Source organism: Prionailurus bengalensis, chromosome B4 (assembly GCF_016509475.1).
Source record: "Prionailurus bengalensis isolate Pbe53 chromosome B4, Fcat_Pben_1.1_paternal_pri, whole genome shotgun sequence".
Classification (NCBI taxonomy): domain Eukaryota; kingdom Metazoa; phylum Chordata; class Mammalia; order Carnivora; family Felidae; genus Prionailurus; species Prionailurus bengalensis.
The window spans coordinates 134,314,154-134,436,049 of NC_057358.1; the positions used below are offsets into that span (position 1 = coordinate 134,314,154).

General features: G+C 41.7%; 1 protein-coding gene, 1 long non-coding RNA gene and 2 pseudogenes across 3 annotated transcripts; 3 read left to right on the forward strand and 1 right to left on the reverse strand.

Annotated features, from left to right (window-relative positions):
• The first annotated feature begins 31,197 nt into the window (after positions 1-31,197).
• On the forward strand, positions 31,198-114,028 carry EP300 (E1A binding protein p300). 2 transcript variants are annotated; one of them, XM_043562705.1, is made up of 31 exons: positions 31,198-32,505; positions 50,252-50,889; positions 61,043-61,219; positions 62,868-63,129; positions 63,752-63,865; positions 64,843-65,088; positions 70,943-71,036; positions 71,643-71,780; positions 73,469-73,586; positions 74,459-74,633; positions 82,301-82,378; positions 83,861-83,970; positions 86,260-86,397; positions 87,044-87,481; positions 88,719-88,898; positions 89,116-89,260; positions 91,338-91,456; positions 92,875-93,114; positions 93,965-94,053; positions 96,049-96,129; positions 98,461-98,517; positions 99,330-99,407; positions 101,388-101,455; positions 103,650-103,800; positions 103,920-104,066; positions 104,654-104,767; positions 105,700-105,865; positions 106,628-106,792; positions 107,854-108,015; positions 110,140-110,421; positions 110,681-114,028. In XM_043562705.1, exons 1-31 carry the CDS (start codon positions 32,412-32,414, stop codon positions 112,889-112,891), a joined length of 7,275 nt encoding a protein of 2,424 aa, XP_043418640.1. In that variant the 5' UTR covers positions 31,198-32,411; the 3' UTR covers positions 112,892-114,028. The 2 variants fall into 2 exon arrangements, with proteins under 2 accessions (XP_043418640.1, XP_043418641.1); XM_043562706.1 differs by lacking the exon at positions 86,260-86,397.
• Positions 96,548-114,927, reverse strand: LOC122472805. Its single transcript, XR_006294524.1, has 3 exons — positions 114,806-114,927; positions 96,996-97,303; positions 96,548-96,738 (listed from the first exon to the last, which is right to left on the reverse strand). It is a non-coding gene; the product is annotated as an uncharacterized LOC122472805 (long non-coding RNA).
• On the forward strand, positions 103,200-103,294 carry LOC122474145 (annotated as a pseudogene).
• A 985-nt stretch (positions 114,928-115,912) lies between the features above and the next one.
• LOC122473908 lies at positions 115,913-117,368 on the forward strand (annotated as a pseudogene).
• Positions 117,369-121,896: the final 4,528 nt, after the last annotated feature.

A 121,896-nucleotide genomic window follows, 5' to 3' on the forward strand; every position in this document is an offset into this window, starting at 1 on the left:
ACAGGCTCCAGGCTCCGAGCCATCAGCCCAGAGCCTGATGCGGGGCTCGAACTCACGGACCGCGAGATCGTGACCTGGCTCAAGTCGGACGCTTAACCGACTGCGCCACCCAGCCGCCCCTATTTATCTATTTTTTAAAGTCAGCTCTTCGTCCAGTGTGGGGTTTGAACTTGTGACCCTGAGATCAAGGGTCGCACGCTCTACAAACTGAGCCAGCCAGGCGCCCCAGGAGCGAGAGCTTCTGACAACGCAAGCACCCACCACTGTCAGGCATTTTGTTCAGGCCGATATTCAATCTCCTCACCGACCCAGAAAAGCCGGCTGGCAGTGCTTTCCTCATATAGGAGTTGAAGAAGCAGGTGTCTTTCCTAAGGTCACTTAGGCAATGAGTGGCAGAGCTGAGATTGTTCCCCCTGTGCTGGACACCAAACTCTGTGGTTTTTTTCCTACTCCTTCAACCTCACTGGACCCCCGTCTGCTTCAGGGAGGTTTCACTGGAGCCCACTGTTGACTTTTTTTTTTTTTTTTTTTTTTTTTTTTTTTGCCACAAGTGCACGACAGTCCGCCTGCACCTTTCTGCCCGTTCCACTGCCTTTGACAAACTTGATTCCCCTTTCCCACAACACTCTCCTCTCTCGGCCTCAGCTCGTCCACACCACATGGGTTTCTTCTTCCCCGTTGGCTGTGCCTATTTACCTATGTAGCCTCCTTTCTGAATCCCCCTCCTCTCCCTCCCTCCCTCCAATGAGGAAGGGGCTCAGGACTCCATCCTGAATTTTCTTACCCCTCTATGTATCTTTCTAGTGAAAGCTCATCCACCCCCTTCTGCTGCCCCATATCTTACAATTTATCTCTCCTGCTCCAGCCTCTCCTCTGAGAGAATGCACCCAACTGTCCCCTTGACTACTTTTTTGGACATTATTGAGATATAATTTCACAGGCCATACGATTCACCCACTTAGAGTACGCATACAATTTAGTGGCGTTTAGTAGACCAATAGAGTTGTGCACCATCACCACAATCAATGTTTCAGAACATTTTAGAACATGTTTTAGAAAATGTTTTAGAACATTTTCATCACCCCCAAACCCCATGCCCATCAGCAGTCACCTTCCACTCCTCCCCAGCTTCCGGGCCCTGACAACCGCTAATCTGATTCTTGTGTCTGTGGATTTGCCTATTTGGGACATTTCATATAAATGGGACCATACAATTTGTCTCTGGCTTCTTCACTTAGCATTATGTTTTCAAGGTTCATCCATGTAGTAGCATGTATTGGTCATTCATTCCGCTTCATAGCCAAATAATATTCCACTGTGTGTGTATACCACATTGTGTTTATCCATTCATCTATTGATGGACATTCATGTTGTTTCCACTCTTTAGATATTATGAATAATGCTGCTATGGATATTCGTGTATAAGTGTGTGGACTGATATTTTCATTTCTTTAAAAAAATTTTTTTTTCAACGTTTATTTATTTTTGGGACAGAGAGAGACAGAGCATGAACGGGGGAGGGGCAGAGAGCGAGGGAGACACAGAATCGGAAACAGGCTCCAGGCTCTGAGCCATCAGCCCAGAGCCCGTCATTTCTTTTAAATATATACCTAAGAGTGGAATGACTAGGTCTTTTTTAAAAATTTTTTTTTCAACGCTTATTTATTTTTGGGACAGAGAGAGACAGAGCATGAACGGGGCAGGGGCAGAGAGAGAGGGAGACACAGAATCGGAAACAGGCTCCAGGCTCTGAGCCATCAGCCCAGAGCCTGACGCGGGGCTTGAACTCACGAACCGCGAGATCGTGACCTGGCTGAAGTCGGACGCTTAACCGACTGCGCCACCCAGGCGCCCCAAGGAATGACTAGGTCTTATGGCAACTCTATGGATTTTTTTTTTTTAATTTGAGGGTTATATTTTATTTTTGTTTATTTTCTTAAGCAATCTCTACACCCATCGCGGTGCTCGAACTCACACCCTAGAGATCAAGAGTCACACGCTCTACCAACTGAGCCAGCCAGGGGCCCCGGCAACTCCATGTTTAACTTCTCAAGGATCCACCCAGGTATTTTCCCCAGTGCTGCACCGTTTTACATTTCTACCATCAGTGTGTGAAGGTTCCGGTGTCTCCACATCCTCACCAATACATGTTTTATCTATGTTGATTGTGGCCATCCTAGTGGGTATGAAGTGGTATCTCATTGTGGTTTTCATTTGCATTTCCCTAATGGTTAATAATGTTGAGAATGTTTTCATGTGCTTACTGTTGACTTGTACATTTTTTTTAAAGATTTTGTATTTGTTATTTTTTGGGGGGCACCTGGGTGGCTCAGTCGGTTGAGCGTCCAACTTCGACTTAGGTCGTGGTCTCACACTCATGGGTTCAAGCCCCGTGTCAGGCTCTGTTGCTGACAGCTCAGAGCCTGGAGCCTCCTTCAGATTCTGTGTCTCCCTTTCTCTGCCCCTTCCCTGTTCATGCTCTGTCTCTCTCTCTCTCTCTCTCTCTCTCTCTCTCTCTGTCTCTCTCTCTCTCTCTCTTTCTCTCTCTCTGTCAAAAATAAACATTAAAAAAATTTTAAGGTTTTTTATTATTTTTTTATGCTTATTTTATTTTTGAGAGAGATAGAGACAGAGCATAAGTGGGGGAGGGGAAGGGAGAGAGGGAGACACAGAAACCAAAGCAGGCTCCAAGCTCTGACCTGTCAGCACAGAGTCCGACATGGGGCTGGAACTCACCAACTGTGAGAGTATGACTTGAGCCGAAGTTGGACACTTAACTGACTGAGCCATCCAGGTGCCCCTAAAATTTTTTTTATTTCTAAGTAATCTCCACATCCAACATGGTGCTTGAACTCATGACCCCAAGATCAAGAGTCGCACGCTCTGCAGACTCAGCTAGCCAGGTACCCCTGTGTATCTTCTTTGGAGAAGACAGACTTTGCTTGTGCTTTTAGTATCATATCTAGGAAACTGTTTTCTAACCTGAGGTCATGAAGATTTACTCTTGTGTTTCCTTCTGGGAGTTTTTATAATTTTAGTTCTTACATTTAGGTTTATGACCCGTTTTGAGTTAATTTTTCTGTACAAGATGAGGTTAGGGTCCAACTTCAATATATTGCACGTGCATATCCCGTGGTCCCAGAACCATTTCTTAAAAAAAAAAAAAACAAAAAAAACCAAAACATTTCTTTCTTTCATTGAATTGTTTTGGCATCCCTGTGGGAAATCAGTTAACCATCAACAGTTCCATTTATTTCTGAATTGTCAGTTCTTTTCCAATGATCTATATGCCTAGCCTTATGCCAGCGCCTCACACGTTTTAAAGTCAGGAAGTTTGAGTCCCCCAACTGTTCTCTTCTTTTTCAAAATTGTTTTAGTTATTCTGGATCCCTTGCACTTTCGTTTAAATATTAAGATCAGCTTACCAATTTCTTTTTAAAAGTCAGCTGCAGGGGAACCTGGGTGGCTCAGTTGGTTAAGCTTCCCACTTCAGCTCAGGGCACGATCTTGCGGTTCATGTTTTCGAGCCCCGCATCGGGCTCTGTGCTAACATCTCAGAGTCTGGAGCCTGCTTCGGATTCTGTGTCTCCCTCTCTCTGCCCATCCCCTGCTTGTGCTCTGTCTTTGTCTCTCTCAAAAATAAGTAAACATTAAAAAGCAAAATTTAAAAAAGTCAGCTGGGATTTTGGTAGAGATTGTAGATCTAACTCTGTAGATCAATTGCAGGGGTATTAAAATCTTAAAATGTTAAGTCTTCTAATCCATAAATATATTCCCTTTATTAGCATCTTCTTTAATTCCTTTAAACAATGTTTTGTAGTTTCCATAACATATCTTTTGTTAAAATTATTGCTAAGTGTTTCATACTTTTTGTTGGTATCGTAACTTAGATTGTTTTCTTAATATCACTTTTGGAATGTTCCTTATTGGCATATGGAAATAGAATTCATTCTCATATATTGATCTTGTATCCTGCAACCTTTATTAGTTAAACTCATTTATTCTAATAGTTTTTTGATGTATCCCTTAGGATTTTCTATGTATAAGATCATCTCATCTGTAAATAGAGATAATTTTACTTATTTCATTCTAAGCTGGATACCTTGTATCTCTGTTTCTTGCCTGTTTACCCTAGCTAGAGCCTTCAAAACAATGTTAAAGAGAAATGGTGACATTGGACATCTTTGTCTTTTTGATCTTAGGGGGACGTCATTCAGTCTTTCACCACTAAGTTTGATGTTAGCTAGGGGTTTTTCGTAGATTCCCTTTATCAGATTGTGGAAGTTCCCTTCTATTCTTAGTTTGTTGAGTATCTTTGTTGTGAAAGGGTGTTGGGTTTTATCAAATGCTTTTTTCTGCATCAATTGAGATAATTATGTGGGTTTTTTGTCTTTTATTCTGTTAATGTGATATGTTACATTGACTGATGTTGAATGTGTTAGGAGTCCCCAAGACCACCTTCTGGATCGATGATTCACAAGGAGTTTTCATAGGACTCAGCATATAGTCATACTCATGGCTAAGTTTTATTATAGTGGAAGGATACAGCGCAAAATCAGCAAAGGGAAACAGCCCATGGGGCAAAGTCCAGAGGAAATCAGGTACAAGCTTCCAGAATGCTCTCCCTGTAGAGTCAACACAGGAGACACCTAGTTCCTCCAACAAGTCATGGCAGTAGGAATGAAATGTTGTCTACCAGAGAAGTTCATTTGATAACTTCAGTGCCCAAGATTTTTAATAGGGGCTGGTCCTGTAGGCACTCTCTGTTTAGCATGTACCAAAATTCTGACTCCAGAAGGAAAGCAGATGTTTAGCATAGACCACACTCTTCGTACAAACAGTGGAGGCACGGTGAAGCCACTCTTACTGGTCCTAAAATCCATGTTGGCCAGCTAAGGGCCAACCTCATAAGCACTTCTAAGGAGAGCAGTCTGTGGCTCCATACATGAACCCTCTTCTGCAGATGTTAAACCAACCTTATACTCCCAGGAAAGATCCCACTTGATCGTGGCGTATAATCCTTTTTATATATTGTTGGATTCAGTTTCCCAGTATTTTATTCAGGATTTTTGTACCTAAATTGTGTCTAATAGTATTTTGTTCAGGATTTTGGGGTCTAAAAGGGATACTGGTCTGTAGTTTTCTTGTGACGTCCTTGTTTGGTTTTGATATCTGAGTAATACTGGCCTCATATGATGATTGGGAAGTGTTCTTTCCTCTTCTGTTTCTTGGAAGGGTTTGTGGAAGTCTGGTGTATTAGTTTCCTATTGCTACTATAAAAAGTTACCACAAACTTAGTGGCTTAAAATAACAAATTTATTCTTTTATAATTCTGGAGATCAAAAATCCAAAATGAGTCTAAAGGACTAAAATCAAGGTATGGCAGGACTGGTTCCTTCTGGATGGTCCGGGAGAGAATCTATTCCTTGCCTCTTCCAGTTGCTAGAAGCTGCTTATGGCTCCTTCCTCCATCCCCAACGCCAGCTAGGTAGTAGCTTCTCTTTTGGACTCTGCTCCCCTCTGCTTCCTTCCTCACATTGCGATCTAACTCTGACTCTTCCATCATCCCTCCTATAAGGACCTTTGTGATTACATCGGGCCCACTCCAATAATCCAAAATGATCTCCCCATCTCAAGATTCTTAACTTAATCACATCTGCAAAATCCCTTTTGCCATGTAAATTAACATTCATAGGATCTTCAGGTTAAGACATAGATCTCTTTGGGGAGCCATTCTTCAATCTACCACAACTGGTAATAATTCTTTGAATATCTGGTAGAATTTACCAGTGAAGCTATCTGGGACTGAACTTTTCTTTGTGGGAAGTTTTAAATTATTAATCAGATGCCTTTATTTGTTATAGGCCTATCTATATTTTCAGTTTCCTCTTGAGCCAGTTTGAGTATTTGTGTTTTTTAACAACTTGTTCATTTCAGGGGCTCCTGGCTGGCTCAGTTGGTGGAGTATTAGACTCTTGATCTCGGGGTTGTGAGTTCAAGCTCAACACTGGGTGCAGAGATTACTTTAGAATTGGTCCATCTCACTTAAATTATCTAATTTCTGGGGCACCTGGATGGCTCAGTTGATTAAGCTTCCGACTTCGGCTCAGGTCATGATCTCGTGATTTGTCGGTTTGAGCCCCACATCAGGCTCTGAGCTGTCAGCACAGAGCCTGGAGCCTGCTTCGGATTCTGTGTCTCCCTCTCTTTCTGCCCCTCCCCTGCTCATGCTCTGTGTCTCTCTCAGAATAATAAACATTAAAAAAAATTTTTTTAATTATCTAATTTGTTGGAGTACAGTTGTTAATGTCCTCCTCCCCCCCTTCTTAATCAGCTTCATTTAGGTATAATTAACAAATACATAAAGTTGTATACATTTAAGGTGTATAACATGACGATTTGACATATGTATACTTTGTGAAATGATTGCCACAATCGGGTTAATTAACACATCCATCACCTCAGATAGTTGCCCTTTTTGTATGTGTGGTGAGGACATTTAAGGTTTATCTGTTAGCAAATTTCAAATACACAACATGGTATCATTAATTGTAGTCACCATGCTGTCACCATTAGATCCACAGAGTTTATTCGTCTTATCACAGAAGGCTTGTGCCCTTTGACCAGCATTTCCCTATGGTATCCTCTTATAATCTTTTTTATTTCTGTAAGTTTGTAGCTATGCCCCCTCGTTTATTTCTGATTTTTGTTATTTTATTTTGATTTTGATTTTTGTAATTTTCATCTCTCCTCTTTTCTTGGTCAGTCTAACTAAAAGGTTATCACTTCTGTTGATCTTTTCAAAGAACTGGCTTTGAGTTTCGTTGATTTTCTCTGTTTTTCTATCCTTTGGTTCCTTTATTTCTGCTCTAGTCTTTATTGTTTCCTTCCTTCTTGCTTCGGGTTTAGTGTACTCTTTTTTTTCTTTTTTTCTAGTTTCTTAAGGTGGAAGTTCAGGTTATTGATTGAGATCTTTTTTTAAAAAAAATAAGCATTTATACTTAAATTTCACCCTGAGCACTATTTTACCTACATTCTATATGTTTTGGTCCTTGGAATTTAAGAGACAATGTTGTGTAGGGGTTAAGGTCACAGGCTCTGGAACTCACACTCCCTGGGCTGAAATTCAGCTCTGCTGTTTAGTAGCTGCCTGGCCTTAAGCAAATGGCCCATCTGTACAATGATATAATAATAATGGTAAATACTTCACAGAATTGTTGTGAGCGTTCTACATATATACATATAAATATAGGGTATAGAACAATGCTCAGAAAATAGAAAGTACTCAATACGTGTAGCCGATATTATTTATTCAGTGAATACTTACTGAACCCCACTATGGAGCAGGCTCAGTTTTCATCAGTGGGGACAATGATATAAATAAAAGTAGGGCACTACTCTCCTGGCATTTGTGTTTCATAAATGGGAGAGACAGGCAGACAGACAGAAAATAAATAAATAAGTAAAAAAAATATGAGAATGTGTTATATTGAGAAGTAAAACAGAGTAATGTGCTAGAGGGGCTCCTTCATATTGGGAGGGGGGTTAGGGAAAGCCATAGCTAAGTGAAATCGGCCAGGACAGGACATGCCAAACTGAGGATAGGACTCACACAGGGGTCCCACGATAGGAACAAGAGTGACACGCTCGGGACCCCTCGGGAAGGCTGGAGATGGGGACAAAGAGACAATGGTAGAAGAAGAAGTCAGTTTAGGTCTTTCAAGTGCCTTCATGAGGTTCCAGAGTCTGACTGTTCCATAATCTTAAAATATTCTCTTCTTGATAGTTGTTTTCCAATTTGTTACTATTACAAACAATGCCAACACACCAGGTGCATCTTTGTGCGCTCATGGGAGTCTCTAAAATAGATTCCTAGAGGTGGAATTATTGGGTTGTATTACTTTTTAATTGGAAACAATGTTATTACAAAATAAATGAGGGACATGGGATGGGAAATGGGGCTCTCTACTATTGGCACCACAGACACATTCTAGAAGACTCTCGTGTGCAGGGAATTTTAGCTTTGGGGTAGCAAGAGGATACTGAATAATAAACTAGAGCTAACCGTGTGGGGAGCCTGGGTGGCTCAGTAGGTTAAGTGTCTGGCTCTTGATCTCAGCTCAAGTCTTGATTTCACGGTCACAAGTTTAAGCCTACACTGAGCTCTGTGCTGGGTATGAAGCCTACTTAAAAAAAAAAAAAAAAGAGCTAACCATGTGCCTGCTGCCTGCTATCGGACTATTGGTACTATCGTATTATTGGTATCCATCATTTCACAGCCAAGGAAACAGAAACTGAGTTAAAATAATTTGCCGACAGAAGTCACATGGCTCATAGGTGGTGTAGTCTGGATTTGAACCTGGGGATCTTGACTCCACTTTTCAGTTTAAGCAATATATCTGGTGGTTGAAGAGGTGGGAATCTGGAGACACTATTGGTGGGAATGGGTCAAGAACGCAGGGTCTACTTCCTCCTAGGTGAGAGTAGCTCTGAGAGTTTTGAAAGAAATCACTGATTAGCGCCCATGATGCCTTGAAATTAATATTAAAACAAAAAATCTACACTCAGGGGCGCCTGGGTAGCTCAATCAGTTAAGCGTCCAACTTCGGCTCAGGTCATGATCTCACAGTTCATGGGTTCGAGCCTTGTGCTAGGCTCTGCGCTGACAGAGCCTGGAGCCTGCTTCAGATTCTGTGTCTCCCTCTCTCTCTATCCCTCCCCCGCTTGCTCTCTCTCTGTCTCTCTCTCTCTCTCAAAAATAAGTAAATAAACATTTTTTTAAAATCTACACATACACACGCATCCTGTCAGCTGCTTTCTAATTAACATCCTCTTTCACTTTTCCCACTCAATGTAACTTTCAGAAGGCACCTGTTACCAGGATAAAAATCCCATCTCTCACCCTCCTTGCATTTGCTGTGGCCGTGTATCTTGCAAGTGGGGTATAAGTAGATGTGCTGCCTGGCGCTTCTAGGGACAGTGAGACACCACGGGTGTCCCCTTTGCCTCCTTCTTCATCTCTCCCCAAACTTCTGCCTGGACTGCGATACTGCAGACACTCTCCTGGTGCTTGAGGACAGAGGCCACCCATTAGCAACAGAGGGCCGGCCAGAGAGCTAGGAGCAGCCTGAGCAGAGACGTTAGTGCAGCAGAGCTTCTGTTCCTCAGGAGCAGGACCTCCTTAAAACAAAACAAAAAGTTGGCTGCGACCCACTTGACATCACAACACACTAATAGGTCATGAGCGCGCCAGCAGCCCTTGGAAGACAAGTCCCAAACAAGGCAGGAATACTGGAGAAGTGGTAGGGAAAATTCAGTCCTCCTGTGTGTTGGGTGCTGTTTGCTGCCTTTTCTTTCTTCTTTTTTTTTTTTTTTTTTAAAGTAGGCTTCATACCCAGCGTAGAGCCCAACACGGGGCTGAGATCAAGACCTGAGTCCGATGCTTAACCGACGGAGCCACCCAGGCGCCCCTGGCTTTGAGAGTCCTATTAGATACAGCAGGGTGCAGGCGGAGGCATTTCAGTCTTTGGTAGAGATAGAAAGGAAGATATGCCACTGGTGGTTCCACAATCCAAGTTGTCCAAGAGTTCCACAGCGTGGAGGTTTTCACAGCTGAAAGAAGCCATCTGTTTCAGTATTTCAACCCCGAGCAATTGTGAGGAAGGGCATGGGAGCAGTGGCAAGAGATTAACTTCCCCCCAGGGGCTATGAGCCTGAAGGCAAAGAAGGGATTTAAGGGCATTGCTTTCCCACCCTATTACAGATGTCCATTTGTAAAAGACCAAAGTATCCAGGCTTAAAAGTTTTGTCTAGGTGAGATCCTTGGTGGTGGTCATTTGCACCGGAAGCAGTTTGAAAGCCAGCTAAGGATTTGAAAGAATTATATCCCCAAAGAAACCACTAGGTTGGCCTGCAGGCCTGCAAAAATCTGTGACTACTCAACCCTTGAAGCCATTCTCAGGCTCCAAACCCTGCACCAGCAGGCAACACCCTCTGAGAATTGTGCAGCCCCAGGAGGCCATCTCCCCAGTGCCCACCTGTCCAGTGTCCATGGAGGATAGTGGACATCTCCCAGATGGCAGAGCTAGGGGCTGTCGGACAGGTGCACACAGGAAGTCAATTCTACTGCCAGAGAAAGGAATCCTCCCCGTTTACTCAGATGTTATTGATTGATTCCAATGGACCATCACGAAACGTGAGATCACGACATGAGCCAACGTCGGACGCTTAACTGACTGAGCCACCCACACACCCCTCCTTTTTTTTTTTTTTTTTTCCACTTTTGCGTGAAAAAGAATGCTGTTAGTAATGATGTGGGATAGCAGTGTAAACCAAGACTACCCCGTGCAAATTGGAACGTATGGCCATCTTTCATATACATAGGGTGGAACGTGGCAGAGAAAAGTGTTTCCCAGTTTACGTTTCCCACTTGGTCTGTCAAATGTAGGTGTGCACATGGCCACTGAGAATGAAGTCCATATTTCCAACGCTGCCTTGCCATGTGTAGCCATGTGGCCACATTCTGGCCGATGGGATATGTAATGGGAGGTGCAGGTCTTGGGGAGAGCCCTTCTAGGGAGGGGCCTGCTTCCTTCCCCCATTTCCTCCCTTTCCAGGCTGGAATGGAAATGTGATGGCTGCTGGATCTTGGAGGAGAGACAACTTGGGAAAGAAACATGCACAGGGCAGAGCAAGGGGTGGAAGGAACTGATACCAGCTGGAGTCCCTAACACCAGTTCTGGACCACATACCTCTGGACTTTTACTAGAGAAAGAAATACATTCTTGCTTTGTGTGTTTTGAGGTTTTTTACTCCTAAGTTTTACAAATACTCCTAGTAGCTAGTCACTGATTGTTTTCATGCTCTAAACATTACTGATCTTAGAGTAAGTTTATGGAAATCCAACCCAGTCTCTGGCTTTCTTTGCTTTGTTCAACTCCGCCTATTTTGAGTTCCCCTACCCTTCACACCCCCTCCTTGCCTTTCCTCCCTGGCCTTTTGCTCCCCCTTTCACGGCAAACAAAGCCTCTCCGCATCATCGAAGCTCAGAGCCCACTCTCTGCAGCAGCTTGTTTTCACTGGCACCTGGTGAGCCTGGCCTTGTCCCTACAGCCTCGGAGCAGAGGCTCATGCTTCCTCCTGTGCCTCGGGCACTAGCATTGCAGCCTCTTCCTGCTAGTTCTTTTTTTCAACGTTTTTATTTATTTTTGGGACAGAGAGAGACAGAGCATGAACGGGGGAGGGGCAGAGAGAGAGGGAGACAGGAAACAGGCTCCAGGCTCCGAGCCATCAGCCCAGAGCCTGACGCGGGGCTCGAACTCACGGACCGCGAGATCGTGACCTGGCTGAAGTCGGACGCTTAACCGACTGCGCCACCCAGGCGCCCCTCTTCCTGCTAGTTCTTTACCGCGAGCCTTCTTGAGACCTCTCCTGGCACTCTGCCACACTCCCGGAGAACTTGGGCATCTGGGACCCAAGCAGATCCAGCAACAGAACCAGAGGGCTGATGGTGCTACTGATTGACCTGGGGTCGAAACTCTGCCCACCATCATGAGAGTCTCAGCACCTAGGAAATCTCAGTCTCTGACCTGCCCTCTGGCCGCCGCTCTCCACCCCCGTACCTGCCTTTCAAAAGCCTGGAGCCTCCCCATTCCTTCTCTGGTCTCTTCCTCCTTCCTCTCAGCTTCACCTTTTAATCATGCCCCTTTTCCTACAGGCGGTGGGTCCCCCTGGCCTGCACCCAATCCCCCCACCTCCTGTCTCCTCTAGGGCCGGAGTCGGCAAACTTTTCTATAAAGGGCAAGATAGCAAATACCTCAGGCTCTGCTGTCCTTTCTTCCTGGTAGCTAGAAAGCAGCCGCAGACAATCAGTAAATGAATGGGTGGGGCTATGTTCCAATAAAATTTGATTTACAAAAACCGGCAGCTGGCCTCTGTGGTTCGCTGCCCCCCTGCGCTAGGCCATTGTTCCACCCGTTATTCCTGACCCCGCCTGGATTTTTAATTTCTTCCTCTATGCCAGTTTCTTCTTCACATTCTGCAAATATGTTCAAGTCTCTGTGTCTTCATGGGGAATTAGCTGAAAGGGGAGAAAGGAGGGGTCAAGGGCAAGGGAACTCGCAACAGTTTGTGGCTGACTTTCAAAAGAAGGCAAGAGGAGACTGAAAGTGATTTCAGTGGACATATATCAGGAGCAAGTCCTGGTTTCTGGAATCTAAAACACAAAACAAATGAACCAACAAACGAAAAGCAGAAATAGACCCATAAATACAGAGAACCAACTGGTGGTTGGCCGGGGGACCAAGGGGGTGGGCAAAGGGGGATAAGGGGGTGGGCAAAATGGGGGAGAGGGAGTGGGAGGTACAGGCTTCCAGCTATTGAATGAATAAGTCACAGGGATGGAAGTGCAGCGTGAGGAATATAGTCAATGGTATTGTAATAGTGTTGCATGGTGACAGATGGTAGCCACACTTGTGAGCAAAGCATATTAGGCTCGTGGAATCGCTTTATTGTACACCTGAAACGAATGTAACATGTACGTCAGCTATTTTTAAAAAAAAAAAAAGAGGAAGAGGGGAGACTGGGTGGCTCAGACAGCTAAGTGTCCGACTTTGGCTCAGGTCATGATCTTGTGGTTTCCAAGTTCGAGCCCCGCATCGGGCTCTGTGCTAACAGCTCAGAACCCAGAGCCTGTTTCAGATTCTGTGTCTCCCTCTCTTTCTCTGCCCCTCCCCTGCGTGTGCTCTCTCTCGCTCTCAAGAATAAATAAACTTTTTTTAAAATATTTTAAAAAGAGAAAAGGAACAAATTCTTGTAATTATCATCTCTAAGCCATAAAAATGATAAGAAACCGGCCCTTTTACCAACCGGAGTAATTTCCCGGGCCACACCAAAGACCTGGATCACTTAGAATTAGGTTTGGCTGGCAGAAATGGAAAATAAAAATAACAACAGCTCACACAAGATTTAAAAAAAAAAAAAAAAAAAAAGCTGAGGGACACACAGTCTACGGAGGGAATGACTCTCCAGAATTCAAGCCACTCTTCTAGTCAGCAGGCAGAAGAAAAAGGGAAAGAGGGGAGCACATTCCCACCCTGGCGGGGGGCAGGCAGTCTCTATAATGGTGCCCAGTTATCCCTGCCTCCCAGGACTCACATCTTTGTGTAACCCTCTCTTCCCGAGCGTGGTCTGGACTTTCAGGAACGGAATACAGGAGAAGTGGTAGGATGTTACTTCCAAGATCATAAAAAGATGGTGGTTCTGTCTTGGGTGCTTTCTTTCACTTTCGCTTGGGTGGCCCGCTTTGGGGAAATCCGGCTGTGTCATGAGGCAGTCCTGCACAGAGCGCCATGTTAGTGAATTTGGAAATGGATCCTTTGAGGCCTGCCCATACCCATGGAAGTGGGCTCAGAAGCAAGTCCTCCTCTCGTGGAGTCACGGAGTCTTTAGGAGTCTTTAGGGGACTGCAGCCCCAGCTGGCATCTTGATTGCAGCCTCGCTAGAAACAACCACCCAGCTAAGTTGCTAACCTACAGAAACTTCAAGAAACAAATGTTTGTTGTTTCCAGCCACTTAGCTTTGGGGCAATTTTTTATGCAGCAATAGACATTACAACATCCCTCTTTATTTATTTTTTTAATATTTTTATTTTTATTTTTGAGAGAGAGACAGAGCACAAGTCGGGGGGTGGGGGGACAGAGAGAATCCAAAGCAGGCTCCATGCTCCGAGCTGTCAGCACAGAGCCCGACGCGGGGCTTGAACCCACGAACCGTCAGATCGTGACCTGAGCCGAAGTCGGACGCTCAACCGACTGAGCCACCCAGCTGCCCCACAACATCCCGCTTTAAAAGTACTTCTCAAAATTTGCCTTCACCGATCACATCTACATCTGATTGGTCAAAACTTACTCTATGACCACACCTAGTTGCAAGTGGTGCTGGAAATATAGTCTTTCTGGGGAGGGTGGCCAATGCCTAGCTAAAAATGGAGAGTTCTACCGAAAGAAGGGATATTGGAGGCTATCTGCAGTCTCTGCCAACCTAGAACATGACAGTGACCAGAGGAATGGTTTGAGATGATTAGCTTAGCCTAAATTCTGGAACTAATCACTCACAAGAAAAATGAGTTTTCCATGCTATCTCAAACTAAACAGGATCAAATGCTGGAGCTGGGAATGGGGTCAGATTCCTAAGATTCTCATGGGTGGCCTGGGGAGGTATGAACACCCGAACAAAACCAAGGTTCCGGTTGGAAGGAGGAAGGGAGCTGTGAACACTAGGAAGTCAACCAACAGCATCCTCCCAGGCTGAATATAAAGGGTGATAACTGATTTTCTTTCTTCTCACTGTCCAGGATCTCCATAGGAGATAGAGACAACAGACTGATATCATACTTTACTTGACATTTTTATCCAGCCCAGACCCCACTCTAAGGTTGAGATGCCACATACCCAACTTGCTTGCTGTCATCAGCGCGTGGTCCTTCTACAGGTGGCCCTGTCCCAAGGGCTTCCTCATCAGCTGTGTTAATTTGCTTATCATAGGCCGAGTGGGTTAAACAACAGAAGTTTGTTTTCATACAGTTCTGGAGTCTGGAGGTCCAAGAGCAAGGTGTTGGCAGGGTTGGTATCTGTTGAGATCTCTCTCTGTTTTTAGAGGGCTGTTCTGAACAATTTTCATAACATCACATGTTTGGGCTTTTTCTTCTATACCAACAACCAACTCTCTGGACACCAAATGGGTGTCCAGTTCAGTTCAAATTTTTTTTTAATGTTTTATTTATTTTTGAGAGAGAGAAAAAGTGCAACCAAGGGAGAGGCAAAGAGAGGGGGGGCAGAGGATCCCCTCTGTGCTGACAGCAGGGAGCCTGATGTGGGGCTTGAACTCATGAACTTGAGCCAAAGTTGGACACTCAACTGACTGAGCCACCCAGGTGCCCCAAACCTCGTTTACTTCTGGCCGAGGCTATAAATTGGGGGGTTTCCACGACCCCCCCCACCTCAGGTTCAATAAATTGCTAGAATGGCTCACTTAGGAGGCCAGTTTATTTCCTGTTATCTGTTCATTATAAAGAATATGACTCAAGGACAGGCAAATGAAAGAGGTGCATAGGGCAGGATAAGGAAGGAGGGGCTTGAAACTTTCATGCCCTTTCTGGGTGTGCCACCCACCCAACACCTTAATGTGTTCACCAACCCAGAAGCTTTACAAACCCCAGTGTAGCATTTTTGTGGAAGTTCTATTACAGAGACACATTCGATTAAATCACTGACTGTTGGCGATCAACTCAATCTCCAACCCCTCCTTCCTCCCCAAAAGTGGGGAATGGGGTGGATCTGAAAATTCCAACCCTCCAATCACATGGTTGGTGATCCTGAAGCTATTTAGGGGCTAGGGGGCACCAAGAGTCACCTCATTCATAGAAATTCAGGTGTGGTTGAAAGGGGCTAATTATGAATAACAAAAGATGCTCCTCTAACCCCAGTAACTCAGGAAATTCCAACGGTTTTAGGAGCTCTGTGCCAGGAGCTGGGGACAAAGAACAAACATGGATTTCTTATATCATAATATCACAGCTGCCTTCTCCCTGTGTCCTCACACGGCCTTTTTTCTGTGTGCTCAAATCCCTGGTATCTGTTTCTCTTCTTATTAGGACTCCAGTTACATTGGGTTAGGGCCCCATCCTAACAGTCTCATTTCAACTTAATCACCTCTTTGAAGATCTTATCTCCAAATATAGTTACATTCTGAGATACTGGGGTGAGGACTTTATGAATTAGGAGGGACACAATTAAGCCCATAATATCATCTTGCTCCAGAAATCTTCATCATTCATTTATTCGCAGACTCCCTCAACAAACATTTGCTGAACCAATGTAGAGACGGCACTTACAGCCTGCCAGGGGGTAGAGTGTGGTATTAGAGGGCCAGGGACTGAGATGTGGGGAGCTCAGTATTTTAAAAGCAGAGGAAGAAGACCCAGAAAATGAGATTGAGGAGGAGCAAAAATCCTCCCCTTCCTGGCATGTGGATCCTCCCTCATTCTCCTCTTTCACTTCTCTGGTCCTTCTGTGAGCCTCCTCCATAAGCCCTTCCTCACTTTGAGCCCCCCTCTGCTCCTTGAGACTCCCTGTCCCCCCTGGCAGGAGAGCAGTGCCACACCATCTGCCTTCTGGTGGCACAGTCCCACCGGATGTCATTGGAACCTTTCTCTGCTTCAGCACCTACTGCTTCCCAAGAAGATTGGGGCAAGAGGGAGCACTAGACTCTTACAGGGGTGTAAAATGTTAGGCATTTCCTCTTCAGTTTGATTGCCCCGTATCAGTAGTTGCTGTAGCTGTTTTGTTTCTCAGTTACCAAAGGACAAACTCACCACAGGCTTTATTTTCTTCCAACTCCATACTGTCTAGTTATATGAAAAAACACAATTTCCTCCTATTGATAGGATTTTGCCCTGTTCCTTGAGAAATGATAACGATTTCCTGGTCTTTTTGGTCCCAGAAATGCATTTGCTTTCCCCCTGGGGACTTGTTAATAAAAATGATTGTGTGAAAATGCCCCCAACTAAGCCACCAGGGAAGGAAGACCCCATTCTGAACTAGGTCTTCTCTGATCCTCAAGATTTCTCCTCTAATCTGGGGAGGGTTTGGTTCGTTCTGCCATACTATTGAAACTGGAAGAAGGGATAGGCACCAGAGGCATAGGGGCGTGGAGATTTGGTAGCAGGGACGTGGAAGTTGTCTTCTGAAGCTTTATCTTTGCTTTGTGAGGTAGGAAGTGAGGCCATCTACTGAGAGTGAAAGAGGAAGGCAAGGGGAGCACACAGTTCAGCAGAGAAGGTTAACAATCGTTCTGTGCAGAGCAGGAAGGAGAGCTGACCAGAGATGGTCAGTTATGTTCTCAGTATTGTTGAAAGTCCAGGGAGATGGGTCGCCTTGAATTTCAAGTCATACCAGTTTGCCTCCACCATGTACAGCAGTTCGATGCATCACTGCCCCCTCTCTCTATCTCCTTTTACTGGTTAATGACACTAGTGCCCCTAATTGGAAAACCTCAACCGCACATGTAACTGGCAGTCAATCATCAACCTTATAGATTCAATCACCTGACTATTCCTCAAGCCCACCCCCTCTCATTGTCTGTCACCTTGCAATAGCTTCCTCACTGCACTCTGTGCCACTCTTCTCTCTATGCTAGACCCAGGTGATGAGAGTGAGTTTTCAAAATGCTTTCCAAATCCTCAAATTTGATTGTGTCACTCCCCTACGTAAAGTCCTTTAATCGTTCCTTATCACCTATGGGCTTCATTCTACGAGCAGTAGGAGGCCATTGGAGGGCTCTGAGCTATAGAGTGATATGAGCCAATACACATTTCTAAAAGATCACTCTAGTCTTTGCGTGGAGAACAGATTTGAAACGGGGCAAGGGTAGAAGCAGGGAAACCAGTGGAGAAGTCTTGTGATGCAGAGGGAATAGTAGCTTAGACAACATGCTGGTAATAGGGATGGAGATGAGTGGATGGACCTGAGACACGATTTTAAAATAGGACTCATCACATTCGCCGATGGTTTGGATGTAGAGTGCATGGGAGAGGGAAGTGTTACCAAAAACCCCTACTGCTAGAGACTCCCTAATTCCTTTGTTTCCACAGGCTTTCACCCTTCCCCTCTCTGTGACCAGTCTTTTCATCACTGTACATTCACTGCCAGCTCCTTAAGTGGGTGTGCTTCTCCAAGGTCCATGGCCCTCTTCCATTCTGTCTTCATCAGTGCTTTCTGGGCAAGAAAGCAGGGCTCATTTACCCCTTAACTGCAACTCTTCACTATATGTTAACATTTTCCATGCTTACATCTCCATTCTTGACCTACTTATCATGCTCCTTATCAGTATTTCTGTCTGCAATAGGCATCCGAAGTTTAACATGTCCAAAATGAAATCTGTTCTTTGATCCTCAAGTATGCCCCCCCCCGCCCCGTCCCCGCTTTCTGTACCCTGGATCTCAATGCTTTCACCATCTCCCCAAATATTCCTTACTATATACTAGCACATCGTCATCTTCACTTTTCTCTCCAGTAACCCTCAAATACTGTGAGCCGACAAGTTCCATGGTCTTCAGATATGCTTCTCTGAAGCCTCTGATTTATTCAATCCCTCATTATTTCTTGCTTGGACTATTCTGACCTCCATGAACTACTCTTTCTCTAGCATTTTCCTCTGGGTTTCTGATGCTTAGAATTAATATTTCCCTGGGATTGTTCCACAGATGGGTTGGTCAAAGTTCAGGTGATGTCACCTGAAACCAGTCTCATATCTCCTCCCTGCTCCACTTCCTCTGTGCTGACTCCATTGCTGGATTCCTAGGTTCTGTTCTCCTCATGCTGCCACAACTTGGGCCCTTCTCACTCAAGTGCACAAACTAGACACCTAAAATTGAGCCTCACTGGCTGTGAGTGGCCATGTTTGTGTCATGAACCCCTACTTGCACCTATCAGTGCGTTCAAGAGTACAGTAGGTTCTTGTTGGCTTTTGATGAGATCACAGGCGCCCTTGGTAAAGAGGTAGAAGTTTCTCCCAAAGCATAATGGTTGAGAGTGGGGAGAGAATTGTTACCAGGGTACCATTATCAGAAGAAGGCAGAGTTGATGCTGGGCATCATCTACGACAAGGTTCCTCTTCCTCTGTCCTTTTCTTATTGAGTAGATCCACCTTCAGTTTAACCACCTGAGGTAATCCTTGGCACATCCAATCAAATCCCAAGACTCACTCCATTTTTCCTTTCTGTCCTCAACAACCAGTTGCTATAAACTATCCTATATGTTCACAAGCATTCATTTCCTCTAACCCTTAACATATTTCCCTGGCTTATTGATTTTGGATTTTGCCACATGATATGCTCTGGCCAATGGGATGTTGAGTATATGTGACCTTTGTCACGCTCAATCAGAGCTTTAAATGCAATTGTGGGGCTTGGCCAGGGGACTTTTGCTCCAGCTCTTTGCCATGAAAAATGTCCCAGAAAGTGGTTGGTTATTCCTTCAACCTGGATTCCAGAATGAAAAGATATGTGTAGCTGAGTCTAGCAGAGAGATAGCCAACCTGCAACCTTCTTATTATATGAACAACAAAAAAAATAAGTATGCATTGCCATATGCCATGAGATTTCAAAGCTGTTTGTTATACAGCCTAACTTAGAGAAAGCTGAGTAGTACATATACCTCAGTTCAGATCCTTAATATTTCCACCTGGGTCACTGCAACCATTCTTTCCTTACTCTCACTGCAACATCCTCCTAGCTTGTCTTCTGGCCTCCTCCTGCCCATTCTCCACACTGCAGTCACAGGGATCTGTCTAAAGGGCAAGTCTGATCACATGATTTCCCTGGTTACCTCCAAAGTGTCACCACTCTTTTCAGGATAAAATTCAAACTCCTTGGTTAAGAAGCCAGCTTTTCAGGAGCTTATCCAGATCCCCAGCTGTATCTATTTCCCTTCCCCACACATCCACCCATTGCCCCAGTCTCACTGAACCCTTTTGCAGTTACTGAAGATGTGATTTTAAGTTAGCAGTACCTTCACCCACACTGCTGACTCAGACTGCAATGCTTTGCCTGTTACTCATTTAGGGGACATTTAGTTGTTCATCAAGACTTAACCTCTAGGGGCGACGTCTGGGTGGCTCAGTCTACTGAGCATCCAACTCTTGATTTCAGCTCAGGTCATGATCTCACAGTCATGAGATCGAGCCCTGCATTGGGCTCAATGAGGAGCATGGAGCCTGCTTGGGATTCTCTTTCTCTGCTCCTCCCTCCCTCCCTCCATCTCTCTCTCTCTCTCTCTCTCAATGAAGAAACTTAAAAAAAAAAAAAAAAAAAAAAAAAGACTTACCTCCAGCCACATTTTCTACTGAGGAACTTCCTGCCCGAGGTGGATTTAAGTCTCCTCTCCGTCTCTGTTTTCCCACAGTTCCCTGTGCCCACCTATCCTTCTGATAAGTCTGACTAATATTACTCCTCCCTGGCCCCAAATTTCCACAAGGTCAAGGACAAGGTCTGGTTTGTCTCTGAGTTCCCTGGGCTTAGTGGTACCTCACACAAACACACAAGTGTTTGGTGATGCTCCAAATCAGCCAATCTTCCACACTGGTGCCAGGCTTCTCCTGCTGGGAACAAGATTTGATCATGTGACTTCCCTGCTACAAAAACCTCTACGGACTCCTCTTAGTTTGTCACAGTCTAGTTTCATCCACTCTTTTGACCTCAGGCATTATTTGTATGCTGATGATACCCAAATGCCAGCCCAGAATTTTCTCTAGTTTCCGATACAAAAGTTCCTATTTTGCTTACTTACTCCCGTGCCTTGCAGGGACCTGAAACTAGAAGAGTCAGATGTGTGCTTTCCTCCTTGAACCATCTTCCTCTCTTGTGTTTTCTCTCAATAAATAGCATCATCCACCACTCCGTTGTCCAAACCTGGAAACTGGGAGTCACCTTTAAGAGACCGGTTAAGGGTGCCTGGGCGACTTAGTCAATTAAGCCTCCAACTCTTGATTTCAGCTCAGGTAATGATCTCACAGTTCATGGGATCAAGCCCCATATTGGGCTCTGTGCTGACAGCGTGAAGCCTGATTGGGATTCTCTCTCTCCCTCTCTCTCTCTCTCTACCATTCCCTGCCTCTCTCTCTCTAAATAAATAAATAAATAAATAAATAAATAAACATTTAAAAAGTGAGAGAGACAGGTTAAGAGAATGAATGTGGTAGCCAAATAAATGGCTTCAAATACTAGCTCTGCCACATACCTATGTGACCAGCGAGTTCCTGAACCTTCTTAGACTTTAAATCTGTACTCTCATCACGGCAGTACCTACCTCCCCATTGAGTGCTAGATAAAATCACACCAAGTGTTGGGCAGGTACTACCACCTAGAAAATACTTACCAAAGTCTTTATTATTATAACAATCCTGTCCCTCCTTCACCCCATCATCCAACCAGTAAGCCTGTATATTCTATATTCTCAATGTCTCTTGAATCTGTCCCACCCTTTCTGTCCCCACTGCTACCCTCTTAATCCAGCCTCTGGTGCTCTATTATCCAATGAGTACAGAAGCCCCCTGACCAGTCTTCTTGACTCCACTCTTGCCCTCTTTCAATCCTTTCTCCAGATTTCTAATGTGGCTTTTTCTAAAAACCAACTCAGCTCATGTCAACTTCCGGCTTTCAGTTCCTCAAATGGACCGAACTCTACTCTCCCTCCACAAATGCTGTTTCCTCTGCTGGGGCCTCTGCTCTCTGTTAGCCACCTCCGTGGGCTGGCTCCTTCTTCTTTCTACTCCCCATGCAAACGTCACACTGGCTGCCTACCTCCAAGACTCAGATGGATGTCCCTGCTCTGTGTCACCTTCCTCCGAAGTGCCTCAATGTCCCCTGCTCTAGCACCTATCACATGTCACCACAATGATGGTTCTAATGACTGTCTCTCATCACTAGACTGGGAGCTCCATAAGGCAGAGTCTATTTTGTTCACCACCATGTCTCTAGGAATTAGCATAGGTCTGCCCCATTACAGGAACTCAAAACATTTTAAAACTATTTAATTTACTTTTAATAGATAATACATGCAACTAGTAGAAAATCCAAAAGTTGCAAAGGAATGTACAGTAAAAAAATGTCTCCTTCCACCTTGATTCCCCAAACATCCACTGTAACTATTTTCTTGAGGATCCTTCCAAGACATTCTATGCAAATACAAGTATATATGCATATTCACTGTAGGTGTGGTAGCAATTATACACAGTAGGCGACACCTGCCAATTCTCTCACTTAACAATATATCTTGGAATATATTCCTTTTCAACCTGTATAGAACTGAAAAAAAAAAAAGTCTGCATTAGTGTTCCCTTGTAAATTTGTATCATAAATTACTTAAGCAGTCCTCAGCCACTGGGTATGTAGTTGTTTTCAATCTTTTGCTATTATAAACAATGTTGCCCTGATTATCCTTGAACACATCATTTTACATATAAGGGAATATATCTCTACAATAAATACACAGAAATGAAATGGCTGAATCAAACCGTAGGTGCATTTCATAGTGAGTTAGACATGCCAAACGGATCTCCATGGAAGCTCACCCATTTACACACCCATGTATAATGTACTAGTGTAGTACATATACGAATGTATATTATTATACATTCTTCACGTGTTCACCGACAAAGTATCATCAAGCTCTTGGATTTTTGGCCAACCTGACAGTGATTTAAAAATGCCATCAGAGTTTTGTCACCTCTTTTTGAAATTGGGGGTGAGCACCTTATCATATAAAGGACAGGTGACAAAGTAGGAAATTATAGACCGTATCAATCAGACAAAGACAAACAAACCATGGGAAAATTGAACCAAAACTCGAACTGACACTTCATAAGAACTCCAAATGGACATTAAGGTAAATACAAATTAAAATCACACTAAGACAGCACTGCATACCCACTGGAGTGGTTAAAATGAAGAAATCTGGGTGCTGAGATGAGCACTGGGTGTTATATGTAAGTGAGGAGTCACTAAATTCTACTCCTGAAGCCAATATTACACTATATGTTAACTAACTTGAATTTAAATAAATTAAAACAATTTTTAATTTTAAAAAAAATCTAGTGGTGCCTGGGTGGCTCAGTCCATTAAGTGTCTGACTCTTGGTTTCGGCTCAGGTCATGATCCTGTGGTTCATGGGATCAAGCCCTGCATTGGGCTCTGCGCTGACAGTGTGGAGCCTGCTTGGGATTCTCTCTCCCTGTCTTTCTCTGTCCCTCCCCTGCTCACATGCGAGCTCTCCCTCTCTCTCTCTTTCTCTCAGAATAAATAAACTTAAAAAAAGTAAGAAATCTGACAATACCAAATGGTGTCAACAAAGCAGAATGATAGGAGCTCTCATCCACTGTTGGCAGGAATATAAACTGGGTAACTGCTCAGAGAAACTGAATTTATGAATACTACATAGGCCAGCAATTCCAGTCCTAGGACCTATACTCCTTGCCCGTGTGCACCAGTTCAGAACAGAACTGTTTCCTCTTTTTTTTCCAAAATTTTTTTAATGTTTATTCATTTTTGAGAGACACAGAGAGACAGAGCACGAGCAGGGGAGGGGCAGAGAGAGAGAGAGACAGACAGACAGACAGACAGAATCCGAAGCAGGCTCCAGGCTTCGAGCCGTCAGCACAGAGCCTGACTCAGGGCTCAAACCCAGGAACCATGAGATCACGACTTGAGCCGAAGTCGGAGGCTTAACTGACTGAACCACCCAGGCGCCCAGAGCAGAACTGTTTCTAATAGAACAAAAATGAAAAGCTTTGAATGTCCATCCACAGTAAAATGGAAAAAATAAATTGTGGTTTATTAATAGAGTGGAAAACCATTTAAGCAATAGAATAGACAAATCACAACTTCATGCATCAACATGACTGGGTTGCATAAGAATGTTCAGCTAAGTAAGGACATCACAAAAGAAGGCTATGATTTCCTTTTTTTTTTTTTACAGCTTTTTTAATATTTAATTTATTATTTTTTTAAATTTACATTCAAGTTATCATATAGTGCAGCAATGATTTCAGGAGTAGATTCCTTAATGCCCCTTACCCATTTAGCCCATCCCCCCCAACCCCTCCAGTAACCCTCTGTTTGTTCTCCACATTTAAGAGTCTCTTATGTTTTGTCCCCCTGAAGAGTATGATTTCCTTTATATAAAAGTCAAAACTGGGTGAAACTATGCTACAGTGCCTGATGATGCATACATAGGAGGGAAAGCTATATTAAAAAGGCAAGGGAATGGTAATGGCTGAAATCAGTGTAGTGGCTATGCTTCTGAGAAGCAAGGGGTATGTGACGAGAGGCCATACAGCCCTGGGCAGGACTGCTAAACATTGGGTATATTTTATTACATGGTCTAGATGATGATTACACAAGGGTTAGCTTTGCCTTTAAACTGTACATGTATGTTTCACACACTCCTCTGTATGTATGATGTCTATCACAATTTAAAAAAATTTTTGAAAGTTCAGAAGAGCACATATATACCATTTAAATAAAAGAAAAAGGTTGGGGGCCCGGGTGGCTCAGTCGGTTAAGTGACTCTTGATTTTGGCTCAGGTCAGGATCTCACGGTTTGTGGGATGGAGCCCTGCCTCGGGCTCTGCACAGAGAGCCTGCATGGGATTTTCTCTCTCTCCCTCTCTCTCTTTGCTCCTCCCTCACTCTCTCTCTCCCTCTCACAAATAAACATTTAAAAGAAAATATAAAGAAATATAAACTTATTTGCTCAAACATGTACTGCTCAGGTCTGGAAGCATATGGGAGAAAGTGGTAACAATGATTGGGGTGGGGCCCTAATTGACTAAGGGACAAGAGTAGGAGAAAAAAAATACACCTTTTTTTTTTTAAACATTTTATGTATTTACTTTAAGGAACCCCTACAGCCAACATGGGTCTCGAACTCATGACCACTGAGATCAAGAGTTGTATGCCCCACCAACTGAGCCAGCCAGGTGCCCCTTTCTCATTTTTGAAAAATTAAAAAACGACTTCATGAATCTCCTACCAGCTTTTCCACACATTATTAGCTACAGCAACAGTGACTTCATCAAGCCTTTGTAGAGTCTGTTTCCCTTACCTGGAAAGCTGAGCTGGGTCAAAACACAGAATTTAATTGAGGTTCAAGGATGGGTAAGAATGTTGATTTAGACTGACATGTAATTGCTCTGACTTTGATTTATGCCAAGATGAGTGAAAGCAGTAATCCAAAGAAGAAACCTGCAGGGAGGAAGACAAGGCAGATATTCCTCCAGTGTCTCGGGGAGATGCACCTGAAGTCCTGGAGAAGGAGATGTTTTTCAGGGTGGCAGAGTGTAGAACGCTGGGTTTGCTGCTTTGTATGCCTCTAATGACCTCAGCACCCTAAGATATCTCTTGTCATCAGGTGATGCCATACATGTAGCTCCCCAGGAAGCCACAGTGCCCATAGTCCAGGGTTCGGGCTTTATGGTATTTGCTGTGCCACCTCTGGGCACTCTCCCCTTACCTGTGCCTGGACTGCAGAGCTAAGGAGTTCGATTATTTCCCATAGGGGTTTTTGTTTGTTTTGTTTTGTTTTGTTTTACCAGGATAGCCACTCTGATTCATTCAAGACTCAGCTCCTAGGCTGTCTCCTAGAGAGACATCAACATTTCCAGGCCAAGGTAGTTGTACCATCATCTTTGAGTGAATTGTGAGCATTATAATTGATCTTTGTATTTACATTTCTGTCTCTTTCACTCAATAACAAGACCCTCCAGGGCAAGGGCTGAGTCTCATTTACCTATAGACCTGTATGTCCATCTGTCCATGGGAGATGTCCATCTGGGTGTCCCACAAGAACATCACCATGTCCAAAGCTGAACCCATCCAAAGCACCCATCTGAGGGGCGCCTGGGTGGCGCAGTCGGTTGAGCGTCCGACTTCAGCCAGGTCACGATCTCGCGATCCGTGAGTTCGAGCCCCGCGTCAGGCTCTGGGCTGATGGCTCAGAGCCTGGAGCTTGTTTCCAATTCTGTGTCTCCCTCTCTCTCTGCCCCTCCCCCGTTCATGCTCTGTCTCTCTCTGTCCCAAAAATAAATAAACGTTGAAAAAAAAAAATTTAAAAAAAAGATACTTGTTACAAAGCACCCATCTGAGTATTCATATAGCACTCAACATTCTATTATTGCATCTTTTTTTTTTAAGTTTATTTATTTATTTTGAGAGAGAGAGAGCATAAGCAGGGAAGGGGCAGAGAGAGAGGGAGAGAGAGAATCCCAAGTAGGCTCTGTGCTGTCAGCACAGAGTCCGATGCAGGGCTTGATCTCACAAACTACGAGATCATGACCCAAGCCAAAATCAAGTGTTGGACACTTAACTGACTGAGCCACCCACGTGACCCTCTATCTATCTAATCTGGTATACTAGATCATCGTTTCCTGTTTATAAGACTATCTCTACCACTAGATAGTGAGAAACTGAGGGCAGAAACCATGTGAATTTTATTTATCTTTACATTGTTGGAGCCCAGTCAAGTGCCTCCGTACAGGAACTATTCAGTAAATATTCAGTCATCCGAACTGGATATCTGTATCTTCAGGACCAGGTACCATGAGAGTACCTAGGAAATTCTCAGGACACGTTTGTTACATTAGATTCTAGGAAAGATGCTTCTCCCAAAGCCCTCTGCCCGCCCTCCTTCTCTGGCAGGCTTAGATTAACAGTGAGAGCCAATAGTTTGTCACATAGCAACAATAGTAAAGAATGAGCTACTGCCGAATAGAGCAGACGCTTGCCTGCCGCAGAGAGCAGAGCAGAGCTATTTTGAGATTCTTTAGGTAAAGTCACAGTCTGATAGGCCCACACATTGTGGCGATAGTTACCATCAGCTTAGGGGTACAAGGCATTGAAAACATCTTATTTGCATGTCTGTCGTTTTGCCATCCTTTGGAGAACCCTTTTAGAATACAAAGGACCAAATTTTAGGTCATGGTTTTCTTATTTTGAAGTCAACCAGGTCTTTATTTATAATACTGCTAACATATTTTAATATCCCACTGAATTACTGTACAGATGTTCTAATCTGTAGATCAAATGACCACATATTCCAAATAAAAAACAGGTCTCAGTCCAAATTTCCCAGTATGGCCACATGGTCTTTTGTGGCCTGGCCTGGCCACTTTTGCAGCATCCTCTCCTACCCGGGGCCCTCTCATTAGCATACGCTCCAGTCTTAGTAACCAATGTAACGAGTGTGTTGCTCATGAATTATCCATCCTTGATTGCCTTGAGAGAGCCGTCATCGCTCTGTTTGATAACTATCACTACGGGTTTCTCTCCAACTGGATGGGGTGCCCAGAGGACAGGAATAATGTCTTCTCCATCTTGGAATCCATAATACCCAGCAAAATGTTGGGCACAGAGAAGTTGCTCAGGAAAGGTTGGTTTTGGGGTGTAAAGATTACAAATTCTTGCTTGCTGGCATTTTACTTCAGTCCTTATGTTGGGACACCATGCTCAACACAGAAAGTTACAAGTTCTGTGGCTGCTTTGGTGGTTTTGGCCCTGTATGTTCCAAGTTTATAGAAAAGGTTTTGTGAATGTGTGTGTTTGAGTATATGTTTACGTGTATAACTTTCTTCTTCTTCCTTCCTTCTTCTTTCCTTCCTTCCTTCCTTCCTTCCTTCCTTCCTTCCTTCCTCCTTGCTTCCTTCATTCAACAGACACTCATTGGCTATGAATCCTGCCGCAGTTCCTGTACTAGGTACCAGAGGCATGAGAAAGCATAAGACCGGCTTCCTGCCCTGAGGGTTCAGTGGAAAGAGGCCTGTATGTGATGTTGGAAAACCTGAGTTCAAGTCTTCCTTTTGCCTCAGTTTGGGATCTCACAAAGGACATTTTATTTGCTTCAGAGTCTCAGTTTCCCAAATCATTAATGAATACAAACACTTATTCTCCTCCTGTGATAATTATAAAAAACCTGGGTCAAGATGTTCAAGATTCCAGGAGAGAGGAAGATTAGCTATACCTGATGGGCAGGTAAGATAGACTGTGTCCTTGTCACTGCAGTTGAATAAAAAGATGGACAAAGATTGACCAAACACACTCAGACCAGATTGACAAATTGATGGTATCTAGTCGTTTGTTCAAGAAGTTTGAGTTGAGGGGTGCCTGGGTGGTTCAGTCAGTTAAGGGTCCGACTCTTGACTTCAGCTCAGGTCATGATCTCATGGTTTGTGAGTTCCAGCCCCACGTTGGGCTACAGAGCCTGCTGGGGATTCTCTCTCTCTCTGCTCCTCCTCTGCTTGTGTGTGATTCTCTCTCCCCCTCTCTCTGCTCCTCTCCTGCTCATGCATCAGGTCCTGAGTTAGGAGCTGGGAGAGGGAGAGATGGACAACACGGTCACCCTTCCTGATGTCACCAGAAAAGGCCAACAAGGACTATAATACAGTGTGAAATGGAGGCGATTCAGAAGTATAGAATGCTTGCCATGGGAGGGCAGGGGAGAGGTCTGCAACCAGGATTCAAGGAGATCAGGAAGGGCTTTACAGGAAAAGGGATGTGTAAGCTGAGACCTGAGTGATTGGGAATCAGGTGGACAAAAGAGGTGGGGGTGGTGGGTGTTTCAGGCAGAAGGACTATGTGTGAATGTCCCAAAGACAGAGAGAGCATGGGCACAAGAAGCATAGAAATGATTCCATTTTGCTGCAAGGAAGGAGGGAAGTTGAGAGAAATGAGACAGGTAGACAAGGGCCATTGCTTGTACATGAACCTTTATCCTATGGACAAAGAGGAACCATTGAAGGCTTTTTAAAAAAATGTTTTTAGTTCTGATTTCACACCCCACAAACATATATAACGTAGAGTGAAAGCTCCCTGTAACACTTCTCTTACTCCAACACTGTTGAAAGTTTGGCGCATATCCTCTCAGCTTCCAATCAATCCATTATTAATATTAATTACATTTATAAAAGTAGAGCCATTCTAGACCTGCTGTGTTATAATTTTTTTTTTTTGTCCTTAGCAATATACGGGTATCTTTCTATGATAGTACATATCTACCTGTTCTTTTTTAAAATTTACATCCAAGTTAGTTAACATATAGTGTAGTAATGATTTCAGGAATAGAATTCAGTGATGCATCACTTAAAGATAACACCCAGTACTCATCCCACCAAGTGCCCTCCTTAATGCCCTTTGCCCATCGCCCCAACCCAACCCCTACCTGCTCATTTTTATTATTAATGTTTATTTATTCTTGAAAGAGAGACAGAGCATGAGCAAGGGAGGGGCAGAGAGAGAGGGAGACACAGAATTGGAAGCAGGCTCCAGGCTCTGAGCTGTCAGCACAGACCCCAACACAGGGCTCGAACTCATATTGTGAGATCATGACCTGACTTGAAGTCAGACGCTTAACCAACTGAGCCACCCAGGCACCTCATACCTGCTCGTTTTTAAATGACGGCATGACATCCCATCATGGCAAGGCTGTTTCATTGCTTGTTTTGTTTTGTGGTAAAAAATATGTTAAACATTTTAAAAAATTGGGGCACCTGGGTGGCTCAGTCTGACTTCGGCTCAGATCATGATCTCGTGGTTTGTGAGCTCGAGCCCCGCGTCAGGCTCTGTGCTGACAGCTCAGAGCTTGGAGCCCACTTCATTCTGTGTCTCCCTCTCTCTGCACCCCACCGTCAAGAACAAATGTTAAAAAAAAAAAGAAAACATTCAAGAGATACTGGGATTTTCAAAATCTATAAGCGTTTGGCATGAATCTAAATATTTGTTCTCTACTCTATCCCCACTAACAGTGTATGAAAATACCAATTCTCCATGTTCTTGCCGATATGGGCTACTAAAATTTTTTCAGGAACAGATTTTATTAAATGTAGAATAGAAATAAAAGTATTTTCTTACAAACACTGACAACATTTTGGAAGTGTATATAAATCAATAATTCCTTGCGCGGATATGCGGCACTTTCAAAACCCGGCCACATTCACATTTGCAGGAGCAACCCAAGTTTGTGAAGACTTCTTCCCTTGATAACAAGTGCTTGGGAAAAACTTTGTTGCGGCCACACCTAGTAGAGCCCTTTTCTATTTAATTTTAGAACGAATGGCTAGGAACAGCTAAGCTGTATTGAGGTAGTGAGTGCTACTGTGTGCCAAATATTATGGTGTTATCCACAAATGATCATGTTTAATCTTTGCAATAAATGCCTCTCCACTGCAGTAGGGGTGAATTAGGCCTGAACATCACAGGACAGAAGTCATCCCTGTTGGCAACCTGGGTTGCTCCAGTAATACCTGACTCCTGGCTCATTGATTCTCTTCATCGTTCACTTTAAAGAATAAACAACAACAACAACAACAAAGTAAACTCAACAATAAGCAAACACCAACTAAGGAGCCTGAGATTTAAAATGAGTGAAACGCTTTAAACTATCTCCATAGATACTGGTTTGGGGGTTTCCTTGGGGAAACACTAACAACCTTGCCACCTCCTCAAGTACCAATTTACCCAAGGCCAAACACAGCGGAATCCTGTGATGTGTAGGAATGTGAAAGCATGCTAGCGAGGCCCTCCTCTGCAAAACTGTGTTGTCACACACACTTTATTTATATTCAAGAATTTTCCTCCTAGTTACATTTTTGCTTTTGTCCGTGCTTAGATTATCTTTAGCACCTTACGTTTTTGCCCTTGTCCATATCTACATTATCTTTAAGGTACTACCTACACGGTGGGCTTTTATTAAGCTAGCCTACTGGAGGTGGGTGAAAAGTAGTACCATAAAATGTCTTCAGGTCTCAGATGCACTCAGAAAAAGAATTCAAGTCTCCTTTGGTGAGAGTGCAACCCTGTAGGAGCGAGTGGACACGTGGTGGGCAAGAAACAAATTTAGGTCTGGTCCTAAAGCGTCTTTCCACTGCTGCGATTTTTGTTTTCTGATTACCAAAATAATATAGGCTTATTGTAAAACAAATTGTAAAATTTGGAGAAAAGGGAAACAACTCATCATCAGTGTGATTTTTTGGATGTGAGACGTTCCCTCCGGAAAAGCGATGGAGAGAGGATGCACTGGGTCTCTGGCCCACGACACTGGCCGACGACGGAGTACCCCCTGCCTGGTTGATTCAACCGGGGTTCGGAAGACTGCCCAAGGGCCCTGGACGCAGGGCTATCCCCACGGCACTCCCATTCGGCCACCTGCGCGGTGACTTGGCGCCTTCCCCGGCGTAGCTCCCGGACTCCGTCACCCCCAATTCCCACCGCTCCCCTACGCAGAGACCCAACCCAGGCACCTTCCCCCGCAAGTGTCCACCGACTGAAAATAGATCCCGAGTCGGCCCCCAAACCGCCCCCCCCTCCCTCCAAGTCCTCCCCTTTAAAGGGAGCCACCGGGTGACGCCGGGGGAGTTTGCGGAAGCGCCAACCGCGTTGGGGCCTTGGGCGGATCCCGTGATTGGAACTGGCTCCGCCCCCGGGTCCTCTTCCCCCATTGTGTGAGCGGCTCGGGCCAAGGCCCCGCCCCTTCGCCACCTCCCTCCGGAGGCCCAACCCCTCCCCTTTTTTTCACCCCCCCCTTGGCTCATTTCCGGCCGCCGCTGCTACCGCTAGCCTGTAAGGAGGATTCGGCAGAGGGAAGAAACAACAGCCGCCATCTTGTTTGTGTGCTAGGCTGGGGGGGAGAGAGGGCGAGAGGGAGCGGGCGAGAGTGGGCAAGCGGGACGCCGGGCGGAGTGCGGACTGCGGGAGCCAGAGTGCGGAGGCGAGCCGGGCCGGAGACAGGCGGCAGGGGCCGAGACAGTGGCAGGGGGCCCGGGGCGCACGGGCTGAGGCGACCCCTAGCCCCCTCCCGTCCGCACACACCCCCACCGCGGCCCGGCAGCCGGGCCGGCGTCGACGCCTAGGGGGGACCATTACATAACCCCGCGCCCCGCGGCGCCTTCGCCCGCCGCCGAGGGCGGCCCCGAGCGGAGCCCCGGGGGGCGGGCGCTCCCGGCACCTGGCCGCCGGGGGTGGGGGCCGTAGCGGCGGCCGTATTTATTTCTGTGCCGCGGGAGAGGAGGGCGAAGGAGGAGAGCGCGGCGCGAGGAGAGGCCGCCTGCGCCGCCCGGCGGAGCGGGGCCTCCTCGGTGGGCTCGGCGTCGGCGCGGGCGGGCGGCGCTGCTCGGCCCGGCCCCCTCGGCCCTCTGGACCGGCGAGCTCCGCGCCCGGCGTCCTCGCCGCGCCTCCGCCGCGCGATGTGAGGCGGCGGCGCCAGCCTGGCTCTCGGCTCGGGCGAGCTCTCTGCGGCCATTAGGGGCCGGTGCGGCGGCGGCGCGGAGCGCGGCGGCAGGAGGAGGGCTCGGAGGGTGGGGGCGCAGGTCCGGGAGGGGGCACCGGGAGGAGGTGAGTGTCTCTCGTCGCCTCCTCCTCTCCCCCCTTTTCGCCCCCGCCTCCTTGTGGCGATGAGAAGGAGGAGGACAGCGCCGAGGAGGAAGAGGCTGATGGCGGCGGCGGAGCTCCGAGAGACCTCGGCTGGGCAGGGGCCGGCCGTGGCGGGCCGGGGACTGCGCCTCTAGAGCCGCGAGTTCTCGGGAATTCGCCGCAGCGGACGCGCTCGGCGGATTTGTGCTCCTGTGCCCTCCTCCGGGCCTGGGCCCAGGCCCGGCCCCTCGCACTTGCCCCTACCTTTTCTATCGAGTCCGCATCCCTCTTCGGCCACCGCGACCCGGCGAAGAGAAAAAGGAACTTCCCCCCCACCCCCTTCGGGGGCCGGCGGAGCCCCCCAAGCCCACCCCAGGGAGCGGGGCGGGGAGCCCCGGCCGAAGAAGAGATTTCCCGAGGATTCTCGTTTTCCTCGCCTGTATCTCCGAAAGAATTAAAAATGGCCGAGAATGTGGTGGAACCGGGGCCGCCTTCAGCCAAGCGGCCTAAACTCTCATCTCCGGCCCTCTCGGCGTCGGCCAGCGATGGCACAGGTTAGTCCCAGGAGCCCTGGCCTTCCACATCCCCCCCCTTCATCTTTTTTGCTCGGTGCACCTTTCTTCTTCCATATTTTCTCCCTTTTTCTCTTCTTAGTTCTCTGCCTCTTGGTTAATTTTAAAGGTGTTTGAATGAGCTGGTCGAAGACGTCCAGTAGCCCAACCATTTTCTTTGCTTCCTAATACATTCGTTGCAACACTATGTCATATCGGTGTGTGTTCTGGAATTAGAGCTCTTGAGTGGTGCTATGGAAATAGCCTTTATTGTTGCTTCCGTGCAGTTTAATTTTTGAAATGCCAGTGCATTTGTGTGTAAGGCTTTTTTTTTGCAATTTTACTTTGAATTTTTTTGTTGTTGTTGAGAAATGAGGAATTGCGAATCCTTTCTCCTTGATTGCACTTATTCTGTTTTCTCTACTTTTCACTCTTCCTTTTCAAAATTTTCTCTGTTTGGCACAAGATTTTCTGTTGAGGACGAGGGTTTTAAAAATCTTGGTTTTATTTGTGTGTGTGTGTGTGTGTGATCCAGGATTTCAGGTTTGGTGTGATAAGGTTTAATGTCAAAGCTGAAATTTGGTTCCGATTATTTTACCTACCATTCCTAGGGGGTTTTTCCCCCCTTTTTATTTGCGTTAAGAATCAATATGGAGCGCAGTTCATTTTACATCTCCCGTTTCTTTCGTGTGAGACCAAAATGTCTGAAACTGGGGTTTTAGGTTGGGAGAGAGCAGAGGCATTTTCTTTGCAGTTTGTAGTCACTTTCTCTTGAGGGGGGGGGAGGGGGGTGGAGATACCCGATTGTGTGGAGTTCTGTAGTTGGAAATCAAAATTAGAAGTTGTAAGCACCCCAGTCATGAACTGCAAAGATAAACTGATCATACAAAAGTTTAAAATGTGTGTTAGGTTCGGTAGTTGTGTGTGTTTGTCTTTTTATGCTTTAAACCTATTTGGAGGTCCATACTGGAGTGTGAAAAAAAGCTCTACAATTCTTAACTTCACTCAGTTGTGGACTAAAACCCTTTTGTCAAGGGAAATTCGGGGAGACTTCCCTCCGTCATCCCCTTCTTATAATTAGTTTGGTGCTGTCTTGATGGCTAGCGATCTTCTCCTTTGCCGTCGTAGTTGTTTGAGGTGCCAGGATAATGAAGAGGAAGAATGGCTGGCCATCTGACAGTCCACAAGATGTTCCCCCTTACTCCGGAGCATCTCTTTAACTCAACGTCATCCCTCCATCTGCCAGTGAGAGTGCATAATGGAGTTAAATGTACCCTAGGAGTTTGTAGAGAACTTCTAAAGCATGTTTCTAAGTAGACTTCGTTTCAGAGGGTGAAAATGTAAGGATGTGGCAAATGCTTTGGATTCTTTGCTTTTATGGGAAAAATGTGTCCTGAGTTTCAGATAACCTGCAAAGATTGAGGATTTTTGCTTGAGGTCTTTACTTTAGACTTGCAAAATTGGCAGTGTGAGAACTTTGATCTATTCTTATTCCCTGGACTTTCTGTAGTCTTCACGGATTTTTTTTTTTCTCTTACTTGCCTTTTTTTTCCCCTCAACATCGTTTCACGTATCAAGCGTTGTATTCCTTTGCACTTACTAAAATGTTCCAGAGGATCTTCAGATCACCTTTAGACATATTTCCACCTGTAGCTTTTGTGTTGTTTTCTTTAGTTTTTGTGCCGTGTGGTAGTGGGTTTTACGTTGGAGTTCACCAGAGACTTCGGATGTTATAGAGAAAACTTCTTTAATGTGTGTCATTTTGATGACTCCTGATTTGAGCAGCTTAGTCTTGGAGTAAATGGAGTAACGCAAGGCCTGGAAGGCAGGCTGTGCTCTGTTGTTCAGACACCTCTGTTCAGGTGCAGTGCTGCATTCTCCATTTTTGATCTGAGCTAACTCATCTCAGTAGTATCTCACCTGTCCGGTACACAGAAACTGTTTTTTGCTACTTGAAATATCTTTGGATAATTATGAGTCCTAAATGTATCATGTGGGTTTAGTAGAGTAAAAAAAAAAAAAAAAAAAAAAAAAAAAATTCCTCAACATTGAGATGAACTCAGTCAATTTTAGTACTAAGAGTTTATTTTAGTATTATACTTGATATTAGTATTTACAGAAAGTTACCTTTCTCTAAATTTTGTGGGGAGGGTTTCAACCCTCCCTTCCCCTCCCCCCCCCCCCCCCCCCCCATTAAGATTGTACTCCAGGAATTCTTTGGTGTCCAGTTTTTAATCCTAATCAGTCTGGGTTTTTTTTGTTGGGGGATGGAGGGAGGTGGTTATTAAGAAAATACGGTCACTGTCGCCTTGTGAACTTAATTCAGGTTGGTGACCTTTTTTTTTCCCTTTGTTTTTCTTTCCCCCCTGCAGCCAGCACTGTGTAGTGTAGTTTGCAGGGAACTTTTAACAGAGACACTTCACTTTAAAACTTTAAATTTTCAAACATGTAACTCTCTACGTTTTGACTTTTGAGTCATTACCTGGATATTTCATAAACGTGAAAGTAAGTTCTTTGGTCCTCAATTATGAATTTTATCTAGAACTGGGTCAAAATGATCCCAACATTCTAGACATTAGAAACTTTTTTCATGATCAGGGCTTGCAGTTCTAGTAGCATAAGTGTACCTAACAAGAGTGTTTGTGTGTGCCAGTTTCATAGGAAAAAAAACTGGAACCCAACTGGGTTGACATACTACAGTATTAACAAAACAAATTAGTGTTTAAATCCCACTTTCTGAATTTTTAAGGTTGGCCACTGATGCAGAATAAAAATGACTTCTCGTTAGACAGTCAAAGATTCTTCTAAAACATTTCCAGATTGATTCAAATATCTTGAATTAAGTTCAAGTTTTATGTGTTGGAATGAGGAGGAAGAGACTTATTTTTTAGCTTTTGCATCTTTTTGTTCCTGTTTCAGTATTTGTAGTTGATCCATTTGATCCATTGAAAATCTAATTTAAGTTGGTATGGTTAGATCAGAACTATTTGATAAATCAAATGACTTTATGTCCCCCCCCCCCCCCGAAAATGATAAAAGCCATATGTAAAAATATTTTGGTAAAATTATTGAACAGAAAGGTTGACAGGTAAGTCCTGAAAATATTTCTTGAACCTATTTCTAATAACCTGAGGGATGGGCATGATGAGGATGATACTGTTGCCTTCGTTGTTCACTGGATATATTCTGTGGCTGCTTTGTAACACTTAATGCTATATGCACTGAAAGATCAGACCCTGGAAAGATGGTTGACAGTGCGAAGATCTGGCATTTAAGTGAAGATCCTTCTGGTCTTGGTACAGTTTTGTGGCCCTACTGTGAACTCAAGTGTCAGAATTGGCTTGGATTTTATGCCTATTTTTCATTTGAGGCACAGAGCAGATAGTATATAAACTATATCATCTTGATCGCTAGATTACTGTACATAATAGAGAAGTGGCAAGGATTTTTTTTTAATGTCAGTTATTATTTCTCAAAACACTCCTGTGGATTAGTGGTTTATTATCCTGACCACGATATTTTTGGTGGAAGCCATTTCTTTTTCAGCTCTTAAACCTGTGATGCTATGTTTTAATTTTATTTTTTAGGGATGTGTGTTTAGATTAGAGTTCAGCTTCTGGAGTTTTTCAGTTCTGGCTCCTTGGTTCACTGAGGTATTGCTGACCTCAGTGTTAAGTTGCAAAACATTTTATTATGTGCCTTGAACTCTGTCAATTGCTTATTTTCAAGGCTTTGTAAGTTCATTTATAGGGCTTTAAGAAGGCTGTCTGTGGTTGATAGTGAGATGAAGTGACTTTTGTTAAGTTGTAAATCTTGTATGTGTTACATACAATATGGGTGCCCTTTTCCAGCAGAAATTCACGTTCTCTCACAGAGCGGAGAAATGTATCGGTTTGTCCAGTGAATGTATAAAGGAGAGAGAGGAAACAGCTTCTGCCTTGATTGCCTTTTGGCATTTTGTTTCACTTTGTTTTTCCACCTTCTCCTTAGTCTATTCTATAAAAAGATAAATTGAAACAAGAAGTTAAAAATTAGTGCCTCATGGTGTTTGTAGGGACATTAAGTGGTAAATAGGAAAGGAAAAAGAAAAGAGTAGGAAGAATGTTGCAGATACAAGTGGGAGTGTAAAATACCTCTTCCTGGTGTATTTACAAAAACAGTTCAGGAGCTGTTCTGCCAATTCATCCACCCAACAATTAATAGAAAAATACGACATGCTTCTTTGTGTTTTCTGCACTTTTAGTGTTTCATCCTTTGAGAATTGCTGAAATTGAAGTTTTTAGTGTGGCAAACATTAGGGAAATAAATGGGCAGGTTGAAACTGAAATTATACCAAGTGTAAAAATTTTAAAACACTGAATTCTGCAGGTGATTTTTTTATGTGATGGGTGGTAGTTTTCTTCGGAAATTTTAGTAGGAAATGTTTTATTGCACAGTTCTCAAAGGTTTAAGAGAATGAATACTGAGGTGTTAAGCCTTTTCTGAACAGTTTAGATATAGATCTTATTTTATAAATGCTTCAAAAGGCAATTAGCAATAATTTAGTTGAGAGAGAAAGGAAAACTAAAACTACTGAAAAAAAGTGAGCAGTTAAAGAAAAGGAGTTTTGGAGTCTATTTTAGAGTTCAGATCCCAGACCTGCCTTTATTAACTGTGAACTGAACTTTTTCTCAGCTTTCTCACCTGTAGTACCAGAAGATTGTGGGGAGGAGTAAATGAAAATTCTCTTTATCCAATGCTTAGGGTAGTGCCTGTTGCAGCATAGTGTGTGCTAATTCTGTTGATGGTTTTTAACCTTACTACTAAATATACAACCAACAAAGCAATGGTAGATTTTTTAAATGGATTTGTAGATAGACTGGATAAAGAGAAAGCCAAGTCATGAAGTTCAGAGAGGAGAAGCCTTAGAAGTAAAGCTTATGGTGCAAAGATTAAATTTCTAAAGAGTATAAGAACATGGTAGCAGAGATTAAAATAAGACTAGAAGTACTGTATGTACTGTCACATAGGGTGTCTTGTATATGTAAGTAATTGTATATGTAAGTGGAAATTAACAAGTATTTAAAGCATAATGAGAAATCAGAAAGCAGATTGTTCTTACTGTAAATGCTCAAGTTAAGAATGGCTTTTTGCTAAAGAACTGTGTGATTGAGCACCATTTTTTCTGTTTTGTATTTGCTTCTCTGCGTTTTAAAGGACTTTCTTAAAAAAGAAGAGGGAGAAGAGAAGAAGGGGGGGGAGTGCAGTACTTTTCAAATTTTTTTGACCACACCCAGTAAGAGCTGTATTTTACATGAGTACCAGAGACCCTGTCTCAGCAAGTAGACAAACTTACCCATACTACTTGTAGTATACTATGTGTGATGTTTTCTATTTTCTTTCTTTCTTTCTTTCTTTCTTTCTTTCTTTCTTTCTTTCTTTCTTTCTTTCTTTCTTTCTTTCAAGTGCTGGTTGTGGCCCATTGTATTGATTTCATGACCTACTATTGACATGTGACCCACAATTTGAAAAATACTGGCTTAGAAAGGTTGACAAGCTGTCATTTGTCTCTATTGGGCCAACACTTTCTGTATACTAGGCATTTATCATCAGAAGGGAACACTCTGGTAATCCAGACAGACATAGACCCTTCCTTCCGTAGCTCATAGATAAGGGTGGAAGAGCTACATTCAAGACTGATGTGACCAGCATTATATTGAGAAGTACTGTGTACAGTGGGAGAAACTGGAGGGCCTATAACCTGTAACTGTTGTTCCTCTGGTGACTGTCTTAGAGGAATTGGTGTCTGATCTTGAGATCTGAAGGATAGGTGTAATAGGGTTAGTAAGAGTGAGCCCAGGCTGGGAACAAGAGTATGGCCTGTTCAGGGAACCTATTAAATTCTATCTGGCTGGGGGGATAGCAAGAAATATGACCATAGAGGTGAGTATGGGGCCACTTATGCTTGCCTTGTAATGCTTATTGGAGTTTAGACTTTACATTTTAGCACTTTTAAATGGATGGGGCAGAATTGTACTTGATGATCGACTAAAGTGAGGAATGCTTTGGAAAGGAACAGGGAACATATGATGCAGGAACACCAGAGAGATGGCTCTTTTAGGATTCTAGCTGTGATGAGTGTGGCCTAAATTGGTAGATGAAAAGCAGTGAAAAGATTAGAGAAAGGAAGGTGACCAACAGAAGTTGGTTGATTAATTACAGGTTAGGATATTGTGATAGAGAGGGATCAAGGATAATTCCCAAGTTTCAAGTTTGAATAGTTGGGTTGGTGAGGTTGCCATTTACTAGATAGCAAACATAGGAAGTGAAGTATTTGTGAATGTGGTGGGGGTTAGGGGTTGTGATGAGTTAAGTTTTGAGCATTTTGAAGTTGTGTGATTCTCCTGAGTGGAGTAGTCAGTATTCATTTAGTGTGCCTTTCTCTCCTTTCAGCCAACAAACATTGACTGCCCACCAAGTTTTAGACCCTTGGAAATGTAAAAATGAATCAAAGTACACTTTCTGCTCTCAAAGCATTAGGATCTGGTGGGGTTGGCATACTTGTCCACACAGTTTTCCTGAGTTACACTCTGATACGTGTTTTAAAAAAAAAAAAAAAAAAAGGTTGTGGATGAAGGTAGTGGATAGGGATTGTTTCTGACAGGCCGTGTTTGGAGGACTGGGGGAAAACTTCAGAGAGAATGTGTGTTTGAACAGAGGCAGGAGAACTTGAAGATAACTTCCCTTAGAAGTAGAGAAAGTTGGAACAGTATTTCTGTGTCAGGTGGAACAAATACGGGTAGCTCTGGTGTGACTAGAACATAGACTGTGGTGGTATGTTTTCATGTGAGACAGATGGAAAAGGATTTTGGTGTCCTATTATGAAAAGACAAAAATGTGATAAAGAGTTTGACATTTTTTACCATCAGGAAAAAAAAATTTATGAACAAGAGAGTGACATGGTCAGGGAAGGGGGAAAGATGAATTCTGGTGACACTGTACAGGATCCAGTAGCAGGCAGGGATGGCAGGAATACTAGGGGTATGTCACTTGTCTTTTGAGCGCACTTCATTTGCCTTGGAAGTTTTTTGGTAGATTGTAATTATTGATGTGAATTGTTTATTTAAGGTCCCAGGTTTTGTTTACCAGTTGTCCTAAATGTAGAAAATACAGCAGATAACTCAAAAACCAATCACTCTTCCCTTTTTCTTTACAGATATGCAGTCTTTCAGAATTTTTTTGTTTTTGTTCTTTGGAGAGATGGTATGATAGCTCTATCATCTAGGATCCCCTATAGGCATTTCATTCCTTTAGAGCAAACCCCAGTCAAGCAAACAAATCCTAGCCTCACCGCAAAGCTTCTCCCAAGATGTTACCACTACTCAAAATCAAGAAATTGTCAAGGGCGCCCAGGTGGCTCAGTCAGTTAAGCTCCTGACTCTTGATTTCAGCTCAGGTCATCTCACGACTGGTTAGATCAAGCCCCATGTGGGGCTCTGCACTGACAGTGTGGAGCCTGCTTTGGATTCCCTTTCTCACTCTGTCTGTACCTGTCCTCTGCTCTGCTCGTGTGCGCTCCCCTGCTCTCCCTCTCTCTCAAAAATAAATAAATGTTAAAAATAAAATGATCAGAGCTAGATAAGTGAGCGTGTGGTTTAGGTTTAATATGAATGTGTTGTTTACTTGATTGTTAAGGTAGGATTTTAATAAAAGTGTCCTCACCTTTGAATTAATTTCACACCAGGAAGTGTCACTATATTAATAAATTGATAAAGAGCAAGGCAGGCCACACATCTGATCAGTCATAGCACTTCATCTTTGTTTAAATGTTGTGACTTAAATAAATGTGGTGGGATTAAGAATCAACTTCAAGTAAGTCACTTGCCAAAGTATAGTTGCACCTTTTGATGTCATGGTTGCAGGACAATGTTAAGAATGCATATTTGGAAATTTGCTTGCACTTCTGCCCTTTGACCCTGTTGGATTTCAAAATTTAACAGTTGCTAACTTGCATGGCTTTGTGATCCTGTATAATCTAATATTACCATCTTCTATCCAAATTTGTGTATAACTCACAAATTGTTGCCAATTGTTTTGAAATGTATTAGAAGTCATATCTGTCTTTCCAGCATGGATATTTTATTTAATTTTCTTAGTCTTTCAAAAGTAGTTTTAAGTGTTTGTCCATTTTTCTCAGTAGGTGGGCTGTTTGTGATTAGATTAATTCTGCTTCCTTTACAGAGTATCAAATACTGTTTTTAATAAAATACCAAATAAAGGTTAGGAAAGTTGTTTCAACCTAATTAATTCCTGAAGTTTGCAAATTTTTCTTATTTTTTTGTTTTTGCTTTTTTTAAATTTTATAATAAAACTTTGTTTAAATTTTATTTTTTATTATATTTTTTAAAATTTACATCCAAATTAGTTAGCGTATAGTGCAACAATGATTTCAGGAGTAGATTCCTTAGTGCCCCTTACCCATTTAGCTTATCCCCCTCCCACAACCCCTCCCGTAACCCTCAGTTTGTTCTCCATATTTATGAGTTTCTTCTGTTTTGTCCCCCTCCCTGTTTTTATATTATTTTTGTTTCCCTTCCCTTATGTTCATCTGTTTTGTTTCTTAAAGTCCTCATAGGAGTGAAGTCATATGATTTTTGTCTTTCTCTGACTAATTTCACTTAGCATAATACCCTCCACTTCCATCCATGTAGTTGCAAATGGCAAGATTTCATTCGTTTTGATTGCCGAGTAATACTCCATTGTGTATATATATACCACATCTTCTTTATCCATTCATCCATCGATGGACATTTGGGCTCTTTCCATACTTTGGCTATTGTTGACAGTGCTGCTGTAGACATGGGGGTGCATGTGTCCTTCGAAACAGCTCACCTGTATCCTGTGAATAAATGCCTAGTTGTGCAATTGCTGGGTTGTAGGGTAGTTCTGTTTTTAGTTTTTTGAGGAACCTCCATACTGTTTTCCAGAGTGGCTGCACCAGCTTGCATTCCCAAAATTTTTCTCATTTTAAAGACTGCAGTGTTTTTATTTTATTTATTTTTTTTTTAATTTTTTTTTAACGTTTATTTATTTTTGAGACAGAGAGAGACAGAGCATAAACAGGGGAGGGTCAGAGAGAGAGGGAGACACAGAATTTGAAACAGGCTCCAGGCTCTGAGCGGTCAGCACAGAGCCCGATGCGGGGCTCGAACTCACAGACCGTGAGATCATGACCTGAGCCGAAGTCGGACGCTTAACCGACCGAGCCACCCAGGTGCCCCGACTGCAGTGTTTTTAAATATCATGCTTCTTCAGCACCCCAAACAGCTGAATTAATAATGTAGGAGTATCCTAAACCAATAAGAATGAGAGATCTTTATAAGCTTGTCAATGTCTAGCCAGACTGTTACCAGATTTTTAAAGTTCTGAAGATTTGGCTTTCGTTTCCCTCCTTACTTTTTAAAATCCTGGGTGCCTCCCCTGTAATAGGGGCTCTGAGCATTCCGATGTTTGCCAACCTTGTCACTCACTTTGCTCCCCCTACTTTGAATTCTTTCAGTTACTGAACTGGCTGAGCTTTCCGTGTTCACAACCTATTCTCTCTCTTTAATTCCACAATTCACCTGTCCAGCTCCTTCTTATCCTCTGGCCTCACCAATGAGTTAGAGGAAAGAAAGGTTTGAGATCAGGAATGTGCATTTTTTTACTTAATTTATTAATGTTTATTTTTGAGAGAGACAGAGACAGTGTGAGCGGGGGAGGGGTAAGAGAGAAGGAGAAACAGAATCAGTAGCAGGTTCCAGGCTCCGAGCTGTCAGCACAGAGCCTGACGTGGGGCTTGAACCCATGAACCATTAGATTATGACCTGAGCTGAAGCTGGACGCTTAACCGACTGAGCCACCCAGGCACCCCAGGATTGTGCATTTTTTAAAAAGCATTTGAATGCCATAGAGAAAACGAAATGAGGGTCAACGGATGAATTCTGTCTTCTGCGTGGATACTTCAGAGTTGACTAGTTTCAGAACACTATGGGTGTTTTGCTTAATGTGTACAGTTTAAGAGCAGAACTGAGTTTTTATTTGACTTCATTTTATCTGAAGCACAAAAATACGACTGTTTATCCAACAAATGTGTGAGCTTTCTAAATGGGGCGGGGGAAGATGTATAACTAGGAAGAGGTGCTATTTAGTAGAATAGATTTTGAGCCACAATTATTTCAATTTTAAGTTTCACATCCTAGTTAGTAACTTTTTTTTAAAAAAGCCTTTTATGCTCGCAGTGCAGTGTGTGGGATTATATTAATAATTCTAATTTTGAAGGTTATACTTCATTTATATATTTCATGGTGGGTAATAGTTGTCTAATTCCTCATATATTATGGGATCATCTTGATTTTTGGAAAGGGTAAGTATTCATTTTATAAGAGATTATATGGCTAAATCCATATACCAATATAGAAAACACCAAGGGTAACCTACAAAATCAGTATGTAATAAGGGAAGGATGTTTTGACTCAACACCAGTTTCCCACATATTCAGTCCAAATTCATTTTTGTTTAGATTGTTGCATTTCTAATACTTGATCCATTGTATTCTAAACTCATGTATTCTAAACTTTGCAAGTCAGATTTAAATATGTCCTGTCAGTCACATTTGTATCACTGTGTTTAGATTGAATATACACTGAAGTGAAGGAACATTTTACTAGGGGCGCCTGGGTGGCTCAGTCAGTTAAGTGCCCGACTTTGGCTCACTCAGGTCATGATCTTGCAGGCTGTGGTTCGAGCCCCACATCGGGCTCTGTGCTGACCGCTCAGAGCCTGGAGCATGCTTGGGATTCTGTGTCTCCCTCTCTCTCTGACCCTCCCTCACTCATGCTCTGTCTCTTTCCATCTCTCAAAAAAAATTAAAAGAAGCATTTTATTCCAAGTTACTTTGTATTTGAGCATCATTAAAGGTATATGGGGACTTGTCAACAAGCTATTTGGTAGAAATAGCCCAGTAATGGTGTTGATGGGTTGATAATTTTAGTAATCAGGAAATGTCTTACTGGAGATAGTGTGAGTTGATTGACTAGTTGTTTCTGATACTGTTTTGTAATATTTGCCTTAAGATAGTTTAAAAGGTAATAGAATAAATTTCAGATTTATAAATTTCTAATCCTAGAGAAAGGGGGGAATTAAGCAAATATTTACTAGCTTAGTTTAGTATCTAGAAAAGGTCATTGTCTTTTACTTTCTCATCTCCTACTTTACAACTGCACTGAACTGCTCTTACCTAGCTTGCTAAATAATCTTCTAATATCTACATTCAGTAAATTCTCTCTGAAGCATGGGCACCACTAATATTTCCTTCTTGGAACCTGGTTTCCAGGACAGTATTCCTGGTAGGTGGGCTGGGAATGTTTGGTTTCAACATCTTCTGGTGGTTAAGATCATTGTCCCTTAAATACTTGTTTATCTGATGATCCTCTTCATTGATGTCCAGTGGCATTTCTCATATCACTGAGTACTTCTCTGGATTGTCCATCCAGATAGCTGTACCTCTATATATCCTCTGAGGTTGTCTAACCCCAGAAATTTAGGAGTCATCCTTGTCTTTTTTCTCAACCCACTACCTGTAGTCCAAAAGAGTTCTTTTGTTTGGCTCCTTTGCTGCTTCTGCCCTTTCAGTACTGCTCCAGAATTAACTGCTAGTTTTTGTTATTCTCCAGCAGCAGCCTTCTAACCAGTCTCTCTGACTCTAGCTTGTCTGTCTAGTTCATTCTGCATCCTGTTTGCCTGAGTGGGCTTTAATAAATACAAATCTGTTCATATCATATTTTTGCTTAAAATTCTTCACATCAATTTTCTCTTTAGAGTAAAAATCCCAAACTCTTGTTAAAGGACCCTCTAAATTTCTTATGTTTGTTGAACATCTAAATTTTATTCTCCTGATCTGAACTAATCCTTATGAAGGGCAACTTGAGATGGGGGCCTGAGAAGATGACTTATTTGAATCTTTATTTTTTCCCTTTCCTTGAAGGGAAAGAAAGAACTTGTAGAGCTCAGTAAGTGGCATGAAATTGAGGCTGATCAATACTAATCCCAGTGTTCAGTAGGATTTCTTTAAATTGTGACAGTAAATTTTTGATAATTTTTTTCCCCCTTGCATCTTCACACATACCACTTTTAGTTTGGGACTTGCTTTTCTACTAGTTTTAGACCATGGTTTTCATTTGCTGTTTGTGACAAAGTCGTGGCTAAGGACGCGCTCTGGAAGTGATCTTGGCCCTTCCCTCTGGACAGAAGGTTCTGAAATCTTTCACCAGGCATTCAGATTCTCTATCACTTAGCCAGGGACACCAGAGTCTTCTGCGTGAGTTTACCTTTCTCAGTAAATACTTGCTAGCCCTAAAAACACAACAACAACAATAAAACTCCATGAGGGAGATAGAAGTTTTATTATCTTTTGATGGAAGAGGTAACTTGAGCTTGGTAAATGAAGTCAGCTTATAGAACTGGGTTTAAATCCAAGTATTTGGACTCCTTGAGTAGTGCAAAGTTACAGATACTAGTGATAGAACTAATGGCGTTTAGGAATCATAAATGAGAGCTTTGAGGCACAATCAAAATAGCTTAGGAATAATAATGATAGTGATATTAGATGAAATAATAGGGTCCGTTTGATTAGAGGTCAAAGTATATATGACTTTTACATAGTCTTCCACATTTAATCAGTATAGCTGTTGAAAATGTTTTACAAGTAGAGGTAAGAGAACTTTTTATAAATGACCCGGGGGTGCCTGGCTGGCTCATAGTGCGACTTATGATCTCATGGTTGTGAGTTCGAGCCCCACGTTAGTGGTAGAGATTGCTTAAAAAAAAAAAAAAAAATTTAAGTTCTAAATACCCAGTCAGATATAAATAATTATAGGATGCAATTTTAGAGTTGCTGGTCTGTGAGTATATGCTAGATCCTGTGAGAAATGTAAATATTTATTAAGTGCAACTCTGGTCCTTCAGATATTCATAGTTTGGTAGTAAGATGCACACAAGTATTTAGCCATAACAAAAGATAGAAGATAGGAAGTGCATAGTTGAGGTTGAGAGCTATCTTGGGAAACAGGAGTATTGGGATCAGTCTTTGAGTTGAAACCTGAGTAATCTCATGTAGTAGTAACTACAATTTAGGTCTGTTGAAAGTACAGGATTGCCATTAAAAAAAAGAACAGTCCTAAACTTTTATTTTCAGGTTCTACCAATGTAAACCCTCCTGTCTGGCTTCACAATGGAGTGTAACTTCGTAATGTGATGTTAAATGTTTTGCACAAACACATAACAACCACATGCAGCAAATTTGGCTGTAGTACCGGATTAAATTAAAATCCTTAGGATTCTAGGGCCTAAAGTAAGACTTCCATATTACTTTCTGTTTATTTTTTAGAGAGAGAACACTCGTGTAGGTGGGGGATGGGGGGGGAGCCAGAGAAAGAAAAAATCTTAAGCAGGCTCCATGCTCAGCGGGGATTGATCCTACTACCCTGGGTTCATGACCTGAGCCAAAATCAAGAGTTGGACACTCAACCGACTGAGCCACCCAGTCGCCCCAAGACTTCTGCATTACTGAAGTTGATTTTACTTCCATGCATTCTGTATATGTCGCTATTACCTACTTCTGAGATTGTTGAAAGGATTAGTGAAAATATACAATTACTGAAGTGCCAAGAAAAATGCTTGACACGTTGAAAGTACCTGATAAAAGTTTGCTCTCATTATTAGAAGACTGCTTTGTCTTCTAATTGGGTAATGATTCCATTGAGCAATAATAATAATAGATGAAACATTTTCATGGGATTTAATATGTGTCAGGTATTATTCTAAATACTTTACATATATTAACTCATTTAATCCTCACAAATAACCTATGAAGGTAGGTACTTTCCTGTTTTACAGAAGTGGAAACAAGGCTCTTCTGTGTATACTTGAGAATTCTCTTGTCTGGTTCTCTGAAAAGCTTTTAGGATTTTGATTGACATTGCATTGAATGTGTAATTTTTCTTGTATTATTGCTTTGGCTAGATTCTCTAGTGTTGAATTAGAAGCATTTGTCATGGTATCTTTGTTTTGTTCTGATGCTAAAGAGACTTTAGATGTTGGTCCTTTAATGCATATTTGCTCTCAGTTTTTAGGTTTTGGAAGAAGACTTTTCATCAATTTAAGGGAGTTCCCATCACTTTCTTAATCGCTGTCATTTTGGGGGGAGGTTTTTGGTGTGATTGGGCATTGAATTTTATACAGTGCTCTTCTTACAGCCATTGAGATGAATCTTACATTTTCATTCTCATTTGTTAATAATATGATGAATGGCATTTATAGATACTCTAAGCTTCTAATGCAAACCTGTCCCCCCTAGATTCCTGACATTATCCCAACTTTATCATATTACATTAAAATTTTTATTTTTATTTTTTTAGAGGGAGAGAGACCACAGGTCGGGAAACGGGGGCAGAGAGAGAGGGAGGGAGGGAGGGAATCTTCAGCAGGTTCTACCCTCAGCGCAGAGCCCAGCATAGTGTCCTAATCCATGACCCTGGGATCATGACCTGAGCCAAAGTCAGGAGTCTGATGCTTAATTGACTAGCCACCCAGGCACCCCTCATTAAATTACATTTTAAAGACGTTAATTAATTTGATTTGTCTGTGTGGTTTTTGTTTTTTGTTGTTGGACTCTTCTATGTTCATGATTTTCTTTTCTTATACTGGCCATGAATGATTTATAGAGTATTCTATTTTATAGAAGTATTTGTAAACGGTTGAATTGTCTTTTACTTGAAAGTTCAGTAGGACATGGGGGTGAAAACATTTAGAACTCATGTTTTCTTTATGGGAAGATTAACCAATGATTAAGACAGACTGTTTCTTTAATAGTAATAGGATTATTCAGGCTATGTCTCTTTTAAACTAATTTAAATGGAAAATTTCAACTTAATAGAATAGTGTAAAGGAACTCCCCTATGCCTTTTCCTTTAAGTTACTGATATTTTTGCACACACATACATACTCCCTCTTTTCTTTTTTTGCTGAAGTGTTTTATACCAAATCCTAGACCAGTCATTTCACCAGAAATACTTCAATATGTATCTCTTAGTTAGAAGGATTTGTTTTAACACAGTAACTATGCTGTTATCACACCCAACAAAATTGATGATTTATTATTACCGACAACTCAGCCATATTTTATTTTCCTGATTTTCTTCTTAAAATGTGTGGGTTTTTTGTTTGTTTTTTTTTTTGCTTGTTTGTTTTTACATTTGGTTCGCAGGATCCAAATAAGTTATATCTAGTTGCTGGATCTGGTATTTTTCCTTTTGTGTCATTGATTGGTTGCAGAAACTGGGACATTTATCCTATATAATTTCTTTTCAATTAAGGTTTGGTGAATATTTTCTCAGGAATGTATCTATTTTTGGCCCTTGCAGTTTTTTATTACTTTTCTTCAAAGAACCAACTTCTGGGGCACCTGGGTGGCTCAGTTAAGTGTCCGACCTCAGCTCAGGGATTGTGAGTTCAAGTACCACATCGGGCTCTCTGCTGTCAACACAGACCCGACTTTGGATCCTCTGTCTCCCCTCTCTCTCTGCCGCTCTCCCTCTCAAAATTTAACATTTCAAAAAGAAAAAAAAAAAGTGCCTGGGTGGCTCAGTTGGTTGATCATCCGTCCGACTTCAGTTAGAGTCTTGATCTCGCAGCTGGCTCTGTGCCGGTAGCTTGGAGTCTGGAGCCTGCTTCTGATTCTGTATCTCCTTCTCTGTCTGCCCACCCCTGTCCCCTGCTTGAGCTCTTTCTCTCAAAAACAAACATTAAAACAAACAAACAAACAACCAACCTCTGGTTTTGTTGGTACCCTCTCAGCTGTCTGTTTTTCTCTTCCATTGATAATTGCTTTTATCTTTGATCATCTTGCTATTAATTTTTTTCTAACATAACTTGGCTACTTACTACTTTTTAGCTTTATTTTAAGTTTTGAAGTGTATTTTATTATTAATGTTTCTTTTGTGATTTCCTCTTTACCTTCCCACTACATGTATATATATACTTTAAAAATTTCTAAATGAGCACAGATCATTTTTATTTTTTCCTAAACACTATAACTACCAGGGGAAAAGTAGAATGCAAAATTGTTCGTAAAATATGTATGATCTTAGTTTTGTGAATTATGTAAATGGAAATAATGAAGGAAATATACCTATATATTAAGCAGTTGTCTTTCAGTAGTGATACATTAGGGAAGTTTTATTTGAAACCTTATTTGTATTCCAAAACACCTAAGACACATTTTGTTTTTATGATGGTGGAGCACAAAATGATTTTTCAAAAGGAAAGAATAATACTATAGAAGTCTGGACTCTGAATCATGCCCTGAGATCCTGGGGTGTGATTCAGGGCAATTAAAATAAAACCAGCTGCTTAAGTGTGTTGGGACATTAGGCAGAGAGTTGGTGTATAGGTGGTGAGACTGTCCTTCCCAGAGAGTTACAGTCTGGATGCAGCAGTGGGGTAAGGGGTCCTGATAGGAAGAGATAGCAGCGGGGGAAGAGAGAGAGACACACACACAGATAATTTCAGTGCCATGATAGGATGCTGTAAGAACAAGAAGGGCACATAGAGGAAGAGTTGTGCTTAGAAACCACGATTAATTGAACCAAGTAGGTCATTATCAAGTGGTATCTTCTCTTCAAGGGATGGACTATTTTTTGATAGTATAATCAGTTGTAGATTCAAGTATATCTAATTATTAGATACCCAATAATGCCTTGTTAATGTGAAAACTACTTAGAGAATCAAGAGGAAAGAAAATTCAAAACACCTCCTATGTATATTGAGTTAATACTGTTAGTCCACAAATCAACCAGGGACAATTTTTACTTCTCAGGGGACATTTGGTAATCTCTGGAGACATTTTTGGTTGTCACAAAATGTAAGGGGTACTCCTGGCATTGAGAGAGACCACAGATCTGCTGAGTATCTTACAATGCACAGGACAATTCCCCTTTTCCTCCACAACAAAGAGTATCCAGCCCAAAATGTTTAATAGTTCCAAGATTGAGAAACCCTGGGTTAATCCATAATTTGCATCCTCTTTTTAGTGGGGGTGGTTTGTATGTTGAAAGAGCTAGAGGCATGGTTTTTGTATCTTACTCTAGCTAGATTTTGATTAAGGAAAACTAATCTGTAGGCTGACGTCAGGTGAAAGTGAATTCATTCAGATCAAGGAATTGGTTTGTGGCAGGCACTGTGATAGGCACTGGGTAAAGAGTGGCAGACAGCCCATGTCTTCATGGAGCTCACTTTGAACGTTATGCAAATGGTGAATCTTTTGTATTCATTGTCTTTGTTATTATAACGTTAAACTTCTTTTTCATTCTGTACTTAGTTTGGTTATTTTAACCTTTTCTAAGGAATTCTAGAATATTAAACAATTATATACTTTGTTTTCATGACTATCAGTACAAACCCAGCAACTCACATAATGGGTGTTGTTCTAAGATTTAATCCTTTTTCCTTGGCCTTTAGGTACAGTTCGTAAGTGTTTAAACCAAATATTCTCTAATTTTTAAATACATACGTAACAATTTTTTTTTAGGGTAATGTGAAAAACCTCAATACAAATGGATAGTATCCCATGGAGTGAGGTTTGGAAATACTTAATGCTTACCAAGAGCAAAAACATAGAGCAATTTGTAATTTTGGTCAAACTTTAACCTTTATCTTTTTCCTTCACTTTTAGATTTTGGCTCTCTCTTTGACTTGGAGCATGACTTACCAGATGAATTAATCAACTCTACAGAATTGGGACTAACCAATGGTGGTGATATTAGTCAGCTTCAGACAAGTCTTGGCATAGTTCAAGATGCAGCCTCTAAACATAAACAACTGTCAGAATTGCTACGGTCTGGCAGTTCCCCTAACCTCAATATGGGGGTTGGTGGCCCAGGCCAAGGCATGGCCAGCCAGGCCCAACAGAACAGTCCTGGATTAGGTTTGATAAATAGCATGGTCAAAAGCCCAATGGCACAGGCAGGCTTGACTTCTCCCAACATGGGAATGGGCACTAGTGGACCAAATCAGGGTCCTACGCCATCTGCAGCAGGTATGATGAACAGTCCAGTAAATCAGCCTACCATGGGAATGAACACAGGGATGAATGCTGGCATGAATCCTGGAATGCTGAATGCAGGCAATGGACAGGGGATGATGCCCAATCAAGTCATGAACGGTTCAATTGGAGCAGGCCGAGGGCGACCTAATATGCAGTACCCAAACCCAGGCATGGGAAATGCTGGCAATTTAATGACTGAGCCACTACAGCAAGGCTCTCCTCAGATGGGAGGACAAACAGGATTGAGGGGCCCCCAGCCTCTTAAGGTAAGTACATTTTTGGTTTGTATGCACTATCAGTATGTTTTTGATTATCCCAATGATGGAGGGAGGGCTTGAGGTCAGTTATTCACTTATCTTTACTATTCATGTTTAGTCTTCTTACGTGGTGTACCATTTCCCATGGATGCCAAGGATCTACTATGTTGTGATGAATTTTTTTTTTAATTTTTTAATGTTTATTTATTTTTGAGACAGCATGAACAGGGGAGGGGCAGAGAGAGAGGGAGACACAGAATCTGAAACAGGCTCCAGGCTCTGAGCTGTCAGCACAGAGCCTGACGCGGGGCTCGAACCCACGAACTGTGAGATCATGACCTGGGCTGAAGTCAGACGCTTAACCGACTGAGCCACCCAGGTGCCCCATGTTGTCATGAATTTTATGAAGCTCTTACATTAATTTTAAGTAAAACAATTATTTACAGCTCAAGGGTATTGTATAATAATACTTCAGTTCTAAATGATTGTTAGCTAATTCCTGTTTTCTCAATATTAGAATAAATATTAGAATATTTTCACAAATACCAGAATATTTTCATATCCTTTCTTTTTAATTTTTTTTAAGTTTTATTTTATTTTGAGAGAGAGAGAGAGCATGAGCAGAGTAGGGGCACAAAGAGAGAGGGAAAGAATCCCAAGCAGGCCCCATGCTGTCTGTGCAGAGCCAGACCTGGGGCTTGAACCTACAAACAGATCATGACCTGAGATGAAACTGAGTCAGACGCTTAACCGACTGAGCCACCCTGGTACCCTGTGTTTTCATCTCATTTCTAAGCCTGCTTTAGCCCACATAGTCTCCTTATATAGTTTGGGGCTGCTTTGGTGGCTCAGTTGATTAAGCAGTTGACTCTTGATTTTGGCTCAGGTCATAATCTCTGGGTCGTGAGATCAAGCCCCTTGTAGGGTTCTGCTCTGAGTGTGGAGCCTGCTTAAGATTCTTTGTCCCTTCCCCGTGTGCACATGCTCTCAAAAAACCAACTAACCAAGCAAATAAATAAAAATACAGTTTTGAGCCAGCTGGCTTTATATTGTCTTCAGATAGACATCACTTATTTCTACTACTTTGAATGTCCTTGGTTTTCAAGAGATACCCTAAAAGATTTATTAAATGTTATTTTTCCTTGTTAGTTGATGGATGTTAAGGTGCATTAGTTTACTGTGAAGCCTCAACTGACATTCCAGGTGTCCAGTTAACCTGATTTTGGTCATTGTTTGAAAGGGTTTTCTTTAAAAAGCCTACTTTTTTTTTTTTTTTTTTTAGCTTTATTAAGTAGAGCAGGCTAAATACATTTTGTAAAACTTTTTAAATGTGTTCTTTATATATAGAATTTATATAAGCATATATTTGTTGTTTATTCCTTCATATTGTTCCTGCATTTTTATTTATTTTTTCTTGAAGTGGTATCACACTACAGTTGCCAGCACCTGGTATGTGGCTGGTAAATAGTTGTTGAATGAAAGAGATGGTTTTGCTTGGAAGGGGATATTGGGGATAGGCAAGATTTTCACAAGGAGTTGGGAGCAAGCTTTCACTGTAAAAGGAATAACTGAGCAAGCATTGGGACTTCTGTGTTCCTGAAAATTGTGATGAGATGAGAGAGAGTTCAGGGGTGAATTGGGAATGGGGAGACTGAGGTCATGTTAGATATGTGAAAGCCCCCCCCCCCTTTTTTTTTTTGCTATACAGTACAGAATACTGACCTCTTAGGGAAATTCCTACCTCCTCTGTAGATTATCCCTTTTTGATGCTTTCATGTTGCTGTGTCGATATGGTTTACTTAGAGTATTTGGAGTGAAAACCAGAAGCAAGAAGGTAAAATGTTTATTAGATACCTCTTCTAGGTTCTAGAACATAGTTGTGAGGAGTCCTTACCCTCCATTATTGTTATACTCCAGTGGGGAGAGGTGGTGTGACAGACTAAACCTTCACTGATTGATCAAATATTTACTGCATCCCAGCTTTGGTGCTCCACATAGAGCCGTGATTAAACTTACTTCATAGATCTTACTTTTTTATTAGTGTGTACGTAAGTTGTAAGTTTATAGTATTCTAAGTATTGCTATGAAGAAAAATTTAAAAAGGAAGGTCTCAGGGGCTCCTGGCTGCCTCAGTCCATAGAACGTGCAACTCTTTTTTTTTTTTTTTTTTTAATTTTATTTATTTTTGAGAGAGAGAGAGAGAGAGAGAGAAACCGAGCCCGAGTTGGGGAGGGGTGGAGAGAGAGGGAGACACAGAATGTGAAGTAGGCTCCAGGCTCTCAGCTGTCAGCACAGAGCCTAAAGCCGGGCTTGAACTCAAGAACTGTGAGATCATGACCTGAGCCGAAGTTGGACACTTAACTGAGCCACCTAGGCTCCCAGAACGTGCATCTTGATCTCGGGGTTGTAAGTTCGAGCCCCACTTTGGGTGTATAGATGAGTTAAAAATAAAATCTTTAGAAGCAAAGAAAAAAATGGAAAGACTCATTGGGATTGGGGCACTATTCTATTTATAATCTAAATCACAATTTCTTACATCAGCATTGTTTCAGGGACTGGATATATAGCAGTGTACAAAAGAGACAAAAATTCCTGTCCTTGTGGAGCTTCTGTTTTCCTGGGGTGGAGGAATTGAAATATAAAAATTCTATTATTAAAATATTTTGTTATTTAAATGAGCCCCATCTAGTTACCTGGGTGGCTCAGTGGCTTAGGCATCCAACTTTTGATCTCAGCTCAGGTCTTGATCTTAGGGTTGTGAGTTCAACCCCCATGCTGGACTCTGTGCTGAGCATAAAGCCTACTTAAAACAGTGATAATAATAGGGGCACCTGGGTGGCTCAGTCACTTGAGCATCCAACTCTTGATTTCAGCTCAGGTCTTGATCCCAGGATTGCGGGATCAAGCCCATGTGGGGCTCTGCTGTATGTGGAGCCTGCTTAAGATTCTCTCTCTTTCTCCCTCTGCTGCTCTCCTCCGCTCCCTCTCTCACGCACTCTCTCCCTCTTAGCAAGTATTTAAAAACCAATAATAATTAAATAAATGAATCGCACTTATATTTTGTAAGTTGATATTTGTCAAGCACTTAGCGCAGTGCATAAGAACCCTAAATGTTTATTTAGCAAATGAGTTTTGGGGAATTGTGGAGGTTTAGGATGAGATACCCAGTTAATGTATAGATTAGTATACAAGTATAATATAAAATGTACTTTTATAAAATGAGTTTTCTCTTTATGGTAGGAAAAAAGCCCTTTTCTATATTTTCCTATTGAAGATTAAAATAAATGCAAGTCAAGGCATTAAAATTGGTTAGCAATTCCCCTTCCATGGGACCAGGTCCTAAAATTACCTCAAAGGGTCAATTATATTCATTACATTTCTTCCAAAATTCCTAAGAGTTCCAGTGATATTTAAGAATCAGGAATTAAGGAGGCTTTCAGTGAGACTTGAAGATTTGAACCCTGTTGGCAAATGGCAGTGGTTTTTTTATACAGTTCTTTTTATGGATGAATCTGTGGTTCAGAGTGTGCAGGCAGGTTGTGACATTACTACTTACAACATTCTTCCAAAAATTTGGCAAACTGGTTTATGGAAGGAAACTTGGATCATACACCTTTTTAACGTAGCCTTTGATTTTGCAGTTAGCATAAAATAAAGACAAATGTTGTCAGGAGGGTTCAGTGAGGGGCAGAATAGTGCACACTTTTTTTTGAACCATACAACCTGGATTAGAATCTGGGCTGTTAACATAAGCATCCTCCTCTTCTGCTGCATTTTGGCAAAGCTTGGTTAAGTCATTTCACTCTCTAATAATTTCACAAAACTATATCTGCCTCCTCAAAAATGCTGGTGACAAAAGAAGTAAACTTTGAGTATCTTTTCCCTAATAGCTACCTTCTGTGTATGAAGAAAGATGAAGTTAATAAAAGCATCATAGTTAATGGTGTGGACTATGGAGCTTTACTGCCTGTGTTAAAAATGAACTCAGTCACTCACAGAGTAAGCTATATTACCATGGGCAAGTTGCTTATTGTACTTCAGTTTTCCCACCTATAGAACGGAAATAATAAGAGTGAATGTAACCTACCTCATGGGATTGTCGGGGAACTATAAACGATTAGTAGAAGTAAGCCCTTTGTGAAGGGTATGTAGTAAGGACGTACTTGTAGAGTGGTAATAGTGGTGTAGCAAGTGCTTTAGTATTATTGTAGTTTCCATTTTGTGATGTTCTTTTTTTTTTTTTTTTAATTTTTTTTTTAAACGTTTATTTATTTTTGAGACAGAGAGAGACAGAGCATGAACGGGGGAGGGTCAGAGAGAGAGGGAGACACAGAATCTGAAACAGGCTCCAGGCTCTGAGCAGTCAGCACAGAGCCCGACACGGGGCTCGAACTCACGGACCGCGAGATCGTGACCTGAGCCGTAGTCGGACGCTTAACCGACTGAGCCACCCAGGCGCCCCTAGTGATGTTCTTAAAAACATTTTTGTGGGGGGGGGGGGGGAATCAAATCGAGATCATGTAATCTTGTAATGGAGAAGCTGTAATCTTCTAGAGACGTAGAATCTTGTAATCATGTAATCGAGAAGCTGTAATCTTCTAGAGACGTAGCTCTATTAGATTATAGAGCTATAGATTAAGATTATAGACGGCTATAAGGGGAGATGAAACAACCCCATGGAATGGCTGTTGGCTGGAGGATATGGGAATGCCCACCAGTAGAGACTTCAGGGGATTAATATTCTATAAATTTGACAGAAAATTAACTTTCTTTGGAAATGAGGACTTTTTATTCAGGAAGTGTTCATTAACATTCTGGAGGGGTTTGTTTTTGGTTTTGGTTTTTTTCCCTTAGAAAATTAAAAAAAAAAAAAAAAAAAACCTGTTCTGTGAAAGCACTTGTTACAGTTAAAGAGACAAGATCCAGAATATTATCAAATAGCAACATCAGACAGTATAATTGTACCTAAATTAATGTTAGGCTCCAAAAGCTAAGGAGCTACTACTGAATGTTAATAGGTATTTAATATGTGTTAGGGTCATTAATTCCTAACATCAACCCTATGATTTTATTCCCATCATACAGGTTAGGAGACAAATCAGGGAGTGGGTATTACAGAAAACTCTTGTCTTTCTGAAGTAAAAGTGCGTGTTATTTATCACTGTAGTATAACGTCATTCTATTATTAACGATTCCTGTATTGATAAAACATCCACAGCTAAAAACAGTTATGATGCTTTTATGTTTCTTACAGCAGCAGTCACTTCCTCACTTGCTTGTAACCTTACATAGGGGTGATCATTGCTAGACTAAGACATGTGAGAGCGGGAACCATACCTGTTTTCTCTAATTCTGCCTTAGTGATACAGACACAGCCTTGGAGCATCTTTATATGTACTACTTTTAGTTCTTATTCTGTAGTCCTAGATCTGGGAGATGACAAATCCTACCCTCCTTTACTGTGACTCTGGTTACCTCATATGCTATGAAGACTTATGTGTTACTTGCTATCTGGATAGATTCATAGCCAAAATTTATATGCTTTGTGACTAATGAAATTCGTATTTTAAAACAACAACTCTGAACTTCATTTAAATGAATATTAGCCTTGGGACGCCTAGGTGGCTCAGTCTGTTGAGCGTCTGACTTCAGCTCAGGCCATGATCTTGAAGTCCCATGAGTTTAAGCCCCACATCAGGCTCTGTGCTGACAGCTCAGAGCCTGGAGCCTGCTTCAGATTCTGTCTCCCTACCTCTGTGCCCCTCCCCTGCTCACGCTCTGTCTCTCTGTGTCTCAAAAATAAATAAAAACATTTAAAAAAAATTTTTTTAAATGAGTATTAGCCTTGGGAATAACTCCCCTTTTCTTTCTTTTCTCTTCAAAAAAAATTTGGGGTGGGGGTGGTGTGCCTGGCTGGCTCAGAAGAGCGCGCAACTTGATCTTGGGGTCATGAGTTCAAGCCCCACATTGGGTATAGAGATGACTTAAATAAATAAAAAACTTAAATTTAAAAAAAATTTTTGAGGCGGTAGGAGCAGTAATGTCATTTTTGGAGCTCTTCTTTTAAATTAAGATCAGGCTGTGATGGTTTTTGGCATATGATATTAAAGAGTATTTAACCTATGAAGTTTTAAAGTAAGAGCAGTGATTGAACTTGGATTGGCAAGGAATGAAGCAGGTAGGAAGGACCAGTTGGGCAGCGCGTATTAAGCGTAAGTCAAGGAATAAGAATCCACGTTGAGAGAAAGATTGTCTTAAATACTGTAGTCTGATGAGTTTTAGAAACCCAAATTTACAATCTAAATGGATACAGTTTTAGGTATGCAGTATCAGTTAAACTAAGGTATTGGTATAAGAATAATGGGAAGAAATAAAGAAAAATAATGTTTAGGATTTGGTGTAGGTTCTGAGAGATCCCTAGTCCTCCTTGTTTATCATTGTACCCTCAGTGATTAACTTGATGTCTGGCATATAACTTGTATACAGGTACATAACATGGGCATTTATCAACTCCAGTAGATAGTAGGAAATGTTTGAATGTAGTTCAATTTTGTTTTTATTATTTGATGAATTTTGGAGTCACCTGCATGGTATTTATTGGTTTGTGTTACTGTGGTGCCTGCAAGTCTTATTAAAGGAGTTTTTCCCCCTATATTAAATATTTCCAAATAGCTATATTCTTTATATGAGGTACCACTTTTTATTTTTCCTATTTATTTGCCAGTAATTGCCGCTCTCAGGTATCTTTTTGTACTCCTGTGCTCTGTACGTTTCTGCTTTTAATATACTGAAAATTTAGAAACAACCTGTAGAGTGAGATTTTTTTTTTTTTTTAAAGAGAGAAAAGCTAATCTTACCCTGAGGTGCTTTTTGTTCTAGTTGCCCAGAGCTGTTATAGCTAGCTTCCTGGTCTCCTGGTCCTCTACGTTTTGAGTTTAGTTATCTGTATCCTTGTGATGCAGGTAGGTGGTGTAGTAGTTGGACACCTGGATCACATTAGGTATAGAGAAGGGGAACAAGATCAAATAATGAACTACAGTGTAGCAGAAATTAGGTACAGTATATTCCCTTCCTGTTATATTTGGTGGGGGAGTACTGGAGGTTGGGGAGAGTGAAAGGGTAAGGATAGGGAGATTGGTTGTATTTTATCTAACACTGGCAGAACTCTGATGAAGATGGCAAAACCAAAAAAGACTGAGAGCCTTTGTTGGTCAGGGTGTCGAGAAGTGTCAGGAATGAATTGCTGCCAGCTGACCAGTAGTCAGTACAGTCTCTCTATTTGAGGCCATAGTCCACTTTGGAGTTCCTAGCTAAGGCATCGTGATTGAGAAAGTAAGCAATGTCAGGAACTGGTTGAAACTCAGTTGGTGTGAGCAGGTAAGGCAGTGTCTGTGTGAACAAACATGAAGGACCAGATTCTCCTCTGATCTATTTGAGTAGAGACATACTTATTAAGAGACCTCAAAACAGCCTGCAGATCCCAGTATTTTATTTATTTATGTAAATAATGGACTCCTAAAAGCTTAATTTATTGTCTGTTGGTCTTTTATGGTCTGTCTTGCAGATTCTGTGTTAGAATGGCTTTCGTTTTATGTCTATCATGAATTTCCACGCTAATAGGAAACACAGTTAAGTGAACTGTAACTCTCCCAGATACAGGCTCGTGTATTATTGGAACTATAGTAGTATGAATGTTAGTACTGGAAAAGCATCTGTAGCCCCCACACCTGCAGCCACACATGAAACTACCAAAAGAAACCTGAACTTGGGTTTAAACCTGTTTCTGTATTTGATCGTCCCTACAGTCTTATTGGCCAGATTCACTTAAGAAATTCCAGTTATTGAAGACTCAAGCAGTAAGTTTTTTACTCTGGATGCTTCCCATTCAGGCTGCTCCAAACCTTGCCACTTCTTTCAGGCTCAATTCCTGAGTTACTGAACTCCATCCTAGTCTCTGATCTCATCTGGAAACTGTAAATGTTCTCAAATTTTTCTTTATTTTGCCTCTTCACTATAGGCAAACCTTGGAACTGATAAAGATGTCATATTCGTATACATTTGCCAGAGAATAGGTACTGCATATGGTTGAAAGAACAGTTTTACTTACAGGGGCTTATGTGTTTATTTTATGACTTTTATATTTCTGTTTTCCTGAGTCAAGGGGCTCCTTTTGTTGATCAGATTTAGGACAATGGGGTTACAAAGAGAAATGAACTGAGTTCTTTCCCCTACTTTGCAGAGTCTTGGGGGATAGAAGAGGCAGGCATTTTATTTTATCATCTGTGTTGTATTATAAATAAAGGCACAAACATTTATGTCAGGGTAGAAAAAGAGTTCTTTAGCTCTCTAGGACTATAGACAGATGTTTCATAGAGATGGTAGCTTTTGAAATGTATCTTTAAGTAAGGCAACAAAAAGAAAAATTGGACTGCCTCTTTGTGAACTTAGTATTTTATTTCTTTTACAGGTTATCATTCAGGAGTCAAACAGGAAGGGAGGGTGTGCCACTGTCTAGTTATAGGGAAAAGGAAAATCTTTAAGGCAAATGCTAGAGATTCAAGAAGCAAGCTGCTCCTCAGATTTGCAAGTTAGTTGGTACAGGATATAGTAGGACACCATGGATAGATAGGCCTCATGGAGATCATGAAGGGTCTGGGTAGAAAATAGAATAGACAGAAGGCGAGGAAACCTGTTGGACACAATCTACAAGCTGTGATTGAGGGGCTTGAATTAAGACAGTGACAGTGGACTGGGAGCAATTGTAGGGGTGTGTGTGTGTGTGTTTAGAGATGGAATTTGAAGGCTCCTCTGATAGAATTGGATCTAGCTGAGAGGGATGAAAATCTAGTATGACTCCTTTTAATTGGGCAGTAGCGGTAGTTTCCCTAGTTTTCTGAGAGCTTTGCTATATGTTTTATAGTAGGTGGTGTTTGACTTACAGTGGTTTCTTATGGAAGGATTGTAAGTTTTATCATTGCTATCTGTAAAACATTTGGCTTCTGAATAATGAATACTCTGTTCTTTAATAACTGTCCAGCACTCCAGGTTGACTTTCATAAATACAGACAAAAACCTCCTTTCTTAAGTATATAGGGGTTACAAAGAAATTTAAATTACTTCAAGATCCAAGCAGGTATTTTAATGAATAAAGCAGCTAGGTTTTTTAAATTTATTTTTTTATTCTTTTTGAGGGAGAGCATGCGAGCTGGGGAGAGCAGCAGAGGGTGAGGGTGAGAGAGAATCTTAAGCAGGCTCCACGCTCAGCATGGAGTCCAGTGCAGGGCTTGATCCCACTATCCTGGGGTTGTGACCTACGCCAAAATTAGGAGTCAGACACATAACCCCCTGAGCCACCCAGGCGCCTCAAACCTGCTAGGTTTAAGACAGCAAGGAATGATATGGACTCTGAAGTTTACATGTTCTGTCTAAAGGATTCAGATTCAGAAAGTTTCAAAATCACTCTGCCGCTTTCTTCCTAAATGAAAAATATCCCCTGAACTATCAGTTTGCTACCTTTTATGTAAACAAAATGCTGGAATAAGCATTCAGATGCTTTTCACATATCAAACTCTCTAACAAATTTAGGGATTAGGTCATTTATTGAGTTGAATTTATTAAGTCATATATTGTACATTAAATAAAAATATATTTAATGCATTAAAAGTGAAGATGAATGGCAAACCTTAGCAGATACAGATTAATGAAAATGCTTATAAAAATTTCTAAAACACATTTATATCAAGTATTTACAGAAAATAGCTGTAAATTTACTCTACCTGAGCTGAGGCTCCTCAATTTTGAAAGTGAGTATTTTCATGAACATACTTCTCTAGTCTTATTTATAATGGTAGAGGATTTCCTTTAAAATTGTTTTTATAAATTAGGAAGTGGAAAAGGAAAGAGGGGCACCTCGGTGGCTCAGTCAGTTAAGCATCTGACTGAGGCTCAGGTCATGATCTCATAGTTCGTGGGTTCGAGCCCTGTGTTGCGCTCTGGGCTGACAGCTCAGAGCCTGGAACCTGCTTCTGATTCCGTGTCTCCCTCTCTCTCTCTCAAAAATAAATAAACGTTTAAAAAAAAAAAAAAAGGAAAGAGAATAGTAATGTTCCGTTAATGTAAGGAATAAGATTTAATTTCTCATCTTTTGTTTTTTAATTCTTAGATGGGAATGATGAACAACCCTAATCCTTACGGTTCACCATACACTCAGAATTCTGGACAGCAGATTGGAGCCAGTGGCCTTGGTCTCCAGATTCAGACAAAGTCTGTACTACCAAATAGCTTACCTCCATTTGCAATGGACAAAAAGGCAGTTCCTGGTGGAGGAATGCCCAACATGGTGGGTAGTAATCTGTCTACAAATTTGTCTTTAAACTGGCGTTTTGACAAAGAACTATTAAACTGTAATGCTTTCTGCTGTACACACTAGGATGTGAAGATGGACCCTGTGATCAAGGAGGCTTGATACCTTCCATTTCCCATGGGTTTTTATTTCTTGTAGTATTGTTCAGTAAGGGTGTTGGGCCAAATGGGAGCAAGTGGGGCTGCTACAGTGAAAATTTTGTAGCCTGCCATATTACACATCTTCTTCTTGTGAGTATTTCTATAGAATATGAAAGTAGAACTTCTCTTGGAAATTACTCTCAAGCAAAGGATTCCAACTCTCAGTGACCATATCTACACATTTGTATCTGATATCAGCACACAAAAGTAATTTCTCTCTCAAAGTTAAACACTGTTTTAAACAGTGATTTTGTGGGGGGCGCCTGGGTTGGTCAGTCGGTTCATCTGACTTCAGCTCAGGCCATGATCTCGAGGTTCCTGAGTTCGAGCCCCCAGGGGCGCCTGGGTGGCTCAGTGGGTTAAGCGTCTGACTTCAGCTCAGGTCATGATCTCGAGCTTCCTGAGTTCGAGCCCCGCGTTGGGCTCTGTGCTAACAGCTCAGAGCCTGGAGCCTGGCTTCAGATTCTGTGTCTCCCTCTCTCACTGCCCCTCCTCCACTCATGCTCTGTCTGTCTCTGTCTCTCAAAAATAAGAAATAAAAATGTTTAAAAAAAAAAACAAAAAAACAGTGATTTTTGTTTTGAATAAATCTCCAAAGCTTCTAACATTGCTATTTTTCTAAAAGTAAAACTGTTTCTACTTGTAAATTTGTTAAGTAGTCCCTGTTTACCTTTGGGAAAAATTGTCCTATAGAAATTCCATTTCTCTTTCAGATTTTTTGTTTTTTATTTTTTTGCCTATATTTCAGATACTTTAAGTACTGCAGATCTTCTTTTAAAAAAGAATAAAACATGGCATCTGTGACCCCAGAAATGTTTACTTCATCAGGGAAGAGAAAGCGCTTTCTTCCATAATTACAGAAACTAACTTTTCACTCACCTAAAAGGCCCCTGCTCAGTCTCCCAGGAGGTTTTTGTTACTGTGCTTCAGAACCTGACTTGGACTTGCTCTTCGCTACAGATTCCTTGCCTTTCCCTCTCCCACCTGAGCTTATGGTGTCCTCTTTGTTTTGCTCTCTGTATATTACATATACTTTGATTATATTACTTGGTGATATAACTTTGTTATTGAACTTCTTGATGGTGGGACTGATGTTTATCTACCTTGGAATCCCCTGTGGCACGTGCTGGATGTCCTTAAAGGTTTTAATTGAAAATGTCCAGGTCTGGGGCACCTGGGTGGCTCAGTCGGTTAAGCGTCCGACTTCGGCTCAGGTCATGATCTCATGGTCTGTGAGTTCGAGCCCCGCGTCGGGCTCTGTGCTGACAGCTCAGAGCCTGGAGCCTGCTTCCGATTCTGTGTCTCCCTCTCTCTCTGACCCTCCCCCGTTCATGCTCTGTCTCTCTCTGTCTCAAAAATAAATAAACATTAAAAAAAAATTTTTTTTTTTTTTAAAAAAGAAAGAAAATGTCCAGATCTGTATTTACTAAAAAGCACCCTATGACACCTAATGTTACATGTACCTTTGTTGTTTTCTCTCTTAGGGTCAACAGCAGGCCCCACAGGTCCAGCAGCCAGGCCTCGTGACTCCGGTAGCCCAAGGGATGGGTTCTGGAGCGCACACGGCTGATCCAGAGAAGCGCAAGCTCATCCAGCAGCAGCTCGTGCTCCTGTTGCACGCCCACAAGTGCCAGCGCCGCGAGCAGGCTAATGGGGAAGTAAGGCAGTGCAACCTTCCCCACTGTCGCACGATGAAGAACGTCCTGAACCACATGACACACTGCCAGTCAGGCAAGTCCTGCCAAGGTGAGTGGGCTCAGAGGGTTTCTGTGCTTAGCAATGAATATTTATAGTCCGAGAGAAGAAAAAAAGTGTGTTCTACTGTTTTGAGACTTCTTTACCGATAATGTCCATGTTAGGAGGTGATAAAATTCAGTATCATTTTGTTATTATGTAGGGCTATGGTAGAAAATTTTAAGGATTTTCCTCTTGTGATGACCCTTACTGACTTTGATTTGCCCCCGCATAGCATAGTTTAAATATTATTGAGGATTTGCTATCATATAGGGAAACACTAAAACAATGTTACCCAACTTAATACAATTTATGTGTGTATGGTGTCATTAGAAATCTGTTTTTATAGAGTAAAGTACATTGCATGTCTTGGTGAAAAATACGGGCTTTGGAAGCAGATTGCTTAAGTTTGAATCCCATTTTGAGTACTCTGACTTAATGCAAATTAGTTAACCAGGTCTTGCCTGTTTTCTTAGATATAAAATGTGAGTGCCAATAGCTACCCTATAGGGATGTTAGGAAGATGAAATGAGTGAACATTTGTAGCACTTGTTAAGTCATCAGCAGGCTAGTGGATACTGATATAAAAAAGTATAAGCTACATTTGCAGAACAATTATTTTTTTTCTTTTTAGTGGCACACTGTGCATCTTCTCGACAAATCATTTCACACTGGAAGAATTGTACGAGGCATGATTGTCCTGTGTGTCTCCCCCTTAAAAATGCTGGAGATAAGAGAAATCAACAGTGTAAGTGATTAAGTCTTTTAAAGCTTTTATTTATTTATTACTTATTTTATTTATTTATTATTTTATTTATTCTCGGTGCAGTTTGGTGGGATTTAGACTAAGTGCTTCTTGATTATTTGAAGTTCTGTGACTGCCCTGTGCTGTCATACTAGGTTGTTTCCACTCCCATTAACTTCATATTAATGAGGTTAGGATTGAACTGCTTATTACCTAAAGTAAGATCCAGAAACTTTTAAAATAATTATTCTGTATAAAAAGGGTGAATTAATGCTCCATTTTTACATTCATGAAAACTTAAAAGATCATTGCTTTGACAATGGGCAAGTTACTCTTTTATACCTGTGGTCTAAATATTTAGATACTTTGAAGTTATTTAAAGAGAAAGGGAAAAAGTTTGAAATTATTTTTAGAATTCTAGGATGATGAGCTTTTCTGAGATAAAGACAAAAGTAGAAAGATCTAAGTGTAGCTACCATACCTCTCTAGAAACAAAATATTAAGCATTTGTGGTGAATGACAGATTTGGAAACGTGCAACATGTGAAGAAGGAATTAAATGCCATAAATTAATTAAGAAATCATAAATAGCCCAGTAGAAAATTGGGATAAGGAAATAGTTCAGTAGAGGGAGGACATTCTCACCACTTGAGCAGAAATGCTACCTGGTATTGGCATTTGTATGGTTCTGAGTCATTCATACATAGTTGGTGGAAACACTGATAACAGCCTGTAGGTAGGCTTTTGGGTACTCTGGATCAAAAGCCTTTCATGCCAGTGATAGTGATCCCCTTTGACCATTCAGTTCTGCATCTAGACATTTATTTCAGGGAAATAACAGGAAACAAGATGCATGTTGTTTCATAATGAGATGTTTCATAATCACGTAACAATTTTGTGTCTTCTAAATTCATTCAGATAGGTTAGTCTATTTTTCTCACATCTTTAACGTTGTAATCCCATCTCTTTTGTCTTCTCTAGCAATTCTGACTGGAGCACCAGTTGGACTTGGAAATACTAGCTCTCTAGGGGTGGGTCAGCAGTCTACCCCCAGCCTAAGCACTGTCAGTCAGATTGATCCCAGCTCTATAGAAAGGGCCTATGCAGCTCTTGGGCTGCCCTATCAAGTAAATCAGATGCCGACGCAACCCCAGGTGCAAGCAAAGAACCAGCAGACTCAGCAGTCTGGCCAGTCTCCCCAAGGCATGCGGCCCATGAGCAACATGAGTAAGTTTGTGTCTTCCCTTGTGACAGATGTGATGTTGGTTATGTGTATACATGCCATGTAATTTGCAGAATTATCTTCTTGGTTTATTTTGGTCTGTGTGTGTGTGTGTGTGTGTGTGTGTGTGTGTGTGTCTCCCCATCTCTTAATTTTTTTGTTACATGATTAATTTCTTGGAGTAATTTTTTAAAGATTGTAGTGTAAAAGTCTCCTCATAATCTATATACCAGAGGCAGCTGCTTGTCCTTGTTGATGATTTCTTCCATAACTTTCTAGAAAACAGTCTGGTACTGAGTAATGCATCATACTTTTTCCTATGAAGTCCATTGTCATCCTCTGGATAATATTTGCAATAGCCTTTAGTTTCTGCCCATTATTGTTTGATTCTAAATGAGAAAGCAAAATTGAGCGTGCTACTCTTAACAGAAATGTAATCTTGTTGATTTTTGTTGGTTTTAACTTGAATGTATTACAGTTTCTTGACAAGCAGAGCTAACTTGTTAAATAATCATTGAGTGAGGAGATTATTAAAAAACTAGACCAGAAACTGGGATGAAGAGCTAATCCTACCCTTTCAGGCTAGTTTTCAAATTCTTACGTATTCAGGTACATGAAAAGGGGTCAAAAATAGAGATCCGAGGACTTCCTTCTCCTGCCCCTTCACCTTTTTTTTACTTAAGATTGCTTATTTTCTTCTCTCTTTCCGTGTTACCCAAAAAGTTACCCAGACTCTTCCTTGAGTTTTAGGATCTTCACCCAGTGCAGTTTTCTACCCCTGGATTTTCTACTGCCTGGCCTGGATTTTCATTTTTGTAACTGGTTATTTCCGTTAATTTTTCAAACTTCTGTTTTAATTCCTAATTTTGTTCTTTTTGTCTCCTTTGTATCATCTGTGTATGCACATTTGTATATAGCCACAAAATTGTTTAAAAGTTAGTTTCTTGAGATATCTTTTTCCCTTTTTTTAGTGTCTTTATTTTAGGATTAAAAATTAATCTAAAGTTTCCATTTATTTCTTGTTAATTCAATCAGTGGTGCCTTTTTAGTGATAATCATTGTGAACCAAAACTTCTAGATACCTCATTTATTTCTTTTGTTGTATTCAATCCCATATTAAAAACTAATATGAATACACTCTCTTTCTGGCATGTTATATATAGCCTCATGGTTTCTATTCATCAGGCCCAACCCAGATAGGCAAAGACTTACATATGAAGTGTTTTTTCTTTCATATGAAAGCCCTTTTATTTATGTTATTTTTATTTATTTTTTATTTATTTTTGAAAGAGCAAGCAAGCGAGCGCCCATCAGTAGGGTAGAGGCAGAGAGACAGAGGGATATAGGAAACTAGAGAATCCCAAGCCACCTCTGCACTGTCAGCACAGAGCCTAGTATGGGGCACAAACTCACAGACCGTGAGATCATGACTTGAGCTGAAATCAGTCAATCAAGTTGGATGCTTAACCTACCAAGCCACCCAGGCGCCCCATATATGAAAGCCCTTTTAAAAATAATCTTGTGGGGTGCCTGAGTGGCTCAGTCGGTTAAGCATCCGACTTCAGCTCAGGTCATAATCTCACAGTTTGTGGGTTCAACCCCGCATCAGGCTCTGTGCTGACAGCTCAGAGCCTGGAGCCTGCTTTGGATTCTGTGTCTCCCCCTCTCTCTCTGCCCCTCCCTTGCTCTCTCTCTCTCTGTCTCTCTCTCTCTTTCTCAAAAATAAACACTAAATTTTTTTTTTTTTAATAATCTTGTGTGTTTATGTTGAAGGGTGCACCCTCTGTTTTCATATTTTTGAGTTCCCTAAAACTTAGAGAGTAAAAGAACTGAATATCAAAATGGAATCACCATGATTAGGACATGTAATTTTCTCCACAGTCTTTAAGAGAGTTTTAAAAAAGTATTTTATTGCATATTATGAATGTGGGACTGCTTTTTCACTTCACACCAAAATCGTATGAAATTAGTTTTAACCAAACTTTATACTTGTGAGTGATGTTTGCACTAAAGGTTATTACTATAAATTGTTTTATTGGGTATTTAAAGTGATCCTTTAAGGCTTCTGTTATTATTAGAGTTTTATAATGGATTTTACTTAGGAATATAAATATTTTGATGATCAGAAATGTAACTCAAGTTGCATCTTGGCCTTAGCCTAGTGCCATATTATCAAAGAAATACATGGTTCAATACTCAAATTAGCGTTAACTGTATTTTCTTAATTTTTGATGTGTCATGATTTTAAAATACTAAAACAAGCTTTTTTCACTTCTGTTTTCTTCCACTAATGGTGTTTATTTTAGGATATTTTAGGTTCCAACCTGATGTGGTAGACTATATCCACAAACGGGACTATGTTGTGTCCCCTAACAGTGTAAGATTTTTATCACATTTGTAAACAAAAGCGATTTACTTGAGTATATTTCCATGTACTCAGCAACGTAAAATGTTTATCTTTTATGTTTTGCAAAGATTGGACTTCCAAATGGTTAGTGCTGTGTGTGTGTGCGCGTGTATATGTGTGTATGTGTATATATATATATATGCGCACACACACAAACGTATATATACATATATATATATACATACACACACATATATATATACACACATACTTTTTTTTTAAGTTCATTTATTTATTTTCACTTATTTAAATGAACTTTAAATAAGTTCATTTATTTATTTTCAAAAGAGAGCACAAGCAAGAGAGGGGCAGAGAGAGAGGGAGACACAGAATCTGAAGCAAGTTCTATGCTCCATGCCATTAGCATGGAGCCCCGCATCAGGCTCCATCCCATGAACTGTGAGATTATGACCTAAGCTGAAGTCAGACGCTTCATAGAGCCACTCAGGCACCCCTGTTTCTTTATTTTTGAGAGAGACAGAGCATGAGTGGGGAGGGGCAGAGAGAATCCCAAACGGGCTCCATGCTGCCAGTGTAGAGCCCATTGCAGGGCTTGAACCCACGAAACTGTGAGCGAGATCATGACCTGAGCCGAAACCAAGAGTTGGACGCTTAACTGACTGAGCCACCCAGGCGCCCTCACCCATATTATTTTAATGCTAAAGTATTGTTGGGGATCCTACCAAGAGGGCAGATTGGATATATAATTAGAAATTGAGAGGAAAACTTCGTCAGGAAATTTGGAACATAATAACACTTTTTGTGGCGTGCCTGGGTGGCTCAGTTGGTTGAAATCCAAGTCTTGATTCTGGTTCATTATGCATACCTTTTACCTAGATTTATTTATTTTCAACATTTTTGCCACATTTGCTTTATTTCTTCATGTACTCGAGATATCCTGACACTTGACTGCTAGTTTAGCATGTATTTCCTAAGAATAAGGACATTCTTCTCCATAACCACAGTGCTGTTACTGTGCCTACACAATTTAATATTTGTTAATAATGTCATCTAATGTACAGTCTATATTTTAATTTCTCCAATTGTCCCCCACAGTCATTCAGGGCTTTTCCATTCAGTTTGTTACGTGCTTTTTGTCTCTTAATCTAGAAGTCATCTTCCTTCTCTTTGTTCACCACACATTGACTTTCGATGAACACTGTAGATTGTCCTATAATTTGAATTAGTCTGATTGTTTCCTTATAATTAAATCCACACTTGATCTTAGCCAAAAGGCTGAGAAGCGATCTTTATAATTAAATCCAGATTAAACACTCTTGGAATGAATATGCCATGTATGGTTGTGTGTATGTGATCAGGCTTTAATAATTTCAGCATAAAAATGTCTTGGGATTTTTTGTTTGCCTTTAGCTGGCCTATTCTCTTGTTTTATTACTGACCTTCACATTATTGGTTAGCTATCTTTCAACTATGTTATGGAAATTCTGGCCCTATTACTGTCAAGAACTCCTGGGTTTTGTTATGTACTCTCTTCTGAAGGTCTCATATCTCACCTGTTTGGTAGATATGAGTGCTAGTTTGTTTTCCCAGGTTGTTGGATGTTTAGAAAAAGTAGTATTTATGTTTATGGGTCTGTATCATACCATCTTTACCTGAGGTGTGGAGTACTGAATAGGATGAAGTACCCTAAGCAAACATTTATCCTAATGCTTATAAGCATACCAAGACCCATTCATAGTAACAACTTGGTAGTATGGATACAACACCCATTGTGGCAGACCTAGCTGTAATGCTGGAACGTTCTCAGTTATAAATTGGAGGTACTTTGATTGATGCGGATATTTGAATAAATGAGAAATAGCATTCATTCAGATATGCCATGTGCTGGGGCGGGGGTGGGCATAGGAAAGGGGCATGGCCTCTACTTTGAGACCTCTCTAGTTTGGATGGGCATTAAGTAGCCAGAACTACAGGATCTGTTAACATATATCAGGTTATAGAGATTCTGTAGCAAGAAGAGAGAATCCTTTCTGGAGCCCTAAATTAGAATTTTTTACTATAAGACTTCCTTGACTGTATTTGACCATGTTCTTAATCTTCTGGTACCTACTGAATTCACCTACTCTATAAAGGTCTTATTAGTATGAGATTCCTCCCAGGGCTTAGAAAACAAAAAACACGTGTTTTTTCCCCTGAGTTTGTTTGTTTATTTTAAGAGTGGCAGGGGAGGGCAGGGAGAAAATCCCAAGCAGTCTCTGTGCCTTTAGCACAGACTCCCGGGCTCGTGGGATTTGAACTCACGAACCATGAGATCATGACCTGAGCCAAAATCAAGAGTCGGACACTTAACTGACTTGAGCCATCCAGGCACCCCCAAAAATGTATTCTTGATGAGTTTTAGGTGTTAATGATTCCTTTTTTTTCTTTCTGACTTCTTCTCTGGCAGTGCCAATAATTTCTGACTTCCGTCATTTTTGTATTCTCAAGGGAATGCTCCCTCTTAGGATCTTAAATACAGGCCAGTGTAAGGGTATTCCTTTTCAGGTTATGGTTGAGCCATTTCTTAGAGTCAATGCCAAATATTAGATGAACCTGGAGACTTCAGAGAGAATGTTTTGCTGTTTTCATGTGCCATCAGAAGGCAACGAGATAAGCAAATTGGTGTACATTATAATCAGTTTTTCTTTCACCTCTTCATATGGTTGCCATCAGTAAAGCGAATCAATGTTATAGGTATATAGTTTCGCTAAAAAGGAGTGTTTACACATGGAGTATTTACATTGACAAATACAGAATTAGGAACAATACAATTCCGTTTTAGAAGACCATTTCCAGTAATTACATTTCAGAGCTAGGCTGATGCTGTCAGAAGCAAATTTGTGCCTTACTATTTAGGAAACGTGAAGGAAAGCAACAGCATTTTTCTCCATTAAATGTTTATAGATCTGGCCAACTGTTGGCATTTTAGTGGGAAGTTTTGTTTGTTTCCTTGTTTTTAACTAACATACCTTGAGAGGTATATTAATAGAATTGTGTATTTTAGAAGAGTTTTTTAACCGCATGAAAATCTAGGTTAGTGTCAATATTGCTGTTTTTTGTTTTTAAAGAATTAGACTATTCAATAAAATTGCTAATTGAAGAGGTAATGTATGCACATAGAACTATTCAGGGCAGTTTGAAGGAGTATTCAAAATGTTTTACCAAAACACAGTCTTTGATTCCAGTCTCCAGGGATCATCGCACTTAGGTTCCCTATGTCCTCACATAAGTTGTGCTTAAGAAAGGATATGTGCATATATAGTTACTTAAACGGTTGCGGTTTTAGGTTTTGCTCATCCAGTTTCTAAATCTTGTCCTTATGGCTTCTGGGTTTTGGGTCTTTGAAAGGATACAAATTTCTTGTGATAAGTTCTTCTAGTACTTTTATAGCTTTTCTTTCTTTTTGGTATTGGTATTTAAAATATTCAGTCTTGTTTTTTGTTTTGTCCTAGGTGCTAGTCCTATGGGAGTAAATGGAGGTGTAGGGGTTCAAACATCGAATCTTCTTTCTGACTCAATGTTGCATTCAGCCATAAATTCTCAAAAGTAAGTTTTTTTTCTTGATATTTGCCCTGTGTCATGTTTCATACTCCTGTTCAGATTCCTTTTCTGTTTTTTTGTTTTTGTTTTTGTTTTTGTTTTTTCCCCCTGATTTGAAGCCATCCTTGATGGATAAAGACAAGTAGTATATTGGAGGCCATACTTTTGGCTTTCTAAAATCTTAATGTGAAATTGTATCAATGGGTGATCAGTACCTTCCCCGAATATAGTAGGAAGTTGCAAGTGTGCAGTTGCTTAAAAAATGAGTTTGCTCTATCCCATTGGTAAGAATTAATCCATTACCAGTGATTCCCTGGGATAAGCTGTGTCAAAATAAGTTTAGTCTTACAACATAACACGTAAGTCTTCTAAACCCAAGACTTCCTCCTCCCCTCCACATGATGAAGTGTTGTGGGTTAACTCTGCCTCATACAAATACACACACACACACACACACACACACACACACAATTTCCCCTAGATTTCTTGATGTAAAGAAATTTGTCATAGTATGTTGGACCCATTGTAGTAATCACTGTCAGCTCTGCTTTAAATGAGATCTTTTTTCTCCTGCCTTCTTCACTAAAACTATTTCACAATATCTTTTTAAAGCCCAATGATGAGTGAAAATGCCAGTGTGGCCTCCCTAGGTCCTATGCCAACAGCAGCTCAACCATCTAATACTGGAATTCGGAAACAGTGGCATGAAGATATTACTCAGGATCTTCGAAATCATCTTGTTCACAAACTGTAAGATTATAGGCATGTCTTATTCATAGAGAGTTACCATGTCAACATGGTACCGGTCTGCCAGGCACTTAACCACAAGAGGAGTATTATTGATTTTTCTGTAGTCTGGCTATTGCTGCTAATGCTTCTGCTCCTGTGACTGTCTTGCTGCTTGTTCTGCTTCTGAGCCTTTCCACCATCGTTTGTAGGAGTATTATGGCTTTAACAGTGTGTGAACTATTTTACCTAGTGGCAGTTTTCAATATATTATATAAAAATTACTCATTTTAGTGTCACTGCCTTTGCAAAAGTCAAATTTTAAAAGGAAAACCAGGTCTCTCTCAGCTCTTTAGAATATGGTGGTGGCAACACTCTTTTCCTTTATTCCTATTAAAGCTTTTATGATGTTGACAAGTTTAACCTGGTAGAGTGGCTCCTCTATGGTCTTCTGGCCCTCCGGATGTGCATGTCAGTAGTTGGTGAGATACCTCTGCATTGTTTGTTATGGAGTTGATGGATGCCAGCCATTCAGCCACCCTCTTCTTTAAAGAGGTCTTGGCAGGTGAAGGAGGGGAAAGCGATAGCAGTAAAATGTAATGTGCCCAATATTATAAAAAAAAACAGAGCTTGAACCTTGCTCATTGCTATGGAACTTGCACTTTGAGTGACATCCAGCATTTTTCTCCTCGGGGAAAGCAGTCTTTTTTCATTTTTTTCTCCACTTAATAGAAGGGTCTCTTTCAGTCCATCCATATTTTTTATTGGCTTAGAGCTGTGTGGTCTATTTTTTATCTAAACTAATTTTTATATTACATTAGCATACCAGTTACATTTGACTTTCCTTTAGAAATTCAAAATCAGTGGTACCAGAAGTGGAATTTGACAAGAAAACCCTAAGATTTTAATAAAATGAATTAAAAAGGAATAAGCAAAGCAAACTTACTTTGTGATACTCCAGTTGTTTAGCACCTGTTCTCTCATAGCAGACAATGGATTATTTGGGATCGATCATCTGACTTGACATTATATGCTTGCGAAATTTTTACCAACTCAAAATATTCTTCTAAACTTCCATTTATTTCTTCCCCACCTGGTTTTCTTCAAGTCCTACGCAAGTGAACACGAAATCTCCAAATAATAAAATTAGAGGCTGGAAAAGTATTGGTCAAATCTTCAGGAACCCTAGTGCCAGACATTTTGTAGGGAGGGAACTGTTAGAAAGTAAAAGACACTGAATTTGGCAGAATCGTTATGCATTTCTGCCCCTTCCACTTGAAGTTTTTGGTCTTGAAAGATCTTGTGGTGATTATTAGGTTTTATTAAGCTGAATAAATTGAGAGTAGAAGGATCTGAAGGCCGCTCCACTTAAAACAACGAGAAACGTCAGGTTTCCTCACTTCCTTTATGCAAATAGCAGAGTATAATTTTTTTTGCTCCTATGTTAGCGTGACAGGAACCAGAGGGGGTTATTATGGTGTCATTTTTTTATGTTCTGATTGGGGAGACCCTTTGTTTACCACAGAGACCATTTCATTTGCTCTGTATCATTTAATATTTGAGCACATCCACCATGTTTTGTTTTACATAATGTGTCCGTTGCACAGAAATGAGAAAGTACTAACCAGGAAAAAGTTTAAAGTACTGGACGTTTCCATGACGAGAATGAAAAGTTGACATGATATAATAGTGGTAGAATTTTCTGTTTCCAGAGTTCAAGCCATATTTCCTACTCCGGATCCTGCTGCTTTAAAAGACAGACGGATGGAAAACTTGGTTGCATATGCCCGGAAAGTGGAAGGAGACATGTACGAATCTGCAAATAATCGGGTGAGTATCTATATTCCTACATAAAGTCAGAAATAGACCTATCCTAGTTGTTTGTTTCTTTTCGTAGCATGTACAAACAATACCGTACTTTAGAGGATACCCTTCAGCTGTCCTTAGTTTCACTGCACAGTCAAGATAACAAAGCAATTTTCTTCAGGCGTATGTCATCAAGAATCTTACGTTTTTCCTCTTAATAATCCAGTGTACTCGTGTGGCACTTTATCTGGGTTGTCCTTCTGTCAACTTCAAAAGTGGTTGAGCTGTTACCAGCTCTGTGCTATTTTCACTAGAATAATGGTGAATCAGCTGCTTAGTATGTTCATCTCAAGTAGTATTCCGTTTTCTCTATATCAGTTGAACATTCTTCTCTAAGTTGGCACTTTTCCAAAATGTAGCATATTCTTTGCATGTGCCATAAATCGCCAGCATATATTTCATTAACCTACTTTGAGAGGTCATGCTTTACTGTGTAGCTTCATGACAAAGCTGCTTTTCACATGATGATTCCAAACATGAACTCACATCTGGGATGATCTAAGAAAGCAGATTTTTATGGTGGTTATATCAGAGGAGAGGCGGGGGTGGGGAGGATGGGTGAAATAGATGTTGCGGACTAAGGTATGCACTTGTGATGAGCACCAGGTGACGTGTGAAGTATTGGATCACTACATTGTACACTTGAAATTAATATAACACTGTATATTAACTAACTGGAATTAAAATAAAAACTTTTAAAAGGGGAATAGATTTTTCCCCCTCTTTGGGTTTCTCCTTATATCTGTAAATGAAGCTAATATCTGTTCATTTTTTTTGTTACCTAGTAGTAATTCCTCTTTTTCCTTATCTGTGTTTTATTTTCAAAATTCTAAAAGGCCGAATACTACCACCTGCTAGCTGAGAAAATCTATAAGATCCAGAAAGAACTAGAAGAAAAACGAAGGACTAGACTACAGAAACAAAACATGCTACCAAGTGCTGCAGGCATGGTACCAGTTTCTATGAATCCAGGGCCTAATATGGGACAGCCACAACCAGGAATGACTTCCAGTAAGTGCTTTTCATTATAGCTGTTTTGGGGAAGAAAATGGTAATAAAATGTTTTCTAGCCAAAGTCACTAATTTGCATTAGCTTGCATAACTTTTCTAGAGTTTTTGAATGACCCTTTTTTGCCTTTGCAAAGAAAATAATTCAACCCTTCATAAGAGCAGTAATTAAGCAGTATGTTTAAGATTTCTGGTCATAGTGCTTAACGTGTTTTGATCATCTGGCATCATTTTTAGGAGCCCAAGATACTCTTCTCTCTGAGTGAACACCTAGAAAATGGTAGCCCACAGGCTTATATGGACTTATATTTGGTAGGCAGCCAGTGCTGAACAGGTTCAGAGGCCCCACCAGCTTTCATACATCCTAAACAAATGATCAACACTGTGTTCCTTAACATTGTCACGCTTTCTTCTTGATACAATATGTTTGAAGGCTAAGAACTGTTTTTCAGAAGCATTTAATTTTTGTTAATATTTGAGAGACAGAGTGTCAACAGGGCAGGGGCAGAGGGAAAGGGAGACACAGTCCACAGCGGGCTACAAGCTCTGAGCTGTAAGCACAGAGCCTGATGCAGGGCCCAAACTCATGAACCGCAAGATCATGACCTGAGCTGAAGTCAGATGCTTAACCGACTGAGCCACCCGGGTACTGCCCCTAGAAGCATTTAAAAATTCATCTTGAGGGGCGCCTGGGTGGCTCAGTCGGTTGAGTGTCCGACTTCAGCTCGGGTCATGATCTCAGTTTGTGGGTTCGAGCCCCGTGTCAGCTCTGTGCTGACAGCTCAGAGCCTGGAGCCTGCTTTAGATTCTGTGTGTCTCTCTCTCTCTCTCTCTCTCTCTCTCTCTCTCTCTCTCTCTCTCTCTCTCTCACTGCCCCTCCCCTGCTCATGCTGTGTCTCTCAAAAATGAATAAACATTAAAAAAAAATTAATAAATAAAAAATAAAAATAAAAATTCATCTTGACAGTTTTAGTATTCTGGTATAGCAGCCTTCTCAACTTAGTGAATTAACCAGATAGCCAAGATGATTATGCATTGCCTTATTCACTGACTGATGACAAGGTTTCAAGCAGTGACATAAGGAGTTAGGTACACAGTGATGAGGGAGAACACAGGCTATATTAAATGATGTGAGAAAGGCTATGATAGCAGAAATTCTGTATATCTTGAGTCAGGGAAAGCCGATTACCTGTAGATAGTGCCAAGCTGAGTGAATAGGTACCAACTCATGCCAGGATTTTTGGTGGGCTCAAAATTCATCTCCCTCAGGCCTCAAAGTAGTAAAATGGAGAACTGCTGGTTGCCACTTGCCTTTAGCAGCTCCGTTTGTTAACTGCAGTGTTCTCATTGGGCCATGGTGGGAGAAGAATTGAGAAGAGGAACAGCATTTCTGGCAGAGAAAGAGCGTACAAGGAGGCCCACTGACAAAGGAAAAGCAGCTGTGTTTTGAGTAGGTAGGAGAGCAGATGTTCAAAAACAAGAAAGTCAAGAGTGGATTCAGTACTGATGGTCTAAACCAGGACAGCACCTAAGGTATAGAGACAGGTGGGCAAACCTGAGACACCTGGGTGCAGTAGAGCTTTCTGGAGTTCGTTTTCTGGTAGTTTTTGTCTGGAGAAATTGGAGCCAAGTTTAACGTCTACAGATACTAAATTGTAGTCTCGTGGGGGTGGAAGCAGTGTGGTAGGGGTGCAGGCAGGAACCAATGTTAATGGAACTGAATAGCCCTAAGGATATGTTGACCTTTAGCTTATACTAAATCTGGCCTTTTGTAGAATGAGATCCCCACCCTATCCCATATGCAGATTGTAGAAGAATGAGAAGTTTTAAATTTTAAGCTAAAAATTGAAAGTAGTACACAGAATGTATAGAAGAAAATATAAAACAAGAAACGTCTTTAGATACTGCCTAGAAGTTTTGAGGGAAAAAAAAATGACAACAGAAGATACCATAAGTGTAATTAATAGACAAACCAAGGAAAGTATTTTCAGTGTTAAAGGTATAATTTCCTTAGTATATGACTTGGGGGGAAAGATGAAAAATGGGAAAAGGAAAGAACAAGTAAAATCAATATGACCTTTTGGCGTCTCTAAAGGTTAGAGTGGGTGTTAATGACTGTATGGTAACATGGTTCTGGAATATGCTGTTGGTAAGAATTTAAATGTTTTTTTCATTACCTTAAATCCAGTTGTTACATTTATAGAAATACAAAGTAATGTACAGTTGCGTAGAAATAATCACAGTAATGTAATTTATACTATTGAAACATCCGACAGGATGTTTAGAAACATCCTAAAAGTGCCTCCAGTATTGCACTGCTAAAGTAACCATACACTATACACTAGAATATTTTGAGGCTTCTCCAAAGCATCCCCTTTTTACCCAGGCAGTTGAAAGATTGAACAGATTTAACCAACCATCTGGAACCCTCCACTTAAAGGTGAAGGGCAAGGTGTGGCTGCCAGAGAAACCCCTCTAAGGTAATACCACCTACCCTCTTGAGCACATAGCACACACACACCGAGGGGATCGCTCCCTATACAGAGATAAAGGAATTCCTCCTGTGGTCCATGTAGATAATTACAACTGCAAGGGAGAGTTATTACAGAAAAAGGAAATTTTCAAAAGAAAAAATTACTATACACAGACATAAAAAGACAGCAGGGGATGGAAAACGAAATGGGAGAGTTGACTGAGTTTAAAACCAGATTAGCAATAACAAAACACAGAAGATAATTAAAAAACGGCTTAAAAAGATACTAAATATGAGGTGCCTGGCTAGCTCATTCGGTGCAGCATGTGACTGTTGATCTCAGGGTCATGAGTTTAAGTCCCCACATTGGGTCTTAGATCTTAAATTAAGAAGAAAAAAATCGGGCACCTGGGTGGCTCAGTCAGTTAAGTGTCTGACTTCAGCTCAAGTGATGATCTCACAGTTCGTGAGATCGAGCCCCACATCGGGGTCCATGCAGACAGTTCAGAGCCTGAAGCCTGCTTCAGATTCTGTGTCTCCCTCTCTCTTTCTGCCCTCACCCCTTCGTACTCTGTCTGTCTCTCAAAAATAAACATTTTTTTTAAAAAGTCAGTAGAGAGATGATAGATATATAGAAAAAAATTTGAGAGATTCGGAAACCCAATGTTAGGTACTATTATCCCCATTTTACCAGTAAGAAACTAAGGCATAGAAAGGTTGCCTAACTTGCTGTGGTCACACAGTTAGTGAATGGCAGAATCAGGAGTCAACCCTCCCACCCCCCCACACCCAGCATTTTGTCTTTCCAGTCTGCTGTAAATCGTTAAGATATGCTAAATAAGGAAAATTGTAATTAAAAAGTAATAGAAGAAAGTTTTCTTGAAAGAAAAGACAATTGCCCAACCAAACCTAGCTCATCACTGTCTTAAAGTAGATGATGAAACATCCAGAAAATAAAAGCAAACTATAAGGAAAAGGAATGATTGATTTGATTAGGTTAAAAAGCCCAAAATGCACCATAAGGAAGAAACTAGTTTAATAAGGTAAACATATATGCACCCCCATGTTCATTGCAGCATTATTTACGATAGCCAAGATATATCCATCGATCAAGAAAATGTGTGCTCAGGCACACACACACACCCAGAGTACTATTCAGTCATAAAAAAGAAAGAAGTCTTGCCATTTGTGACCTGGATGGAATTTTTTTTTTTAACGTTTATTTATTTTTGAGACAGAGACAGAGCATGCGCGGGGGAGGGGCAGAGAGAGAGGGAGACACAGAATCGGAAACAGGCTCCAGGCTCTGAGCTGTCAGCACAGAGCTCAACGCGGGGCTTGAACTCACGGACCGCGAGATCATGACCTGAGACGAAGTCGGCCGCTTAACCGACTGAGCCACCCAGGCGCCCCAACATGAATGGAATTTGAGAGCATTATGCTAAGTGAAATCAGTCAAAAAGACATAGCATATGATTTCCCTAGAATTTGGAATCTTAAAAAAAATGAGTTTCTAGATAGCAGTTTGGTGGTTGCCAGAGGCAGGGGTGGGGAGGGATGGCAGCGGTATGGGGTGGCTGAAATATGTAAAAGAGATCAAAAGGTTCAAACTTGCAATTATAAATAACTCCTGAGGATGTGTAATATACAACATGGTGACTGTAGTTAATAATACCGTAGGGGCACCTGGGTGGCTCAGTCGGTTAAGCGTCAGGTCATGATGTTGTGGGTCATGGGCTTAAACCCCACATCGGGCTCTGCTGACAGCTCAGAGCCTGGTGCCTGCTTTGGATTTTGTGTGTGTCTCTCTCTTGCTCCTCCCGCACTTGTGCTCGGTCTCTCAAAAGTAAACATTAAAAAAATTTTTTTAATGTTTTTAATAAAAAAATAATACTGTATTGGGCATTTGAAACTTGATAAAAGTGTATCTTAAAAGTTCTCATCACAAGAAAAAAAAACTTGACAAAGACGTACTGTGGTCATCTTTTGTAACATATAAATATCCAATCATGTACGCTTGAAACTAATGGAATATAATATCAATTATATCACAGTTTTCATACTCATTTAATGTGACATACTGAGTATGATTTATTTCTATCTCATTTGTATATTTGCATGAGAAAATGATTACGGGTAAGAGGAAGGAATATAGAAGACTTGAACTTTCCAATTTTTATATTTCTGTAAAGTTTGTTTTGTTTGCAAAGGGCATGCATTATATAATCAAAGAGTGGCTATGGTAGGTATTTGTATTGGCCTGGAAAGATGTTTATAATAAGTGAATATAAGCAATATACATTATATGTAATGTGAAAATGATGAACCTAATTATTAATGAGGTTGAATAAGTGGCTGACTTCTCAATTTTTTTTTTTTTTTTGCAAACATAAAAACTTTGAGAGTTGACAAGTATGTATATTATCTGTGTGGTTGGACGGGAGGAGGGGTTGTTTTTTGTTTTTTGAGAGAGCACATGCACCAGCAGTGTGTGTGTGTGTGTGTGTGTGTGTGTGTGTGTGTGTGTGTGTGTGGAGAGAGAGAGAGAAAATCCCAGGCAGGCCCCACACTCATCCCAGAGCCCAGTGTGTGACTTGATCTCATGAACCATGAGATCATGACCTGAGCCAAAATCAAGAGTTGGATGCTTAACTGAGACAACCAGGTGCCCCAATGCTAATTTGTTAATATTGGTTGCTTGGGGGGATAGGGGGTGGTGATAGGCTTACTTGGATATATTTAGTGTTGTGTGTTATAAGGAATTTGTTCAATCTAGGTGTGTATCTTGCCTTGGGGTATTTATCTAGATGTGAATGATAAACATTTTAATTAATGGTTTTATATGTATATGTATATATACATATTTTTATCTAAATAAAAATTGTCATCAAAATGTTCTTCAGATGTTCATTATATGTTCCTTATGATAAAATTTTTTCAGAGTTTTTTTTATTTTTAACATCTATTTATTATTGAGAGACAGACATAGAGCATGAGCAGGGGAGGGGCAGAGAGAGGGGGAGACACAGAATCCGAAGCAGGCTCCAGGCTCTGAGCTGTCAGCACAGAGCCTGACACAGGGCTCGAATTCATGAACTGTGAGATCGTGACTTGAGCTGAAGTCAGTCGCCCAACTGACCGAGCCACCCAGGTGCCCCCCTTATGATAAAATTTAAGAGCTGCCTCCTGGGCCCACAGTAGGTTTCATTGCACATTTATACCATGCAGTCAGTAAAAACCATCATGTGCATTATAGTTGTAAATGAAAGTGAGCCAGCTGTAGGCAGTAGAATTAGGTTTTTGTTTTTTCATCTGAATATTTTCATGTATTTGAAAAGATTTTGCATAGGGGTGCCTGGGTGGTTCAGTTAAGTGTCCTACTCTGGATTTCAGCTCAGGTCATGATCTCACCGTTCATGGGTTCAAGCCCCACATTGGGCTCCACGCTGACCATGTGGAACCTGGTTGGGATTCTGTCTCCCTCTGTCTCTACTCTCCACCACCACCACCCCCGCCCCGCCTTGCAATAAATAAACTTAAAAAAAAAAAAAAAACACTTAAAAATATACAGATTCCTGGTTTCCTTTAGAGATGGAAGGATCTAGCATATTTGGCCCTGTCTTCCCCACAGCAGCACCACAGTCTCTCACTAGAGTAATGGCTGCTTGTCATCATAGTTGTGCTTTTCCCAGTTCATCTCAGTTGCTCCCTTTTCTCTGTTTCAGATGCCTGGTCTTTCCCACTGACTGGTACTGACTGCCTGGTCTCTGCTGGCATTTAGCTTGCAACACTTATCTGTGTTATTGACAGGGAAAAAGTTCCTTGTATATTAAGTGAAAATTTTGCTTTTATATAAAGTATAGATGAATATACATGTGGAAAATTAAAACTATACAGGTTTATCTCTATTCTCTAATTTTTATATAGTGAACATAGGGTATATATGTAATTTTTAGAAATCTTGCACAATTGTGGATAAAAGAGTATATGAATAAATGTTCAGAATTCTCTCCAGTATTCAGTTTGACTGTATTATAGTTTTATTAGGAGCAATATTAGTGGCAAATCTTGATGGATTTAGTTAACTTGAATTGCACTAACCCACTTAGTTGTGTGGTCATTTCTGTTACTAGTTAGTATAGCACACTGTAGGCTTCTCTTTAGAGCGTAGTCGTCACAAGTGTGTCTGAGATTTGAGTGCAGTAGCACTTTGGGTCAGGAGGTATCCAAGGCAGAGTTGGGTCACTACAAGCATCCTGTCTTTTCCCACGGTGCTATAGAAATATTATTTGATCTACACGATGGTGTGGAGAAAAGTTGGAAGGTCTATGCTAGAAGATGTGCAGATAATCCATGAAAATACTAGAAATTACATACAGTTGACCCTTAAACAACCAAGGGGTTAGGGGCGCCAACCCCTGCACAGTTTAAAATCCACATAAAACTTTTGACTCCCAAAAAAATCCGTTAACCAGAAGCCTTAGGGATAACAAACAGATAACACATATTTTGCCTGTTAAGTATGTTAAATACTGTGTGCCTATAGAAAAATAAGCTACAGGAAAGAATCATAAGAAATACACATTTACTAAAAAAGTCCACATGTAAGTGGACTTGCAGAGTTCAAATGTTGGTCAAGGGTCAACCGTGTTTACATTTTGATGTCTTTTTTAATTCTTTCTACTTTTGTATTTAAGAGGTGTGCACAGTATGTAGAGCAATAGAGTACCTGAATTATTTAAAGTCAGTGTTCACAATGGGTTTGTGTGCATAAAAACACCTATTCTTGGGGTACACAATCAAATCTGGTCACTGAACAAAATCTGTAGCTATCTGTTGAAGACATTCTTCTGCATAACAACCAAAAACAACTTAATTCAAACAGTTTAGTCAAATAGTAGCATATTAAATGCTATAATAGCCTTTCTCTTTTCTTTAAAGTTAAGAATTTACATTATTTTCTTGTCAGCACTGAAAGAAAGCATAGGATATACTGTAATTATTTGGAGGCTTTTCTTATATTCCAGAACTAACAGTTTTCTTCAGGTTCTTGTCTAAATTCATAGCTTTATTCTTTGGAGATTCAGGCTGAATTTTTCAAGATACTACTAAAGATATTTTGTGTTTTGTTTTTTTTTAAACAAAAGTGCCGCTTGCCCAAAGATGATTTTCTAACCATTTCTCTATTCTACCCTAGATGGCCCTCTGCCTGACCCATCTATGATCCGTGGCAGTGTGCCAAACCAGATGATGCCTCGGATAACTCCACAGCCTGGTAAGTTATGAAAGAAATCCATATATTTATTTAGCCATGGCTTTTTTTTTTTTTCTTCTTCAGAGTAAGCTCCACATCCAACATCCAACATGGGGCTTGAATTCATGACTTTGAGATCGAGAGTCCCATGCTCTACCAACTGAGCCAGCCAAGTGCCCCTCACCATAGCTTTTTTATTTTCAAAGTTTGTTTTGAGGGAGAGAATCACAAGCAGGCTCCACACTCTCATCGTGGAACCCAATGTGGAGCTCGACCCCACAGACTGTGAGATTGTGACCTGAGCCAAAATCAAGAGTCAGATGCTCAACCGACTGAGCCACCAAGGTGCCCAACCATGGCTTTTTAAAACAGTCTATGGTGTACTATAAAATTATTCTTGGGGCGCCTGGGTGGTTCAGTCGGTTAATCATCTGACTTCGGCTCAGGTCATGATCTCGCAGTGTGTGAGTTCAAGCCCTGTGTCAGGCTCTGTGCTGACAGCTCAGAGCCTGGAATCTGCTTCGGATTCTGTCTCCCTCTCTCTCTTCTCCTCCCCCATTTGCACTCAGTATCTCTCTCAAAAATAAAAATTAAAAAAAAATTTTTTTTTTAATACTATTCTTGTCACCTTAATTCCTGCCTCAGCCCAGCAGCGTGTATCCTACTTGAGAAATCAGAACATATTTTGGATTTGGAGCCCAAGGAGAAAGGAAGGGTGTGGAACACAGTTTGGCTGGCAGGTGGCAAAAACATGAAATGGTCGAGCATCCATTTAAAAACAACCAGTCCAAGGGCGCCTGGGTGGCTTAGTGGGTTAAGCGTCCAACTTCAGCTCAGGTCATGATCTCACGGTTTGTGAGTTTGAGCCCCGCATCAAGCTTGTGCTGACAGCTCAAAGCCTGGAGCCTGCTTCAGATTCTGTGTCTCCCTCTCTCTCTGCCCCTCCCATGCTCATGCACTCTCTCTAACTCTCAATAATAAATAAATGCTAAAAAAAAAAATATTTTTTTCTTTTTTTCTTTCTTTTTTTTTTTTTTTTTTTTTTTTTTTTAAAAAACTGGTCCAGGCACCTAGGTGGCTCAGTCGGTTAGGTGTCTGACTTTGGCTCAGGTCATGACCTAATGGTCTGTGGGTTCGAGCTCTGTGTTGGATTGTGTGCTGACAGCTTGGAGCCTGGAGCCTGCTTTAGATTCTATGTCTCCCTCTCTCTGCCTCTGCCTATCTTTTGTGCTCTCTGTGTCAATAGTAAATGCATAAACTTAAAAAAAATTATTAAAAATAAATAAAAACAACTGGTCAAGATGGATTTTATTCTAAATTGTAAAATTTTATTCAGAGACCTTATGTTAAGTAACAGTGTGGCTATAAATGGAACCAATTCATTCACAGTTGAAAACTGGTTCTTTTATTTGTCCTGATAAAATGTCACAGAATCAGAATTCTGTCTTTAGTTCTCCAATTCCATGAAGGCATTCAGATCTAATATTTTGTACTTACTCACAGGTATGAATCAATTTGGCCAGATGAGTATGCCCCAGCCCCCAATTGGACCCCGGCAAACCTCTCCTCTTCAGCACCATGGACAGTTAGCTCAGCCTGGAACTCTCAACCCAGTAAGTTTGACATCTTTGGGTAATTATCTTGCCCTTTAACATTTAAAAATCCTTTTTATCTGTTTGTACTTTGTAAACAATGCTTATAGTTGCTTAAATAGCTAATTATAAGTGAGTAACTTTAATCCAGATTTTTATCTTTAATTCTATTGTATTTGGCCTTTATTATACACTTAATAAATGATTATATATGTGTTTTGGAGTTGAGGGTAGTTATTTTTTTAAAGTGGAGTAGGAAAAAACTAAACCATATACCATAATTAGGCAGGCAGTAAATACTAAAATCCCTGAGTTTTAATCTATCTCTTTTACCTGTAAATTGTTTTTAGAAATGTATCCTAAAGAAATCATCACTAAGATACCAAAAGGATATCATTTGGAGAAAATTCATGTTAAGCATCTTGTATACTCTGTTTTGGGGGGAAAAAAAAGAAAAAGTGGCATCCTGAATGTGCAGTAGGGGATTCACAATGGTTAAATTATGGTACATTCATAAATTGTAATGCTCTACAAGCAATAATTTCAGAACTTACATGTTGGCATAAAAGCTGTTTACAGCCTTAAATGAAAAACCAAGTTTCTAAAGTGTATGTATTATAGGATCCAATATAGTTAACTCTCTTGATTATAATCTGTGTAAAATAAACACTTAAAAAAATTTTGTTTCCAAGTACTATTCATAGTCCTAGTGCTAGAAAACTCATAAGTGCATCCAGTCACCTTTCCCCGGAGTCTCATTGTTTAGTAGTCTGCACACTTTGATAGTCCTCTCTCTTTTATAATGCTCATCAAACATACAGCCTACCCAGGTAGGAAACTGTCTTTTGCAAGAACGATGGAGGAACAATTGCTTGGTTCTAGACACTGGAGAAGAGGGACTCTGAGCATCTCACTGCTCCTTATGCAGTCCACCTTTCCATGTTAACCCCAATCTTAGCCCTTTGAGAATTAGCTAGTGCCTCTAATCCTTGAGCCATTTTGGAGTTGTCTAGCATGTCTTGGTGCCATACTGCCATCGTTATAAGATAAATATCTTATTGTTGTGCCAATGCTGTATACAAAAGCTGTGGCTAAACTTGGTAGCATTCATGGTCCACAAATACTTGAGGATTGTTACTTTTTTTTTTTTTTTTTTTATGTTTGGTGAAGTTTTTGGCCTTTGGTATTTCATAATTTCTCTATTAAAGGCCTGTATTGGGGGGCGGGGGGGATTTTAGACATGAAATGTAACAGTCCTCAAGATAAAGCACATTTCCACTGGAGAGTACCCTCATGCCTCCTCCTACTTAATTCCTATCCCCTTTATTTAGACAATGGATACCATGATTTCTGTAACCTGGATTAGCTTTACTTGTTTCTTAACTTCATATAAATGGGACCATTCAGATGTACTGTATTGTGTCTGACCTTTTTGGCACAACATGATGGTTTTGATGTTCACCTACACTGTTGTTTATATCAATAATTCATTAAAAAAAATTTTTTTTAACATTTATTTTTGAGAGAAAATGCGTGAGTGGGAGAAGGGCAGAGAGAGAGAGGGAGACACAAAATCCAAAGCAGGCCCCAGGTTCTGAGCGGTCAACACAGAGCCCGACGTGGGGCTCACACTCATAAACCATGAGATCATGACCTAAGCCGATGTTGGATGCTTAACCAACTGAGCCATCCAGGCCACCCAGTAATCCCCATTTTTTATTGCTGAGTAGTATTCCATTTTGTGAGTGTGCCACAATTTGTTTTTCTTTGCTATTGATGGACATTTCAAATATTTCCAGTTGTTGACTATTATGAATAAAGCTACTATAAACATGTTTTCACCAAAAATAAAAAGAAAGAGATGTAACAGTCCTCAAGTATTTGTGGACCATGAATGCTACCAAGTTCAGCCACAGCTTTTGTAAGATTTTAATTGTACCGATTATGGAGTCTTATAATTTGTGATGTTACAATATCATGATATGAGCAGAGACCTCATGAAGTTGTAGTTCATGATCACTTAACAAACAGTATGCAAAAGCAGTTACTTCTGTACCTTGTCAGGTGCATTTGTGTATTGGGAGAATCGGTTTGTGTGTAACCTCCTGTAATTGCTTTAGAGTAGGCCTTGGTCAGCTTTGAGGGTGTTCTCCACTATCTTTGCATGAGAGTCCACTGTTGCACACTTTCTTCCTTTCCTACCCCACCTTCCCCTCAGCAGAACCAGAGTAGTTGGGGATTCTGGCTGTAGTAGAATAACCACAATGAAGCAATTTGGTGCTCTGTGTTTATTCTTTTCCCCCTCTGCAGCCAATGGGCTATGGGCCTCGCATGCAGCAGCCTTCCAGCCAGAGCCAGTTCCTTCCCCAGACTCAGTTCTCAACACAGGGAATGAATGTAACGAATATGCCTTTGGCTCCGTCTGGCGGTCAGGCACCGGTGTCTCAAGTATGTCCCACGGATGGGTTTTTTTTACTTGTTTTTGTGATCCTTGAAACTTCTCTTGATCTGGCAACAAATAATGCGTCAAAATAGATGTTTTTTTTAAAGTTTTTAATAAGAACAATTATGGACATATGGTATTCTGAACATGAGTTTACCATGACATAGCAATGCTACTAATTGTTACAACAAAATAGATTAAATTGATAGTTGTAACCATTTGTTAAAGGAGCGAACACTTTTTAAAATGAATTCTGAACATGAGATTACTATGACATAGCAATGCTACTAATTGTTACAAAGTAGATTAAGTCGATAGTTGTAACCATTTGTTAAAGTAGCATACACTTTTTAAAATGAAACCTTAGAACTTTAATGCAAAAGAACTGTGACTGAAGAGAGCAGCGCCAGGCAGAAAATACTGTGGACTCAACTGTCCCGTGCCTCTACAGTGGCTGTGGCCATTCTGGTGGGTTTTTTTGAAGCCTACTTAATTAAATACTACATTGGTTGGATTATCTGAAGACATGCCCCTAGTAACAAGATTTTTGACATATTTTGAAGTGGAAGCATATTGCATATAGGCTGCCTATGTAATTACTTCTTGCATTGTGTTCTGAGTCGTCATGTTGTTCTGTTTCTCATTTAACAGGCACAGATGTCCAGTTCTTCCTGCCCTGTGAATTCTCCTATAATGCCTCCAGGGTCTCAAGGGAGCCACATTCACTGTCCCCCTCTCCCTCAATCAGCTCTGCATCAGAATTCACCCTCTCCAGTACCTAGTCGCACCCCCACGCCTCACCACACTCCCCCAAGCATAGGGGCTCAGCAGCCACCAGCAACAGCAATTCCAGCCCCTGTTCCTACACCTCCAGCCATGCCGCCTGGGCCACAGACCCAAGCTCTCCATCCACCTCCAAGGCAGACACCTACACCGCCACCAACGCAACTCCCTCCCCAGGTTCAACCTTCACTTCCTGCTGCCCCTCCCGCCGACCAGCCGCAGCAGCAGCCTCTCTCACAGCAGAGTACAGCAGCATCTGTTCCCACCCCAACAGCACCGCTGCTGCCTCCGCAGCCTGCGACTCCAGTAAGCAGAGACATGTGTTTTGGCAGAATCCTTCTAGCTGTACCCTAGTGTTAGATTATTTATGTGCGGTTTGTATTCTGTATTGTGCCGTCTCCCCAGTTAGACCAGAATCTCTCTGTAGTTAGGGACTTTCTTTTCCTTCCTGTTCTTGCCATCGTAGTACCTAGCATGGAGGGAGCTCAAAGGTTTTGTTTAGGTCCGATGCTGACCATGGTGTGTTTTGTCTTATACTCCAAGGCTTACAGGCATGTAAGTGGGGTGGCAAGCAGAAAGAATCCATAGTATGTTTAGCACACCACGTAAATTTTATATATTTTAAAGAATCTTTTTTCAGACAGTCTGACCTGTAATATTTGAGAGCAAACGAACAAAACCATGGATCTATGAATGTCTGTGGTCCGAGCCAAGGTTAGAAAATCATGACCTAAAATGAGAAAAGTATGGGTCTGAAACAGTCTGTAACTTTCTTGTGAGAGGCTCATTATGTATGTAGCAGAAATGCAAGTTCACATCTAATAGCTACATCGTTACCAGTTCTCTGCGTCAGGGCATAGAACTTTCTACTTGTTAACTGATACTTAATATTTTAGTTTCTGTCCTGTTAGTAAGCCAAGAAGTCCCATGAGTCACAGCTACTTCATAAAACACCATAAGTAAGCAACTGTTTCATCCCAGCCTCTGATAGGTGAGGAACGGCAGAGTGCACAAAGGGAGCTTTTGATTCAGGTAGCTCCTGAAAATACTAACTACTCGGTATGAGGTTTCTTATTGGAAGACTTAGGATAAAGAAATTACCAGTTATCCCGTTAAAACGTGGTGAGTGTGGGGGTTCATTTTATTCTACTTCTGTACATTTGCAGCTTTTCCCGCTGATAAGTTCAAAACAAAACAAAATAGCCAGTCATCCTTCTTTGCTTTCTGCTTCTCTGTAAACGTGAGCTCTTCGGAGGCAGTCAGCCCTACGACCCCATCCCTCCCGCACTGCCACAGAATGACAGCCGGTGCGGGCTCTCTTAGGTACAGCAGCCAGTCGGCCTTTGCAAGTCCTCAGTCTCTTGTTCTTAAGCACAGTTTACTTCAAGGGAGTGAAATAGGCCGAGTACACGAAAGCACCATAAACGAATAGAATGATACTAGCCTCAAAATAGGTGGTTAATCACACCATCCTGATGCGGAGCTTGAATTCGGGTTGTATACATGGCAGACTTTTGTGTTTTTCCCCCTCTTTTCTGTCCAGCTTTCCCAGCCAGCTGTAAGCATTGAAGGGCAGGTATCAAACCCTCCATCTGCTAGCAGCACAGAAGTGACTTCTCAGACCATTCCGGAGAAGCAGCCTTCACAGGAAGTGAAAATGGAGGCTAAGATGGAAGTGGATCAGCCAGAACCAGCAGATACTCAGCCGGAGGACATCCCAGAGGTGAGGGTAGGGCAATGGCTGCTGTTACTTGGGCAGGGCCTCTGTCTAGGAACCCCACTAAACCTGTTACAGGAAAGTATTCTGGTAATTAGGTCTCATTTCATGATTCCCACATGAGAAAGGCATTTGTCCACAGGAGAGAGTAAATAGGACGGTGATCTTACTGCTTCCTGGTGACAAGTCTTTGGAATAATAAAAATTTCACCTTGTCTTTCAGACTAAAGCAGAAGACTGTAAAATGGAACCTACAGAAACAGAGGAGAGAGGCACAGAGTTAAAAACTGAAACGAAAGAAGAGGAAGACCAGCCGAGTACTTCGGCTACCCAGTCATCTCCAGCCCCGGGACAGTCAAAGAAGAAGAGTAGGTCTCTTAGGCTCTCTGTTCCTGGAGGCAGGGAAAAAAACACAAACTTTGAATAGATGGGGTCGGGTTCTTGGTCTCAGAAATTGACTTTGATGTGATTTCATTAAGCTTGGAGCCCTTTTGGCCTGGTCTCTGTGTTGTTATTGGTGTTGGAGAAGACTTTGTCTTTCCTGTGGTAGGTATATTTGCTTCCTGCAGTCACTGGGTCAGTCACACCCTTCATTTCTCCAGGGTTGGGTGCTTAACAACCTCTCAAAATTGTCTTTTCTTCAGAGGAAGAAATTGTTACGTACCCTTGACTAAAATGCAAGAAACAGTAGCAGCGATAATAAATAGTACTACGTATTGTCAGCCTACTGTATGCACCAGGTACCATGCCACACACCTGTACTCTCCCATCTACTAACTTTACAACAACTCTGGGCAGTTACTGAAAACCTGAGGCTGGGCAAGGTTAAGTAGCTTGCCCCAGCTCACTCAGCTGGTTAAGTGAACCCAGGCAGACCAATTTCAGTCTGGTCCCAGCCAGCACCTAAATATTAATGAGTCAAACCGAGCAAGCAGCTCAGCTTAGTACAGAGTGTTAAACTCTGTTTAATTCCCACAGAAATTGATTTACCAACTTTGGGACTAGGACTTCTTAGGGCTCTAGTGACACCCTCTATGGCACAGGTAGGGCTTCTTTCAAGGGAGGAATCTGCCGGCTCCTAAAGATGCTGTATATAAAGGTGTTCCGTTAATACAATGCAGCTTAAAATGTTAGGGTTAAAAATTTACTTGGATTTAAATAAGGTTTATATGATCAAGGTGTATTTTAAGGTAGGCTGCAAGAAACCCAATCTCACTGTTAGGAATCTGTCTTTAAAACAGCTAATTTCACAAGTTTGTTCAACTTTGTTCTTTTGAGCACAACCAGATATGAGAAACAAAGAATCCTCTCCCATCTGTTTAATTTTTTTCATGGTTGCCCCACTATGAAGTGAAAAATATCTAAAGTACTAACAAATAAGCTATCTTGAAGATAAAATTATTTTGTAAACAGAAGAAATAACAAAGCCTCTGCTCATAGTGTTTTAAAGCTCAAACCTGGACCCTTAACGAGTAGCTTCTTAAATAATAGCTTAAATTAATTCCATTTGGGACACACCAGCAAATCTTTCCTGACTTTAGAAACATACCCAAGTACACTGGAATGAAATTTGATCAGTTGAGTCTGTTGTTTGGGCAATAATAATTTAGTTCTCTCTTTGTTTAGACTTGAACCTACCATTTGTTATTAAGATAATAAATATATGTATTCCTCCTAAGCTCTAAAACATCAAGCAGTTTAATGAGGGACTCTTCCCACCAGGGGTTCTGATTCCTTTAGTGGTGAGACAGTATCAGGTCTTGTGACTTGTTATATACTCTTCTCATGAGTGAGGACCTCTTTCTGTTCTTTGACAGCACACCCCCCTCTCCCCCGCCATCACTAGTATATTTTGGAATTTTTTTTGACCAGTGTCTTCATAAATTTCTGGAATGCTTAGGATGCTGTTTCTACTTGGTCAAGACTATTTTAACTGAATTTCTGATCGAAAAAGTAGCTGAGCTGTTCAGGGTATTTAAAGCTGACTAGACATGGTGTCTACCTGACACCATTTAAAGGTGCTACCTGGGGGCGCCTGGGTGGCGCAGTCGGTTAAGCGTCCGACTTCAGCCAGGTCACGATCTCGCGGTCCGTGAGTTTGAGCCCCGCCTCGGGCTCTGGGCTGATGGCTCAGAGCCTGGAGCCTGTTTCTGATTCTGTGTCTCCCTCTCTCTCTGCCCCTCCCCCGTTCATGCTCTGTCTCTCTCTGTCCCAAAAATAAATAAACGTTGAAAAAAAAAATTAAAAAAAATAAAATAAATAAAGGCGCTACCTGATGTGGACCGAAAATTAGAAATAGGAAGTGTGCTGTAAGTGGTATTTCCATGGAGACGGTACAGGCAGTTTTGTGTTTTGTGGCTCTTGAGATTTGTTTTAATAGCTTCGGCTTGAGCGTTTTCTTTTTCTTTTACTTAATTGATAACTAATTTCAATTGTGCTCTTAAGTTTTTAAACCAGAAGAGTTACGACAGGCACTGATGCCAACATTGGAGGCACTTTACCGACAGGATCCAGAATCCCTTCCCTTTCGTCAACCTGTGGACCCTCAACTTCTAGGAATCCCTGTAAGTATGTGGTGGTACTTTGTTTTTTGTGGGGTTTTTTTGTTTTTTTGGTTTTTTGGTTTGTTGTTTTTTTTTTTTAGTGTTCATGCAGGTGAGTTGAGGAGGAGCAGAGGGAAAGTGGGGGAGAGAATCTTAAGCAGGCTCCGTGCCCAGCATGGACCCCAGTGCTGTGCCATGCTTGATCCCCTGACTGAGATTGTGACCTGAACTGAAATCAAGACTCAGACGCTTAACCAACTGAGCTACCCAGGTGCCCCTGTGGTGGTAGTTTTGATTTTTTTTTTTTTTTAATTTGTTAACAGCTTTATTCAGCTATAATTCACATATTATTCAAGACACTCAAACTGTACAATTCATTGATTTTTGTGTATTGACAGAATTGTGCAGCCATCACCACGGTCAATTTGGGATCATTTTCATCACCCCAAAAAAGAATCCCTGTGTCCATGAGCCCTCATGCCCATTTCCTCCCCCATCCAACCACTAGTCTACTTCTGTCTCTATGGATTTGTTTATTCTGGATGTTTCATTAAATGGAATTATATAGTATGTGTTTCTTTGTGACTGACTTCTTTCAGGGTTCATTCATAACGTAGCACGAACCAGTACTTGATTCCTTTTTATGGCTCAGCAATACTCCATTGGATGGCTATGCCACATTTTTGTTACCCATTCATTAGTTGATGGACATTTTAGTTGTTTACACTTTTGGGCTATTGAGGATCGTGCTGCTGTGAATGAACATTCATGTATAAAATTTTTGTGTGGTATATGTTTTTGTTTCTTTGGGGTATATACCTAGGATCGTGATTACTGGGTCATAGGCTTATTTATTTTTATCACCTGAGTAGCAGTAGCTCTGGTAGAAAAGATGGACCCAAATTAACTTCCTCTGTTTTTAAAATTGCCTTTGCACACCAGACCGCTGGCACACTTCATTTGAGGCTTGTCAGTGGTATTGGATAAGGCAGTGGAGTGCTTACAGAGGCAAAATTCATTAGGAACTTCTTTTTCCCTATATTTTTGAGGCCTTAGATCACTGACGTTCACTGGGCTTAGTTTTCTCAAGAGTAGGCCCCTTTTAATACTAAAATGTTAAGGCTGTTTTACTTCTTGGTGTTTCAATGGATCACACATACACTGTGGTAAAGTATCTGGAGTTGTTTTAGTAGATCATCAGCCTGCTGTCTGAAAAGTTTATGTAGTGACTCTTGTTATTTCTGCCTTCTGAGTTGCTTCATATCTCTGTAGCCTAATAATTTAAAGAAGTGATAGGTATCAACTTAATTCCTTGGACATATAGTCAGGACAGCGACTTAACTTTTCTGGAAAATTAATGATTATAGGAAGAAACACCAGCTACCTTAAATATACTGAGACTTTGGGGTAATGTTGCTTGGTGTCACTTACCCTTCTAGGATTACTTTGATATTGTGAAAAGCCCCATGGATCTTTCCACCATCAAGAGGAAGTTAGACACTGGACAGTATCAGGAGCCCTGGCAGTATGTGGATGACATTTGGCTTATGTTCAACAATGCCTGGTTGTATAATCGGAAAACATCACGGGTGTACAAATACTGCTCCAAGCTGTCTGAGGTCTTTGAACAAGAAATTGACCCAGTAATGCAAAGCCTTGGATATTGTTGTGGCAGAAAGGTAAGAAATTTTTGCATGGTAAGAATTATTGAAAACTTGACTAATAGAATCCTGAATCATCAGATTGTAAACTCATAATAGGGCTTTGGATCTTACTTATCTATGGGTGCACAGTGCCTGGCACGTACTGTTGTTTTCTTGCACACCAGTTCACATGTAGTTCCTCTTGTCCCATTGAGTTTTTTTGCTAAGTGGCTGAAGGATATGACTGCTAAGCCTACCTCAGAGTGGTGACATAATACTGTACCATAATCTCTCCTTACCTGTGGTTTCACTTCCCGCCACCTCAGTCAACCATGGTCCAGAAGCAGAGATTCATCTTCTGACGTATTGTCAAAAGGTCAATATCGTTTATGCTACACCACAGTGCCTCCATCGTTCATGTCCCTTCATCTCATCACCTAGGCATTATATCTTCTGTCATCACAAGAAGGGTGGGTACAGTGCAGTAAGATATTGAGAGAGCCCACAATCACGTAACTTTTATTACAGTGTGCTATTGTAATTCTATTTTATTACTAGTTATTAATCTCTTACTGTGCCTAATTTGTAAGTTAACTCTGTCATAGTTACGTACATATAGGGAAAACCACAGTATGTATAGGGTTTGGTGCGGTCCGCAATCTTAGGCATCTACTAATGGTCTCTGCCTGTGGATCAGTGGGACTGCTATAGTATAGTCAACTAGAATGGTTGTGGTTCTGTGTATTGCCTTGGAAACTGAAATAGCTCGTTAAGTGCATAAATGAGAACTAAGAATTCACTGACTTTTGTTTCTGATTTGCCAGTGTAAATATTCTAGCTTGTCTTGCAGGTGTGTGTACTATTTAACAAATGGTTTCTGTTGCAGTTGGAGTTCTCTCCACAGACACTCTGTTGCTATGGCAAACAGTTATGCACAATCCCTCGTGATGCCACTTACTACAGTTACCAGAACAGGTAAGCTCAACTATGTGTGGACCGTGGTCCGTGTATCCGTGTGTCCAGGGACTGCATGCGGATGGACCAGCACACATACATTCATGGTCATGTGTACCTTGCTTGAAAACAGCTGTACAGCACAAGTTCTGGTCCTAGCATTCTGCGTTTTTTGCATAATTAGTGTAGTTTTCTAGCAGGAAGTAGCCTTCCGTCAGTTATCTGGCCCCTTATTTTTTATAAGGCAGGAACTCAAAGCCTTGGGAGGTTAAGCAGCTCAAAGAGTTGGTGGCATAGATGGGATTACATCATGGCCCCCGCTTCTCTTTCCCATTTCTGTTCACAGCTTACCACAGCCTGAGGCAAACTGAGAAAATTTGTGAACGAATTAGTGTTTTCTTGCCCATGAAACTGCTGCTATCGCCTTTCCCAAAAACTATCCACAAACTTTTAACCAAAAGTTTGTTAGCCAGCTGTATCATTTGGGATATGTTTCATTTTTGTGTGCAGCCTCTCCATAAATTGTTCTTCTCAGAGCATTTGAAAACAGGATTTCAGAGTTTCTGCTTTGCCCGGGTTAACCATATAAAAAGGAGTACCTCCAAAAATAGGTCTGCACCAGACTTACTTAAAAAAAGACTTGCATATGACAGTGGATGGTAGAGTTGTAATAAATTAGGTGCCCCTGCTTTATCTTCTCCTGCCCAAACAATGGCTGTAATCCCAGAGATGGCATTCAGTAATCTATTTGAACTAAGATCTGTCTCCTAGATTCATTAATTAGCCTACAATATAACATGCCCAGAATGTTTTGGGGCTCTGAAACGGTAATAACAAGGCTGGGCAGTTAATATCTTTTAATAAAACCAAGCTCATGGTGGTGGTTTTTGCTGAACTTGTGTGCTACAGATGCATTTCCAGCTTTGAAAAAGTCGCTTGAACTTTTTGTTTTGATGACAAAAAGGTGCGCTCTCCTAATGGTTTGTTGTAATCATTAGAATCCACAGTTTTTCACTCTTAATACCTGGGGAAAACCCTCAAGTTGTTAAAAGCACTTGAATTTTAAAAAAACAAGTTAACAACTGGCATGAAGTTCTTCTCATGCTGCAGTCTTGACATTTATACCAGTTTGGATTTTTTAACATGAATCTACAGTGTTTGTAATCTTTGTACCCAGAACATGTCATCATGTGCCTGCACACACCACTGCCTTTCTTTCTTGCCTTTTAAACTATGTCAGTTGATGGCTACGATCCATATTTAAGCACTTGTGCAGATTTTTCATTGAAAAATAGAGAATTTTTTAAATTTATATGCCTTCCTTGGGAAGCAAAAAGAAATTTTGTGGTTTTTTTTCAACCCAGGGTTGTTTTTAGGTAATTGCTTCCTGGTCTTGTATTCGTAGTGAATTTTTTGTTATTTATTTTGCTGTTATTGGAAATGGGGAGAAGTGTGTGATTGCTGTGTTTCAGTAATAGATAAGCAATTCTTCTCTCTCCAGTATGTTTATCCTTCCCCTTTTTGATTATTTGCATCAAATAGCATTAATTACTAAAATGAAAGAATGTAGGTCTGTGTAAGTGATACTTTTTTGTTTTATTTGCTATAATCATTTGCTGCTTGTGATCCCATTTGAGATATTTAATGCTAATCTGTGCTTTGCCTTGGCTTTCTGCTTTGTGTTGTCTTGTCTTGCTTTTATGTTTTTTGTTGTCCTGCAATCCCTCATTTCTTCGTTTGTTTTGTGTTTTTTTTTTCTCCCTCATGCTTGTCGTTGTCTGCACTTGGCTTTGATTGCAAAAAAAAAAAAAACAAAAAACAAAAAAACAAAAACAAAAAAACCCAAACTGTGGGGCCCATAAATCTGCATCATTGAATGTCCTTGTCGCCGTTGATGACCTGCTCTCTGCTCCCGTCCCCCTCCTTGGCCTGCTGTGATTGGTGGCTTCGTTGCTTGGCTTGGGCTGTGTTGTGTGAACGGAACAGTTCACCCCAGTATGGCCTTCTTGCCGACAGGTATCATTTCTGTGAGAAGTGTTTCAATGAAATCCAAGGGGAGAGCGTTTCTTTGGGGGATGACCCTTCCCAGCCTCAAACGTAAGTAACTGCATTATTTTGGGAAGTGCTGTCTTGGTGTGTTGTCAAGTGCTGATGCTAAAGCTTTTTTAAGTGGTCTTGAGTTACACGGCCTGTGTAGTAGCCGTTAGCCAGTTTGCTATTTAAATACAAATTAATGAAAAGGAAATAAAACCTTATATTCACGCTGCAAGTGCTAAACAGATATTTGTGGTTAGTGGCTGCCATGTTGGTCAGCACAGAGAACATTTCCGTCACAGCAGAAAGTTCTGCCAACCCTAATCTAGGAAATATATCAACACTGGATGGTCATTTCGATCTCTCTTTATAAGGAAGCAATGAGCTTTTTGCCTAAAGACTGGAAGACTGTAGTGCAAGAGAACTTTATTATTAACGGTTTTAAGTTTGCGGGAATTGAACAAATAACTACCTTACAGCCTTCATCACGTAGCCATTTATTAGAGTGACCTAGAAGAGAGAGACTGGTTGGGTGTTTGCAGTCTCACAAGCTCTTGCTAAATTCCAGGACAAATTTCAGACGTAGGCTAAATTAGTTAATAGTTCTTCTGATTGCTAAGATGTAGTTGGTGTGCTTTTAATGTTCTTGTGTTCCTTCTTTCCTGGTTTAACCTATAATAAGCAGAAGCGGTTCAGAACATTCCAAAAAGTGAGGAATTGTTATATTACTAGTTAATATAGGGCTTCTGAGGAAAAACTGGTTCGCTTTTCCAAATTAAGTCTTAACGTTGCACTTTTCCTTCAGTTACTATTGAAATATGATGTGGTAGGGTCTAGCCTTAAGGAAATTTTCTGACCCTTGGGTGAATTGAATTAGGCTGACAGCTCTTAACTAGGTTTCCCTGATGTGGAAAGGAAGGCAGCCTTACCGGTACAGTTGAGTGACTTCCCACATGTCCTAAACCTTAGGACAGTGCATCTCTTACACTGAAGACTATAGAAACCCCCATCCGATTCTGCAGGTCTGTAGTGGGCCTGAGAGGCTGCATTGTTGACAAGCTTCTGGGTCTTTCTGCGCTGCTGGTCTTTAGAACACACTTTGAGTTGCAGTGCCTTCGGTCATTTAGAGAATAATGTCTAGAACCATAACCAGTAGGAAACGGTTTGAAGGTGGAGATGTCCTCATTTTTGTGAAGGGGAGTCGCAGTAGTCACAGTTGGGCCTCCTGAAGTTTATTCTAGGTGGAGAAGGAATAAGACTGTTAGCGTCTGTATTTGTGAGGCTAGGAGTTGTGTGGTATGCTAGATTTCAGGATAGGAAGCCATGTGAAAGTCTTAAATACTATAAAATGAAGAATTTTTACCCTTTAAAATTACCCTTTCTGGGTAACTGTAAATAACCTGAAATAGGTATTCTTAATATTGAGGCTTTTTTTATTTATATAAAAAGTTGTTTGACTAGAGTATTAATTTTAGTGGTTTAGCTTCTTCCATATACACCATCTTTCATAGCTCAGTCTAGGAACATTCAACTATTAAATGATACAAATACTAGGGGCACCTGGCTGGCTCACTCAGTGGAGTTATGTGACTCTTGATCTCAGTGTTGTGAATTCAAGTCCACATTGGCTGTAGAGATTACTTAAAAATAAAACCTTTAAAAAAGAAAAAAAAAGGTATAAACACCTGATGTTAAGAGTAGTAGACAAGATTTAAAAAGGAAAAGAGGAGGGGTGCCTGGGTGGCTCAGTCAGTTAAGCATCCAACTCTTGATTTCGGCTCAGGTCATGATATCCCAGTTCATGAGTTCAAGCCCCGTGTCAGGCTCTGCGCTGATGGTGCGGAGCCTGCTTAGGATTTTCACTCTCTCTCTGTCCCCCTCTCCCTCTCCCTCTCCCTCTCCCTCTTCCTCTCCCTCCCTCCCTCCCTCCCTCCTTCCATCTCTCTCTCTCTCTCTCTCTCTCTCTCTCTCTCTCTCTCCCTCCCTCCCTCCCTCCCTCCCTCCCCCCTTCTCTTTCTGCCCCTCCCCTCCTCGCTTGTTCTCAAAATAAATGGGTACATATATGCATACACATAAATATAAAATTACATATATATATTAAAATTCTCCAGAAAGAAAAGAACAGACTCATGTTTCCAGTTGTTGAGTTCCTGGGTTCTCCATTTTCTATAAGGGGAAATAGATTTACTATAAATTCCTTTCTAAAAACAAAGGCATTCCTTTATGTTATTGTACGTTTTGTGGGAGCCAAGAACGTACCTGTTTAATGATATCCTCAGTATTTTCTTAGAAGTAGAATTCGTTTACAAGATTTGTTCCTTTGGTTAGAATAGTGGTCAGACTGCTCCTCTCTCCATATCACTTTTGCTCATTGTGTCCCTCTTTTCTCCTTAGTACAATAAATAAAGAACAATTTTCCAAGAGAAAAAATGACACACTGGATCCTGAACTGTAAGTAATTTCCCTTGAATAATCAGTACACTTTGGTGTTCCTTCTTCCTTCGTTCTCTTGGTTTGCAGAGGCAGTGAGATGGTTCTATATCCTGAGGATACCTGTACATAACATACGTGCAGCATAGATGGTAGAAAGGTCGAAGTTTGCTTTATAGTCCATATTCGTTGAGATTTCACTAAATCCGGCTGATAGTTTGGTGCTTTATGGGCCCATGTGAAGCCACAACACACCTCTGCTCAGTGTCCTGTGTTCTGTCCCTGTTTCCTGGTGCATTTTCAAATGTCTTCATGCTCCCCTACTTTGTAGCCAGGCCATTCAGAGCACTGAACTGTGCCAGTACTCTGGGCACGCCTAAAATGGGTAGGATGGTGTCGGACTCCTTTGGAAGTTTAAAAAAGCAGCAGTGAGCTTTCACTTATTACTGTCTACCCACAGTCCATTTCAAATGGTCACATTCAGGGGCACCGGGCTGGCTCAGTCGGTAGAGCGTGCAACTCTTGATCCCAGGGTTGTGAGTTTGAGCCCCATGTTAGGTGTAGAGATTACTTAAAAATAAAATCTAAACAATTAAAGAAATTTTCCCATTCAGTAGCTTAACTTAATTGCTTTTGAATTTTGTTCTGCCTGTTAATATTAAAGAGCTTTTAAAAACTAAAAACCTTTTTAAAAAAATAGCTATTAATTCATTTCTTTGAATGTGATGTTTGGCTATCTTTTGAATTGTTCAGAAATCAAGGGAAATGTTGGAAAATTTTGATTTGGTTAAAGTTTTGGATTTCATCTTGACTTTTTGGCTTTTCATTTTCAGGTTTGTTGAATGTACAGAGTGTGGAAGGAAGATGCATCAGATCTGTGTCCTTCATCATGAAATCATTTGGCCATCTGGGTGAGATGGCAGTATTTTTTCTAGAGTTACTTTTCATTGTGCATTTTAGCAAGTTTTTGGTTTTGCAGTGGGAATGGGAAGAGATAATTAAAATTCACTTTTAAGACATTTAGTAAGCTAGAATCCAAAAATATAGGTCTTTTAATTTGCATGCATTGCTTTAATCCAAATACAGATATTTTACTCTGTTGGTTTTTAAAGTTCTCTTGTAAAGAATTTATATCAAAAATAAATGTTTTTGAAAAATCAGTAGAGATAAGAAATCTGTAGCACCTGAAAACTAGCAAAGGAGTGTGTTAGAAGCAATTAAAGTTGCCAGGTTTTGAACGCTACTTATACCGGCAACAGTAGAAAAATGACAAGATCTGGAGGGTGTCGATGGGGCAGCTCTGTTGTCACCTCTGAGAAAATGTCGTGCTGTAAATGATACGCTAAATGGTGATGCTGGTTAGGATTTGATGTTTTGGGGGTTGGACAGTAAGTTGCATGGCTATTGTCCAGTGAAGACAGAGTTTCATAAAAATGACTAGGTACAGACTTTAATAAACAAGCTATTCTTTAGCCCCATGTTCTGTTTCTGAATATTCTCCATGTATTTACTCAAGCTTCATATTATCAAAGACTTTGTCAGCAATGAGTGGATTTTTGTCCATTCTGACACTTGTCTGCTACTCTGGGTCTCCTTTTACTCTCCAGGAATGGGAGTTGATCCCAGCTCTGTTCCAAGGGTGGGAGTGTCTATGCCTGAAGTGACTCATTCAGATGGGATCTAGGGGTGCCTGGCTGGCTCAGTCAGAAGAGCATGTGACTCTTGATCTCAGGGTCACAAGTTCGAGCCCTATATTGGGATAGAGATTACTTAAATGAATAATAAAAACTTAAAGATGGGATGTCTGCACTGCTCTACGCTTTGTTGATGCTGGTTTGGAGGTCACAGAAAAGAGGCAGCTAATCTACACATTTCTCCAAAGTAACACACAGGGAAAATCACAGTCATTTGGTGTGTATATGGCTTGTCTTTAGATATGCCTTTTTCCTGTTCTTCTTAATTACAGAGTAGGTAGGAATAGTTGAGAGACTTTCAGTGCTTCTTGCGATTTAAGGTCAGTCACCTGGTTAATGAATGCTTGTATGTTCTCAAGTTTTTGTAAGAAATTCTACTTACGCACACATCCTTAAATAATTCGGACAAAGAGTGTACCTTCTAAATCTGTTGGTACTGGGGCTCCTGGGTGGCTCAGTCTGTTAAATGTCTGACTCTTGATCTCAGGGTTATGAGTTCAAGCCCTGCATAGATACGTAGATAGAGATATATAGATACATATAAATAAATCTACTGGTACTCCTCTCAAAGTACTTATTTACATTCCTGCCAGTAGGCATTTGGATTTTTGCCAATGTGATTGGCCAAACAAATTCTTGTTTTCATCTGTAATCCATCATCTTGTCACATGTCAACCAGTTTATATGCTTATATGTTTATATGCTTAACATTTCCTCATGGTTTTTTGCATGTTTTTCAATTACGGTTTTTTTTTTTTTTAATTTTGTTTTTTTTTTTCAACGTTTATTTATTTTTTGGGACAGAGAGAGACAGCATGAACGGGGGAGGGGCAGAGAGAGAGGGAGACACAGAATCGGAAACAGGCTCCAGGCTCTGAGCCATCAGCCCAGAGCCTGACACGGGGCTCGAACTCACGGACCGCGAGATCGTGACCTGGCTGAAGTCGGACGCTTAACCGACTGCGCCACCCAGGCGCCCCTCAATTATGGTTTTTATACTTTTTTTTTTTTTCTTTTAGTGATTTCTTCATAATGCTCTTTGTATATTAATAGATTAACTCGTTAAATACTTAGAAATATTTTTCTCAGGTTGTCTTTTGGATTTAACTTGGTACATATATATGGTAAATTTTGTGGCATATGTTACTTTAAGTGTTTCTCTAAGCTGTGTAAGCAAAGTTCTGGTTTACGTTTTAGATTTGTCTGCGATGGCTGTTTAAAGAAATCTGCACGAACCAGGAAAGAGAATAAATTTTCTGCTAAAAGTAAGTTTCATTCTTACAAGTAAATCTTGGCAATACTTCATTGAAGCATAGTTAAAAATAACCATCCAAGGGGCACCTGGCTGGTTCAGTTGGAAGAGCATGTGACTCTTGATCTCTGGTCATGAGTTCAAGCCCCTTGTTGGGTATAGAGATAACTTAAAGATAGGTAGGTAGGTAGGTAGGTAGGTAGGTAGGTAGGTAGGTAGGTAGGTAGATAGATAGATAGATAGATAGAAAGAACTTATAGATAGATAGATAGAACATAGATACATAGGAAGGAAGAAAAGAAAGAATAAACCATCCAAAATGAATTTTCTTCCTTCAACCTTATTTAAAATATTTAATTAAGCAAAGTCAGAACCAAAACCCAAAATTTTTTCTATAATCTACCTAAAGGTAAATAGTAAATGTACTTTGTGGTGTAAAATTCATTAGACCTGGGGCTCCTGGATGGCTCAGTCAGTTAAGCTTCTGACTTCGGGTCAGGTCATGATCTCATGGTTTGTGAATTCAAGCCCTGCATCAGACTCTGTGCTGATAGTGCACATGATAATAATAAACATTACTTAAAAAAATTTTTTTAACGTTTTATTTATTTTTGAGACAGGGAGAGACAAAGCATGAACAGGGGAGGGTCAGAGAGAGGGAGACACAGAATCTGAAACAGGCTCCAGGCTCTGAGCTGTCAGCACTGAGCCCGATGTGGGGGCTCGAACTCACGGACCAAGAGATCATACCTGAGCTGAAGTCGGCTGCTTAACCGACTGAGCCACCCAGGCCCCCCAATAAACGTTATTTAAATGTTTAAATAAACATTAGAAAAATTTATTAGACTTAAGGGAAAAAAATGTACATGTGGAGGATGTGTGGTTTTCTTGTTTGTTTGTTAATGTTTCTTGGAAGGAGGGAGACCTCTGGGGGTAGGGGGTCAGACAGAAAGGGAGAGAGAGAATCTGACACAGGGCTCAATCCCACAAAACGTGAGATCGTGACCTGAGCCAAAATCAAGATTCGGATGTTCAACTGACTGAGCTACCCAGGTGCGCTGGATACATGTTTTTCTTTCTCCTACATTTCTTCATTTTGGGGCATTTCTTAACAGGGGCCACATGTGGAAATATTTGTCCAGAGTTGCCATCCCATGAGTCATTACCTCAGTTTTATCCATACCATTAATTGGGGCTTCTTTTGTAATCTTGATTGGGGATTTGGGGGAGTGGTAGTCAAAGATTGTATCGTACAGCTGGTATTATCTCGTGATAGTATTTGATTTAATTTTGTAGATGCCCTTGCAAATTTTTGCTGACCTACAGGTTGCTTTTACTCCTGCAAGGTTTTTCCTAATACCCAGCCATTGTTATTTTTAAATATTACTACAGTCAAGGGAAAGTGCATATGGATATTCTTTGTTTTAACATCTGAGATTGGAAATTTTCCCAACTAAAAGGTTAGGGGAGAACATTTAAAAAGTATTGGCTACCAGGGCGCCTGGGTGGCTCAGTCCGTTGAGCGTCCGGCTTCGGCTCAGGTCATGATCTCGCAGTTTGTGAGTTCCAGCCCCGTGTCGGGCTCTGTGCTGACAGCTCAGAACCTGGAGCCTGTTTCGGATTCTGTGTCTCCCTCTCTCTCTACTCCTCCCCCACTCACGTGTGCGCTCTCGCTCACTCGCTCTCTCAAAAATAAACAAACATTTAAAAAAAAAATTTTTTTTTTTTAAGTATTGGCTACCATGCCTGCCTCACCTATACTAAAATCTATACTAAAATTGGAATGATATAAAGATTTGCATTGCTCCTGTGCAAGGTTGGTACACAAATTTGTGGAATAGTCCATATTTTTTTAAAAATTGTTTTCAAGTATTGACCACATTGTTTTTTGTTTTTTGTTTTAATTTTTTTAATGTTTATTTTTGAGAGAGCAGGGGAGACACAGAATCTGAAGCAGGCTCCAGGCTCTGAGCTGTCAGCACTGAGCCTGACACAGGGCTCGAAGTCATGAACCATGAGATCATGACCTGAGCCAAAGTCGGACACTTAACCGACCAGGCCACCCAGGAACCCCCACATTGCTAGCTTTTAATAAAAGTTTATCCTATTTATACCAAAACAGAAATATTTGATATTGAAGTCTAAGACTTGATAGAAACAAATTTGCACTGTGCCTACAACTGAACTTTTCACTTCTACATTCCTAGGGTTGCCATCTACCAGGCTTGGCACCTTTCTGGAGAATCGTGTGAATGACTTTCTTAGGCGACAAAATCACCCTGAGTCAGGAGAGGTCACTGTTCGGGTAGTTCATGCTTCTGACAAAACTGTGGAAGTCAAACCAGGCATGAAAGCAAGGTATCTAGTAATTTTCCCTTTTCTTCTTCTATGGTTCTGCAAATGCTTATACAGTCACTGCTGATGATTCTGATCTGAATGAGGTGTTGTGGTTTTTCCCTCTAATCTGAATTGTGTAGGTTTGTAGATAGTGGAGAGATGGCAGAATCCTTTCCATACCGAACCAAAGCCCTCTTTGCCTTTGAAGAGATAGACGGTGTTGACTTATGTTTCTTTGGCATGCACGTTCAAGAGTATGGCTCTGACTGCCCTCCGCCCAACCAGAGGTAGGAATTAAACATCTGCCTTCCAATTTAAATGGGAGTTTGAAGTTTAATAGGCAAAAAGCATCATGGGCAAGAAACTGATGTACTTGGTTTGGAAATGGAAATGTGGATTCTCACTGCTCAGTAACACTCTTCTGTGGCCTTAGTATATCAGGAAGGGGATATGAACAACAGCCTCAAATCAGAAGTGGGAAGCAGTGGGCTTAAATCTAGATTGTGTTAACAAGTACCTTGCCTGAGAGGTATATGAAAGAATGTCACACAAAAAAAGTTAGGATATGGTTTTGAATTTCTTGTTTCCAAAATAGTATAAAGGCCAGAATAAGAACACTGCCAGAATACATTTGGATCCATAAATACTGATTCATATACTCTGCTTCAGGCTCTACTGGGCACTGAGATTAGAATAGAGCCATAGGCTCATGAAACTCCCCTGAAGTGTTCACAGTCTAGTCATTTATCTGTGACTACGTGATGTGCATTACAAATGAGGTAAAAAAAAAACCTAGAAGAGAGAAAATATAATGTCACGAGTCACATAAGGAGTTGGTTTCTTGACTTGGTTTCTTTCTCCCCACTTCGTATAGGAGAGTTTACATATCATACCTCGACAGTGTTCATTTCTTCCGTCCTAAATGCTTGAGGACCGCAGTGTATCATGAAATTCTAATTGGATATTTAGAATACGTCAAGAAATTAGGGTAAGAATATTGATCAATACTATTTTTACTTTTTTGTTTTTTTTTGTTTTTTGATCATTTATTTTTGAGAGTGCGTGAACAGCGAAGGGGCAAAAAGAGAGGGAGACAGAGGATCCGATGCAGGCTTCGCACTTACAGCACAAAGCCTGATGCGGGGTAGAACTCAAAATCCGCAAGATCCTGATCTCAGCCAAAGTCAGACACTTAACCAACTCAGCCACCCAGGCACCCTGATAAATGCTATTTTTTAAAAGCAATTAGCTTAAACTAACTAGGTTTTAAACTAATCACTGTGTTGTTGTGGTAAGACCTAGGTTAAAACGTACAGATCTGTGACTTTTTGGCCCCTTTTCTCAGTGCTGCCAGTCTGACAGTAAGGGATATTTTGACCCTAGTTGTACTTGTCCCAGATTGGTTTTATTTAGTTCAGTTAAGCTGTTGGGTACAGTTTGATTGGAAGGTTGATTGTTACTTAAGGCCAGAATCTTAAAACAGCAGTTGATCTCTGAAACCTGGGTTTCAGAACCAAAAACAGACTAAGGTCGGGAGATACATATATCAGACTGGTTCCTTACCTTCAAGTATACGTATGTGTGCTTAAGAATATTCACCACTTCACCTTGCAAGTTATTACTCTTAACATTTTGCATCTCGTTTAGCTCTCTTGTTGGAATGGACCCATATTCCTTTGCATTGTAGTTTTTGGGTCTTCAAATGCAGCTTTTTGGGGGTCTTTTTTTGGGATTTTTAGATCCAGGATTATGCCTGGTTCTGGCCTAAGAATTTTGGTCTGATGCTAAATTGTACACTTTGTATTATCTTGTAAAAAAAAAAAAAATCATTGGTTTCTGTACTGACTCCATCTTGTAGCATTCTTTCTGGAATGGATGATAAATTTTTCTCTTGAATATTCCGTCTATTTGTGTTGATAGATATACAACAGGGCATATTTGGGCATGTCCCCCGAGCGAGGGAGATGACTATATCTTCCATTGCCATCCTCCTGACCAGAAGATACCGAAGCCCAAGCGACTGCAGGAGTGGTATAAAAAGATGCTTGACAAGGCCGTGTCTGAACGAATCGTCCATGACTACAAGGTCAGGAGGAGTGAGGGGCGATGACAGAACTGGAAATTTACTAATCCTGCTGCTCTGTATTCTGTCATTTGACTATCTTAACAAAAATCTTCTGTTTGTTCTCCCTTTTTCAAAGCAAGAAAAACTGTTTTAAAAGAGACTTAGATCAACAAATCTCTTTTAAAGATGTGACGAGAAATGTATTTTAGCCATTCATGATTAGAGAGCATCTCACAATAACAACTTGAACAGATAAGTTTCTTATCTGTTGTTAACTCCTGGGGAGAAAAGCACCAACTGGTTGTTTCCCGAGCAGCATAGAGAGCGGGTCTGTAGCCATGCAGTTTCCAGTATTTGTAGTTTAGGTTGTTTTGAACACATTTCTCAGGAGGTGGGGGATGGGTATAAGGCAGGCATTCCTCACATTACAGTGTCTTGTGTTATCAGGAGTAGTAAAGGCCACAGTGTGATTGATGATGCCTCTGCCTCTGCCATTGGTCCTAGCAGGATAATTTCCTACTTTGTATAAAGGCAGGTAATCTCCCTGTCCTCACAGGCAAAGAGGAAAGACAAAACCAGAAATACTGACTGCAGACCATGATTTTTCATTGTTTATGACTGAATGTCTCCTCGGGCCATGGGGCTTAGGTATAAAATCTCAGCCACCTTTCTTTCAGATGACATTTTAATCTTTCATGTTTCTTGTGTCCATTAGCTATGACTGTTTTTGTATGGTAAATGCTTTTTTAAAAAAAAATTATTTGTACCTGGGTATTTTCACAGGATATTTTTAAACAAGCTACTGAAGATCGATTAACAAGTGCAAAGGAGTTGCCTTACTTTGAGGGTGATTTCTGGCCCAATGTTCTGGAAGAGAGCATTAAAGAACTGGAACAGGAGGAAGAAGAGAGAAAGAGAGAAGAAAACACCAGCAACGAAAGCACAGATGTAAGGGCTTTGCATTTTCTTTCCAGCTTCTGCCTTGATTCTCATGGGTAATCAGGAGCGGGCTTAAGTTTTGACTAGGTCTAAAGCTCTCAGGTGTGAAAGAGCTCCTTAAATTGGTCAAGAAATAATTGGCTTAGATAAGTTACTAATGTTCTCTTTCCATGGTTTTAAACCTTTTTAACATCAGATGTTGTCCCCCCCCCCCCCCTTTTAAAATGGAACCTTGGATTTCTGGTAATGGAAAACAGAAGGAAGGAAACCCTGAAAAACTGATAGAAGAATCACTTATATAGAACAGGGGGTAGCAAAGTACTTCCTGTAAAGATCCTGATCATGAATATTTGGGGCTTTTTTTTTTTTTTAACACTACTTTATACATGTACATACCATTCTTAGCCATATGAAAACAGGCCTGGGCCAGAGTTTGCCAGTCATCCATACACGACCTGGCTTTTGTCAGAGGACCATCTGAGATTTTCCTGGTCAGTTATTTCTCCATAGCGTAGCTAGAATGGTCTTCGTTGAGTCCAAACTACTAAAGTCACCCTTTAAGTAGCTTGTTGAACTCTTCATAGCCTTGTAGTTTGAGTTGTCTTTTCAAGCTGTTGTTTTATTTTTTGCAGTAGACTCATAAAATTCTAGAATGTGAGTGGAAAGAAATGAAACCAAGGTGTTTGGCTTCCTGCTTCCAGTGTATTCTTCAGTATCCCACACTGCTACTCCTTGTTCCCTGTCCTCAATTCTGGAATAGGATGGATAGATCTCAGGGGTCTCCACAAACTGTGAGGCTCTTGTCAAAAAGCTAAGACTGCCATTGCCTTATTGAGGGATCTTAGTGTAGGGATTCTTCACTGGGAGAAAATTAGTACAAAAACTTTAGTAAACTTTAGTTCACCGTAAGTAACAGCTTAAAAAATAGGGTACATGTAAAAGTTGGCAGAAGGCATAAGATTAGAATCTCTAGTGTCAAAGAAAAGGAGGATCCTTCTACCATTAGTATTATTCAAATCACTTCTTAACAAAAATGTTAACATTTTCTTGTCCCCTCTGTTAACCTGCAGGTGACAAAGGGAGACAGCAAAAATGCTAAAAAGAAAAATAATAAGAAAACCAGCAAAAACAAGAGCAGCCTCAGTAGGGGCAACAAGAAGAAGCCAGGCATGCCCAATGTGTCCAACGACCTCTCGCAGAAGCTGTATGCCACAATGGAAAAACACAAAGAGGTAAGGTGTGGCCATTTGGGGAGGAAAAGCAGGGCAGGGGTTCTGAAACACTGCCTACCACGGTTGGCATTAAACACGAGCACAACAAACCATTTGAAATTCAGAAGAAAGAAATCCTCCGAGGAGTAAGAAGGAAGAAAAGAGGCTAGCTAGAATAGGAGGTAAGAACAGGAAGTGATACGGATGCTTTGATTTGCAGCTGTGTTAGAAATCTTGATGGCTTTGGATCGTGCCTCATACATTAAAAGCATAAGCATAGCCTGTCTGGGGTTTTTTTGTTCGTTTGTTTGTTTTTGAGAGAGAGCATGAGTGAGAGAGGGGCAAAGAGAGGGTGGAAACAGAGGATCTGAAGTGGGCTCTGTGATGACAGCAGAGAGCCTGACATAGGACTCAAACTCAGCAACTATGAGATCATGACCTGAGCTGAAGTCGGACACTTAACCAACTGAGCCACCCAGGCACCCCCCTGTCCAACTCTGTTTGTAACCATCAGGACTTCTGAGTTCTAGTGGGTGCCTCATTTGATATTCTCAACCATTAATAGTTACTATTTCAAGCAATATTTTGTGTCACAAGATTCTAGCATAACAGGATAGTTGGGAAGTACCCTTAGAGTACATTGTAATACGTTTGACTTAAGTTGTGGATGTAGTCTACATCTTCAGAGTAAATAAAATCATAAATAGTGGGAATTAGAGTCTGAGGTCGTCAACTTGGGTTTGTTGTCTTAGCTGGAGGGTAACATACAATGGAAGTAATCATGATCGTTACTGGAAGGTTGGCCATAGTAAAGATTTCCAAGGGAGTCACCAGATGGTTTTATTTGCCTCTGTTTTGAGTGATTTATTACAGGCATTCCCCACTTGTTAGATTCAATGCTTTCCTGTGCGTCACATTTTCAAAATGCTCTTCCTCGCTTTGAATGCTTTCTTTGAGCCACAATATTACAAGGTCTAGCACACGTCAAGGTTCTTTGATGCTTTTAACTTTTGGCATCTGTTTGAGATGTGTCTCTACTAAGTGTGCTCTCTTGCTGTATGTTCTTTTTCTGGAAATGTGTCTTAAGGCTCTTGTTTTATGCAAACACTGCTGCCCAAGTATATTACAAGTGTTACTGCCAGTTCGCTGGTCTCTGGGAAACTGGTAGAATATAGTGTCCAGTACCACAGTTGCTCACAAGGTCCTGATCTCCTAAAGGTACATTTTTCAGTGTAATGAGGTTTCACATTTAGAGACTAGTTAATGTAAAATAGACCTACAATATCAGCTTCCTGTTGCAGCCTTTACACTAATGGTTATAGTAGTTCATGGTGATTGGGTCCTTTCAGAATTTAATGAACAAAACTTCTGTTTCTGCAGCAAGAGCTAAGAAGGTTTTGTTTTGTTTTGTTTTGTTTTTTCTTGCCCATCCCCACGAACTTTTTAACATTTCAAACTTGCGGAGAGTTGCATAGTGGACCCCCTGCCATAGCCCTTGCTGAGATTCACCAATTGTTCGTGTTTTGCTACATCTTTTCTTTATCCCATTCAAGCTAAGGAAGAAGACCTCCTTTGCTTAACCACACTGTGGCTTCACACTCAGGAGACTTCCCCCAGTGCCACCATCTAATGTCTGGCCCTTCCGCTCCAGTTAAGGATTGTGTGTCAGGTTGAGCTGCCACGTCTCGGTTCCTGGCTTTCTTTTGTTTCATAACATGGCCGTTTGTTGTAAGTCAAGGCCAAAAGTGTTTCGTAGGATGTCCCTCAATTTGGATTTGTCTGACTTGTTCCCTCTTGATTCAGGTCCAACCATGGATTCGGTCTTAGAGTAGACCACTTTGGGGCAAAATGTGCACTGTCCGTGCACTGTGCTTGCCCCAGACCCTTCTTGTTTTGAAGGGATTATTAACGAGAAGGTAACAAGCTGTCGATTTCAGGCCCATTGTAGTCGTTCTCAGAGAAGAGACGAGAGGCTTGTGAGCAGGAGAAAGCAAGGGCTGTATCGTGGGACCTCGTGTGATTGTAAGCTCTTCCAGTGGCCCCGGCCTCACGGGCATTCAGCTCGACTCGCCTGTTGCCTGCCATTGGCCTGGTGCCACGCAGCGCTCTTGTTCCAGAGTCAAACTGAGGTTGTCTGCTTCGCAGGTCTTCTTTGTGATCCGTCTCATCGCCGGCCCTGCCGCCAACTCCCTGCCTCCCATTGTTGACCCTGACCCCCTCATCCCCTGCGACCTGATGGACGGGCGGGATGCCTTCCTTACCCTCGCCAGGGACAAGCACCTGGAGTTCTCTTCGCTGCGCAGAGCCCAGTGGTCCACCATGTGCATGCTGGTGGAGCTGCACACCCAGAGCCAGGACCGCTTTGTCTACACGTGCAACGAGTGCAAGCACCACGTGGAGACGCGCTGGCACTGCACCGTGTGCGAGGTAGGCCCCAGGGGCGGGGAGCAGAGGGCGCTGGGCTGTCCTGGGTTCCTGAGAGCCAGTGCCCGCAGATGTCACACAGGTCTGCGCTCAGCGCCAGGGGTGAAAAGTGGCGCAGAGGGGGACGGGCCTGCTTCTCCGATTTTCATGGCAGAGCCGAAGAGTCTTTCTCAAAGGGGCCCTTGGGACCCCAGCAGAATACATGCAATGTTTCTGAATGACTTAAATCTTGGAGAGTTGACTGTGCCTGTTTCTCCCCCAGGATTACGATTTGTGTATCACCTGCTATAACACTAAAAACCATGACCACAAAATGGAGAAACTAGGTCTCGGCCTAGATGACGAGAGCAACAGCCAGCAGGCCGCGGCCACCCAGAGCCCAGGGGACTCCCGCCGCCTGAGCATCCAGCGCTGCATCCAGTCCCTGGTGCACGCCTGCCAGTGCCGCAACGCCAACTGCTCGCTGCCGTCCTGCCAGAAGATGAAGCGGGTCGTGCAGCACACCAAGGGCTGCAAGCGGAAAACCAACGGAGGCTGCCCCATCTGCAAGCAGCTCATCGCCCTGTGCTGCTACCATGCCAAGCACTGCCAGGAGAACAAGTGCCCGGTGCCCTTCTGCCTCAACATCAAGCAAAAGCTCCGGCAGCAGCAGCTGCAGCACCGGCTGCAGCAGGCCCAGATGCTCCGCAGGAGGATGGCCAGCATGCAGCGGACCGGCGTGGTGGGGCAGCAACAAGGCCTGCCCTCCCCGACTCCCGCCACGCCCACCACGCCCACCGGCCAGCAGCCCACCACCCCGCAGACGCCCCAACCCCAGCCCCCCTCTCAGCCCCAGCCTACCCCTCCCAACAGCATGCCACCCTACTTGCCTAGGACTCAGGCTCCTGGCCCTGTCTCCCAGGGTAAGGCGGCGGGCCAGGTGACCCCTCCGACCCCCCCTCAGACTGCTCAGCCACCCCTTCCGGGGCCCCCACCTGCGGCAGTGGAAATGGCAATGCAGATTCAGAGGGCGGCTGAGACGCAGCGCCAGATGGCCCACGTGCAAATTTTTCAGAGGCCAATCCAGCACCAGATGCCCCAGATGACTCCGATGGCCCCCATGGGTATGAACCCACCCCCCATGGCCAGAGGTCCCAGTGGGCATTTGGAGCCAGGGATGGGGCCCACGGGCATGCAGCAACAGCCGCCGTGGGCCCAAGGAGGCTTGCCTCAACCCCAGCAACTACAGCCCGGGATGCCGAGGCCGGCCATGATGTCAGTGGCCCAGCACGGTCAGCCCTTGAATATGGCTCCCCAACCGGGACTGGGCCAGGTAGGCGTGAGCCCTCTCAAACCAGGCACTGTGTCTCAACAAGCCTTACAAAACCTTTTGCGGACTCTCAGGTCTCCCAGCTCTCCCCTACAGCAGCAACAGGTGCTTAGTATCCTTCACGCCAACCCCCAGCTGTTGGCCGCGTTCATCAAGCAGCGGGCTGCCAAGTATGCCAACTCTAACCAACAGCCCCTCCCCGGGCAGCCTGGCATGCCCCAGGGCCAGCCGGGGCTGCAGCCACCTACCATGCCGGGCCAGCAGGGCGTCCACTCTAATCCGGCCATGCCGAACATGAACCCCATGCAGGCAGGCGTCCAGAGGGCCGGCCTGCCGCAGCAGCAGCCACCGCAGCAGCAACTCCAGCCACCCATGGGAGGGATGAGCCCCCAGGCTCAGCAGATGAACATGAATCACAACGCCATGCCTTCACAGTTCCGAGACCTCTTGAGACGGCAGCAGATGATGCAGCAGCAACAGCAGCAGCAGGGAGCCGGGCCCGGAATCGGCCCTGGAATGGCCAACCACAACCAGTTCCAGCAACCCCAGGGAGTTGGCTACCCCCCACCGCAGCAGCAGCAGCAGCAGCAGCAGCGGATGCAGCATCACATGCAACAGATGCAACAAGGGAACATGGGACCGATGGGCCAGCTCCCCCAGGCCTTGGGAGCCGAGGCAGGAGCCAGTCTGCAGGCGTATCAGCAGCGACTCCTCCAGCAACAGATGGGGTCCCCCGCTCAGCCCAACCCCATGAGCCCCCAACAGCATATGCTCCCAAACCAGGCTCAGTCCCCACACCTCCAAGGCCAGCAGATCCCTTCTTCTCTCTCCAATCAAGTGCGTTCACCCCAGCCTGTCCCTTCTCCGCGGCCACAGTCCCAGCCCCCCCACTCCAGCCCTTCCCCGAGGATGCAGCCTCAGCCTTCTCCACACCACGTGTCCCCACAGACCAGTTCTCCACATCCTGGACTGGTAGCTGCCCAGGCCAACCCCATGGAACAAGGGCATTTTGCCAGCCCGGACCAGAGTTCAATGCTTTCTCAGCTCGCTAGCAATCCAGGCATGGCAAACCTCCATGGTGCAAGCGCCACGGACCTGGGACTCAGCACCGATAACTCAGACTTGAATTCAAACCTCTCACAGAGTACACTAGACATACACTAGAGACACCTTGTAGTATTTTGGGAGCAAAAAAATTATTTTCTCTTAACAAGACTTTTTGTACTGAAAACAATTTTTTTGAATCTTTCTTAGCCTAAAAGACAATTTTCCGTGGAACACATAAGAACTGTGCAGTAGCTGTTTGTGGTTTAAAGCAAACATGCGAGATGAACCTGAGGGATGATAGAATACAAAGAATATATTTTTGTTATGGCTGGTTTCCCACCAGCCTTTTTTTCCCCCCTTGTGTGTGTGGTTCAAGTGTGCACTGGGAGGAGGCTGAGGTCCGTGAAGCCAACCATATGCTCCTGCCTTGCACCTCCAATAGGTTTTATTATTTTTTTTAAATTAATGAAAATATGTAATATTAATAGTTATTATTTACTGGTGCAGATGGTTGACATTTTTCCCTATTTTCCTCACTTTATGGAAGAGTTAGAACATTTCTAAAACCAGAGGACAAAAGGGGTTAATGTTACTTTAAAATTACATTCTATATATATATAAATATATATAAATATATATTAAAATACCAATTTTTTTTCTCTGGGTGCAAAGATGTTCATTCTTTTAAAAATGTAAAAAAAAAAAAAACAAAAACAAAAAAAAAAACTCCTTTCCTCCCCTCAAGTCAACTTTTGTGCTCCAGAAAATTTTCTATTCCGTAAGTCTGAGCGTAAAAACTTCAAGTATTAAAATAATTTGTACATGTAGAGAGAAAAATGACTTTTTCAAAATATACAGGGGCAGCTGCCAAATTGATGTATTATATATTGTGGTTCTGTTTCTTGAAAGAATTTTTTTCGTTATTTTTACATCTAACAAAGGAAAAAATTAAAAAGAGGGTAAGAAACGATTCCAGCGGGATGATTTTAACATGCAAAATATCCCTGGGGTTTCTTCTTTGCTTGCTTTCTTCCTCCTTACCCTGCCCCCACCCCCCCATACACACATACACACACACACACACACACACACACACACTTTCTGTAAAACTTGAAAATAGAAAGCAAAAACCCTCAACTGTTGTAAATCATGCAATTAAAGTTGATTACTTATAAATATGAACTTTGGATCACTGTATAGACTGTTAAATTTGATTTCTTATTACCTATTGTTAAATAAACTGTGTGAGACAGATACCTGACCTTGTTTCACTTCTTGCCATCACATCTTTGTCTTAGCACACATTGATCTGATTCAATGTCTGGTACGTGGGGTTCAGAGGAAAAAACAAAAGCACTAGTTTGCAGCCTTCCTACACTATTACATAAAGTGAATTCACAAATAGATTTTGGTAAATTTATCCAAAGTTCAGGGGAAAAACCAAATACCAGCTAAATGTCAATTTCACCAATTTTAATTGATATTCATTAGCTTTTCACAGCTTGACATAGGACCTTACAGGGATAAGAGTGAGCACCTCAGCTGGATCATACCTAAGTCAGAAGTAGCTCCTTGAGAAAACAGCACTTGCCTTGGGCGACATAAGTGCTTACCCTCTGTTACACTTTGGTTTTGCTACCTGCTAACCAGTAAGTCAATGAGAGGGGATGCGGGGTGAGGATCTAAGAGAGGAGAATGTGTGGAAATAAAATCTGGAAACCTAAGAGATTACAACGATGAGTCCAGTATTGTGCTAGGTGTTTACAGAATGAAGAGGTCTCCAACTAAACCATTAGAAATTTAAAAAGCAGAATACTGTTAGCTGCTTTGGCATCATCGGGCAGTCCTTGTTTTTGTCGTAGAGCTTTACCACAGTCCACTAAGGACTAAAGAAAGATCTTCGAGGAGCTTAATTCAAACACCTATTCTATTTTATATTGTCTCAACAAAAATAACCAGCATCTCGATGTGAGATGAACTTGCGCGCTGAGCATTAACCAGAGACCACTCCAGAAAATGTCACGCACCTACCTGCCTTGGCTCGGTGGTCCAGCAGATACACCTGGAGCACCTCCGTTCTGTGCCAGGCAGGATGGCACACAAGGACAGGACGCAGCCCTGCAAGAAAAAAAGATGCTTAAGGGGGATAAAAGTAGAAAGCGTTGATGGTACAAGCAGGGAACAGGTGCGAGTCGGCAAAACCTGCTGATGGGAAAGTCTGGAAAGGATAGTACTTAAAATGGATCTTGGAAGGGCGCCTGCCTGGCTGGTTCAGTCGGTAGAGATGCGACTTAATCACAGGGTCCCAAGGCCGAGCCCGTGTGGTGGTGTACAGTTTACAATACATGCGATACTAAAAGAAAATTTAAAAACCAATCTTGGAGGGAAGATGGAAAAGGTGGAGGATGAGTAAGGAGAGAGAAGAATCCGACCCTGTTGGAAAAACAGCTTCAAGGTCCACTTGACACCAGATTACAGAAGAGGGTGGACACCTGCTACAGAAACCCCCGCCCACCCGTTTTCTCCCTAGTTCTAGGGGCCCAGGATTAATCGGAGCCCCCAACAGGGAAATAACTCAGAATTCTAAGCTATTTCCAAGCAGTAAATACTAGCCTCTAGCTAAGGGCAGCTGGGTTGAAGTGTTCAATCATTTTCACTACAATGTTGTAAAGAGGGAGTAGGGGCGGAAATAAGCGGGAAGGGGGGAAAGCTGTCCTTCCCCAGGCCAGGGTCAGTGTTAGGGGGGTCGATAAGGATGAATCCAGAATCAGGAATACAAGAAGCTGATTTCAATGTTTCTGTGTTTGAATATTCTCACCACGAAAAGTTGGGAAGAGCTGAAAGGCCCAAGTCTCTGTCTGGCTGTTAATAACACATCAGTCTAGGGGCGCCTGGGTGGCGCAGTCGGTTAAGCGTCCGACTTCAGCCAGGTCACGATCTCGCGGTCCGTGAGTTCGAGCCCCGCGTCGGGCTCTGGGCTGATGGCTCAGAGCCTGGAGCCTGTTTCTGATTCTGTATCTCCCTCTCTCTCTGCCCCTCCCCCGTTCATGCTCTGTCTCTCTCTGTCCCAAAAATAAATAAACGTTGAAAAAAAAAATTAAACAAAAATAAAAATAACACATCAGTCTAGGAAGTGGACCCAATGGGGGCGAGTAGTGTTCCAGGTGCTTCCATTTACCTTGCTTACACACAGCCCCAACAGACAAAGGAAAAGTGACAAGTCGCTCAAGGGCACACAGCCAGTAAATGGCTTCCCAGAGTCAAAGGTCTGTGGAGCTCCAAAGCCTCTCTTCTCCGTATCATTCATCCCCCTTAATAGGGAGAAGCCCTAATGATGGCATCAAATTAACTACATACGACACAGGGGCCCCGTTCCAAGCAAATGCAACATACAGACTAAAACCTGAGAGGGGGGAGGGCAGCAGAGGGGGTGCAGGGAACAAGGAATCGTAAAGATAAGTTCCCCAGACTTCTTTTACAACCAGATGGATGGTGTCCTGGAATGCTACGTTCGTGATGAGGTCACCCTGGTTAAAGAGCATAGACCAGTATCAAAAGTAATAAAACGTTTAAGAATAAAGTTAACAAAAGAGGTGTAAGATTTGTACACTGAAAACTGAAAAAAAAAAAAAAAAAAAAAAAAAACATCGTTCATGGATCAGAAGACTGGGAAGACCTCACTAATGCTGGGCAAAGGTTACGCTCCAAACCCATCTAGAGATTCAATGCAACCCGTACCAAATTATCTGCTGGCTTTTTTCTTTTTCCTTGGAAGACACTGAGATGCCGATCCTAAATTGTATATGGAAATGCAAAGGAGCCAAATAGCCAAAACAATCTTGAAAAAGAAGTATAAATTTGGAGGACTCATACTTCCAAATTTCAAATTTAAACTACAAATCTACATTTCACGAAGATGGCGCTAAAGGCAAAGAAGGAAGCCCCTGCCCCTCCCAAAGCTGAACTGAAAGCACAGGCTTTGAATGCCAAGAAAGTGGTGCTGAGAGGCGTCCACAGTCACCAAAAGAAGAAGAAGAAGAAGAAGAAGAAGAAGAAGAAGAAGAAGATGATGATCCGGGGCTCCTTCCTGTCTGGCTCAATCGGAAGAGCACGCAACTCCTGATCTTGGGGTTATAAGTTCAAGCCCCACATTGGGGGTAGAGATCGTTAAAAAAAAAATACACTTTAAAACAAAAAAAGAAGATCCGCACATCACCCACATTCCCACGGCCCAAGACACTGCGTCTCCTAGGGCAGCCCAAACATCCTTGAAAGAGGCCCCCTAGGAGAAACCAGCTTGAGCACTATGCCATCATCAAGTTCCCCCTGACTACCGAGTCAGATATGAAGAAAATAGAAGACAACAATACACTTGTGTTCATTGTGGATGTTAAGGCCAACAAGCACCAGATCAAACAGGCTGTGAAGAAGCTCTATGACACTGATGTGGCCAAGGCCAACACCCTGATCAGGGCCGGCAGAGAGAAGACGGCATATGTTCGAATGGCTCCTGACTAGGAGGATGCTTTGGATATTGCCAACAAAATTGGGATCATCTAAACTGAGTCCAACTGGCCAAATTTAAATTTTTTCACTGTAAAAAATTTTAATACAAAATAAACTACAAATCCAAAGTTGTTAAGATAACAGTAGTAGCATAAGGACAGACATTTAGATCAATGGAACAGAGTCCAGAAATAAACCCAAATATTTCAGTTGAGTTTTGGCAAGAGTGCCAGGAGAACTCAATGCAGAAGGGATAGTCTTTTCAACAAATGGCGCTGGGACAATGGGATATCCACAGTGTAAAAGAAAGAAGTTGGACCTCTACCTCATGCCAAATACAAAAATTAACTCAAAATACATCATAGACCTAAATGTAACAGCCAAACCTACAAAAGTCATAGAAGAAAACAGGTATAAGTCTTCATAACCTTGGATTAGTCAATAATTACCTAAATTAAAGCACAAGCAACCAGGAAAAAAATTGGACTTGAACATAATTTGAAACTCTTGTACATCAAAGGATAGTATCAGGAAAGTGAAAAGACACTCCCATGGAATGGGATAATGTATTTGCAAATTCTATCTGATAAGGGTCTGTGTATCTGGACTATATAAAAACTCTGATACCAAGGGGCACCTGGGTGGCTCAGCTGGTTAAGCGTCCAACTCTCTTGGTTTCAGCTCAGGTCATGATCTCACAATTGATTAGTTCAAGCCCCACTTTGGGCTCTGCACTGACAGCGTGGAGCCTACTTGGGATTCTCTCCCCCCCCCCTCTCTGCCCCTCCCCTGCTCGCTCGCTCTCTATCTCTCTCTCTCTCTCTCTCTCAAAATAAATAAACTTTAAAAAATGGAATCATCATGGGGCGCCTGGGTGGCTCGGTCTGTTGGGCGTCCGACTTCGGCTCAGGTCGTGATCTCACGGTCCGTGAGTTCAAGCCCCGCGTCGGGCTCTGTGCTGACAGCTCAGAGCCTGGAGCCTGTTTCAGATTCTGTGTCTCCCTCTCTCTCTGCTCCTCCCCAGTTCATGCTCTGTCTCTGTCTCAAAAATAAATAAAAGTTAAAAAAATAAAATAAAATAAAAAATGGAATCATCATGATGTATCATCTTAAAAAAAAAAAAAAAAACCTCTCATACTCCACAATAAAAAAAAAGATACATAACCCAATGAAAAAATGGGCACCAGATTTGAATAGATGTTTCCCCAAAGATGAGATACAAATGGGTAATAAGCACATGGAAATGAAACGGCTATAAAAGTACAAGTGTTGGGGCGCCTGGCTGGCTCAGTCAGTAGAGCATGCAACTCTCGATCTCAGGGCTGTGAGTTCAAGCCCCATGTTGGGTGTAGAGATTACTTAAAAATAAACTTTTTGAAAAGTACAGATGCATAGACATAAAGATGGTCACACTAATGCTTCAGCAAAAGGCTGACTTGAAACTGAGGAATTTTTCTCTTCATTTTTGAAGCCTCCTCCTCCTCCTTCACTTGTTGTTCTGTAGAATCCTTTGTTCCAGGAACTCCTTATCAATATAGACATCTCGGTGACCTCAATGTATACTTAGTAACAAGATTCAGACAGCTGTTGCCAGGGCTGGTCATGAGACCACCTTGAAGACATGACGAAGGATCGTGGCTGGCCGCACATACCAGATTCTTATCAAAACAGCCTAGATCCTGTGTTTTCCTATAAAACCCTTCAGCCTTTCACCCCAGGCGGCTCTACAGTTTTTCTTTTTTCTTCTTTTTTTTTAAAGCAGTTTCCATACCCATTGTGGGGCTTGAACTCACAACCCCAAGATCAAGAGTCGCCCGTTCCACCACTGACTGAGCCAGCCGGGTGCCCCTGGTCTTCAGTTTTGAAGACATCAGCCTGTGGCAACCTCTCCTGCCTGGCAAAGTAATACAATTATCGTCGCTCTTTATCACCAAACTGTCTTCGTGTTCTATTTCGGCTCCGGAGCAGGAGCACAGAGGTCAGTTCTCGACAACAAAAAGATACCCAACGTCATTAGTAATTAGGGAAGCACAAATAAATCGAAACTACAATGAGATGCCACTTCACACCCACTAGAATGGCCATAATCGAAAATAGACAATAACCAGTGCTGGCGAGGATGTGGAGAAAGTGGAATCTCACCCACCGCTGGTGGGGTGGAGAATGGTGCAGCCACTTTGGAAAACTGTAGCAGTTCCTCTAAAAAGTTAAATATCTGTATGCGTAGGAATGATTTATACACTGCAGAAAATTTATCTCAGTAAATGTCTGTCCATAACATAAGAAGTAGTTACATCCAGAGTTACGATACGACCTAGCAATTCCTCTCCTTGTTATATACCCAAGAAAACTGAAAACGTACGTCCACACAAAAATGTGTGCCCAAATGTCCATGGCAGCATTATTCATAAAGGCTGAAAAAATAAGCAATTCAAATGTCCATCCAATGGAATAGGATCCAGCCCCTGGAAGCAAGGAAGGAGGGATTTACACGACAACCTGGCTGAATGTTGAACACATCGTGCTCAGTGAAAGGAGCCAGACACAAAAGACGACATACTATATGGTTCTATTTATAGGAGATGTTTCAAACAGGCAAATCCACACAGAAAGAGAATAGAGCAGTGCTTGCCAGGGGCTCAGGAAAGGGGAGAGTGAGGAGAGACTCTTGATGGGTACAGGGTTTCTTTTTGGGGTGATGAAAATGTTCTGGAATTAGACTGTGATGATGGCTGCACAGCCCGGAAAGTACTAAAAACCACCGAATTGCGAGCTTTCAAAGGGTGAATTTTACGATATGTGAATTAGATCTCAATTAAAAAGGAGGCCACAGATCAGCCGGAGGGACAGTGCTCTTTCGAGCCGCCTCCCAAGGGCCCCACCTGAAGTTCCAGGGGTGTTCAGTGGGCAGGCGGGAGGCCTGGAAAGTCAGAAAGAGTGGGTCTGCGGGATCACTGAGAGGAAGACCTGTTGTCAGGTGCAGATTTGGGCAAAGTCTGTCCCAGGAGAAGCGGGGCTCCCTCGGGGTGCACGTGAGTTTCTACTCAGTGGAAGAAACAGACCTCTAAGAGCGCCGGAGTCTTTTATTAAAAATACAGATAGAAGGGCTGCTGGCTGGCTCAGTCGGTGGAGTGTAAGACTCCTGATCTCAGTGTTGTGAGTTCGAGCCCCACGCTGGGTGCAGAGATAACTTAATAATACAATCCTTAAAAATAGAGAGGGGTAGAAAAAAGGGAATAATGTCCTTCATAAATGCTCGATAGTGACACAATGATTTTACCTAAGCCTGACGTTTTTGAGACGGAAATTTGTCATCCTTCTTCCTGGCTATGCAGAAATTAACCCAACAGGGAGAAACAGCAGCAGATAACATCTCCCAGCTAAAACCCTAAACCTCAGCTCAGTCATTGCCCATTTATGAAGCCCTGAAGGCCTACTGTGTGTGACAACCCCTGGAGACAGAAGAACCAAAACAAAAAAACTAAAATGAAGCAACAGCCAAAGTAAACCACAAAATCAAAAGGTTTGGGAGACAAGTGCCAACAGATGAACGCGTCGAGGAGGCCTGGGATAGGTACCAACGGGGTGGTATCCCGCCTTGAGAAAGAAGGAAATCCTGCCATTTGTTACAACATTGGTGGCCCTGAAGGGCGTTATGCTGAGTGAGGTAAGTCACACAGAGGGAGACAAAGACTGCAGGCTCTCAGTTATGTGGGGAATCTAAAAAAAAGTCAGATGTGTAAAAACAGAGTCAAATAAATGACGGTTACCAGAAGCCCAGGGGTGGACAGACTTGGGGCATCTGCTGTTTAAGGCTATAAACTTGGAACTAGCAGACGCACGCGTCCTGGAGACCTAATGCACAGCACGGTGATTATAGTCAACGATTCTGTATTATCAACTTCAAAGGCACCGATAGGCTGGCTCTGAATTGCTCCCACCACAAAGAAACAAATAATTATGTGACATAAGAGGTGTTAGCTAAAATGGTGGTAATCATATCACAATAAGTAAGTGTAGCAAATCAACGCATTGCCCACCTCAAACTGACACAGTGCTACATGCCAGTTATATTTCAAAAAAGAAATATCAAAAGGTTTGGGGGCAACTGGCTGGCTCAGTTGGTTAAGCGTCTGACTTCGGCTCAGATCATGATCTCACGGTTCATGAGTTCGAGACTCGCATTGGGCTCTGCTCGGACAGCACAGAGCCCACTTCAGATCCTCTGTCCCCCTCTCACTGCCCCTCCCCCACTCAAGGTCTCCCTCTCTCTCTCTCTCTCTTTCTCTCTCTGTCTCCCTCAAAAATAAACATTTAGGGGCGCCTGGGTGGCGCAGTCGGTTAAGCGTCCGACTTCAGCCAGGTCACGATCTCGCAGTCCGTGAGTTCGAGCCCCGTGTCAGGCTCTGGGCGGATGGCTCAGAGCCTGGAGCCTGTTTCCGATTCTGTGTCTCCCTCTCTCTCTGCCCCTCCCCCGTTCATGCTCTGTCTCTCTCTGTCCCCAAAATAAATAAACGTTGAAGAAAAAATAAAATAAAATAAACATTAAAAAAAATCAAAAGGTTTGGACTAATGACTATGGAGACAACTCACCAGTCTGTAACCTTAGGCAAGTA

Bases quoted from the DNA above. Each gene is read 5' to 3' on its own strand.
- EP300 (XM_043562705.1), top strand. From the start codon at position 32,412: ATGGCCGAGAATGTGGTGGAACCGGGGCCGCCTTCAGCCAAGCGGCCT. The intron at 73,587-74,458 runs GTGAGTATCTAT...AAATTCTAAAAG, and splicing joins ACGAATCTGCAAATAATCGG to GCCGAATACTACCACCTGCT. The intron at 93,115-93,964 runs GTAAGAAATTTT...TTTCTGTTGCAG, and splicing joins GATATTGTTGTGGCAGAAAG to TTGGAGTTCTCTCCACAGAC.